Source organism: Danio rerio, chromosome 1, assembly GCF_052040795.2.
Source record: "Danio rerio strain M-AB ecotype USA chromosome 1, GRCz13ab, whole genome shotgun sequence".
Classification (NCBI taxonomy): Eukaryota; Metazoa; Chordata; class Actinopteri; order Cypriniformes; family Danionidae; genus Danio; species Danio rerio.
This window is the reverse complement of record NC_141021.1, coordinates 59,218,701-59,362,879: the sequence shown is the minus strand read 5'-3', so window position 1 is coordinate 59,362,879 and position 144,179 is coordinate 59,218,701. Positions and strand designations below refer to the sequence as shown.

The window sequence follows — 144,179 nt, the reverse complement described above, 5'->3', positions numbered from 1 at the left end:
TGAGAACATTTCTGTCATAAACGATAGTAAAACAGCTTGTCAAAAGCTGCGAACAGATTCCGTACAGGAATAGAGAAAAGAGCAAATTATCAGCTGCTAGTCAGCGCCCGCTCTATTTTTCCTGGTCATTGCGCCTTTGCCATGTGCTGTTTACTGTAAATACAGACGATAAGATACGAGTCGCTTTTAAAAGATGATGTAAGCAGGTCATCAAAAAAATCGGATACAGTCACAAAATCGTAATTGACCATCAAGTTCTGCCAGGCACGTGCACACATAGGGCTCAACCTGTGCAGTGCACATGCCCTTTTTAGTCTTGGATAGAATGTGCCCTTACAAAATGATCAAAAGTGCCCCCGAGACACACCCTCCCTCCCGCCCTTCAGTAGGCGTGCGACAACATCGCTCTTAAGTACGTGTGCTCAACCCCCCCACCGCCCCCACAACAACACCACTCTTCAGTACACAACGACGACAACAACAACAACAACAACAACAACCCCCCACCCCCCCATGCCCTTATCATAGCACATGCCCTTTGGACAGTCTCTGCACGGGCCTGAGTTCTGCAGTGTAAATGCAGCCTCATTGCCCTCTTAATTAGCCAAAATGATCACATCTGGTTTTATGACGCTAGATAAAACATGTTTTTTTTTGTTGATTTAAATGATTCTGCAATAAAGTAAATACTACAAAAATAAAACAAATTTGTTTTTTACATTACAAGCTTTCAGAAATGATCAGATGTGCTCCAACATTAGACGCACTCAAATCAAGACTGAACACACATCTGTTGAGCTGAGTCTTTACTGAATGAGCACTGTGCTACGTCCCACAGATCGCACTATTATGTCCTCTCTTTTTAATTCTTTTATAACCTTTTTGAACACATTGTAATCTGTTTTGTCAATCATTTTCATTATTTGTTTTATTTTCTTATACTTGTTTTATTCCTGTTTATAAAACGCACTTTGAATTTCCACTGTGTGTGAAATGTGCTACAGAAATAAACTTACATTGTTTAGTTCAGTGTAATATAAACAATTAAATAAAGAAATTAAATAATCTGTTATTAGAGATGACTGTCAAAGCAATAACATCAGTATGGCGTAATTGCAATATAAGGAAAAAATGTAAGGTTAAAATACGGATTCAGTGTTAAGGTAATCACATAATTAATTTACCAAAGAAAAACTAAAATGAATGCTAAACAAAATCTACATTTTCTTATATGTTCGACTCATGAAGACAAAAAACCCCTGAACCCACAATATCAAAGATGAATCAGTAAAGCAGGTGTGTAAATATTGATTATTATAAAGTTAATGGAATTATTAAATTAATATTAATTAATGAAAATGACACTTACCTAGAGACATGTTAAGACATGTCCCACCAGGAGGAGGCTTCGAGGTAGATCCAGGATATGCTGCAGGGACAATGGCTGCGTCCAAAACCGCATACTTCCATACTGTATAGTATGCTAATACCAGAATGCGAGCCGAGTAGTATGTCTGAATTCATAGAATTTGAAAATCAGTATGCGAGAAGTACTCGGATGACTTACTACTTCGAGATTCTGAAGTGCGCATTCCATACATGCTGCGCTATCCCATGATGCCTCGCGAGCGAATTCATGAATGGGAGTGAACTGCCGCAGGTAGGTCACGTGACCATAACAAAATGGCGGATGTAGTACGTCCAAATTCCATTCATACTTTTCACATTCATACTGTATAGAACGTACTTTACTCACGGCCAAGTAGTACGTTGAAATTGAAATGCAGTACCTAATGAATAGCAGGCGGTTTTGGACGCAGCCTATGTCTCTGGCTGGCCTGGGAATGCCTCTGGATCTGCCCGGAGGAGCTGGAGGAAGTGTCTGGGGAGAGGGACAACAACAAAAGAATTGCAGAAGCATTTCTAGTCAATGTTTTAGCAGGAAGCTCAAATGAGAGTGAAAGTGAAAAGTGTATCCTGCATTCCTAATGTTTACAGGCTCAAGTGTCTCCACAATCATGTTGAACATCTTTATCATTCCAGCGGCACAGAAGAATTTAGGGGGGAAACTTCTCTGCCCTGATTTCCTGATATCTGAGACGCTTTTTACTTTGAACTACTGGTTGTGACGAACGGAGCGACCCTGCAGCACTAAGCTATTGGTATCTTATTATTGTATTGTCTTATATTGCTATTTTTAGCATATGCATTGCATCAAACTATTGATTTGTGGCAAAAATCATACATAAGCCTCTTTCTGAATGTTCCTTTCATGATCCCATTTTTTTACATGTTATTCACCTTATTTTTCGACGACGAGCGGGCGCAGCCATTTGAATCTTTTTGGCTGAGACTTCCGTTCTCATTCACTTCCATTTATTTTTAGACATTTTAGACATTTGTTTCGCAGTTTGATGTTGCAAACTGATATTTTCTTATTATTTTAGTTTATTATTCCTTGTCATTTCTCCCATAGGCGACTGAATCGGAAGTTCTAAAACAATCGCGAAAACAGGCGCACTTCCGCATTTAAGAATAAGGTCAATAGCACATAATTCGATTAACGTCATGGGGTCACCACGCTATCCACATCTCCTCTGGAGTTTCATGTAATTTTTGGTGTTTCATTTTTAATTTATCGATTTTAACTGCAGTTTGGCACTTTTACTTTCATTCAGGACAATTTCATGCATGCCCCCATGACAAACGAGATAATCGTGTGCGAATATGAACTGCTGGAAGAGTGTTGTTTTAATGGAGTTTAATACCGCAATGTGAACCTCCACATTTCACGATGCAGGTGTCTGTGGTCCTTCACTGACTCGGTAACAGCCAAACTATTCTGACGCAAAAGTCCTACATGTTGGTAATAGTTTGATTGAGTGTTTACATGTCTGTACTGCACTTTAATGATGCCACTAAAACATGTCTTAAATCAGCTTCTGTTTATGACCTTGATTGGATTAAGGTCATTAAAAATCTTATTTTGGCTGGCTCACACTGTGCGATTATTTTTTCATTTTTTTTTAAAATTAATACATTTTTTATTATTATTTTTTCAATAATCTTGAACGATTGTAGCATGTCAGATTGCACGAACATGTCACGCTGTAAGATCTCAGCGGTCATAAGGTCAGACAGAACAACCATGAAGATGCTCTAAACACAAAAGAAAATGGCACTGGAGTTTGACGACATTTACCCGTGATACTTGCACTATCCCACAAAATGATTCCTCACAGCAAATGTAAACAATCTTTGATGGTAATTTTGCACAGGGTGTGTCTCAATATTAAAACCAGAAAGAAAAAAAAACTTTTGACATTTCCCCGCGGTAATTTTAACTGTCGCATGGATTGCGGCATCAAATTCAGAGCTCCTATTGTGTTGTGTTGAAGCTCATTGCAGTTGTTGTCAGAGTGAAGGAAAGTGTCTGAAATCTTCTGAGACTGCCAGAACTTCATAAGAGGGAAAATCTGATCACAACGGGCACTCAGCAGCTGTCTGTGAACATGTCAAACCAACAAAATCTCACGGCAATTAGTAACTTTTTGATTTAGTGGCTAATTCGTATGAATTTGTACGATCTAATTTGTACAATTTAGTATGATTTGCTCATCCCCCAATGATGGTTGGGTTTAGGGGTGGGGTTAGGTGCCACGCCTCCTTTATAAAATCGTACAATTTCGTACGACTAAACTCGAATTCATAATAAACGAAATAAACGAATTCATATGAATTAGCCACTAAACTGGCAAAACGTAAAATACTTACGTTTTCTCGTGAGATCAAGCTGGTCAAACCAACTAAGATCACAGATTTTAGCCAAGGATTTCAGGAATCTTTTAGGATTTAGCTAATTTGTCTCACAGTGTGAGCAGGGCTTTATTCAGAGTATTTTCTTAATCATGTTAAAATAGGATTATGGAATGGAATTAGATGGAAATGCTGCTTTATTCACAAATTTTTTATGCCACATTCATGTTTTGAGCATGAATCTAATTCATATGTCTGGATGGATGTTAATCAAATGGGATTTAAAGCAGTAAGAATATGTTTGATTCATGGCAAAAGTCTCAGGAAATATTTTTTAAGTCTTGAAGACAAACAGGTCAGTCAAAAAAATGTTTCCGGGGGGAAATTCCTCACAAAAAATAGGAGGAAACAGAGAGACTTTTGGTTTGTTTCTCTTTCTTCTGACTGACTACTCAGATTTCAAATGTATTTATTTGTACAGCGCTTTTCACAATAATTATTGCATCAAAGCAGCTTTGCAAAAGGTGCACATTATTGCATTACAATCAGATTAAGTACCAATCAAATATAAGTTAATATATACAGACATAGCTAAACTGTATATATATAGTATATACAGTAGGTGATGTCCATGTGTACATGTTCAGTGAAGTGCACCAATGAAGTTCATGTCAAACATGAGTGCCTGGCTGTTTTTGTTGTAATATAATCCTCTGACCTTATGCACATGACACTGCTTGTTTAATGTTCACAGTCATGATTTGACCTGAATGCGCTAAATAAATGTGGAGTTCAGGGCAAACTGATTGATAATATGTGAAGACAGTAAATGCTGTTTCTGCATGGGTTATTTAAACCACATTTTGTAAAATATGGACTAACCCAAACACTCGGTTAACTTGAGTACCATAAATTTCATTTTTAAAAATGAACCAAGTGTTGGTTTAGTCTGTATTACACCAAAAATTGGGTTGAAATTCCAAAGCATTTTTAGACTCTATGGTATTTTCTACTTTATTTTTCACATTTGACTGCTGCATTTGGGTTGTGTTTTGCTGTCGTTGCGTTGTTTTATTAAAAAGAGTTAAGCTGCGGTCACACTGCACTTTTCTCCTCATAGACTTTCATTCATACACATGCGAATGCATCAGACCGGAAACGCAAGCTTGTGCAAAGTTTCGCAATTTGCTGCATTGGAAAGTTTGGTGACGTGTGACTTGTAAAATTGCATCACGTGACTGCGTGAGACAATAGTAGATCATAACATGACGTCTGGGTGCAAAAAATTTTATATGGAGCAGTCACTTGCTTTTTTAAATGTCTAATCACTCTAGTTTAATCTCGTCCCTTTTTGCTGCAATGTTCAAAAGAATTTCCAACACAATCTCACGGCAATTCGTAACTTTTTCATTTAGTGGCTAATTCGTATGTATTCGTACGATCTAATTCGTACAATTTAGTACGATTTGCTCATCCCCCAATGAGGGTTGGGGTTAGGTGCCACGCCTCCTTTTTAAAATCTTACCATTTCGTACGACTGAACTCGTACAAATTCATATGAATTAGCCACTAAATTGGCAAAACGTAAAATACTTACGTTTTCTCGTGACATCAGGCTGGAATTTCACATGCTCAAATTCTAGTGTGACTGCGGCTTTATTAGCATGTGGTGTCCTCTATAGATTTGAAATTGTAAAAAATCTAACACTCAAAAAAAAGTTGTGTTATCATAATTGGATAAAATATGGACAAACCCAAAGTTCTATTAAATTAAATTTAAATGACACTTTATAACCAAATGGTTGGGTTTGTCTATATTTGACCCAACCTTGGGTTACAATAGCCAAATTTTTTTAAATATAATGATATTCATAGCATGTGGTGTAGATTTCAAATGTAAAAAAAAAAAAAAAAAAAAGTACATAAAAAAATGTCTCTGACCAAACATTGGGATTTATATGGACAAACCCAAAGTCCGGTAATTTTTTCAATTAAATTTAAATGACACTTTATGACCCAATGGTTGCATTTGTCCATATTTAACCATTTTTTATGTAAGATTGACAGTTTTTTAATCTAAAACACATTAAATCCTATTTATTAACATCCATAAATCTGCTCGTCATGCTCATTTGGAATGCAGCATTTTTCTTCAGAGAGTGTGTTGTGGGTGTTTCCCCATATTAAAGGCAGGATGCAGTGAAGACTATATAAGTTCCTCTTTTTCAGTTCATATTCAGATGAACCGTGGATCTGAGTGACTGCAGGAGGCAAAATGTCATCAAGTGGAGAAGGTCAGTCTAAACTAATCTAACATCCACTAATCTAACAAACACTCACAGACTAGACAGCTAGGACAGGAATTCTGCACTATTGATTACGTTCAAATACTGTAAATATACTACATTATTAACCCTTCTGTCAAATGTATGGTTATTATGGTTATGGTTTTGTAGATGTTTTTCATATGCCTTTTATTAACCTTTTTCACAGTATATTCATAAACATGCACTCATCTCAGGTAGAGAGTTTGTTGATGTGACATAAAGCAAATGTTTTCAAATGTTTGGCATTTATTGTGACTCTGTGCTTCTCATTTTGGTCATTATTAAAGATGAAGACTATAAAGACAATTATGAAGATGATGATGGTGATGTAGATGATGAGGTGGAGGAAGATGAAGATGAGGATGAAGAAGATGATGATGAGGAAGATGAAGATGAGGAAGATGATGAGGACATAGAAGATGAGGAAGAGGAGGAGGAAGATGATGATGAGGAGGAGGAGGAGGAAGAAAATGAAGATGAGGAAGATGATGATGATGTTGAGGAGGAAGAAGAAGATGACGACGACGACGACGACGATGATGATGATGATGATGAAGATGAAGAAGATGAAGATGGTGACAAGATCTCCGGTATGTAGATATGTACATATTACAGTGATTTAACAGCTGAATGTGCCTCTATATCTAGTATATTCAGTATGTTCTGACTGCAGTTTAAGATATTAAACAGCATACATTTATTTAAAAAATGTCATTAAATTATAAATAAATTATATTTGGCCCCGCCCATGGCTGTACCATAATTAGCATACCTGCCATATTTAAGTCACATTAAACAGGCCCCGCCCACGACTCTTGTCAGATATTCTGAACTTGCTCCGCCCATGACTGCGCCATAAATAGCATATACATGCCCTAAGTAAGTCACATTAAACAGGCCCCGCCCACGACTCTTGATGGACACTGCTATAGTAGCATAGACCTGCCTTGAGTCAGACATTCTGAACTGGCTTTGCCGATGACTGTGCAATAATTAGCATAGACCCACCCTGTGTAAGTTATATTAAACAGGCCCTGCCCATGACTGTCCCATATTAGCATAAAGCCGCCCTGAGTGAGTCACACTAACAAGTCCTGCTCATGATAGATTATTGTACTGCAGTATAAGTTTAGATTCGCCCTAAATGAGTCACTTTACAGAGGCCACGCCCATTATCGTATTCGCCTTGTTAGCATAAACCCGCCCAGTCACACTGAACTTGCCCCGCCCATGACTGTTTATGATGTTGACAGTACTTTTGGTTTACTTTAACTCTTTTGTGTATACAGATATCATCGCAATGGGCTTAAGCGATCTCGCTGTCTCCAAAATGCCAGGTGAGCAATTTCTGAATTGAAAGAAATGCTTGTAAAGCCATACATGAGCATTAATGTTTCACTTTAGGTTTCTAAATACTCTTATCAGTAGTATTCATTTCTAAATAAATGAGGCTCACTGGATATTGTGTCTCATACATGCATTCTACCAAGATAACGCCTTCAATATCATTGAACATCAATTTAACATAAACTTTTCCCACCCATGTGTAAAGATGAGCTGGTGTATAAGAAAATGCAAAAGGAAATCCGGAAAATGAAGGAGTCAGGGGTCGAAAAAGCTGTTATTATTGATGGTACAAAGGCTATGATGCGTAAGATTAAGAAGAAAACACAAAGAAAAAACGCAGCTGCAGCTGGTACAAAGGCTACGATGCCGAAAACCCAGAAGAAACAAACGAAGATAAAAGCCACTGCAGCTGGAACAAATGCTGCGATGCCGAAAACCCAGAAGAAACAAACAAAGAAAAAAACTGCTGCAACTGGTACAGATACTACGATGCCGAAAGTCCAGAAGAAAAAAACAAAGAAAAAAGCAGCTGCAGGTGATACAAAGGCTACGACGCCTAAAACCCACAAGAAAAAAACTAAGAAAAAAGCCACTGCAGCATCTCATTAAATGTTTAGCTCAACAGTTTTTATTTTTATCATTTATGTTATTGTTATCATTATTATTAGTAATTGAACCTGAAAATACATTGGTCACTTCTTCAGCACTTTCAGTACTTGTGTTTTACCCAACCTGATCACATGAGGAAATGTAACTATTTTACCTTTGTGAGTTTAGTGGCTAATTCGTACAAGTTCAGTCATACGAAATGGCTCCTAAACCCAATCGTCATTAGGGATAAGCAAATCGTACTAAATTGTGCGAATTAGATCATACAAATTAGCCACTGATTCAAGTTAGGAAATGCCTTGAGAATATGTTGGATGTACCAATCACTCTGCGTAAGCAAAACTGTAGATCATTTAACACCATATATACATAAATCCACATGTAGTTAAAGTCAAAATGATTCGCTTAACTCTGAATTGTTTTTTTCTCTCTCAAATGTTATAAACCAGTGTTAGACATAGACTTGCATAATAACTCTAACTTGCCTAATTAACCTAGTTAAGCTATTAAATGTCACTTTAAGCTGAATACTAGTATCTTGAAAAATACTGTGCAAAAAAATACAATGCTGAAGTCAAATATTTTGCTTTGAAAATGTGTGTTACGTGCTGGAACACTGTCTTTGTTTTGGTTGTTTTAACCCATCTAAAGCCAGTTTAGCTAATTGTATTTCAGCCTTCATCGAAAACAGAATATTAGATTCCTTCAGTCAGGAAGGTTCTCAAAATGTATGCGTCTGCAACTGAAAATGTGACCTCTTGTGGACAGTAGCAGACTCTGAAACGAGACGCAGATTCAGAGTTCCACGTGGGGTGGTTATTAATTAGCAAATAATATAAATATTAGGAATGTAAACATTAGGTGAACAGATTACATTGCAACCTTGTGTGCTAACAACACGCTATGTGACGAGATTTGCAGTGATCAGCAATTTGGATGTTTGCACTAGACAAAACAGAACAGATATGTAAATACAGCCATTCAGAAGCACAGAATAGTGCACTCACTGCACTCCAACAACATGGTAGGGTTTGTAATATAATGAACTCATCATTATCATCATATGTACCTGCTGAATAATTGATATTTGTTGGCACTGAGTCTCAGTTCTAAAGTTCAGTTTCAAACTGTTTATTTTACTTTATTTATCTGCTGCTGCTGCTTTCAGTAGTATGGCAATACATGTCATGTAAAATGCCATTCAAACATGCATTGTTAGCACTCTCGTCAATCTGCCTACCTGCACTTGCATGGACTCAGAGGAGGATCCGAGTGAAAATGTGGGTTGATCCAGGAATGCACTACTTAATTTAACCACTGGGTGTCAAACTTACATACTGCACCTTAAAACGGGGAAAAAGAGGGGGGCTAATAATTCAGGAGGGTGAATAATTCTGACTTTAACTGTGCATATATGCAATTGCATAAAGCTAAACACAAACTCAGCTTTTTAAGACATTTTACGCAAGACATCCTCATGTAGTGCTGAGTGTCAATGTTTTTAAATCAGTGTTGACAGTTTGCAGTTTTTTTTTTGCAAATTAGTAAAGATTTCAGTCTTTTTGAATCTTTAAAAAAATGAATCCAACAATAGCTAAATAATAATGAAATAAATACATGAATAATTAAAAAATACTGTAAAAGGGCAAATGTTTTAAGCACACTGATTATAAAGCATAATGCATTTATTTGTTCTGCTGCAATAAATGGTTTATGGGTTTATGAGTGTTGTCTTCAGTCAAATAACAGCTTGTTATATTTTCTACAAAGTGGTGAATTAAATAAATTTAAGTTTTTATAATCAATACTTGTTCGTTTTTAGTTGTTTAATTAGTATTTTGATTTGTATTTGCTCTGATTCTTACGTCTTCTGCATTTTTTGTGTGTTTCTAAATAAAAACTTTCCTGAAAATCAGACTTTTTGTTTTCAGTTGATTCCCTATAGAGTATATAGACCCACACAGAATTATATATATATGCAGTATGTTTCCTCTAATTTATTATTACTCTAATGTTGGAAGTATGAGTAAAGTAATTTAATCGCCTAGCAACTGTGCAAACAGTGTGACAGTAAAGTAATAAAGGGTTATATTTAACACCTTGTTGTGTGCACACTAAGTACTGCACACAAGATCTCCAGTGATCTAGCCTGTGCCAAATTATTGAACTACAACTCCCATAATGGGAAGTGCACGCACACACCTATTCTTGATCCCCCCTGATTATACACACACAGCTGGAAGCTCATCAAGGACTAATCAGATGGACCATAAAAACAGTGCGCACGCACACACATACACACACCTCATTGCTAAGTCTTGTTTATTTCCTGTAGCATTACAAACCATTTTTCATTTGTTTGACCCCGACTACTCTTTTGGATTGCCCTTAAACTTGCTGCTCCCTCCTATTTGGATTGTTTGTCTGTGCTCAAATGAATAAAGACACCACATAGTGGATCCTCAACCCTGTTGTCAGAATTGTTTGTTACATAAAGTATATTTTACAACAATGTAATTAAATGCATCAGAGTTTAATTCTATATGCAATGCTCTGTAAGTGGTGATACAGTGGTGCAGTAGGTTGTGCTGTCACCTCACAGCAAGAAGGTCGCTGGTTCGAGCCTCAGCTGGGTCAGTTGGCGTTTCTGTGTGGAGTTTGCATGTTCTCCCAGCGATCGCGTGGGTTTCCTCCAGGTGCTCCGGTTTCCCCCACAGTCCAAAGACATGGGGTACAGGTGAATTGGGTAAGCTAAATTGTCCGTAGTCTATGAGTGTGAATGAGTGTGTATGGATGTTTCCCAGAGATGGGTTGCAGCTGAAAGGGCTTCCGCTGTGTAAAAACATGTGCTGGATAAGTTGGCGGTTCCGCTGTGGTGACCTGGATAAATAAAGCAACTAAGCCGAAAGGAAAATGAATGAATGAATGAATAAACGCTCTGTTAAGATTGTCTAATTTCGAGACAGATGAAGATTCAATTAATTCACTGACTTTTACAATGATTGGATAAATTTAGCTATTAAATTTCAAAACCATGTGTGTAATCACGAAGCGTACAAATAGATATAAACACAAGTGCAGGCAGCAATCTCATGAGGTTACTGTCGAACACATAATAGCTGCAGGACACCTGAGAGCTGTTTTTGACATCAAGGCATCTTCAGCTTTAAGGAAATCATTTTCAAAAAGAAAGTATTAATCCCCCAATCCTCCCCCACATTCAGGTAAGATCTTGATAAACCAGATTAACACCTAAAGCTCTCTTCTGCTGTTTTGAGCTTCCTTACCTGCAGAAGTCTAATGATAGACTAGTGATTTAAACCAAACTGCAGGTATTCCTTTAAAATTAAAGTATTTACCTGTCTGTTTATATCTCTGTTAATGAATATTGTGGCCTATAGTTGTAGAAAAGTACAATATTGTATCGTTTGTTTATATTACTATAGTTACTGTTGCCTTAGCAACTATAGAATCACCACAGCAGGGGTGCGTTTCCCAAATTACGATGTAACTTGCGGCTGAATTATCATAGTATGATGCATGGGTTGGGAAAAAAACGATGTAGTGGGGAGTGTTTCTCAAAACCTGTAGTCACAGATCCATTGTTTAAACTTTAAAATTATGTTTCTAACCACAGCTCCAGAGGTGTAGTTACAAGTGCACAAGTTTGCAACGCAGTTTGCGAATGTTTGTTGGCAAACTATGTATGAACGAACGTTACAGCCTTAGTTATCTAACAATGGTTTTGGGAAATGCACCCCAGGTCAGTTACTATAATAGTTGTGTTACCATAGCAACTGTAGAATCACTACAAGAGATCAGTTAGGATAGTTGTTGTGTTACCATAGCAACTGTAGAATCACCACAACAGATCAGTTACTATAGTATTTGTGTTACCATAGCAACTGTAGAATCACCACAACAGATCAGTTACTATAGTAGTTGTGTTACCATAGCAACTGTAGAATCACCACAACAGATCAGTTACTATAGTAGTTGTATTACCATAGCAAAATTAATATAAATGTATTATTATAATAACTCGCACAATGAGGAAGAGGATGTTTCATACCATCTGTTTTATCTACGTAGTTTTGGTCAGAGACATTTTTATGCAAATTTGAGCTGTTTGGGTGCAGTCTATTTACTCTGTGTTTTTACTTGTTGTTGCTTTGGTCATGCTCATGCTCATAATGAATTATAGCAATGTTTATAGTTATTTATTATCATCATAGCAATTCTGTAAATCTATCTATTAAGTCACAACAAACTTTATACTGTGTTAAACAGACAGTTCTAACAGAATGTCCATTGTAAACCTTAAAGAAAGTTTTTTTGTTTTGTTTTTAATTTCATGGTTTAAGTTTTAGGTATAATTATCCTAAAATCATTCGGATTAAATTCTCTCTTTTTTACATAATTATATGCAGAAATAGCAAAAAAAAAAAGGAAAAAAAAGTTCACAGATTCGGTGTGGCCCTTTTAACTGCCTTCTGTTTGATTATAAACAATAAAGCCTGAAGTCACACGTTTGCTTTGCCACTGACATAAACTAACTTCACAAGATTTAGACCATTTGATCGTTGCACCTAAAGATAATGCACACACAAGGGCGCTGTTTATACCAAACCCTTTTGCCTTCCTTACGCAAAGATTGAGGCTTGCTAAGTATGCTTTCCCTACTTCCCTACTTACTCTTTAACCCCTTTGTATTATAAAGCCTTTGATGTATAATCTTCATCACGATTCTGTCTTGAATAATGCACTGTTGAAATGCCTTATTGTTTAACATAATCCTTGCCATAAATGTTAAATCAAGATATAATAAAATCGAGAGATAAACATAACCACTCCAAATATTAAAATCTAAAAATATGAACTTTCATTAATGTAGCCATCGTTAAAATGATTAAACTGATGTCAGTACTTTACAGAGCAAAAAAAAAATAAAAATCTATTAAATTCGATTAATCTTTATTTGTTTGAAGACTATAGTGAATTGAAACAGTGTCAGATCAGTTTTCAGAGTTGAAGTTCAGTTCAGTTTGCCTTAATATTCATTGCAGAGTCCAAACACTGTAGAGCAAATCCAAATGTATGTAATTATGCAGGAAAAAGACTTTAATTCTTTCTTTTCTTTTTTTCTTTCTTTTCATTTCTATATTTTTTTCTCGTCGGCTTAGTCCCTTTATTAATCCGGGGTCGCCACAGCGGAATGAACCACCAACTTATCCAGCAAGCTTTTACACAGCGGATGCCCTTCCAGCCGCAACCCATCTCTGGGAAAGAGATGAGTTTTTTTCTTTATTTATGGGTTCCTTTCTTTCTTTCTTTCTTTCTTTCTTTCTTTCTTTCTTTCTTTCTTTCTTTCTTTCTTTCTTTCTTTCTTTATTGGAACTAAACAGATTGTGTGTATTTTAAATAGTTAAACTTTTGACAATAGTTATCTTTAGCTATATGCTGCTCTCACTTTAAAACAATCCAGTCAGACCAGTTAAACAACACATTATAGTTTCAATTAAGGAAGCTTCATTTTACCAGTAAAGAAGAGTACTGAACACAAGTGTGAGCTAAACGGTGAGTGTTATGTTTTATTTTATTTTGGTACAAGTGAAAGACCTCTGTGTCGCAAACCACAAAACATTATGTTTAACTATATATGTCTACAATAATTAAAAGATAATTGTGTGTTTTTTTAAACAGGAAAATTAAGCAGGAATTAGCTGATTGGTTTGGTTTGGTCAGAAGTAAAACAGAGGACATACATTATTAGACAATAAAAAGTGGGAAAAGTTTTTTTATTAATAAACTGCATAAAAAAGCAATAGCCTATATCTGTTCTCTAATCAAACACATATATTTCCAAAGATCATTTTAAACTGAAGACAAGATGCGGAGGAGGAACAACAATGTCCCAGCAGGTGAGTTTTAACTCGTTCATGCTATTGTTTATTATTGGGGTACATTTATATTTATATTCACACTTTCAGACTTTCCTCCTTAATATTAGATTTTCAGAAGAGTAATCTTTGCAAATTCTAAATAAGGAAATCATATTAGCAGCCAATGACTATCAAAGTAGGGCGTCACAGTGGCGCAGTGGGTAGAACGATCGCCTCACAGCAAGAAGGTCACTGATTCGTCCTTCGGCTGGGTCAGTTGGCATTTCTGCATGGAGTTTGCACCCAGTTTCCTCCGGGTGCTTTAGTTTCTCCCACCATCCAAAGACATGCGCTATAGGTGAATTGGGTAAGCTAAACTGTCCATAGTGTATGTGTGTGAATAAGAGTGTATGGATGTTTTCCCAGTGATGAGTTGCAGCTGGAAGGGCATCCGCTGCGTAAAACATATGCTGGATAAGTTGGCGGATTATTCCGCTGTGGCGACCCCTGAATAATAAAGGGACTAAGCCGAAAAGAAAATGAATGATTGAATGACTATCAAAATACAACATTGTTCTGTTGAGTGCTGATATTGTTTACTTTCATGTGATTTCATACTGAAATAATCAAAGTACCGTGATAAATAATATAGGGCACATGTCAGAAGTGGTCACTGTTAAACAATTAACGAATGTGTGAATATAAAACCAACTTTACCTCAAAGTTGTGTGTGTGTGTGCGTGTGTGTGTGTGTGTGTGTGTGTGTGTGTGTGTGTGTGTGTGTGTGTGTGTGTGAATGAGGACATTGCTGATGTCCTCCTTTTTTTCAAAAGCTTATAAATCACACAGAATTAGTTTATTTCAGAAAGTAAAACTGTCCACAGTTCTCTGTGAAGGTTGAGTTTAGGGGTAGGATGGGGTTAGGACAATACAAAATACAGCGTGTACCGTATAAAGACAGTGAAAACCTATGTAATGTCCCCACAATTCACAAAAACAAACTTCTTCTTGAGAAGTATTTTGTGTCTCCAGAATATGTAAGATTTCAGCACTAATAAGCCATCAGATTATTTGTCAAATCTTTCTCAACATGTAGATTTTCAACCCTGAACACTGTAGCTGTCTTTGTTGCCTGTGCCTTTAATGCAAATGAGCTTATTCTCCCTGCCCACCATTTACCCCCCCCCCCCCCCCCCCCCCCCCCGTTTTGTTATTTCTCCTGGAAAACTGCAATTATTTTCCTGTACTTTTTGGTACAGTCTATAAAACCCCCGGATCACTAACCTTGGTATAGTATCCAATCACACTGGCTGCCTGAAACCTGGTGCATAGTACAGTTATTCTGACAGCCACCCTTTCTTTTGGATTTTCAGAGACAAATGTTGGCATACATGTTTACATTCCCTGCACCGCCTCATGTCAAATAAACAGCACTGTGACAGATAAGAATGAGAAATACCACAGTAAGAACTTGTGGTTATTTAATGAATTTGTTGTGGAGTTGATTAAAGCCTTTCTGCAACGATGAGTCACACATAATGTCGTTACAAAGTTTGCACAAACATGCACACACACGTTTAACTTGGGACTGCAAATATGACAGGACAAACGTAAATATTCCCTGATGTTATGTTAATGTACAAAATTAACCTGATTTAACATTCGCAAACTGGCATTGAAGCATCTTCTTTTATAATTGTACTGACATGAGGCTGTGGTGATGAATTACAGCGATTTTACCTTTGTAACTTACTTTATTACAAACATGATCTGTTTTAAAAACGTGTTAAACTTGTAAAACTCATTCTTGAGCTGCAGATGATCACAGAGAGGTGCACAGATCTTTTAATCCCAGTTGCTTTGCGCAAGTCCTGTTTTTTAAATATGTATATGCCTTAGATGTTAATAGGCTGCTGTCACTCAATTTCGTGGGCAAGGAAATCGCACTCCTACTTCACGTTGCGGTCAGCCTCATAATTGCAGGGATTTGGATCCTACTTTAACATCAGGAAATATAAAAAAAGACTTGCAACATAGGCTCATTCTAAAATCGTAGCCCTATTTACGCTTCTGGAGATAGTGAATTATGTAGCTAGAGGTACGTATGGCTGCATTTTGTTTTTAAAATGAACGCTAGGGGGCGGTATATGATGTTTTTCCTCTTCGCGCTTACCTTCTGACTGCTTACCTCCATATGGATGGCTCTCCTGCTGTTACCGGTTTGTCCAGTTAGCTCAACATATCCGTCGGTGGGCATGAGATGAAGAGAGGAGTTGACCACGATAGTAGGGTACAAGTCTGCACTGTAAAAAGAATCACCTGGGGTGCTAGAAAAAAGAAAAAAAAACGTAAAATAACGAGCATTTAATTACAAAAATGTCCTTAATGTTAAATTTCTGTATTTCAACCTGTTATTTTACAGTAAATATCTGTAATTTAACGGCCATTATTTTATGTTTTTTTCAGGCACCCCAGCTGCCGCAAATAAACAGTAAAATTACAGATTTTTTTACAGTGTGGTGAAGAACCGTTCCAGGAAGCCAATAAGATAAAAAAAACAAAAGCAAAAAAATAAATAAAATAAACAAGTAAATAACAGAGTGAGAATGTGGTGATATCTGAAAATGTGGTAAAAATTAGACGAGGGCTTTTCTTTTCCTGGAATGCTTTTTGAAACCGTCGGTTTGGATTAGGGAAGTGGGTGGGTGCTTGTCAATTGGTACCTTTGAAAGCATTATTGGTTGGGTTTAGGTAAGAAGGAGGGTGGGTCAGTCAATTGGTCAGTCATTCAGTCAGTCAAACAGTCAGTTGACAGCGTTGGATTTACGTGAGAACAGCAGGCAAGAATGGCACTCGTAAGAAAAATTTGAGATCTAAAAAAAAGCATACACAGCGGCCTCTGGTGGATTCACGGAAACAAAAACTGCAATAAAAATTTAGCTCCTGGGACGCATTTGGCGTTCTCCAGAAATGTATACAGGGGTACGTTTTAGAATGAGCCTGGGTTGATTTGTTGTGTTGCTACACACAGTTATGTCCAAACATCTTACAAAAGTGTATTTCATCATATGTGCCCTTTAAAAGTTAAATAACATCCTCTCTTTTTTATCAGACCTCAGGATTGTTCTTCTGGGTAAAACCGGATCAGGAAAAAGTTCAGCCGGAAACACCATCCTGGGACAAAATAAGTTTGTGAGTAAGGCTTCACTGGTATCAGTCACTGAAACCTGTGAGAGAGGAGACGCAGAGATTAATGGAAAGAAGATCTCCGTCATCGACACGCCAGGACTGTTTGATACAAGACTGACAGAAGATCAAATAAAGAAGGAAATTATAAAGTGTGTAGAGCTGTCTGTTCCTGGTCCTCATGTGTTTCTGCTGGTCATCAGACTGGATGGGAGATTCACAGCTGAAGAGGATAATGCTGTGAAATGGATTCAGAAGAACTTCGGAGAAGAAGCTGCTCGCTACACCATCATTCTGTTCACTCATGATGATCATCTGGGGGATTTATCACTGTATGGGTATATTAGTGAAAGTGCGGATCTCTGCGCTCTTTTAACTGCATGTAATCGGAGATATCACTCGTTCAACAATGAAGAGATGGGAAACCGCTCACAGGTCGCTGAACTGATGGAGATGATTGAGAAGATGGTGGAGGAGAATGGAGGACAGCACTGCACTAATGAGATGTATGAAAAAGTCCAGCGAAAGATTGAATGGGAGGCTTTTACGGAGAAAGCTATAGACTATGGGAAAACAGCATTAACAGTAATAGGAGCGGGAGCAGTAGTAACAGGAGGAACAGCGGGATTATTAGCAGTAGCAGCAGCAGCAGCAGTAGTAAAAATGAAGATAGGGATATAGGTCAATAATGATACACTATTAACAATTCCATGTAGAATCTACAGCAGGGGTCACCAAACTTGTTCCTAAAGGGCCGGTGTCCTGGAGATTTTAGCTCCAACCCTAATCAAACACACCTGAACAAGCTAATCAAGGTCTTACCAGGTATACTTGAAACATCCAGGCAGGTGTGTTGAGGCAAGTTGGAGCTAAACCCTGCAGGGACACCGGCCCTCCAGGACCGAGATTGGTGACCCCTGCTCTACAGTAACTTACTGACAGCAGTTCTCCCTGTAAATCATTCACAGCAAAACATAATGTATTTACATTTATAGCGGCATTTGTCTTGCTATGCTCTGGTACCATCTCATGTTTGCGTCTTATAATAATGACGACGAGTTGGACGAGTGTCTTCTATATTTACAAGTTCAGTCTGCCTGATACTGTCTTATTCTAGCACTCTCTCATCTCACATAACCCTTTCCAAACCTCTGGTGCCATCTAGTGGTTACACACGCCATAACATACAATCACAACATACAACAAGAGGAAAACTAATGCTGTGAAGTCAAAAGCTCAAGTAAAACAAACCCAGATCACTATAATGGTGAGCAAAATTAAAACTATTTATGGAAATAAAACATCTGCTTAGAAATGATTTGAAATAAAAATGTTGAATGAATTATTGCATGTGTTCTGATGCTGCCATTCATCAGGACTAGTATAGAATTGAATTATATAGTTTTAATCTGTAGCGTTTAACTGTCATATTAAATGAATTGATGCTGACCTGATGCCATTGTGTCTCCTGCAGTCACTCAGAGGCTCTCAGCGTTTGTATGAGTTTGTGAAGTGAATAAGACAAACTAAAGCATTTGCATGTGCATCACACCTTAAATATGATCAAATGGGGGGGGGGGGGGGGGGGGGTGTATCAGTCACGCAGTGCAACACATCTCCCTCGCTTAGTCAATCAGGTTGTGAATTGTGAATATTGGCAGAACCTAAAACACACTGTCGTATACGCAAATCAAGAGCATCCCAAACATGCTGAATGGCTGCCATTATCTGGTCAATAAGCTGGCTAAGAAAGGACTGGGATGTTTTCAATTTTCAGATGTGACCGTGCATGATCATGCTGCGACATGTTTGTGGATGAATTCCTCAATAATGAACCTCACGGGATCTCTAAGCATTTAAAATAGCATCAATAACATGCTGATGTGTTTATTGTTCATATCATACATCCACTCATACCATAATCCCACCCCCTATTGTGACTATTCGATTCACAATGCTGACATTACCTCTCCAAAGTGCCAGACATCATCAAATCTGAGCATTTGCCCACTCAAATTGGTTACAGTTGGTTATTTGAGGAGGACAAGTGTCAGATGAGCTGCCTTCAGACACTCCTGACAGATCTGCAGAATCTCTCTGGTTCTGTATTGGATTTTTGCAGCAGCGCTATATCAATGCTTTTCTTACTGAGAGAGTTTTTGTATTGTGTTTTAGTCCAAATATTTTACAATCTTAAATCAAGAATTGAAAGAAAAAAAACTCCGAAGCTGAAGAGGGAAGGATGAACACCCGCAGTCCTGTTCTCTTGGTTTTTATCCAAACGCACATCACAGGTAACACTCCACACCTGGTCCAAACGGCAAACACGGCAAAACACCGCACCTGTTCAAAACTCCAGAAGAATACCAGATCATGGAACACCTCCATCTAGTGGACACTCACAATGTCAACTAACACTATAGCCTGGTTTATACTTCTGCGTCAAGTGACCGGCATAACCCACGGCGCATGCAACGCGCGCAGCTGTGCATTTATACTTCTGCGCGCTGTCTCTGTCGGTCTGCATTAACACTTCCGAAACGCTAGTGGGCAGTGAGGTGTAAATGTTCCTCTGTGTCGAGTTTCCTCGATGCTGTTTTGCTTTTCCTGAACACTTCCTGGATGTACAAGTGGCTCAAACTCGCTCATTTTGAGGCAGGAACCGGCGGACATGCAACAACTTTAACTATGAGGTAAACACAAAACATAACTTTCCATCTGGAGCTCCTTCACGGGACTCCACACTTGCAAACAATCGCTCCATTGGGCTCGCTCCATTCGCGCGGCTCTCGGTCCCGCCCAGACTCGTCAGTGCTACCAAGCCGACCAATCACAGAGCTTGCGCTACGCGTTGTTATGACGTGTAGTTACATTTTTTGAGAGGTGCACGTCAGTGATGCCGACGGCCACGTCGAAGGGCTATGCGTCAGAGCTGTAGCATACGTCAGCGTTTGACGCAGAAGTATAAATCAGCCTTAACTCTAACCCTAACCCCAACCTGACAGTCTACTTATAATCTAATGAGAATTTGTTGGCATGTAGATGCAATGTACAGTACTTAATTCAACAAACGAACCATCAAAATAAAGTGTGACCCAAAATTCTGTGCAGAAATAGCAAAAAATGTCTGCAGATTTGCTTTGGCCCTAGTAATATGGCAAGTCCTTGTATAACAGTTTGTCCTGTAGACAATCCAAAACAAATATTGCTTAAGGGAGCTAATAATGTTGACAATTAAAAACTGCTTTTATTCATTCATTCATTCATTTTCTTGTCGTCTTAGTCCCTTTGTTAATCTGGGGTCTCCACAGCAGAATGAACCCCCCTTCCAGCCGCGACCAATCTCTGGGAAACATCCACACACACACACACACACTCAAACACTAAAGAGAATTTAGCCTACCCAGTTCACCTGTACCACATGTCTTTAGACTGTGGGGGAAACCAGAGCACCCAGAGGAAACCCACGCGAACGCATGGAGAACATGCAAACTCCACACAGAAACGTAAACTGAGCTTAGGCTCGAACCAGCGACTACCTACTTCCTACTGCGCAATTGCTTCGCCCTCACTGCTTTTATTCCAGCCAGAATAAAACAAATAAGACAAATAAAACAAATAAGACAAAGAAGACTAAATATTATAGGAAATACTGTGAAAAATTCCTGAAAGACAATGAAAGACAATAAATGTCAAACCCGTCAAGCACATCAGCAGTTGAGAAAAGTACATCTCTTATCTTTACCTAGAAATTCCAGTCATTGTACAGAACGAGACTTTTTGCAGGGCATACACGTTTGGGTGCTTTTTCACCTCAACTATCAGACCGTTTTGAAACTGTAGGCCACAGACAAATCTGTCTCTTATTGTGACATTTAGTGTTGTACCAAACTCACAGTGCTCTGACAATTGCTTCGATACAGCAACAAATTGTTCAATTGATTCTCCCTCTAACTGATTACATTTATAAAAAGTAAAATCTTTCAGAGATAAGGAGGAGTTCTGGTGCATAATGTTCTTGCAGCGATGCTACCATATCCTTAAATGAGCAATCACCAGGCTTATCTGGCTGGACCAGACTGCGTAATAAATTATACGTCTTACTGCCTATAACACTGAGGAACGTTGGTACCAAATCCCTCATCTTTTATTCTATTAGCTTGGACGAATTAATCAAATTGCTCCTTAAATGAGCTCCATTGCTCTACAGCAGGGGTCACCAATCTCGGTCCTGGAGGGCCGGTGTCCCTGCAGGATTTAGCTCCTACTTGCCTCAACACACTTGCCTGGATGTTTCAACTATGCCTAGAAATACCTTGGCTGTTTCTCAATTCCAAGAACGCAGAGAACGGACTTGCGTTCTTGTGGAAACCGGTCTTGACAGATGTTCTCGGAAGAACTAACTCAGGAGACCATGAGAACAGAGAACGCGTCCTGTGAGAAATGAGATGCTGTGTTCTTCCTGATGGTCATGTGACCTTCACGAGTTTTAAATGGTAATATATTTAAACATTACAGCATCCATACAACAATTGATTGTTTTTCTCCTTTTCAAAATATATACTGTGCATAAAAAATTATAAATATACACTGCACAATATAAAGAAAACTGATTTTAATACAAATTTCAGCAGACAAACACCCTTAATGTGTTTATTCCTTTATTAAGATAATGTTTACTCTCGCCGTTTCATTTAGGGAAACTCCTGAGCTAAATAAGTTAAATCTCTGAACTTTAATAATAATCTAAATAAAATGCTGCGCTTCCCACCTCCAGTCGACTTCTGGGACTACCAGAGCGAGTTCGGTGCTCAAGTCTGCATCAGTGCGTCCTCGATATCAAGAACACATCTGGGAAGTTTCACGCGTCCTCCGTTCTTGCGGTCTTGAGTATTGGAAATGAACTTTGGCAGCTGATGATGACGTTACACGAGGACACAAGACTGCTGAAGAACGCATATTGAGAAACAGCCCTTGATTAGCTTGTTCAGGTGTGTTTGATTAGGGTTGGAGTTAAAATCTCCAGGACAACGGTCACCACTGCTCTACAATTGGTCCACAATTGGTCACCACTGCTCTACAGTTTCATCATATGAGCCGATTTGCCCAACAAGACCAGCTATTTCTTTTCGTCTTCTTTTGTTTCTTTTACTCACTCTCCTTTTTGTAGTTGTTGCTTTCCTTTCCTTCCGCTCCGATTTAGCAGGCGCAGGATCTCTGATGCTGCGTTCACACCAAACACGGAACGCGCATCAATCGCGAGTGATTTACATGTTAAGTCAATGCAAATGCGCGAATAGACATCCTGCGGCGCGATACGCAGGAATGGCGCGGAGAGAATGACGCAAATGGCGCGGTGCGAATAGCCTGAGGCGAATTGAGCGTTTGATGCGCTTAACGAGCGTTTTGCGCGAATCTCTCGAGTTCGAAAATCTGAACTTAAGCTGACATTCGCGTCACGTTAACCAATCAGAAGCTTGCTCTTGTGGGGGCGTGATTGTGACGTAGAACCTGTTGATGGTGTCCCGGGGCAAATCCTCCAGGCGACACCGACAACAAGTCATCAAACTGGGCTTGGCTCAGTCAGAGGCACAGCTGAAAGTCTCCGTCATCCAGGTTCAGTTTCTGGAGGAGTTTATGAGCTCACAGAGCTGGATGCACCTCTAAAAGGATGCAGTGGACTCATACAGGACCCTAAACGTATCGATGCTGTTTTTCAGTCTCCATAAAGCACAGTCACAGGGCAGACAGAAGCCCTGCCCATCACGCGAATCTGCGTCTGTTTTGGAAGGGAATTTGACACACGATTGAATCGGATTTGACGGGCGAATGAAGCAAGTAAACTCAAATGTTCATGCGGCAATTTAAGCGCGAATAGCGCGATTTATCTGCGCGTTCCGCGTCTGGTGTGAACACAGCATGAGAGCACCCAATACGGGAAATCATAAGGGCCAAAAAGCGTTACGCTTAAAACCACAGTACAAAACATAGAACAGTGTGAAAATTAATACCAGCACTGAATTGTGCCATAAAAAAGCCTTAATCACTAGATATTTAAATGTCGTCTTAAAATTAATTATTCAATATTGTATAAACCAATTTTAACGCCTTCAAAGGTGAAATGTAAAAGAAAATAAGTAATTCAGGGGCATTTTCACATCCATATCTTAATAATGAAAGCAGGATAACACAAGCTGCTGTTTTTCATTTTTAACCCTTGTGTGGTGTTCGTATTTTTGTTACTCAGCCAATGTTCATGGGTCTGGTGGACTTTCCAAACTAACACTATCAAACACTTTTAAGTTAAATTACTCAACAAAAGTTTACTTAATCCCAATTACAAGCCATATGAACAGCAAACATGGTAAATTTGTCCCCTTTACCTTTGTTAGACCATACTGATGAATTAATGTGCTTCTCGTTTTTTTTTTTTTTTTTTACATTTATGTTTTTATTAATGTCATGAAAAAAATAAAACCCACAGAAACAGCAGCACCAGGAAGGAGGAGGACAGAGTGTAGGTACACTGGACCTACACTTTCAGCTGGTAATGGAGCTGGCTGCTGATGGGGTACTCGTCTTCGTTTTGTTACTAAATGGTGCTCAACCTCATCCTCTTCTTTAAAGCCGCTGTCAGACTCTGAATTTTCAGAAATGTGGTCCTCATGTTCTGAAACCTCTTCCTTGACATCATCATCAGAAGCTCCTCTCTCTTCCAAAATCAATTGCAAGGCCCTCGCAGCAGATAATCTTGATCAGTTGTGATAAGGAACCACACTGGCAAAGTCTTATGCAAAGTATTATGCCCCTAACTCGCAGATGGGACAGGGTATGAGGAAATAAAGCTTGGTTCCCGCAAGAGAGAGGGTAAAACCTGCGGGAATGTAAGAGCAGACAGTGTTGATAGTTGAATTTGCAACAATGTTGCAACTTTGTGCGGGAGAAGGAGGGGGAGGAGAAGAAAACAGCAGCACCAGAAAGGAGGAAGACAGAGAGTGGGAACATTGGACCTACACTTTCAAGACTTTTATTAGACCTGGGTCTAGAGCAGTGGTTCTCAAAATGGGGGTAAGGACCCCCCGAGGGGTCACGGGGCAATGTAGGGGGGTCGCCTGGTGATTTCCAAAAATCAATTTATTTTTATTAAACCATAAGAATTAACATATTTTATCCATAACTATACTGAAAATAAAAATAGTCTAGTATATAGTATATACTATATAGTTACTATAGTAGCTTATAGTTACTAGGTCTATTGGCCGGCAGCTAGCTCTCTGCAACTCTCACATGGTCGCCCACTGAAGCTAAGCAGGGCTGCGCCCGGTCAGTACCTGGATGGGAGACCACTTGGGAAAGCTAGGTTGCTGCCGGAAGTGGTGTTAGTGAGGCCAGCAGGGGGCGCCCAACCTGCGGCCTGTGTGGGTCCTAATGCCCCAGTATAGTGACGGGGACGCTATACTGCTCAGTGAGCGCCGTCTTTCGGATGAGACGTTAAACCGAGGTCCCGACTCTCTGTGGTCGTTAAAAATCCCAGGATGTCCTTCGAAAAGAGTAGGGGTTTAACCCCGGCATCCTGGCCAAATCTGCCAACTGGCCTTTGTCTATCATGGTCTCCTAACCATCCCCATATTCCAATTGGCTTCATTGCTGTCTCCTCTCCACCAATCAGCTGGTGTGTGGTGTGCGGTCTGGCGCAAAATGGCTGCCGTCGCGTCATCCAGGTGGATGCTGCACACTGGTGGTGGATGAGGAGATCCCCCCCATTGTGTGTAAAGCGCTTTGAGTGCCCAGAAAAGCGCTATATAAATGTAAGGAATTATTATTATTATTATTATTATTGGATTGCGCCCCAAGGGTAATTACATTATATTAAAGGCAGCAATAGCGTCAGATGCATTTTGATTTTATAACATCAGGTTATACTGTCTGGCACATTTAAAGCACTGACACAAATTTAATTGGTGTGTCTGCGTCAATGCATGCAAGGTTTCTGTATTTATAACCACCTCAGAGGATATTGGGGGTCGCGAGTCACTGGCATGGTTATTTTGGGGGTCGCGGGCTGAAAAGTTTGGGAACCCCTGGTCTAGTGGACTGAACACCTTGTATGTAATGTAAATGTGTGGGGGGAGGTACATTATGCGATCATTGAAAACTTGTTTGGATGTATGTTCTTCACAGAAATTAAGCCAAAGCCAGTGAATTTCAGGTTGAAAAAATAATCCATTGTTTAATTTTTCTTTTGAAAAAAACTGAAAACGGGTCTCACAGACCCGAACACCACGCAAGGGTTAGGCACAAACACAACAATCACAAAACATGTTGAGCGTCCTCATTTCTTAAGTGAAGTCTTTCACACAACCTGTTTGTACTCATCAGTTTTCTGATGAAAATCAGCCAGCGGCAATGCAAAGGTACACAGTAGCTGTGCATTTTTGCAGCTATTTCATACTTTTAGTCATGAACTGAACCTTCTCTGTGATGGCTATAGGGCAGATTGCCTAAGTTCACTTCCTCCATGAATTCTTGCTAAAAGAATTTTTGTTTTCAACAGAGAATTCACTTTTATGAAAAACAGGTATGCTAAAATGCAAATAATGTTGAGACACCCCCATCGCCCACCACACGTACACACACAGACATGAACCAAACCAACAGTACATGCACGCACACAGACACACAGATGTACAGTACATCAACGGTCACACTACCACACAGGGCCGGAGTGGGACTCTTTTTCAGCCCTGGAGTTTCAAGCCTTAGACCGGCCCACATCAGTTCTCGACTGACAATATTAAAATAAGGTCAAATTCAGTTTCTAATAACACTATAATGTCTTTTTCAAGTAAACAGCTGCTTTAGAACTTCAAATATTCAACAACCCTAACAGTATAACATGTCTTAACAATAAAAATAAAAAAATAAATAATTACTCAGGTGAGGTTATAACACCGGTTGGCAGCATCATAACGCAACGTGCTGACCACTGGACCACAGCTGTTATGCTGGTGCGGCCGGAATATAATCTTTTTCTCTCCTATCTGGATTACTGATCAAGTTATGTCAGATTTATTAATGTAGTAATTCATCTGATTTTGGCGACGCAGTGGCCGCTGGATGAAAGACCTAGAAAGACCTTGGATCCAAGGTCGCTGGATCGAGCCTCGGCTCAGTTGGCGTTTGTGTGGAGTTTGCATGTTCTCCCTGGGTTCGCGTGGGTTTCCTTTTGGTCTAGGCTAAGCGGACAAGAAAAATGAATCATCTGATTTTCATTGAGCAGGTGTAATATTCATTAATATTAATTATTCGAATTCTTACTTTCACTAAGGTGCCGCTGTTTGTGGTTGAATGATAGTTACGTCTTCATTACCCTGCAGGCAGCATTTTGCTCTCGGGGCAGTGAGAAAATAAATAAGAAGAGCGGAGCTGCGGCAAAATAATGAATAAAAAGAGTGAGGCCTTGGTCAAATAAATAAATAAATGAAAAAAAAAAGTGTGACTGCTGAGAGTGCAAGCAGCTAGGGACACCAGCACTTAATTGCGGCCAAAAAACGGACCGGCCCACCGGGAATTCTCCCGGTCCTCCTGATTAGCCAATCCAGGCCTGCCCTCACAGAAGTGACAGAAGGATAATTGTAAGTCCCATTAAGTGTGAGACCCCTCCAGCCACAGAAGAGGATCCACAATCCATCCCGCCAGGCTGTCCTCCAGGTCTCCAGTTCATCCCTCAGTCTCAATGCATCCCACGATTTCTGGTGGCTGGGAATGGCACAGGACGTGAGAAGGTTTGTGCAGAGGTGCAAAGAATGCACTATGGCCAAAACTCCTTGTCGTCTGCCAAAAGGGAAGCTGTTATCCCTGCAAGTCTCAAATCATCCCTAGATTCAACATCTAGATTATTTGACTGACCTCGCAGCTTCCCAGGGTAATACCTGTATTTTGGAATCGTAGGTCGATTTTTCAAGTTTTGTAAATTTATTCCTTACTAGGCCTATCATCTGCAATGGTAACTGTAGAGCTCATGTTTAACCATGTTTTCCTCAATTATGGACCTTCACAAGATATTGTTTCAGATCAAGGTCCCTAGTTTATTTCCAGAGTCTGAAGAGTATTTTTCAGACTACAAGATGTGACCATCAGTCTGTGCTCAAACTATCATCCCCAGACAAATGGACAGACTGAGTGTCACCAGAACTCCTGGAGCCAGTTCCTGGGCAGGGGCGAGTATGTGCAAAACTTCTTGTGCCATCCTGACTCTAGACATTCTGGTTCTGAGAGATAAAGATGGTCTGGGACTCAGCTCATCACCATCTCCAGAGGGCTGTACGGAGATGGAAAAATTACACAGATCAACGTCGTTCCAACACTCTCAACTTTGAGATTGGCCAGAGAGTCTGGTTGTCTACTCGGCATATGAGTCTCTGATAGCCCTGTAAAAAGCTGAGTCCCAGGTTCGTTGGTCTTTTCCTCATCATCGAGAAGATCAACATCCTTTCACATGTCCCTACTAAAAACCCTTCTACCTTCCTCTCTCCACACATGCTGGTCCTGCAGAAGAACCCCCTCCGCCTATCTTGTTGGAAGAGGGTTCAATTTATTCTGTAAAGGAGATCATCAGTTCTAGATGGAGTTGAGGTAGATGGGAATATCTAGATATTTACGTAAGTTAGGATAATTAGGCAAGTCATTGTATAACAGTGGTTTGTTCTGTAGACAATCCAAAAACAAATATTGCTTTAGGGGGCTAATAATATTGACCTTAACATGGCTTCAAAACAATAAAAACTGATTTTTTCCAGCCGAAATAAAACAAATAAGACGTTCTCTAGAAGAAAAAAATAGTATATGAAATACTGTGACAATTTCCTGAACCTGTTAAAACATCATTTAGGAAATATTTAATAAAGAAAAAAAAAATCAAAGGAGGGTGAATAGTAATAACAACACGGTGGCTCAGGGGTTAGCACCGTCACCTCACAGCAAGAAGGTCACTGGTTCGAGTGCAGGCTGGGCCAGATGACAATTCATGCATTGCACGAATTCTGTTTATTCTTCACGTATGAGTGGACACAGCCATTTGAATCTTTTTGGCGTGAGGCTTCCGGTCGCAATCATTTTCATTAATTTTTAGACATTAACAACAGCTCATTTTGCTGCTTGTTGTTGCAAACTGATATTTTCTTATTATATTATTGTATTCTGTCTGTATAATCAAATGTTTGTAGAGCAAGAAGTTTTCTGCAGTTTATCACTCCTAGTCATTTCTCCCGTAGGCAGCTGACTCGGAAGTTCTAAAATAATCTTAAAAACAGTACACTTCCGCATTGAAGAAGAAGGTCAATAGGTGAATTGGATTAACTAAACTGGCTGTAGTGTGTGTGCTAAAGGGAAATAAATGCATGAGGGTGAATAATTGTGTACATGTAACTGTACACATAAACACCGCACTTCAAAGACAATAAATGTCAAACTTGCCAACAACAACAGCAGTCGAGGAAACTACATCTCTTACATTTACCTTGGAATTCCAACAATTGTACAAGACATTCTGCAGGGCATTCATGTTTGTGTTTTTTCACCTCAACTATGAGACAGTTCTGAGACCTGTAAACGAGTGTTGTCCATGTGTTTTTGAGCAAGTTATTTCTCTGCTAAACCTGTCGAGATCTTCAGCAGAAATGTCTCTTCTCTACATCTAATCAACTGATATTTTTTATGAGGGGGGTAAAATCAGATTTGTTTGCATTTTGCAACTTTTGTAAGGATGCGGTTTTCATTCGCTTATTTTTTATTCTCTAACTATAGATCATACACCTTAATTATGCAGATATGATGACAACGGTTGACCTAAAAGAGTAATAATATTCATTTTTCACACAAACAAGAGGTTTCTTTTTTCTTCTTCTCAAAATTCTGCTACACAAGTCCGCTACACATTGATTTTCATAGATGGTTATTATTGGCCTTTTTAGTCACAAAATACCAGACACTATTTAGGGATTTCACTGGGCAAAAAAAAGGTTCTTACCCGTTTTAAAAACTGAATCGTTTTCAAACCCAAAGCAACTTTTAACAATAAAAGGTTCCCAAAAGAACCGAAAAATCACATGGAATCATTTTTGTCATTTACCAATCAAAATATGTGCAGCAGAGAGTTAAGTAGAACATATGATTACATTTGTTTGTTTAAATTCAGCTTATAAAAAATTGTTTGCAACCAAAATGAGCAAATCCAAAGAGTCATTTTTTTGTCAGTGCAGTGTGAACTATCAAAGACAAATGCAGACTTGTTGCCGATGTCTAGGAACTATTTGGCATGCTATATATCCTGACCTGTTAGACCAGTTGAAACAGGTTAAAACTATGCTGTCAAATGAGTTCTTACTGTAAAAACAGATTAGGATCAGCGGGGAGTTCAGGAATGAGTTACAAAAGGCACAAATAATCATTTATTTAATTGACGGTGACATTTTTTCATTCAAATCTTTGGTTGAGGTATTTTTTGCTGGTTAGTGTGCACATTTATACGGTGGCCGGGAAAGGTGAGAAACGTTTTAGAAATCTCAAGACAAATTTACATTTTGGAAAACAGTTTTACCTATCACTTGACACAATTACATAGAAAAAATGATTTTACCAGGGACGAAACAAATGTACATTTTAGAAAAAAATTAACAAGACGCAGAACAACACCAATCCCGAAACACATTTACAATGGCAGATTCTTTACGGAAAGGGAATGTACAACACACTGGAAAATATCAGCTCATGTTTGACTTCGTACACAGTCCAAAGGCACAGGTAGACATGAGTATATGACAATAAAAAAGTAATGTAATGTAATGTGTGTATTTATATAGCGCATTTATTGTGTATGGCCATACACCCAAAGCGCTTCACAATCATGAGAAGGGTTTCTCCACACCACCACCAGTGTGCAGCATCCACTTGGATGATGCGACGGCTGCCACAGGACAACGGCGCCAGTGCGCTCACCACACACCAGCTATTGGTGGAGTGGAGAGACAGTGATAGAGTCAATTCGGTGGAAGGGGATGATTGGGAGGCCATGATCATATGGGCCGATAGAGGGACTTTGGCCAGAACACCAGGGTTACACTCCTGCTCTTTCACGAGAAGTGCCATGGGATTTTTAATGACCACAGAGAGTCAGGACCTCGGTTTAACGTCTCATCCGAAAGACGGCTCCCACTGACAGTTTAGTGTCCCCTTCACTTTTACTGGGGCATTAGGACTCACACAGACCACAGGTTGAGCGCCCCCTGCTGGCCTCACTAACACCACTTCCAACAGCAACCTAGTGTTCCCTAGTGGTCTCCCATCCAGGTACTAACCAGGCTCAGCCCTGCTTAGCTTCAGTGAGTAACCGGTCTTGGGCTGCAGGGTGATATGGCTGTGACAAAAATCCTGATTTGACCAACTGCAACAAAACAATGTTTTGTCAATTAGAGCTATTCTGAGAAAATATCAGCGTTAGAGTATGTAGAAACATATAAATGCCAGTACATGGAAACAAGTTAACACAACCAAAGCACAACATATCGTCACCTTAGAATTATAAGGTTCTATCTGACATTTTTGTCAAAATTGAGTTGTCGACATATTATTAATTGACAACTTATTTACATTATGGGATGTTTTTTTATAAGTTGTTTACATTTTAAGACTTTTATTTTTTTAAAGCAAATGTTACACACATACTGTTTGAATATTGAACCTCAATATCTCAAGATGATTCAGAACGCAGAAACAACCTTATAATTCCAAGGTGACGAAATGTTGACTGATAAAGATAACACAAAAGGCTTTAATGTCTAGTCCTGAATAGTTCAGTCAGATGAGTCGATTGATACTTGTGCTGAACCTTTTGATTTGGGTTCGAATCCCATTGATGACATTCATTCATTCATTTATTCATTTTCTTGTCGGCTTAGTCCCTTTATTAATCCGGGGTCGCCACAGCAGAATTAACTGCCAACTTATGCAGAGGATGCCCTTCCAGCCGCAACCATCTCTGGGAAACTTTCACACACACACTCATACACTATGGACGATTTAGCCTACCCAATTCACCTGTACCACATGTCTTTGGACTGAAGCACTTAGAGGAAACCCACGTGAACACAGGGAGAACATGCAAACTCCACACAGAAATGCCAACTGAGCCGAGGCTCGAACCAGTGACCTTCTTGCTGTGTGGCGACAGCACTACCTACTCCGCCACTGCTTCACCCCCCATTTATGACATGTCAATTTTAATACAATGACACTGACACCAAGTGATAAGAATATTTATTTGATACGGGCATGTTTTGTTAAGAAGTGATGAATCTGCCAATCTTCCAGTTCCCCAAAAGGGTCCCCAGTTCACACGGACACCAGTTAAACCATAACAATGGCTTCATTTAGTTTACTGTTAATAGTCCTCTAGCAGATGTTTACAGAGTGTAGACTTAACATCATGTCTATGATTACAGCGTACGAGTGGCCCTCGTTGGTGACTTGTGCGGGCCCTTGATAATGTCTCTGGCGGCCCCCTAAATATATGAGCCCTTAGAATCATCCTAACACCAAGTTTAGTTAATTTTTTCAATTATATTTTAATGATAGTTATATATATATATATATATATATATATATATATATATATATATATATATTATAACCCAATGGTTGAGTTTGTCTATATTAGGCCCAATTTTGGGTTACAATGTTGTTGTTGTTTTTTTTTTTTTTTTTTTTGTAGTGTTAAAAAAAAATATTCTTTAAAAAAATAATGGGTTATTGTTCGAAATTAATACTTGCAGTTTTTCCCTATTGTCAACGCACAATTACTTGCACCTCAGACGCAATGCCTACAATATGTAACTGATGCACCAACCCCCTGAACCAATTCTGCTAAACTACAAGCACAATTCCTGCTTTACATTTAAATTGCAGGTTTAAAACACACTTTTTACAAAACACTAGACACAATTCTCTGCATTTGGCACAAGGAGAAAATCTCCTGTTTTTACATGGTACACACTAACATTCAAAATTACCCTACTTTGCATATTAGCTCATCACATGACTAAACATGTCACAAGTGGAATTTGAAAATCAGAACTCCTCTGGTTCAAAACTAACCTGGTTCCTCAAACCTATTGAGGAATTTTTTTCTGCCTGGGGATGGAAAGTGTATGACTGAAATCCACACACACATATACCCCTTCTCTAAACTATAGCAGTTGATGCTTTTCATGGCTGAATTCGCCATGCAAGATAACATTTTCCCTACTGCTTGGCCAGACCAAAACAGAGAAGAGGATGCAGTATAGCTGTTATATATATATATATATATATATATATATATATATATATATATATATATATATATATATATATATATATATATATATATATATATATATATACTGTAACTGTATTCTGTAAATACTTCTGTTGATGGCATATGTAGATCATATTATGTAAAACTTTGTGTTGGCTAAGATGAACACTGTGTTTTTGTGGGGAAAATATAGTCACATATATTTGGTATTTGTGTGTTTTGTATAAAAACATTATTTTGAAATATTTTGCAATGCACTTCTGTAGGCCTATATGTCTGTAGTACAGTTTTACTGGATTGCTTACACACTAAAATTAAAAGTAGTACACTATTAGCAAAACCTTACACACAAGAAGCAAAACATCAGCCCATATTTGCGCAACTATCAGCACATTGACAACCTCACACTTGTTGCAAAACTCTACACGCAGTGATTTGCAAAACACTAAACAAACTTAACTTACAATACACACTAAAATCTATCATGAAATCACTTCTTAGCAATACCAAAGCACTGACTGTCAAATTACCGCGCCGTCCAACCAATTGGTTCAGCATTGGGTCATCAGGTGTGCAAACACTTGTTTGCTTAATTGTAGACACACCAATCAGGTGTTTAAGCACTATAAAAAGCAGCAGGTGAGTTCATCGGTCTTCAAGCACAATGGAAAGTGTCAGGGAAAGAGTAAGAAAATCAGCAAATCGATCATATGCAATACATTGTTGTCTTGGACACTGTGTCTTACCATCGCTCTGCTCTGGTTCAGAACTGGTGTCAGCAACATCCACAATTCATCGTCCTATATCTTCCACCATACTCTCCATTCCTCAACCCTATAGAAGAGATTTTTCTCAGCGTGGTGGTGGAAGGTGTATAATCTCCATCTCCAAGCTGAGGTATCCCTCATCCAAGCCATGACAGGAGGAGACCTGTGACCAGATGGAGGTAGCAGCGATGCAAGAACACTGCAAAAAAAGGCTTTTCTTTCTTAGATTTTTTTGTCTTGTTTCTAGTCCAAATATCTACAATTTTTTTATTTTAAATCAAGATGCATTTTCTAGACAAGCAACACATATTGTCTTGTTTTACAGTTTTTTCCTATTGTTTATGTAACAGAGGCCAGCTAGTGAGTTCTGTGCAGGTAAACCTCACTCCTCTGACCTCTAAAGGTGCTCTAGCGACAAATATTTTCTGTATTTTCAGAACTCTACACACAAAACACACACACACATTGGGCAAAACTCTTCAATGCTTCTGCAAGTTCAAAACAGTGTGCTTTCTTCTCAAATGTATTTATACTCTAATGTAAAACACAATGATCACTTCTTCTCTATTCATTATTATGACTTTCTGTAAGCCTTTTTTTTTTGGCCTACAGAAGTGCATTGTAAAATATTTCAGAGTGTTGTTTTTATACAAATTCAAGAGTTCACACTTAGATACTGTTTGACACTTGTTAGCAAGTTAGCAGGTTTGGCATGCTGTCCCGGGAGAGAACCCTGAGCTCGGAAATAGTTGAGCCCAGGGCTCCCGCCAGGTCCATAGGGCATGTGAGGGGAGTACGAGGTCAGGTGTTCTCGAGAGCTCCCCTCGGCAAAAGAGGAAAGGAGGAGAAGGGGTGGATGGGGGGTTTCTTCGGGAAACGAAGATAAGGGAGTAGATCTTAGCTAGGTTACTTATAGTGAGTTTGGATCAATCTGATTGGCTAGCCAATGAGTGTAGATGAGTGGCCAGCTGCAGTCTATCATGTCACGTGCTCCTCTCGAAATTAGTTTGTGAAAACAATACCAAATATATTTTACTGTATTTTCCCACAAAAACAGAGTACACAGTGTTCATTCCAACCAACACAAAGCTGCAGATACCGTGGTCTACATGTACCATCAACAAGTATTTACAGAATACAGTTACAATTAAAAAAATAAAAAATAAAATAAATAAATAAAATACAGTACTGCATCCTCTTTTCTGTTTTGGTCTGGCCAAGCAGTGAGGGAAATGTCACTTCGCCTGACGAATCCAGCCACGAAAAGCATCAACTGCTATAGCTTGCAAAATAGGTATATGTGTGTGTGGATGTCGGTCATACACTTTACATCTTCAGGCAGAAAAAAAGAAAATTCTCAATAGGTTCGAGGAATGGAGAATATGGAGGGGGAGATAAACTAGTTGTGACCCAGATGAGCTCTGATTTCCAAATTCTGTGTGACAGGTGTTTACTCATGTGATGAGTTGGTATGCAAAGTAGGACGACTGAATTTACAATTGTGACAGTGTGTTCCTTGTGAAAACAAGATTTTCTGCATGAAAATTGTGCAAAATGCAGAGAATTGTGTGTAGTGTTTTGAAAAAAAAAGTGTGTTTTAAACCTGCAATTAAAGTCTAGAGCAGGAATTGTGCTTGTAGTTTAGCAGAATTGGTTCAGGGGGTTGGTGCATTATTTACATGTTGTAGTCATTGTGTCTGAAGTACAAGTAATTGTGTAAACTGCAAAAAATGCTTTTCTTACTTAGATTTTTTGTCTTGTTTCTTGTCCAAATATTTAAACACTCTTAAATCAAGCAGAAATTTATAGACAAGCAAAACAAACTGTCTTGTTTTAAGATATAATATGCCAAAATTAAGTGAGTTTTTCCTTAAAACAAGTTAAATAATCTGCTAACGGGGTGAGCAAAATAATCTTAGGTCAAAAGGAAAAAACAAGATTATTTTGCTTACCCCATTGGCAGATTATTTAGCTTGTTTTAAGGGAAAACCCATTAAATATTGGCATGTTATTTCTGAAAACAAGACAATATGTTTCGCTTGTCTGAAAAATGCTTCTTAATATAAGAATTTTTAAATATTTGGACTAGAATCAAGACAAAAAAATCTAAATAAGAAAAGCATTTTTGCAGTGTAAACAATTAGAAAAAAATGGAAGAAATAATATGCCAAAATGAAGTGAGTTTTTCCTTAAATCAAGCTAAATAATCTGCCAATGGGGTAAGCAAAATAATCTTATTACAAATCGAAAAACAAGATTATTTTGCTAACCCCATTGGCAGATTATTTTGCTTGATTTGAGGAAAAACTCACTTCATTTTGGCATATTATTTCTGAAAACAAGACAATATGTTTTGCTTGTCTAGGAAATGCTTCTTGATTTAAGAACTTTTAGATATTTGGACAAGAAATAAGACAAAACAAATCTAGGTAAGAAAAGCATTTTTTTGCATTGAATGGATTCGTCATTCAAGACATTTCTTTCCAAGGTGTCTTAGTAATGACATTACCTGCGTTGTTGATGAAATTCTCTGGCCAGATCCAGCTAGATGAAGAGAGTATTCTTTTTTTTCTTTTTTTTTTTGTAACAGTAAACTTTCAGTACAATAGGTAAAATTACATGTTGTTACAGTACTATGAATCTCCATGTCAACATGTTGGGCATATTGAGAAATAAATGAGTTTCTTCAGTGTGCTGCATTGGTTTTGTGTAGTTTTTGGTGGATTCAGTTTATATTTGTACTTTGTTGACGGTAGCCTACTCTAATCATAGGGAAGTAGAAGTGCTAAAAGTGTTTATCACAGCGGAGTGTAACTCGTGCAAACTGAGTATAGTAAATGTGAAACACACGTTTCTTATGGTAAAAAAAAAAGTGTGTTTAAAAAAAAAAAACAGTAGTGTCGAGTTTTTACAAGAGTGTTTAATTATGCAAATGATCTGTAGTGTTTTGCTAAGTGGGTGTGTGGTTGTGCTACTTGTGTGTACTGTTTTGAAAACTCGGCCCCTGTTTTGAAAATCGTGCTTAAGCAATTCCTAAAAAACTAAGTTTAACACTGAACGAAAAAAGGCTTACAACAAGTCATTATGATGAATGGAGAAGAAGTGGTCATAGTGTTTTACATTAGGCACATCAGTGCTTAATTGTACATAAAATTGTCTATTCATGTGATGGCTTGTGTGTCATTTGAAAACAAAACACCATTTTAAGGAAGGAATCACACTGTTTTGATTTCATTTTGCAGAAGAATTGAAGGGTTTTGACTAATGTGTGTGTGGTTTGAGACCTGCTTTCAGAAAATGTGTGCAAACCACTCGGAAAAACTGTAATAACCCAAAGGTTGGGTTTGTCCACATATCACCCAACATTGGGTTTCAATAACCCATATTTTCTTTGAGTGTAATAATATTCTTAAAACACGTTAAATCCTATTTGTTAACACTAATAACCTGCTGGGCATGCCGGTTTGAAATGCAGCATTTTTCTTCAAAGAGTGTGTTGTGGGTGTTTCCCCATATTAAAGGCGGTATGCAGTGAAGACTATATAAGTTCCTCTTTTTCAGTTCTTATTCAGATGAACCAAGGCTCTGAGTGACTGCAGGAGGCAAAATGTCATCAAGAGAAGGTCAGTCTAAACTAATCTAACATCCACTAATCTAACAAACACTCACAGACTAGACAGCTAGGACAGGAATTCTGCACTATTGATTACGTTCAAATACTGTAAATATACTACATTATTAACCCTTCTGTCAAATGTATGGTTATTATGGTTATGGTTTTGTAGATGTTTTTCATATGCCTTTTATGAACCTTTTTCACAGTATATTCATAAACATGCACTCATCTCAGTTAGAGAGTTTGTTGATGTGACATAAAGCAAATGTTTTCAAATGTTTGACATTTATTGTGACTCTGTGTTTCTCATTTTGGTCATTATTAAAGATGAAGATTATGAAGACAATTACGAAGATGATGGTGATGTAAATGATGAGGTGGAGGAAGATGAAGCTGAGGAAGAAGTTGAAGAGGATGAGGAAGAAGAAGAAGATGAGGAGGAGGTAGAAGTAGATGAGGAAGAGGAGGAGGAGGAGGAGGAGGAAGATAATGAGGAGGAGGAAAATGAAGATGAGGAAGAAGATGATGATGATGATGATGATGATGATGATGATGATGAGGAAGAAGATGACGAAGAAGATGAAGATGGTGACAAGATCTCCGGTATGTAAATATGTACATATTACAGTGATTCAACAGCTGAATGTGCCTCTATATCTAGTATATTCAGTATGTTCTGACTGCAGTTTAAGATATTAAACATCAAACATTTATTTGAAAAATGTCATTAAATTATAAATAAATTATATTTGGCCCCGCCCATGGCTGTTCCATATTAGCATAGATTTCCCTGAGTGAGTCACATTAAACAAGCCCCGGCGGCCTCAACTCTGTATTGCACTGCAGTATTAGCGTAGATCTGCCCTGAGTGAGTCACTTTACAGAGGCCACGCCCATTATCATATTAGCCTTGTTAGCATAAACCCGCCCAGTCACACTGAACTTGCCCCGCCCATGACTGTTGATGATGTTTACTGTACTTTTGGTTTAGTTTAACTCTTGTGTGAATACAGATATCACGCCCTGGATTGTTAACAAACCCTACCTTATTAGTGTAGCCCCGAATGAAGCTGCAGTCACACTGGGCTTTTCCTCCCATAGACTCCATTCATACGCACGCGAATGCGTCAGACCGGAAACACAGGGTCATGTGTCAAGTTTTGCAGGTTGCTGCGGTGCAAAGTTCAAGCTTGGTGAACTCTGACCTGCGGAATCGCATCACTTGACTGCTCGCTTTTTTAAATATCTAATAAGCTTGTTTAATCCCGCCCGTTTTCGCATCCCCGCACGACAAAATATATCGCATGCTCAAACTCTAATGTGATCGCAGCTTAAGTCGCATTGAACAGGCCCCGCCCATGACTGTGTCATAATTAGCATAAACCTGCAGTAATAAAGTCACATTAAACAGCCCCCGCCCACAACTCTTGATGGACACTGCTATAGTAGCATAGACCTGCCTTGAGTAAGATATTTTGAACTGGCTCCACCTATGACTGCACCATAATTAGCATAGGCCTGCCCTAAGTAAGTCACATTGAACAGGCCCGCCCACAACTGTTAATGGACATTGCTTTAGTAGCATAGACCTGCCTTAAGTTATACACTCTGAACTGACTCTGCCCATAATTGTGTATAATTAGAATAGACCCGCCCTGAGTGAGTCACATTGAACTCACAGGCCCTGCCCACAAATATGTATTACTCTACAGTATGAAGCTGTGGTCACGCTAGAGTTTATGCATGCGAAATTCTGTCGGGCGGAGCAGCAAAAAAGGGTGGGATTAAACAAAATGATTAGACATTTTAATAAGCGAGCTATTGGTCCATATTTAAATTTCTGTCCGGAGAGGTCATGTTTTGACCCTCGATTGGTCCCACGCAGTCATGTGATGCGATTTCGCAGGTCGGAGTTCACCAAGCTTGAACTTTGCACCGCAGCAACCTGCGAAACTCGACGCATTCGCGTGCGTATGAATGGAAGCCTATAGGAGGAAAAGCCCAGTGTGACCGCAGCTGTAGCGTAGATCTCACTTTACAGAGGCCATGTACAGGATTGTTGACAATCCCTTCATTATTAGCATAGACCTGCCTTGAGTCACATTGAACAGGCCCCGCCCATGATTGTGCTATAATTAGAATAGACCCGCCCTGAGTGAGTCACATTGAACAGGGCCACATGGCCCTGCCCACAAATGTGTATTACTCTGCTGTATTAGCATAAATCTGATCTGAGTGAGTCACTTTCAAGAGGCCACATCCAGGATTATTGACAAACCCTACATTATTAGCATAGACCCACCCCGAGTGAGTCATATTGAACAAGACCTGCCCATGACTCTTTATTGTACTGCAGTGTTAGCGTAGATCTGCCCTGAGTGAGTCACTTTACAGAGGCCACATCTGGTATTGTTTACCTTATTAGCATAGACTCGCCCAGTCACACTGAACTTGCCCCGCCCATGACTGTTGATGATGTTTACAGTACTTTTGGTTTACTTTAACTCTTGTGTGAATACAGATATCATCGCAATGGGCTTAAGCGATCTCGCTGTCTCCAGTATGCCAGGTGAGCAATTTCTGAATTGAGAGAAATGCTTCTAAAGCCATAGATGATCATTAATGTTTCACTTAAGGTTACTAAATCAGTAGAATTATTTTTTATATAAATGAGGTTCACTGGATATTGTGTCTCATACATGCACTTTCTATCAAGATAACTACATTAACATCAAACTAACATAAACTTTTCCCACCCATGTGTAAAGATGAGCTGGTGCATAAGAAAATGCAAAAGAAGATTCGCAAAATGAAAGAGGCGGGGGTCGAAAAAGCTGTTATTATCGCTGATACAAAGGCTATGATGCATAAAATCGAGAAGAAAACACAAAGAAAAAACGCAGCTGCAGCTGGTACAAAGGCTACGATGCCGAAAACCCAGAAGAAACAAACGAAGATAAAAGCCACTGCAACTGGAACAAATGCTGCGATGCCGAAAACCCAGAAGAAACCAACAAAGATAAAAGCCACCTTAACTGGTACAAATGCCACGACACCTAAAGTCCAGAAGAAACAAACGAAGAAAAAAGCTGCTGCAGCATCTCATTAAATATTTAGCTCAACAGTTTTATTTTTATTATTTATGTTATTGTTATCATTATTATTAGTAATCGAACCTGAAAATACATTGGTCACTTCTACAGCACTTTCAGTACTTGCGTTTTACTCAGCCTGATCTCACGAGGAAAGTAACTATTTTAAATTTTGTTTAGTAGTCAAGTCATACGAGTTTAGTCATACAAAATGGCTCCTAAACCAAATCGTCATTGGGGATAAGCAAATCGTGCTAAACTGTGTGAATACAAATTCATACAAATTAGCCACTAAATCAATTTAGGAAATGCCATGAGAATATGTTGGATGTACCAATCACTCTGCGTAGATCATTTAACAACATATATACATATATTCACATGTAGTTAAAGTCAAAATGATTCGCTTAACTCTGAATTGTTTTTTTCTCTCTCAAATGTTATAAACCAGTGTTAGACATAGACTTGCATAATAACTCTAACTTGCCTAATTAACCTAGTTAAGCTATTAAATGTCACTTTAAGCTGAATACTAGTATCTTGAAAAATTCTGTGCAAAAAATACAATGCTGAAGTCAGATATTCTGCTTTGAAAATGTGCTCTACGTGCTGGAATGCTGTCTTTGTTTTGGTTCTTTTAACCCACCCAATGCCAGTTTAGCTAATTATGTTTCAGCACACCGGGGTGCCTTCATGGAAAACAGCATATTAGGGTGCTTTCACAGCTAGACTTTTGTTTCAGAACTTGTCTCGTTTGCCCAGTTAGCGCGGTTCATTTGGCAAATGTGAATTCAGCAATTGCGCTTGGATCCGCGCCAAAACAATCGCTCCGAAATCGCCTGAATGAGGTGGTCTCGGCTCAATTGAAACGAACTCTGGAGCTGATCAATTATAGTGAGAAAGCGATACGATCCGAGCCTGGTTATATCACAGTGTTTTATGGATATGTAATAGGCATACGGCTATATGAAGAGAGAACTATGAGTAGGGCAGGAGGTCATTTCAGACATCCCAAGTCTCCCGGATGTCACCGGGAGTCTCCCTCAAATGCACTGACACCCGGATGGCCGCAAATGTGTGATAATTTCCCGGTAATCGCGCGTCTCCCTCCCGGTCTTCAAATACATTGCGCACCCTTCTCACCCCTCCCCACCAGATCCCTCCTCGCACTTCAGACACTTTGCGTGCACCCTGTCAAACACCACCAAACCACCACTGCCCCTGACAGCTGAGCGGGACTCTGCAAATAAATCGTGAATCTCTGACCAATGTGAGGAGAGTTTAGTCACACATGACTTGTTTTAGCTATTTTGGTCCATTTAGAAACATTGCCGTGTGAAAGCGAAACGCAACAAAGAGCAACAATGTAACAATTTTAATCCCTGTTTTGGAACAAATGAATTGATTCACAGGTGTGAAAGCACCCTTAGATTCCCTCAGTTAGGAAGGCTCTCAAAGCATGCGTACACGACGGATAATGCAACCTCTTGTGGACAGTAGCAGACTCTGTAACGAGTTCCACGTGGGGTGGTTATTATTAGCAAGTAATATAAATATTAGGAATGTAAACATTAGGTGAACAGATTACATTGCAACCTTGTGTGCTAACAACACGCTATGTGAAGAGATTTGCAGTGATCAGCAATTTGGATGTTTGCATCAGACAAAACACAACAGATATGTAAATACAGCCATTCAGAAGCACAGAATAGTGCACTTACTGCACTCCAACAACATGGTAAGGTCTGTAATCTAATATACACAACATTAAACCTCTTTAACATTATCATCATATGTACCTGATGAATAATTGGTATTTGTTGGCACTGAGTCTCAGTTCTAAAGTTCAGTTTCAAACTGTTTATTTTACTTTATTTATCTGCTGCTGCTTTCAGTAGTATGGCAATAAATGTCATGTAAAATGGCATTCAAACTCTCACATTGATAGCACTCGTGTTAATCTGGCAACCTGCACTTGCGTGGACTCAGAGAAGGAGCCGAGTGAAAATGTGTGTTGATCCAGGAATGCAATACCTAGTTCAACCACTAGGTGTCAAACTTACATACTTCGCCTTTAAACGGGGGGGGGGGGTGGAAGAGGGGGGCTAATAATTCAGGAGGGCGAATGATTCAGACTTTAACTGTGCATATATGCAATTGAATAAAGCTGAACACAAACTCAGCTTTTTAAGACATTATACGCAAGACATCCTCATGTAGTGCTGAGTGTCGATGTTGTTTGGGTCAGAGTTTGTTGGATGAAACTTTTGTCAGTGTTTAAAACTGTGAGTTAAATTTCCATATTCATTACACGTTTTGGGAGTTTTGATTTGCAAATTGTTAAAAAGATATCAGTCTTTTTGAATCTTTCAAAAAAATTAATCCAACAATAGCTAAATAATAATGAAATAAATACATGAATAATAAAAAAATACTGGAAATGGGCAAATGTTTTAAGCACACTGATTATAAAGCATGATGCATTTATTTGTTCTGCTGCAATAAATGGTTTATGGGTTTATGAGTGTGAATTCATTTTTTAATATTCAATACTTGTTAGATTTTAGTTCCTCTTTGTTCTTTTATTAGTATTTTGGTTTGTATTTGCTCTGATCCTTTCATCTTTGGCATTGCTTGTGTGTTTCTAAATAAAAACTTTACTGAAAATCAGACTTTTTGTTTTTAGTTGATTTCCTATAAAGTATATAGACCCATACAAAATTATATATATTCAATTCAATTCAATTCAGCTTTATTTGTATAGCGCTTTTACAATGTAGATTGTGTCAAAGCAGCTTCACATAAATGGTCATAGTAACTGGAACAGTGTGGTTCAGTAACTGGAACAGTGTGGTTCAGGTTTTAGTGTTTAAGTTCAGTTCAGTTTAGCTCAGTTCAGTGTGATTTAATCATTACTGAGAGTTCAAACACTGAAGAGCAAATTCATTGATGCGTAGCTCTACCAATCCTGAACCATGCGAGGCAGTGGCGAGCGGAGAGGGAAAAAAAAACTTCACCTATATATATATGAGTAAAGTAAGTACTTTAATCACCCAGGAGCTGTGCAGAGAGTATGACAGTGAAGTAATAAAGAGTTATATTTAACACTCTGTTGTGTGCACACTAAGAAGTGCTTATTTTATGCATTTAAGTTTCAAGATCACAAATTATTGAACTACAACTCCCATAATGCGAGGTCTACACACACCAGTTCCTAATCCCCCTGATTACAAACACACATCTGGAAGCTCATGATGGACTAATCAGATGGACTATAAAAACAGCACACAAAGACACACACACAGACACATACATCATTGCTGAGTCTTCTTTATTCCCTGTAACATTACAAAGCATTTTCCATTGTCTTGCCTTGATGTGTTTTCTGACCTACGCCTTGTTTGATGTTGTTTAACCCTATCTACTCTTTTGGGTTGCCCTTAAACTTGCTGCTCTCTCCTACTTGGATTGTTTATCTGTGCCCAAATGAATAAAGACACTACATAGTGGATCCTTAACTCTGTTGCCAGAACAGTTTATGTTACATAAAGTACATTTTACAACAATGCAATTGAATGCATGGGAGTTTAATTCTACATGCAATGCTCTGTTAAGATTGTCTAATTTCGAGACAACTGAAGAGTTAATTAATTCAATGACTTTTGCAATGATTGGATAAAATTTAGTTATTGAATTTCAAAATCATGTGTGTAATCACAAAGCGTACAAATATATAAACTCACAAGTGCAGCCAGCAATCTCAAGAGGTTACTGTCGAACACATAATAGCTGCAGGACACCTGAGAGCTGTTTTTGACATCAAGGCATCTTCAGCTTTAAGGGAATCATTTTCAAAATGAAAACATTACAGTTTTTCTCAAATGCTAAAACACATTTAACAAATGTTTCCGCCATGTTCCCCTAAAAACAACACCCTTTTCTAAAGCTACACAACCACACCTTCTCACTTCAAAACTCAAACTTTCACACCAAAAGAGCAGCTTAAAGCATTCATAAATGTAAACACTGTACACATCATCACACACTACAGCAAAACAATTGAAAACACAATGCTCAATTTGTGAGTATATTCTTTGTTTCATAACTGCCGCGTGGACGGATTATGAGAATAAAGGCCTTTGAATATTTTTCCAGACACATTTAGCTGCTAGAAATCAGTCAGATAACGTTTTTATGTTCATCTGAATGCCAACTGTGTAAATAATTATTGCTGTTAATTTTCCGGAAAGGTTTGTATGTGTTAAAGGGGCTAATGACTAAAACATGTAACTGATGCACCAACCCCCTGAACCAATTCTGCTAAACTACAAGCACAATTCCTGCTTCACACTCTAATTGCAGGTTTAAAACACACTTTTTTTAAAAAAAAACACTACACACAGTTCTCTGCATCTGGCGCAATTTCTATGCAGAAAATCTCTTGCGTTTACAAGGAACGCACTGTCTGTCAAAATGGCTCAGTCAGCAGCCCTACTTTGCATACTAGCTCATCACATGACTAAACATGTCTCAAGTGGAATTTGGAAATCAGAGCTTCTGTGGTTCACAACTGGTTCACTGCCCACCCATGTTTTTTAGTTGTTTATCTCCCTCCATATTCTCCATTCCTCAAACCTATTGAGGATATTTTTTCTGCCTGGGGATGGAAAGTGTATGACTGAAATCCACACACACATATACCCCTTCTCCAAACTAAAGCAGTTGATGCTTTTCATGGCTGGATTTGCCATGTGAGATAACATTTCCCCCACTGCTTGGCCAGACCAAAACAGAAAAAAAGATGTGGTATAGTTGGTTATATATATATATATATATATATATATATATATATATATATATATATATATATACTGTAACTGTATTCTGTAAATACTTCTGTTGATGGCATATGTAGACCACACTATGTGCAACTTTGTGTTGGCTGAGATGAACAGTGTACACTGTTTTTGTGGGGAAAATACAGTAAAATATATTTGGTATTTAAGTGTTTTCTATAAAAACATTATTCTGAAATATTTTACAATGCACTTCTGTAGGACTTTATGTCTGTAGTAGGTGAACACTGAACAAAAAAAAAGGCTTACAGTAAGTCATTACGATGAATGGAGAAGAAGTGCTCATAGTGTTTTACATTAGGCACATCAGTGCTCAACTGTTCTTATAATTGTCTATTCATGTGATGGCTTGTGTGTCATTTGATAACAAAACACCATTTTGAGAATAAATTACATTGATTGGAACATAGAGTTTTATTTTGCTGAAGAATTGAAGGGTTTTGACCAATGTGTGTGTGATTTGTGTGTAGAGTTCTGACAACATGATACCTGCTTTCAGAAAACGTGTGCAAACAACTGGGAAAAAACTGTAATAACCCAAAGGTTGGGTTTGTCCACATATGACCCAACATTTGACCCATATTTTTTTTGAGTGTAATAATATTCTTAAAACATGTTAAATCCTATTTGTTAAAACTAATAATCTACTCGTCTGCTCACTTGGAATGCAGCATTTTTCTTCAGAGAGTGTGTTGTGGGTGTTTCCTCATGTTAAAGGCGGGATGCAGTGAAGACTTTAGACGTTCCTCTTTTTCAGTTCATATTCAGATGAACCGTGGATCTGAGTGACTGCAGGAGGCAAAAATGGCAACAAGAGGTCAGTCTAAACTAATTTAATATTTAATTTAAAAGTAATTTAACACTAATCTAACAAACACTCACAGACTAGACAGCTAGGACAGGAATTCTGCACTATTGATTACGTTCAAATACTGTAAATACGCTACATTATTAACCCTTCTGTCAAATGTTTGGTTATTATGGTTATGGTTTTGTAGATGTTTTCCATATGCCTTTTATGAACCTTTTTCACAGTATATTCATAAACATGCACTCATCTCAGTTAGAGAGTTTGTTGATGTGACATAAAGCAAATGTTTTCAAATGTTTGACATTTATTGTGACTCTGTGTTTCTCATTTTGGTCATTATTAAAGATGAAGATTATGAAGACAATTACGAAGATGATGGTGATGTAGATGATGAGGTGGAGGAAGATAAGGATGGGGAAGATGATGATGGTGATGTAAATGATGAGGTGGAGGAAGATAAGGATGAGGAAGATGATGGTGGTGATGTGATTAATGAGGTGGAGGAAGATAAGGATGAGGAAGATGATGGTGGTGATGTGATTAATGAGGTGGAGGAAGATAAGGATGAGGAAGATGATGGTGGTGATGTAATTAATGAGATGGAGGAAGATGAAGATGAGGAAGATGGTGGTGGTGATGTAATTAATGAGGTGGAGGAAGATGAAGATGAGGAAGATGGTGGTGGTGATGTAATTAATGAGGTGGAGGAAGATGAAGATGAGGAAGATGGTGGTGGTGATGTAATTAATGAGGTGGAGGAAGATGATGGTGGGGATGTAATTAATGAGGTGGAGGAAGATGATGATGAGGAAGATGGTGGTGGTGATGTAATTAATGAGGTGGAGGAAGATAAGGATGAGGAAGATGATGGTGGTGATGTAATTAATGAGGTAGAGGAAGATAAGGATGAGGAAGATGATGGTGGTGATGTAATTAATGAGATGGAGGAAGATGAAGATGAGGAAGATGGTGGTGGTGATGTAATTAATGAGGTGGAGGAAGATGAAGATGAGGAAGATGGTGGTGGTGATGTAATTAATGAGGTGGAGGAAGATGATGGTGGGGATGTAATTAATGAGGTGGAGGAAGATGATGATGAGGAAGATGGTGGTGGTGATGTAATTAATGAGGTGGAGGAAGATAAGGATGAGGAAGATGATGGTGGTGATGTAATTAATGAGGTAGAGGAAGATAAGGATGAAGATGATGGTGGTGATGTAATTAATGAGGTAGAGGAAGATAAGGATGAAGATGATGGTGGTGATGTAATTAATGAGGTAGAGGAAGATAAGGATGAAGATGATGGTGGTGATGTAATTAATGAGGTGGAGGGAGATAAGGATGAGGAAGATGATGGTGGTGATGTACTTAATGAGGTGGAGGAAGATAAAGATGAGGATGTGGAAGAAGATGATGAGGAAGGTAAAGATAATGAGAAGGTAGAAGAAGATGAGGAAGATAATGAGGAGGAGGAAGAGGAAGAAGATAAAGTGGAGGTAGAAGAAGATGTGGAAGAAGAAGATGATGGAGAGGTAGAAGAAGATGAGGAAGATGAGGAGGAGGAGGAGGAGGATGAAGAAGATGAAGATGATGACGACGACGATGATGATGATGATGATGATGATGAAGATGATGATGATGAAGAAGATGAAGATGGTGACAAGATCTCCGGTAAGTAGATATTTACATAATACAGTGATTTAACAGCTGAATGTACCTCTATATCTAGTAAATTCAGTATGTTCTGACTGCAGTTTAAGATATTAAACAGCATACATTTATTTAAAAAATGTCATTAAATTATAAATAAATTATATTTGGCCCCGCCCATGGCTGTACCATATTAGCATAGATTTCCCTGAGTGAGTCACATTAAACAAGCCCCGGCCTCAACTGTGTATTGTACTGCAGTGTTAGCGTAGATCTGCCCTGAGTGAGTCACTTTACAGAGGCCACGCCCAGGATTGTTGACAAACCCTACCTTATTAGTGTAGCCCTTGAATGAGTCGCATTGAACTGTGTCATAATTAGCATAGACCTGCAGTAATTAAGTCAAATTAAACAGGCCCCGCCCACAACTTTTGATGGACACTGCTATAGTAGCATAGACCTGCCTTGAGTAAGATATTTTGAACTGGCTCTGCCCATGACTGCGCCATAATTACCATAGGCCTGCCCTAATTAGGTCACATTGAACAGGCCCGCCCACGACTGTTGATGGACAATGCATTAGTAGCATAGACCTGCCTTAAGTTAGACACTCTGAACTGACTCTGCCCATGATTGTGTATAACTAGAATAGACCTGCCCTGAGTGAGTCACATTGAACAGGCCCACAGGGCCCCGCCCACAAATGTTTATTACGCTGCCGTATTAGCATAGACCCACCTTGAGAGAGTCATATTGAACAAGCCCTGCCCATGAATGCTTATTGCACTGCAGTATTAGCATAGATCTGCCCTGAGTGAGTCACTTTACTGAGGCCACGGCCAGTAAAAAAGTTTACCTTATTAGCATAGACCTGCCCTGAATGAGTCACAATTGGCCCTGCTCATAACTGTGCCATATTAGCATAAACCCACCCTGAGTGAGTCACATTGAACAAGCCCCGCTCATGAGGGTTTATTGTACTACAGAGGCCACGCCCATTATCATATTATAAACCCGCCCAGTCACACTGAACTTGCTTGTTGATGATGTTTACAGTACTTTTGGTTTACTTTAACTCTTGTGTGAATACAGATATCATCGCAATGGGCTTAATGGATCTCGCTGTCTCCAAACTGCCAGGTGAGCAATTTCTGAATTGAAAGAAATGCTTGTAAAGCCATAGATGATCATTAATGTTTCACTTTAGGTTTCTAAATACTCGTATCAGTAGTATTATTTTTTATATAAATGAGGTTCACTGGATATTGTGTCTCATACATGCACTTTCTATCAAGATAACTACATTAACATCAAACTAACATAAACTTTTCCCACCCATGTGTAAAGATGAGCTGGTTAATAAGAAAATGCGCAAGAAGATCCGGAAAAAGATGAAGTCGGGAGTCGAAAAAGCTGTTCTTATCGCTGATACAGTGGCTATGATGTATAAAATCCAGAAGAAAACCAAAAAAAAAATCAAGAAGACAAAAAAAAAAATCCAGAAGAAGCTAACAAAGTTAAAAGACACTACAGCTGGAACAAAGGCCACGACTCCTACAACCGAGACGAAACAAACGATGATGAAAGACACTACAGCTGGAACAAAGGCCACGACTCCTACAACCGAGACGAAACAAACGATGATGAAAGACACTACAGCTGGAACAAAGGCCACGACTCCTACAACCGAGACGAAACAAACGATGATGAAAGACACTACAGCTGGAACAAAGGCCACGACTCCTACAACCGAGACGAAACAAACGATGATGAAAGACACTACAGCTGGTACAAATGTCAAGACGCCTATAACCGAGAAGAAACAAGTCATGGAAAAAGCCGCTGGAGCTGGTACAAATGTCAAGACGCCTATAACCGAGAAGAAACAAGCGATGGAAAAAGCTGCTGGAGCTGGTACAAATGTCAAGACGCCTATAACCGACAAGAAACAAGCGATGGAAAAAGCTGCTGGAGCTGGTAAAACTGCCAAGACGCCAATAACCGAGAAGAAACAAGCGATGGAAAAAGCCGCTGGAGGTGGTACAAATGTCAAGACGCCTATAACCGAGAAGAAACAAGCTATGGAAAAAGCTGCTGGAGCTGGTAAAACTGGCAAGACGCCAATAACCGAGAAGAAACAAGCGATGGAAAAAGCCGCTGGAGCTGGTACAAATGTCAAGACGCCTATAACCGAGAAGAAACAAGCGATAATAAAAGACACTAAAGCTGGTACAAATGTCAAGACGCCTATAACCGGGAAGAATCAAACGAAGATAAAAGACACTAAAGCTGGTACAAATGTCAAGACGCCAATAACCGAGGAGAAACAAACGATGATAAAAGACACTAAAGCTGGTACAAATGTCAAGACGCCTATAACCGAAAAGAAACAAACGATGGTAAAAGCCGCTGCAGCTGGTACAAATGTCAAGACGCCTAAAACCGAGACGAAACAAACTAAAATAAAAACCACTACAGCTGATACAAACGCCAAGACGCCTATAACCAAGAAGAATTAAACGAAGATAAAAGCCACTGCTGCATCTCATTAAATATTTAGCTCAACAGTTTTTATTTTTATCATTTATGTTATTGTTATCATTATTATTAGTAATCGAATCTGAAAATACATTGGTCACTTCTTCAGCACTTTCGGTACTTGTGTTTTACCCAGCCTAATCACACAAGAAAATGTAAATGTGTTAAGTGTAAACGTTTAGTGAGTTTAGTGGCTAAGTCGTATGAGTTCATTCATACGAAATGGCACCGAAACCCAACTGTCATTGGGCGAATGAGATCGTCCAAATGCATACGAATTAGCCACTGAATCAAGTTAGGAAATGCCGTGAGAAAATGTTGGATGTACCAATCACTCTGCGTAAGCAAAACTGTAGATCATTTAATACCATATATATATATATATATATATATATATATATATATATATATATATATATATATATATATATATATATATATATATATAAATATATATATAATAAATATATATATATATATTCACATGAAGTTAAGGTCAAAATGATTTGCTTTCCTGTGAATTGTTTTTCCTTTCTCAAATGTTATAAACTAATGTTAGACATTGACTTGCCTAATTAACCTAGTTAAGCTATTAAATGTCACTTTAAGCTGAATACTAGTATCTTGGAAAATTCTGTGCAAAAAATACAATGCTGTCCAAGTCAAGTATTATGCTTTGAAAATGTGTGTTACGTGCTGTGCTTTGTTTTGGTTCTTTTAACCCACCCAATGCCAGTTTAGCCAATTATATTTCAGCACACCGGGGTGCCTTCATGGAAAACAGCATATTAGGGTGCTTTCACAGCTAGACTTTTGTTTCAGGACCTGTCTCGTTTGCCCAGTTAGCGCGGTTCGTTTGGCATATGTGAAACCAGCAATCGCAATCGGATCCGCGCCAAAACAATTGCTCCGAGATCGACTGAATGAGATGGTCTCAGCTTGATTAAAACGAACTCTTGTATAATAATTGATATTTGTTGGCACTGAGTCTCAGTTCTAAAGTTCAGTTTCAAACTGTTTATTTTACTTTATTTATCTGCTGCTGCTGCTTTCAGTAGTATGGCAATAAATGTCATGTAAAATGCCATTCAAACTCTCACATTGATAGCACGCACGTTAATCTGGCAACCTGCAATTGCGTGGACTTCGAGAAGGAGCCGAGTGAAAATGTGTATTGATCCAGGAATGCAATACCTAGTTCAACCACTGGGTGTCAAACTTACATACTTCGTCTTTAAACAGGGGGGGGAAAGAGGGGGGCTAATAATTCAGGAGGGCGAATAATTCTGACTTTATATATGCAATTGCATATATGCAATTGCATAAAACTAAACACAAACTCAGCTTTTTAAGACATTATACGCAAGACATCCTCATGTAGTGCTGAGTGTCGATGTTGTTTGGGTCAGTGTTTGTTGGATGAAACTTTTGTCAGTGTTTAAAACTGTGAGTAAAATTTCCATATTCATTACACGTTTTGGGAGTTTTGATTTGCAAATTGATAAAGATAGTCTAAATAATAGCTAAATAATAATTAAATAAATACATGAATAACAAAAAAATACTGTAAAAGGCCAAATGTTTTAAGCACACTGATTATAAAGCATAATGCATTTATTTGTTCTGCTGCAATAAATGGTTTATGGGTTTATGAGTGTTGTCTTCAGTCAAATAACAGCTTGTTATAATGTCTACAAAGTGGTGAATTAAATAATTTCATTTTTTTTATATTCAATACTTGTTAGATTTTAGTTCCTCTTTCTTCTTTAATTAGTATTTTGGTTTGTATTTGCTCTGATCCTTCCATTTTCAGCATTGCTTGTGAGTTTCTAAATAAAAACTTTCCTGAAAATCAGCATTTTCGTTTTTAGTTGATTCCTTATACAGTATATAGACCCACACAGAATTATATATATATATATATAGGAACTGTGCAAACAGTATGACAGTGAACTAATAAAGGGTTATATTCAACTCCCTGTTGTGTGCACACTAAGCAGTGTTCATTTTATGCAATTAACTCTTTAGATCACCAGCGATCTAGCCTGTGCAGAATATTGAACTACAACTCCCATAATGTGAGGTGCACACACACCAGTTCCTGATCCCTTCTGATTACAAACACACTGCTGAAAGTTTATGATGGACTAATCAGATAGACCATAAAAACAGCACACACACATACACACATACATACACACAGATATACACATACATACACTTAAATTTCTTCTTTATTCCCTGTAACATTACAAAGCCTTTTCCATGGTCTTGCCTTGATGTGTTTTCTGACCTACGCCTTGTTTGATGTTGTTTGACCCCTATCTACTCTTTTTGATTGCCTTTAAACTTGCTGCTCTCTCCTACTTGGATTGTTTATCTGTGCCCAAATGAATAAAGACACTGCATAGTGGATCCTTAGCTCTGTTGCCAGAACCGTTTATGTTACAGAAAGTACATTTTACATTAACAATGCAATTCAATGCATGGAAGTTTAATTCTATATGCAATGCTCTGTTAAGATTTCCAGACAGATGAAGAGTCAATTCACTAACTTATATAATGAATTTGTAAGTTTTCTTGTTGAATTTCAAAACCATGTGTGTAATCACAAAGCGTACAAATATATAAACTCACAAGTGCAGCCAGCAATCTCAAGAGGTTACTGTCAAACACATAATAGCTGCAGGACACCTGAAAGCTGTTTTTGACATCAAGGCATCTTCAGCCCCAGGGGAATCTTTTTTCAAAACGAAAACATTAATCACCCCCTTCCCCACATTCAGGTAAGATTGATCATCTTGCAAACCAGATTGACACTAAAAGCTCTCTTCTGCTGTTTCGAGCTTCCTTACCTGCAGAAGAGTAGTGAGAGACTAGTGATTTAAACCAAACTGCAGTTACACTTTTAATATTATAGTATTTACATCTCTGTTCATATCACTGTAAATGAATATTGTTGCATATAATTGTAGAAAAGTACAGTATTGTACCGTTTGTTTATATTACTATAGTTACTGTTGCCTTAGCAACTATAGAATCACCAAAGAATCCCAAACAACAATGTAACTCGCGGCTTAATTTATCATAGTACGATGCATCGTTGGGAAAAGAACGATGTGGTGACGAGTGTTTCCCAAAACCCGTTGTCTGTCGCAGATCTATCGCTTGAATCAAATTATTTATTACGTAAAACACCCATAATGATGCTCTAAACAGGGTGGAGTAACAACTTCTTTAGAGAAAAACCCATAATCTCTTTGTGCAAATTATATTGTTTTACAAGCACACTCATTTAAAATAAAATCCATTATTAGTTTTGGTAAAAACATTCACTTGTTTTCCATATTAATTGAAATATATGTAAATGGAACACATAGGCCTGTGTTTGCTTTACTAATATTATTGAGAAGTTGAACAATACATATTCTATTCTAAAACATATCACTTACAAAAGCTAACATTTATTCTCATATCATAGATAAAACATATAAATAAATAAATAAATAAATAATGAGGAAATTTATTGAGAAATTAATAATTATTATTTATTAGAAATAAAAAAAGCATACTTTAATAATATTACTAGTAATATTAATGATGAGGATGATAATGATGATGATGATAATTATTATTATTAAGTAGGATATTGTTTTTTTATTGTTTTATTTTTTTTTTTTTTGAAAAGTCTACTTTTACAATTTGACACATGTAAACCACTGCAGAAATGTTCTAACCAGCAGGCCCATGTCATATACAGTACAGATATTTAATAAATAACTTAATATAAATTAAAAGAATTACCATATGCTATGTTTTTTGTTTTCACAAGCTTTAGAGACATAAAATTAATTCCGCTTTAAAATAATAGGTCACCTATAGCTTTCGCCATGAGGCTGTGTTCAAAATGACATCAATGTCTTCAAAGTGCACTGCGAAGGAAGCACAATTGTACACATGAAGATCGCTAAAACTGAACTGCAAAAATAGTTTGGAAGCAAATTACACCTAAGAGAGATGACCTTAGTGCTTTTTTATTTTTCATAATTTCAACTTTGAATGTTAGAATGTTCTAAATGAATTGGGCATAGGGGGGATAAGTGGGAACAGAACACAGCCAGGAATTATGTTTCTAACTACAGTTCCAGAGGTGTGGTTGAAAGTGCTCAACTTTGCGGTGCAGTTTGCGAATGTTCATTAGAGCGATTGATTTGGGAAACGACAAATCAACAAACTATGTTTGTAATGACGGAACTTGCGACCTTAGTTGTCTAATGATGGTTTTGGGAAACACACCCCAGGTGAGTTTTGTAAAGTTGGTATTATATTTGCACATCCAGACTTTCTCCTTTATAACATTATTTTGGAAAAGTATATTTAGCAAATTCTAAACAGGGAAATCATATTAGCAGCCAATGACTCTCAAAGTAGGGCGTCAGGGTGGCAGAGTGGGTAGCATGATCGCCTCACTGCAAGAAGTTGGCATTTCTGTATGGAGTTTGCACCCAGTTTCCTCCGGGTGCTCCTTAATGTATGTGTTTTATGAGTGTGTATGGATGTTTCCCATTGTTAGGTTGCAGCTGGAAGGGCATCCTCTGCTTAAAACATATGGATAAGTTGGCGATTCATTCCACTGTGGCAACCCCAGATTAATAAAGGGACTTAGCCGAAAGGAAAATGAATGAATGAATGAGTGAATGAATACCCAAGTGACGTAAGGTATTATCATATATATTTAAACACCCAAGTGACATGTGACTTTAAAGTTATGCTACTCTCTTTAACATGATCCAGTTAGACAAGTTAGACAACAGATAGTTTAGATTATAAGCAGGAAGTTTTGGGTGTTTCTGTAGGTACCAGTGAGCTAAACGGTAAGTGTGTTAACGTGTAGCCTATTTTTATTTTATTTAGTTAACTATATGTTGGGACTTCTGTCTTCTAAACCACAAGTCCAACGTTATATTAATTATCTCATGTCTACCATAATTAATAGACAAATGTTGTGTGTTTCTTTTCAATGAAACAGGAAGACTCTGGCTGGTTTGCCTAGATCAGGAGTGAAACAGAAAAAAAGTAGCGTAGATTAACAGAGATCTGCATTATAATATCATATATTAAAACTGCATAAAGAAAAGCTGCTATTTCTGTCCTTTGATTTGATCCTGTAGAAATCAAGACAATATGCAGGAGAACAACATTGACCAACCACCACGTAAGTAATAAGTCGTTCATGCTGTCATTTATTCATCTATCTCAGGGGTCACCAATCTTGTTCCTGGAGCGCCGGTGTCCTGCAGGTTTTAGCTTTAACCCTAATTAAACACACCAACAAACAAATCAACAAACAAATCAAACAAACACACCTATTTGAAACACCCGGGCAGGTGTGTTGAGTCAAGTTGGAGCTAAACCCCTTCATGGACACCGGGCCTCCAGGATCGAGATTGGTGACCCCTGATCTATCTATTTATTCGTTTGCATGTCTTAAGGCTGGTTTATACTTCTGCGTCAAGCACACTTGTATGCTCCGGCACAGCCTACGGAAAAGCTCTGTGATTGGTCAGTTTGGTAGAGCTAATGAGTGTGGGCGCGGGTGAGAGCAGTGCGTGTAGTGTGGAGTCCCGTGAAGGAGTTCTAGACGGAGACTATTGTTTTATGGTTATCTCATCATTGAAGTTGTTGCACGTCCGCCGATTCCAGCCTCAAAATGAGCGAGTTTGAGCTTCTTGTACATTAAGGTAGCGAAACACCAGCGAAAAATCTTGACACAGAGGAACATTCCATAACCTACTGCACGCTGTCGTTTCTGAAGTGTTATTGCAGAGCAACACAAACAACTTGTAGAATTATATATGCATGGCTACGTGCAAGGCAGACGCAGTGGGTCACGCTAATCACTCGACGTAGAAGTATAAACCAGGCTTTATTCACAATATCAGATATTTCTGAACGCAATCCTGTTTACATTCGGAACATAGCTTAAACCCTAGGTCCTACAAGAACAATTATAAGAGGTGGACCATCGTGTCAAAATAACAATTTCAGTGTCACACACACACAGCCGAGTTTTATAGTAAATATGTGCAACTTATTAAAAAAGTATGTTTTGTTTAATGGAAGTGTGGATGTATTTGAGTTATGTTTTTTTTTCCTATATCTCACAAAAGACAAATTATGAAATTTTATTTAAACACTTTTGAGATAGTCTTATAATCCCTATATTATTTCTTTGAAGGTGCAAAAAAGTCATAAAAATGGCTTTCAGTAAATAACCTTAGATAATTTTCTCTCTGGCTTTTCTTTCTTGTTTTTAAACTATTTAAAGGCTTAACTAACTAGGCAGGTTAAGGTAATTAGGCAAGTCATTGTATCACAGTGGTTTGTTCTGGAGACAATCCAAAACTAATGTATTTTAAGGGGGCTAAAAATATTGACCTAAAAATGGGTTTTAAAAAAATTATAACTGCTTTTATTCTTGCCGAAATAAAACAAATAAGACTTTCTCCAGAAGAAAAAATATTATAGGAAATACTGTGAAAAATTCCTGAATCTGTTCAACATCATTTGGAAAATATTTGACAAAGATGTTCACAGCATTGTGATCAATTTTCAGCTGTACAGACTTTGAGTGTTCTCAATTGGTTTTTTTTTTTTTTACGTTTGAATTATTCATATTTTTGACATTAACTTAAAATAATCCTCTCATCAGATCTGAGCATTGTTCTGCTGGGTAAAACCGGATCAGGAAAAAGTTCAGCCGGAAACACCATCCTGGGCCAGAAGAAGTTCAAGAGTAAGGCTTCAGTGGTGTCAGTCACTAAAACCTGTGAGAGAGGAGAAGCAGAGATTAATGGAAAGAAGATCTCCGTCATCGACACCCCCGGACTGTTGGATTCAACACTGACAGAACCAGAAATGAAGGAGGAAATAACGAAGTGTGTAGAGATGTCTGCTCCTGGTCCTCACGTGTTTCTGCTGGTCATCAGACTGGATGTGAAATTCACAGAAGAAGAGAAAAACACAGTGAAATGGATTCAGGAGAACTTTGGAGAAGAAGCTGCTCGATACACCGTCATTCTGTTCACTCATGCTGATGCACTGGAGGATCAGCTACTATATGGGTATATCAGTCAAAGTGGTGATCTCTGGGATCTTCTTTATGAGTGTGGAGCCAGATATCACTCATTCAACAATAAAGACATGAATGATCGCTCACAGGTCGCTGAACTGATGGAGAAGATTGAGAAGATGCTGGTGGAGAATGGAGGACAGCACTACACTAATGAGATGTATGAAGAAGCCCAGGAGAAAATTGAATTGGATGCTGCTAGTCAGAAAACTAGACACTATGCGAGAATAGCAACAACAGTATTGGGAGTGGGATCAATAGCAATAGTTGGAGTAACAATTGCAGCAAATGCAGGAATACTAGCAGGATTAACAGCAGCATTGGGATTGATAACATTAGCATTAGCAGGAAGAGAAGGAGATGAAAGAGGAAGAGCTGAAGCATTAGCAACCCTAGAAGTACTCTCAACAGTAGTTGAAGGAAGAGGAAGAGCATTAGCTGGAGGGCAGGGAAATTAATCGAATGTGATATTCGTGCGCACTTGCCAGTAGAGATGGCTCTAGTAAATCTAAACTCTGCAAAAAAAAAAAAAAAAGCTTTTCTTTAGATCTTCTGTCTTGTTTATAGTGCAAATATCTAAAAACTCTTAAAGATTCAAGACACCCTGGAGTACTTGTTTTGATATATTAACAGATGTGTGTGTGTTGAGCATCAGTTAAGACAATGTTAGCACCTGTCAGCTTTAATTGTGGGGAAAACTGGATAATTTTGAGCTTTTGTCTGCTGATTTCAGCTTTCGGGTTTAAAATGATTTTTGGGGCGGGATCAAAATCGGCGACGTAGCGCAGTACTGCAAGTGCAATGATGACGCGTCGGTTTTTTATTATTATTCATAGCGGAGTTTTCTTATCCTATGAGAAGAGCCGGCTGCTTAATTATTCATGAGAGCAAGCTGCTTCCGAAGGCAAGGCAGACCTGCCAGTTTCAACCAAGCTGAGAGACACGGACCCACGGCACGCAGTAGCTGTTCATGAAGGCTCGTATGAGTTTGTTTCCATGATCCACAGGGTTTGTTGTATGTTTTTTCCCCACGATCTTGTCAGGGCTGATCATACACCAAAGCTGTGTGTGTGCTGCAAGCATTTTTGTCGGGAGAGCAGTGCGAGAATTGAAGAATGGCGGACGGTGACTTTTATCAGGAGTTCGTTCACATTCAGAAACATCGCCGTGCTGCTGTGTTTGCCAAAATCCTCCAGATTACCAACAGGGTTTGTGTATATGAAATTACGAATAACAAATGTAGCAGGGCATTAAATTACTGTTTATTTTTTTGCATTTTAACTTTGTGAACTATAAACTCATGCTGACTGACCGATCGACTGACTGACTGACTGACTGACAGATCGACTTACCCTCCTCCTTCCCTAAACCCAAATAAAAGCAATCCGGAAATTGAAAAGCCCTCACCTGATTTTTACCACATTTTCAGATTTGATCAGATTCTAACACTGTTGTTTACCTGTTTATTTTATTTTTTGGATTCTATATATATATATATATTTTTTTTTTTTTGCTGCTTTTGGAACCATTCTTCACTGGACACCATCATTGTGGTTAACTCCTCTCTGCATTTCAAGTCCTGATGGCAAGCAGCAGTGACCTAGCTGTCACTCAAGTGGCCACACCCACAATTATGCAGAATTTTAAGCCTTAATATACATGAAAAAGATGAGTTATAAAAATTTAACTCCCCTCACAGTCGTCATGAAGTGTAATATTAGCACACCAAAATCTTTTTATTTTTTTATTTATGTTTTTCTACCAGGCTGTGAACACCTTTTTCCATGAATTTTGCCTTTCCATGAATAGGGTATATGCCGAAATATGCTAAAAGGACTTTTAATTTGCCAGTAATGTGGGTTAATGGCTTCGTGTGAACTGTACCCCACATAGCAAAAGGACTTGGTCCAAATGTGGCTTCATTATGGTACTGGTGGTGTGTTGTCGACACTGGCACGCATAATGTCAGCCAAATATGGGCCATGCATGGCAATGATGGCACTGCATGCATGTGATGGGCCAGTTGTGGATGGGAGGTGTGTGGCCCAAATCAGTGCAGCGATTTTTTACATTGTTTAGGGAACATTATGCCGGGTTATGGCTCAGTTTTTGGGGTTTCTGGTTAAAGTATAAACTTATAGCTGAGAATCTGTACCAATAATAAACCTCTTTTGGCCCAGTTCAGGGCCAGTTAAAGGTGATACATTGGCTGAGATTCAGGCCAGTTATTTTCCATGTGTGGCTCTTGTCTTTTATCCAGTTCACTTCAAGATCGTCATTCTTTGCGATACTTGGGCCATGGAAAAAGTTATTGTGTGGCCTGAAGCTGGGCCAGAAAACATTTGCTTTGTGGGATGCCATTGCAAAATTGTCATGTTTTATATCTGTTTTGTTTCACTGGCTGAGTGATATCTGATGTAAAGTGGGTCTCAAATTGTACAAGACGCACTGCATTAAATTACATTTTCTCCGCTGTTATGACACATTCCCGTACTCTATTGGGTCATTTGTTTATTTTTACAGTTTTACTATAGTTGTTGTGTTACCCCTGACAACTGTAGAAACACCACAACAGATTAATTCAAGTATAGTAATATTGTTACTATATTATTTTTTCCAATTGGGATTATAAACAGTGAACCTGAGGTCACACTGTTGCTCTGGCTGGCACAGATGTGATGCACACACGAGGGTGCTGTTTAATACAAAATCAAATACCTTCCGTTCAGAAAGATTCTGTTTTTTCATTTTCACCTACTTGGCAAGATGTTCTTGTTCCACACTTACAAAAGCACCATTTGACCCCTGCGTAATATAACATGTAATGTATAGTACTATGACTTTAAATGAAATTATGTTTTGAACTGAAGTCAAAGCATGCATGTAAATACCCAACCTAATGGCATTATTTTTATTATTTTTATAGCTCTGCTGCTGTCTTCAAAATAATCTTGTAAGATCAATTGGACGATTATAGGGCCTGTTAACACATGGTCATTTCATTAACTTTCTCTGAGGGGATAACTGACTGATTTGTGACAATTCCATTTGCATTTGGTCACATACATGCATGTATCCACTGAAAGGATCTGATTTCGAATTTCAATTCCTGTGCTATGTGCAAATTTATCTAGGTTACTAAAGCAGCAGATACACTGAAAAAAGGAAGTCTGCAAAATTGTTGCAAGCAATTTATGTTGAATTTAAACAACAGTTTAAATTTAGTAATGTTCAACCTAATTTATTTGTTTAAATTCAGCCCAAATAAATAGTTTACAACCACTTAACTTAAAAAAAGAATTTAGTAAACCCAAGGAATCCTCACTGAATATTTTTTCAGTGTACAATACGTTTCATGAAATAATTAATTTTGCTACAGAAATGTAAGATACATATTTTTTTCAAACCTGTAAAGGGTTAATGTAATTTTGTGGTTATCCAACCATCCCAAAAAAAACATTCCACCTTTGTAAATAATTGAAGTCCTATGTAGCCTATTATTCTGTAATTGTTCCACTTTCACACAGACACACAGGTGTATGATGCGTCTCTAATGCTTCCATTTGGTATTAATCTAACATTTTAATTTTATTATTTAGTAATTCATGACTGGTCAAAAATAGAACGAAACAAAAAATAAAACTAAACAAAGATCCTTGCTGCATTTTGCATTAACGCTCCCGCATATAGCCTAGTGGTTTTTGTTTCACTTTGTTGGGTTTTATTTATTTATTATTTTTTTTACATTTTGGGAGGAGTAAATTTCACTTACGTGGTTTCAACAACCAGGTGCATTTAGACAAGTATAGATTTGTCTGGAATGCGTCTTAGAGAAATTTAAGTTATCAAATTTATATCCCTCTCGAATGAGTTTCGGAGATTTATGCCTGTCCTTTTCACAACCGGATTGCCACATATATTCAGAAAAATTGCCTAAAGTGACCAGGTGCAAACAGCCCCAGAGATTACAAGCAGGAAGTTTTGTCTTGACCGACAAGAACATTGTTTAACATTAAGCTAAACGGTAAGTGTTACAAAATATTTTTAATAAATTAAATTATTTATGTCTACAAGAATGAAAAGATAAAAAGTAAGAACAAAGAAGCTGGCTGGCTCGCGGAGAGTGAAACAGAAACAGACAATATAATCAGAAAAATATTTGGTCACACTTTATTTTGATTGTCCATTTGTTGAATTCAAGTTCTTTGCATCTGTATGCCAACTAATTCTCTTTAGATTACAAGTAGACTGTTAGGTTGGGATTAGTGTAAATTGAAATGTACTTGCAAAGTCTCTTATAGTCAGTTAAATGTCTGTTAAAGGAGAAATATCAACAGATATTAAGCAGACAGTCTACTAATACTCAAATGGACCATCAAAATAAAGTGTTACCAAATATTTTGAATTCAACTGCATAAAAAGCAGTATTTATGTTCCTTGATCCCCTACATGTGTTATTGTAGATCAAATTAAACTCAAGACAAGATGCGGAGGAACAGCATTGACCAACCACCAGGTGAGTATTAAATCGTATTGACTCTAAAGTTTATTTATCTATACATTCATTCATTTGCATGTCTTGTTTGTTAATTTACATAATGAATTGTAAATTAACATTTACATAAATTTGTAAAAGGGTGAAAATAGTTGTTCAGATTTGCATTGCTTTTATATTTATTTTTGCATTAAGATTACGTGAGGTTTATTTTTAAACTAATGTTGAGAGGATCACGCGCTTATGATTGATCACAGCTGGTGCTGCATTAACCAATTTATGATTCACCAATCGGATGATTTCTAAGCCACTATAATTACCCTAAGTTCCATACCATATTCATCTTCATTTTGAAGAATCCTCCCATCCACCCCTACTCTTCCTTATTTCCTAGTTGCGCAGCACAGCAGCCCAGTGGTTAGCACTGTTGCCTCACAGCAAGACCTTCACTGGTTCTAGTCTTTACCAAGCCAGCTAACGTTTCTGTGTGGAGTTTACACGTTCACCCCGTGCCCACGTGGGTTTCCTCGGGTGTCCTCCGACCATTCAAAACTTAACTTAATTGACTAATCCAAATCAGCACCATAGACACACTCCTAGCAATCCGTATTTGGTTATTAGCTTCAAACAGTAGGAAATATCTCGAGACCTACCTGCTCTCTCTCGGGACAGCATGCCAAACACGCTTTATCATCAAGCGTCAGCTAATGCTGAGTTCAGACTGCATGATTTTCAAAGTAGTCATGTCACAGATGTTTTCACACTGCATGACTTTAAAATAGGAAGAGTCACAGACAACTTTGTCCAAACTACGTCTCACAACCAAACAAACGTGAGAACAACACAAGGTCACTTAATATATATGTATATATATATATATATATATATATATATATATATATATATATATATATAATTATATATATATATATATATATATATATATATATATATATATATATATATATATATATATATATTAGTGCTGTCAATCGATTAAAAAATTATGAATTAATTGCACCTTTTTAAAAAAATTTATCGTGATTAATCGCGATTATTTGCATTTAAAATACTGAAACATGTAATTTTGCCTTTTTAAATGTAAAATTAATGTAAACGCCAGACAAAAAATATTTAAATTCAAAATATTATTGTTTATTAGAATTTTTGTTTAACTTGTAACACAGATTTCTTCATGTAAACAACATACCCACAATAAACCATCAAGATCCTGCTTGACAGCCATATTTATTACAGAAATTAAAACACAGGCATGTTAATGACATTTAAATTTCAAAACAATCAATGCCAATAAAGAAAACATTGATTTCCATGTTGGATTCTTAGTGGACTGCAAAAAAAATGCCAAAATACAGGAATTGCAGATATGGAAAATAAAAAATTATAATAATCAACTATAGAATACAAACTGTTGCACTCATTGTAAAGTTTTATTGCTGTGAGTTGAGAACATTTATTATAGAATATAAACAATTTTGCTTAATCCTCCTTTACATTCATCCAGTTGCTAAGACTAGGAGTATCCTGCAAGTGCACAGAGACTCCCAAATGCTCGCAAATGAATGATAATTTCTTGCAAACTGGTCGTTAAATACAATGCACACCCCTCTCGCCCCTACTCAGATACGTCGCTCACTCCACCCCTGACACCCCTCAACGGGCCTGACACACACACAGACAGACACACACAACGCGCTGCAGATGTTTTGGCCCCAACGGCCTTCCATACTGGAGCGACTCCCCTCAGATTCAACACGCATGATCACGTTCATCAAATTTGCTAAGCGTCCTAAACTAAGCGTCCTAAAGTATTATTGTATTTCACAAGGATTCTGACACAACAACGCGAAGCATACGCTTTCGTTGTGTTTAATGAGGAAACACGCTAAACTTGGAGGGCTCATGCTGAAAGGCAGAGTAATGCCCTGTCTTTGACAGCTCGTGACTTCACCAAACGTTCTGAGTACAAGTACATAAGACACCAATACTCCGATTTTAATATGATATGAGTCCAAATAAACTAAAAATAAGCGCTTTTAACTTCTCCCCCAGCCTCCCGCTGGCCTGCAGGTGCCTGTACTAGTGAATGCTGCTCTCTCATTGGCTGTAGGTGATCGCTGATGTTATTTTTAGTCAGAACACATTTCACACAACATGATTAGGATCATCGACAGCTCCAGATATTTAGCATGTCAAATATCTTATGGGTGTCGGGGAATCATCGGCGATTCTCCCATATTGTGTCCTTGATAGTTCACACTGTGGGATTGCCACTCACATGAACGAGCACCTATTTGCCTGTGCTTTCAGGCATTTGTTCAAGAGGTGCTCGCTGCAGAGCCATTTTGGCAGAGCTGAGCTCCAGCGAGGGGGAGCTTGAGCTCTTGCTCCTCCTTTCTTGCACTTCTTCTACGAGTGATGTCACTGGGGGTAGGGTTAGGGGTGGGGTGGGTGTACGCATTAAAACAGCTTATAGGAGGAGGAGCGAGAGCTCATGCTCCCCCTCGCTGGAGCTCAGCTCTGCTCAAATGGCTCTGCAGCGAGCAGTGTCTCCATTTGTTGGCGATTTCTCAAAACCTGTTGGCGAAAATCAGGGCTAAAATCATGCAGTCTCAACTCGACTTATGCCGAGTTCAGACTGCATGATTTTCAAACTAGTCATGTCACAGATGTTTTCACACTGCATGACTATCTGGGCTTGCGTTTCGTCGCTGCTTTGTTTACACTGCAAGATGGTTCGGCGACAGGGATATTCACATTGCATGACTTTACTATAGGAAGAATCGCCGACAACTTCGTCCAAACTATGTCTCACAGCCAAAAACACGTAGTATATCTTTTGTTATTAACTACATAATGAGAAAGAAGCCTTTAATGGGGTAGAACATGTACATGTTTGCTCACCTGGGTTTAAACGGAATTAGCCATTTCTCCTCAACGTTGATAATAAACTAATTTCTTTCTGTATGAAACGTCAAACAGACAGTTGAGTCCTGTCAAACCTCCACTAGTTTTTCCTCCATTTCGTGGGTTCAAATAAACCGAAAAAAGAGCGCTTTTAACTTCTCCCCCAGCCTCCCGCTGGCCTGCAGCAGGTAAACGTGCACACCCACACAAGTGAAAGCTGCTCTCTCATTGGCTGTAGGCGATCGCTGATGTTATTTTCAGTCAAAACTCAATTCACACGGCATGATTTCAATCGCCGACAGCTCCAGATATTCAGCACGCCAAATTTCTCACAGGCATCGGCGACTCATCGGCGATTCTCTCAGATCGCGTCTTTGATCGTACATACTGTGTGATTGTCACTCACGTGCACGAGCAGCGATTTGCCTGTGATTTCAGACATTTGTCGGCGATTTCTCAAAACCTGTCGGCGAGCCAAAATCGGGGCTAAAATCACGCAGTCTGAACTAGGCATTAAGTGTGAAGTTAAGTCTTGAAATAATATAATCCTCTTGTCTTTGCAGACCTCAGGATTGTTCTGTTGGGTAAAACTGGATCAGGAAAAAGTTCAGCTGGAAACACCATCCTGGGCCAGCAGTTGTTTACAAATGATGCTTCACTAGAGTCAGTTACTAATACTTGTGAAAGAGGAGAAGCCATGATTGATGGAAAGAAGATCTCCGTCATCGACACGCCAGGACGGTTTGATACAAGACTGACAGATAAAGAAATGAAGAAGGAAATTCTAAAGTGTGTAGAGATGTCTGTTCCTGGTCCTCATGTGTTTCTGCTGGTCATCAGACTGGACGTGAAATTCACAGATGAAGAGAAAAATGCAGTCAAATGGATTCAGGAGGATTTTGGAGAAGAAGCTGCTCGATACACCGTCATTCTGTTCACTCATGCTGATGCACTGGAAAGACAGACACTACATCAATACATATGTGAAAGTGCAGATCTCTGGGCTCTTCTTTCTCAGTGTGGTCGGAGATATCACTCATTCAACAATAAAGATGAGGAGAACCGCTCGCAGGTCACTGAACTGATGGAGATGATTGAGAAGATGGTGGAGAGAAATGGAGGAAAGCACTACACTAATGAGATGTACAGAAAGGTCCAGAAAAAAAATGAATGGCTGGCTTTAAAACGGAAAGCTAAAGACTATGGAAAAGCAGCATTAACTGTGATAGGGGTAGGAGCATTAGCAATAGGAGCAGTTGCAGTAGTAGTAAAAGCAGGAGGAGGAGGAGCAGCAGGAAAAGCCGTAGCTGCAGCAGGAGGATCAGCATCAGTTGGAGGAGCAGCAGCATTAGTCGAAGCAGCAGCAAACGTGAAGTTACTGTAGGAATATAGGCAAGTGACTCTAGATAAATACAAGAATGAAAGTAAAACCATGGGCCATATGTATAGAACTTCTAAAAAAAAAATGCTCTTAAGAGTAAACTTCTTAAACTTTGACTTAAGTGTCAAAAAAACTCTTAATAGGAAGTAGGACCTTTTTAAGAGTATAAGACTTTTTTAAAGAATCTAAAAGCTACTTTCAGTAAAGTTTGAGACTGATTCTTAAGTTCTGACTTAAGTGTTTTAAATTAAGGACTACAATGGTTGAAACAGTTTAAAGCAGGGGTGTCAAACTCAGTTCCTGGAGATCCGCAGCTCTATACAGATTAGTTCCAACTCTAATTAAAACTGATGAAACTAATGAGTCAAAAATGATAAACTAATTGATAATGAGAAACTAATTGAGTCAATTAAGCTTGTTTGAGGGGCAATGCAGTGGCGCAGTGGGTAGTGCTGTCGCCTCACAGCAAGAAGGTCGCTGGTTCGAGCCTCGGCTGGGCCTGTTGGCATTTCTGTGTGGAGTTTGCATGCTCTCCCTACGTTTGCGTGGATTTCCTCCACGTGTTCTGGTTTCCCCCACAGTCCAAAGACATGTGGTACAGGTGAATTGGGTAAGCTAAATTGTCCATAGTGTGTGTGGATGTTTCCCACTGATGGGTTGCAGCTGGAAGGGCGTAAAAAGGTGCTGGATGAGTTAGCGGTTCATTCCACTGTGGCGACCCCATGTTAATAAAGGGACTAAGTCAAAAATTAATGAATGAATGAGGCTTGTTTGAAACAGGTAAAGCTGCAGTCACACTTGAGTTTGAGCATGCGAAATTCTGTCATACAGCACTGACAAGATGATTAGACATTAAAAAGCAAGCGATTGGTCCACATTTAAAATTCTTGTCCAGACAGGTCATGTTTTGATCTTCGATTGGTCTCACGCAAAAATCAGATGCGATTTCGCAGGTCAGAGTTCACCAAGCGGGAACTTTTCAACGCAGTGAACTGCGAAACTTGTCGCCTGAGCTTGCAATTTTGGTCTGCCGCATTCATCTGCGTATGAATGGAAGTCTATGGAGAGAATAGTGCAATGTGACCCGGGGCTTTCGTGTGTTGGAGCAGGGTTGGAACTAAACTGTGTACACAGCAAATATGGGGACCCAAAACAACTCTAAGATAGTTATTTTAACACTTTGAAAGTCATGGTGTCATGGTGTCCTCTTCCAACAAAGTTAGATCAACACTTTTCTAGAGGGCTGCGGCTGAGTTTGACACTCCTGTTCTAAAGCATGGTAAACATTTGATCTTTAAATGCATAATTCTGTGCTGTGTCCTGTATTCCTCAGCAGTCATCTGTAATGCAAGGAATCTTGTGATTGGTCATCCAACAGACCAACGGGGACCACGAAAAACTTCAAAACTGAGATAATACCAATGCAACAAGTCCTTTTGTGTTCTCAAAACATGATCTTATGCATGCTTTTTGCATATTTGAGTTGTATTTTTCTTGAAAGCCTGTAGTCACGAAACTTTCTTTAGAACTGTCATAAAAGTGAAAAAAAAAGATTTTTAATTCAGTGAAAGTGTCACAGTACAAGAGCAAATAAGACCAGTCTTGATCAGCTAAAGCACTTTCATGTGCCTGTGTGGACATGCTTGTTCATTCCAGTATTTAATTATATATCAATGGGAAAGAATCCAGATCTTGTAGACTGACACTGCATGAGGTCTCCTTATAGGTTTCTACACCTAACCCAACCTCTCACAGTGACGTCACTTGCTGTTTTCTGCCTGTCCTGACCTTTGCCTGTTTATTGGATAGCTCTATTGGATGAGTCCTTATGCTGTTGATTGCGCCTGATTTTGACCCCAGCCTGTTTTAGCCGGCAGCTAGCTCTCTTAAGCTGCGGTCACACTAGAGTTTGAGCTTGCAAAATTCTGTTGTGCGGCTCTGCAAAATGGGGTGGGATTAAACGAGAAGATTAGACATTAAAAAAAAGCAAGCGATTGCTCCATGTTTAAAATGTCTGTCCAGAGAGGTCATGTTTTAATCCTCGATTGGTCTCACGCAGTCAAGTGATGCGATGGTCAGAGCTCACCAAGCTTGAACTTTGGACCGCAGCAACCTGCAAAATTCGACGCATGACCCTGCATTTCCGGTCTAGCTTTTTCGCATGCATATGAAAGGAAGTCTATGGGAGGAAAAGCCCAGTATGAATTTACTCGGCAGCTAGCTCTCTCAGATTTTGTACTTGTATGTCTAAACCATTATTAAAAATACTTAAAACAAATACTTTAAAGCAAAAAAAAAAAAAGTCAAACAGGTGATATTTGAGGTCTTACATTTTTTTTTTAACTATTTTCAAACCTCAAATTTTTAATAGCTTAAACTATTTTTTATCGCAAAATATAGGGTGGTTGTAAGGATAACATCACTAAATGAAATTTAATTATATTATTTACTTCAACTTGACAAAAATAAAACCAATAAGTGATTGTTTTTTAACAAAGACCATGAAGTAATCATTTTGAATGTATGTTTAGTTCTGTTACGTTTAGTCCTGACCTCATCATAACCTGAGATGACGCTCTGCGCCACTAGAGGGAGCAGGTTTGTGTTTTATTTTAGTTGAGTTAAAAAAAAAAGATGCAAAGTAAAAACTAAAGAGAGAGTGGGGGAACTTAAGAAGAGACGCCATTTCTAGTCTTTAAAACTTGGAAATATGACACACATTTTGTGGTAAGACATTTTTTATCAACTTATTTATGCAAATTTATCATTTTATTCAAAGCGATCAAAGTGTCAGAAGTCTTGTAGAGGATCCCACATGGAAAGAAACTATATGAGGATGTATGTGCATATATGAAATCTATATGCAGTATATATCCACATATATGATAATTTATATATTATTTATATATATATATATATATATATATATATATATATATATATATATATATATATATATATATATACATTTACGTTTATATATGCCACATAAAGGCAATATTGAGGTGCATATACTGTATGTGCATATACAGGCCAAATAGGTCTCCTGTATTGCTTCTTCATATCCACATATAAGCCCTTTATGTTCATGATATGTCTCCGATATAGCTCATATCTCACTTTGGCAATTTTCATACATGATGACTTGACTAGGTCATATTTTTTAGTATCAAGGCAACAACTAAGAACTAACTTAAAAAAGTGCAAAAACGTATGTACTGTATGTGCCACGTAAATTTGGTATCACTTACAATTGGCATGTTATGGATTTTAACTATGGCAAATAAGTGAGAGAAGATGGTAAGCTATGATGTCTACACATTTTCCTGAAACATTTACAAGGTCAATTCTTTCTAATATGAAGATAGTGGGAAAGAAAGATATATAACACAATTGTCTTTTTTTCTTCTTTCCTTTATTGTTGTTTATTCTCTTTTTTTTTCTTGTACTATATTTATTTATTGTACTATTTGATTAAGTAAATAAAAATAAACAATTCTTTTAAATAATGTGGTCTAGCAGCTGCATTTTTAAAATTTTGCTAACATATAGGTGAATATATATGTACCCATATATGTGCATATACTGTATGTACAAATAATATAAGAAAACGGCCAATTTTTACAGTTTACAGTCTTTCACATAATTTGATTAAATTAATTAAAGTGTAATTGACCGGCGCAACATGGGAAAACTGTTTAATTTAGGCTTCTCTGTAACTGAACCTTTCACTTTAATTTAATTTAGCCTAGATTATTATTTTATCTGACAGTTCAGTTTGTGCTTCGGCATTGTTAAAGCATATTGCGGGTTTTGAAGCACTTCACTTCAAATGTTATTGGTTCTGTTTTATCTAGAAGACAACTGACCAAGTGAAATATTTGAACAAAGAGACAAACAATATATGAAATTATTTTTAAAAAGACATTTTTTCTAAGAAAAATATAGGCTACAAATTTTATTTTTGTTTGAGCCCGTCCACTACTTAACTGTGCGGGTGGAGGATTTTCGTTTAGTGGAAAGTAAGAATTTAATCAATGCTTCGCTAATTGTATTTTATCACAATTTTCTGTCATATATATGCAAATTTTTAAATATGTCATAATTTTAAAGATTACGTCTTGAGCGTCTGATTTTTCCTTGGTGTTTATGTGCTTATTACATTTAGATTTCAGCAAAATATTAAAATTAAAAAGGAAACAAGTTATGTCATAACGAATGCCCTTGAATAATGCAGCCTTTGACAGCAAGCATCAGTGTTTCCTGACATGACTGGCGGAAGGGGGCGGGGCGGTGCTGGATTTGTGCGTACCTTGGAATAAAATCCTGCAGGTGCCCCTGTATGTTTATGTATGTTCTTTCTATGTGGAATGTTCAGGAATAGTTATCTGGAGTTGTCTTTTTTATGGTTTAATGAATCAGTTTTGATTTACAAGTTGAGATATATCTAGTTGAGACTAGTTGCGCAAATTAAGTCTGTTTCTAAATCTCAGAAAGACTTAGTTAAAGCAATACTTGTATCACTTCTAGATTACTAGATTAGATTATCTGCATTTTTTACAGTGTAGTGTATAAATATATACTTTTGTTGAAGTCGTAGACCTAAATTCAGAGCTGAATAGTGACACAAATATTACTAAAAGTAACAAAAATGTTTTAAAGCGAAATTATACCCCAAATACCCCAAAATATCTTGTTTTTGGTTTGAAATAAGATTATTTTGCTTTCCTCACTGGCAAAAAGTTTAGCTTGTTTTGAGAAAAAAACTCACTAAAATCTTCTTATATCTGAAAACAAAACAGCATCTTTAGATTTACGAAGTTTTGGACATAAAACAAGACTATAATGAAATAATAATGAATTATTTTATTATTATTTATTTATTCATTTATTTACATGAAATACTCAGTTTGATTCATTCATTTATCTTCAGCGTAGTACCTTATTTAGCTGGGGTGGCCACAGTGAAATGAACCACAAACTGTTCCAGCATATGTTTTAAGCAGCGGATGCCCTTCCAGCCGCATCCCAGTACTGGGAAACCACAGATTGATCAACATGTATAGTGCAATCATGTGATCCAAACTATTAATAAGACAGAAGGGGAACAAAGAGAAACACATGACTAAAATAGGGAAACACAAGAGTCATGACCCTGAATCTGTTTCAATTTGATGGCTTACAATTTATCGATGAACACTATATTGCAGTGTAATCCATTTTAAATCTGTATTTACATCAGGAGGGACACTTCTTTATTTATTTTATATTGTTTCTTTGTACTACAGCATTTAACTCACCGCACTCGTGTACTGAATGAAAGAAGAACTCTAAAATGAGTCGCCATAATGAGAGAGAAGACGAGGTTTCTGCATCTGAAATGAGTTCTTTGTTTTCCGGTAATGACCTAACAGTGACCTCTGGTTTCAGGTAAGACACTGGCAATTTTACTACTGATGGGTGTTTTTATCTGAATTACATATGTGTGGATTACAAAGTTAATTACACTGCATTTTTAGGAGATTTTCAGGAAATTTTATAGCATCACAAAAACTCATTGGCTCACTCATTGGCTCACAGGCTCATTCTGAAAACGTAGCTCTATATACATTTCTGAAGATGGCGAATTATGTTGCCATAAGTACGTACAGCTGCATTTCGTCTTGAAAAACAAATGCTATGGGGTGGTATTATGCTGTTCCTTATCAAAATAAACAAGTAAATAACAGCTAGACTGTCACGATTACCAGCGATCATTTCCCATAAGATCGCTGGTTTGCACCTACAATAACCATGGACTACAAATCTGCCTTCTTCTGGACTACATATGCATACATGCACTTCTCCCAGACACTCACGCCTGCTCACTCATCTAGCTTGATTACATTCGCACACCTGAGGACTTTCAGAGACTGATTAACACACACTATTTAAGCCACACATTCACCCCTTCAGTGTGCTGAGGCTTGTTTACTGTAAAGTAGCATTACAACGCATTTTCCTTTTCTTGTTTTCCTGTGTTTTGAACCTAGCCTTGTTTATTTAGTTATCCTTAAGCCCTAAGCCACCTGCCTTCCAACCTCTTGCTTGTTATATTGACTATGATTCTGGATTGTCTTCACACACCTGTTTGCACCCGTATTGACCACTGCTTGCCTGACTGAATAAACCTGCATATTGGATTTTACCTCAGTTGCTGGTGTTACTCCCCGACGTTACATAGAGAATGTAGTAAAATCTAAAAATGTGGTCAAATCAGGCGATGGCTTTTTTTTTTCTGGATTGCTTTTGAAAACACTATCGGTTGGGTTTAGAGAAGGAGGTGGGTGGGTCGGTCAGTCGACAGTGGCTTCTAGTGGATTTACGTGAAAGTAGCAGGCGCGAATGGTTCTCAGAAGAAAAATGTGAGATCTGAAAAAGCGTTTACAGTGGGCTCTGCAAAAAAAAAAAAAAAAAAAACATAGCTCCTGGTACGTATTTGGCACTCCCTAGAAATGTATATAGGGGTATATTTTCAGAATGAGCCTGAGTTGATTTAATTTATGCCTGCATGTGTGGATTACAAAGTGAATTGCAGTGCATTTCAGGAGACTTCAGGGAATTTTATAGCACCACAGAAGTAATTAATTTATGTTTTGACCTGTCACATGACTAGTGGATGATCTATCCAGGCTTTAAAAACAAGAAGTGAAATCAAGAAGTGTTTTCTCTGAGAGCCTTTCTGCATTTGTCAGGATGATTTAAGCACTTGCAATTCAATCTAACAACACCTATTAACAATTGTAGCTTGCAAATATACTGATTGTTGTAAGTCGATATGCACTGATACATCATCCAATGTGCTGTATTTGTCACAATAAGGAATTATTCATGCTATTATCCACAGTTTTAAACAAGCAATTTCTAGGACCCAGGTCCCCCAGCTGTCTATTTTCTGTTTTTATACTCCATTTCTGCCATTATAAAAAATAATCGTGTATTTAAATTTTTAAGGTCTTAATCTTAAGGTCTTGAGTGCTTTATTAAAAGTTTCTACCTGTAATTAATCCCTACTTTTATATTACTTGTACTCTAAAGTCAAAGTTTAAGGGCTCATTCACACTTAGCACGATAACTATTAAGATAGTGGTAAAGACGTTGTAAATACTGTTCTGAGTATATAACAACAGCAGTTGTTCAGACCACAGCGATAACCATAAAGATGTAGAGTAATGACATTGTTAGGTTAGCTTTAAGGAGGATTTTTCCAGCTAATAAATGATAAAACACTGAAAGCCAGTCAGAATCACTGAAATATAAAGGGCTAATACTATTTAAAGCTGCAGACAAACTCTGCTTGATGTTAAGCTGTATTTTAAAACATTATTTAAAGATAATCTTGAAAACAATTCATTAAACTATGGGAAACAATTATAAAAACACATGGAAGTTATGCTAGATAAGCTGGCAGATTGAAGTATTAAAATAAAAGCACTTCAGGTTTACAGTATAGTTTCAGCATATGCATGTTTCCTCATTTGTTTCCTCCTTTTTTTGCCATTAAACTGACTGTGATTGCTGAATTCACTGTTTGAATATAGAGTACATAAGCTGGATTCACCGGTCAGATGCGCTAGAAATACAGCACAGCGTGGACATCTGCTGGTCACAAGAGGCTAATGCAAAAAAAAGCATATAACAAAAAAATAAATAGATCCTTGGTGTGAACAGGAGTTAAGACTGTTTTGAAAAACAAGTTTTATACCCACGGGCCACATAAATATTCTCATCCCCTTCATATCCATGCATTTTTATAGATCAGGAAGGTCTGTTTTCAGCTTTCTTGTATATGCTTGTACGGGAGTCAAGTCTTTGTCACAGTTCTAGCTGTCCTCCTGTGAGGTTTTGTAAGCTTGACCTTGTCCTCTCTATCCTGTGTATTTGTGTTAGCTTTTCTATAAAATTACTAATTGCTTTTTTTGTTCAAATACAAATTGATAAAAAGAATCTGCTATGTTAATGCATTTAGCTGCTTGAAAATTATGCTTTCAAGATACTGTAAACACTTTTGCTACAGCTCAGTTTTTGTTTGTTTGTTTGCTTGTTGTTTGCTTTAGGGGGAGGAAGAGACATAAATCAGACACTTCTGAACTCAGCGTTGTGTCTCTGAAGAGCGACGTATCCATGAGTCAACCTCCTGTACTGAGTGACACTACAGTGACCTCTGACCCTCTGTGAGTATAACATTCATATGTCAATGCACTGTACTACATCTCAAATCAACAATGTTAGGCATGTTACTTAAGTAATTATAGATACTGGTTGCTTTCACAAAAAGTAATCAAATTATATTATAAAAGTACCTAATTATTACTACCTGAATTACTCACATACATCAGTCTACACTGTTCCATACTATATTATTGATGCTGTGGGACAATATGACAGACATTCATTCATTTATTTTTCAGCTTAGTCCCTTTATTAATCAGGGGTCGCCACAGTGTGATGAACCACCAAATGAATGTACTAAGACGCAAAACAGTGGTACTTTCGAGATATACACTGTAGCTACTGTTGAGTTTTTGTTTGTTTTTTTGTTTGTTTGTCAACATTTGGTCAACATTAGGAGGAGGAAGAGACAGAAATCTGGTACTTCTGAACTCAGTGGTGTGTCTCTGAAGAGCGACGTATCCATGAGGCAACCCCCTGTACTGAGTGACACTACAATGACCTCTGACCCTCCGTAAATAAAACATTTATATGTCAATGCACTGTATTACATCTCATTTCAACAATGTTGGGCATGTTACTAAAAGTTAGCAACTGGAATACATTAATATAAAACTACCTAATTACCAGAAAAAGTAACTTATGCTTTACTTTTTTAAATAGAAAATATGTCAAGAATTTATATGTTGAATCATTATTATTATTATTATTATTATTATTATTATTATTATTATTATTATTATTATTATTATAAAACATTCTACACTACTCTATACTATAGTGATGTTGTTGTGGGACAATATGAGAAACACTTATCAAATTATATATATATATATATATATATATATATATATATATATATATATATATATATATATATATATATATATATACAATACGACAATATGTGAAACATTTATATATATATATATATATATATATATATATATATATATATATATATATATATATATATATGCAAAACAATGGTGCTTTCGAAATATAAACTGTATCTTCTGCTGAATTTTTTTTTTTGTTTCGTTTGTTTGTTTGTTTGTTTGTCAACATTTGGTCATTATTCAACATTACCAGGAGGAAGAGACATAAATCAGACACTTCCGATCCCAGCATTGTGTCTCTAAAGAGTGACGTATCCATGAGGCAACCTCCTATACTGAGTGAGACTCCAGTAACCTCTGACCCTCCGTAAGCATAAACATTTATATGCCAATGCACTGTATTACATCTTGAAAGTCTTTATGATGGATGATTGTATATTTCTTACTATCAATTTATGCAGAAATCATTTATAATCTTGAATAATTGATTTGAATAAGATCAGTGTAGTAATTGTCATATTTTTATGACAGAAATTTTCTGACCTGCACTAAATACGATCAGACAGTTGATCTGCAGAAAGCAGAGAACGATGTCCTCCAAAGAGTCAAAGATCTGCACAAAATCAGCATGAAGAACAAATATGAGGGATTATTTGAGGGAGTCAAACTCCAAAAGACTCAAACCCTCCTGAACAGTGTCTACACACAGCTGTACATCATAGAAGGAGAGAGTGAAGGAGTGAATGAAGAACATGAGGTTTTACAGATGGAGAAAACAGCCAGAACAAAACACTCCCAACACACTCCAATCTACTGCAATGACATCTTTAAAGAGGAGAAAGAGCAAATCAAGACTGTTCTTACTAAAGGCATCGCTGGAATCGGAAAAACCGTCTCTGTGCAGAAGTTCATTCTGGACTGGGCCGAGGGAAAAGCCAATCAGGATGTAGATTTCATGTTTGTGCTTCCATTTCGAGAGCTGAACTTGATCAGAGATCATCAATACAGTCTTCACAGACTTCTGCTGGACTTCCATCCTGAACTTGAAGATCTGGAGCCCAAGATTTATGAGGAGTGTAAAGTTGTGTTCATCTTTGATGGTCTGGATGAAAGCAGAATCACACTGATGTTTTCAGACGCTCAGAAAGTTTGTGATGTGACTGAGACTTCATCAGTGGCTGTGTTGATGTCAAAGCTGATGAAAGGAGAGCTGCTTCCCTCTGCTCTCATCTGGATCACCTCCAGACCAGCAGCAGCCAATCAGATCCCCTCCAAATACATCAAGCGTCTGACAGAAATTCAGGGATTCACTGAGCCTCAGAAGGAGGAATATTTCAGGAAGAGAATCAGTGAGCAGCATCAAGCCAGCAGAATCATCTCACACATCAGAAGAGCAAAAAGCCTCCACATCATGTGCCACATACCCGTCTTCTGCTGGATCTCATCCACTGTGCTTCAGAAGCTCCTGGAAGAAGATCTGAGTGCAGAAATCCCTCAAACTCTGACTGAGATGTACATCCACTTCCTGCTGATTCAGATCAACATGAGGAATCAGAAGTATGAAGAGAGAGATCCAGAGAAACTCCTGCAGTCTAGCAGAGAAGTGATTGTCAAACTTGCTGAAGTGGCTTTCAGACAGCTGATGAAGGGCAATGTGATGTTCTATGAGGAGGACCTGATTGAGAGCGGCGTAGACGTCTCTGACGCCTCAGTGTACTCTGGGATTTGCACTGAGATCTTTAAGGAGGAATCTGTGATTCAGCAGAGGAAAGTCTACAGCTTCATCCATCTGAGCGTTCAGGAGTTTCTTGCTGCTTTCTATTTGTTTTATCATTACGTGATAAAAAATGTGGACACACTGCAGTTCTGTGATGTGATACAAAATCTACATAGAGATATAATCAATAAAGCTCTTGAGAGTGAAAATGGCCATCTGGATCTGTTCCTGCGGTTTCTTCTGGGCGTCTCTCTGGAGTCCAATCAGAGACTCTTCCAGGATCTACTGACACACACAGAGAAGAGCTCAGAAAGCATCAGGAGAAGCACACAGTACATTAAAGAGAAGATCAGAGATGGACATGGACTCTCCACTGAAAGATCCATCAATCTGTTCCTCTGTCTGCTGGAAGTGAAAGATCAGACTCTGTCCAGAGAGATTCAGGAGTTTGTGAAATCAGACAAACAGTCAGAGAGGAAACTCTCTCCTGCTCACTGCTCAACAATCGCCTACATGCTGCAGCTGTCAGAGGAGGCGCTGGATGAGCTGGAGTTCTGGAAATACAACACATCCGATGACGGCAGAAGAAGACTGATACCAGCCGTCAGCAACTGCAGAAGAGCTCTGTGAGTGTAACAATAAAATGTTTCTTCAGAACATTATCCTGTCTGAAAGAATTCATAATTGTTCATAAGATTTAAAATGATTCGACATATTGCCAAAAGTTTTGGTACACCTGCCTCTACATGCACATGAAATGACAGCCCACTAATGCTGGTTTAGGTGTTTGTGGGAATTATTATCCATTCTTCCTGAAGCCCAATTGTGAAGTCAAGCACTAATGTTGGATGGGAAGGCCTACTTCTAATTCTTCCTAAAAGCGTCTATTCAGGTTGAGGTTAGGGCAGTGTGCAGGCCAGTCACAGCCACAGCCATATCACCCTGCAGCCCAAGACCGGTTACTCACTGAAGCTAAGCAGGGCTGAGCCTGGTCAGTACCTGGATGGGAGACCACTAGGGAACACTAGGTTGCTGTTGGAAGTGGTGTTAGTGAGGCCAGCAGGGGGCGCTCAACCTGTGGTCTGTGTGAGTCCTAATGCCCCAGTAAAAGTGAAGGGGACACTACATTGTCAGTGGGCGCCATCTTTCGGATGAGACGTTAAAACCGAGGTCCTGACTCTCTGTGGTCATTAAAAATCCCATGGCACTTCTCGTGAAAGAGCAGGGGTGTAACCCCGGGAAGCCCTTTCGATCATGGCCTCCCAATCATCCCCTTCCACCAAATTGTCTCTATCACTGTCTCTCCACTCCACCAATAGATGGTGTGTGGTGAGCACACTGGCGCTGTTGTCTTGTGACTGCTGTCGCATCATCCAAGTGGATGCTGCACACTGGTGGTGGTGTGGAGAGACCCCCCTCATGATTGTGTAGCGCTTTGGGTGTATGGCCATCACAATAAATGCGCTATATAAATACACACATTACATTACATTACAAGTTCCTCCACAGCAAACTTCTCATTTGCATCTTTGTGGATCTTGCTTTGTGCTCTGGTGCTGGGTCATGGTGAACAGAATTCCCTATTCCCAAACTCTTTTTCCCAATGTTAAGAGTAAAAAATTGTCCAAAATGTCTTGGTTTACTGAAGCATTAAAAGGTCTGAACTTAAGGGCCATGGCATCACGGAGGCACAGTGGGTAGCACAATCACCTCGCAGCAAGAAGATCGCTGGTTCGAGCCTCAGCTGGGTCAGTAGGCATTTGCATGTTCTCCCCGTGTTTGCGTGGGTTTCTTCCGGGTGCTTCGGTTTCCTCCACAGTCCAGAAATGCTGTACAGGTGAATTGGGTAAGCTAAATTGTCCGTAGTGTATGTGTGTGAATGAGTGTGTATGGATGTTTCCCAGTGATGGGTTGCAGCTGGAAGGGCATCCGCTGTGTAAAACAAATGCTGGATAAGTTGGCTGCTCATTCCGCTGTGGCGACCCCTGGTTAACAAAGAGAGTAAGCCAACAAGAAAATGAATGAATGAATGAACTAAGGGGCCAATTCTAAAACAAATTCTAAAAAACAACACCACACCATTCTTAGTTCATTCGTATTATTCATTTAACAAAATCTACACTGCCACAATGCAGTCAGGCAAGAATATTCTCAAGGCAATCACCAAACCCAGACTTGCCTATCAAATAAGCAGATAGAGGAGTGTAATTGGTTACTATTAAAAACTCGTCTCCACTGCTCTCGAGTCGGTGGCGACCTGCTTTATACCACTGCATCCCATGTTCCGCATGGCACTTGTAAGGTTTGGATGCAGCTGCTGTTCCTAAGTTGCTGTTGTTCCCAGTGGATTTAACTTATCGCAACAATTGACAGTGGAATATTTTATATTGAAGAAAATACAATAATGGGCTTATTGCACACATGCCTCCTATCACTGCTCCATCCTTGAGTTCACGAAAGCTCATCTGGAGGGATGTGCCAAAACGTTTTGCAATACAGTGTATGTCTTCTTGATGTTATCTTGATATGTTGAAAAAAAGGGTTGCAGGATCATGCTAATTATAACTGATTTACCTTTTCAGTCTTGGTGGATGCAATCTCTCTACTCAGGATTGTGAAATTGTGTCGTCAGTTCTTCAATCCTCAAACTGCGTCCTGAGGGAGCTGGACCTGAGTAACAATGACCTGCAGGATTCAGGAGTGAAGCTGCTCTCTGATGGATTGAAGAGTTCCAATTGCCAGCTGGAGATACTGAGGTCTGAGTTTAAGAGGTTTTAATGTGTTATGTCTAATATAATCTGTTGCTTCCTGCTTTGCTACTGTTCGGACGTCTTTGCCTACTGCTCCGCTCCTTGCACTCCTGCTTTTTTATTTTATAATCTAATTTTAACTTGAGCCTATCAGCACAGTGCTCAAACGAAACAGCTTGAAGATCAACATCGAATCTACAAACTTTCTGGAGTACAACTTTACTTTTATTTAGAGGAATTATCGTCTAAACAATCCTCCCGCTACCAGCTGCTTTCATTCCTGAGATAGGAAAACACGGCTGTGAAAATGGCTCTGGATCATATTGATTTGGAATCTCACTGCTGCATCAACTGCCATAAACTTTTACAAAAGATTGCAGTTCTTGAAACAAAGTTACTTGCGATCCAACCAGAACTGCCGAATTACACAGGACCGGTTCATCGTGGAGCCTCACAGCATTCAGCCGGTAAGCCCTATAAATCTACTCCAGCTACTGTTTTGAGAACAGAAAAACAGATTGAAACTGTTGAAAATCAGCGTGAACTATGGCATAAACAAGGTGCGAAACCAAAGGGTACTCGTGGGGTCAGATCACGAAGGTCATACGCTGCTGCATTAGCGTTCTCTACCCCAAATACAGCTCGGACTCAAATACAGCTTCAGAACAGATATGAAGTTTTGAGTAATATGGGTGAAGATTCCCCAAATGCAGTTAGACAGAGATCGCATGACTCAGCAAATAACTTTGCTCTGAACAGAGGCTCAAGGCCGACTAGACAGCGGCATTCTGCTCCGATCGTAACAGAGATAAGAACATTGATTGTTGGAGACTCAATAATCAAAAATTTTAGGAGCAGAGATACCATGACATACTGCTTTCCTCATGCTACAGTTTCTGATATAAATAAAGAACTTGAGAACATATTAAGGAAACATGAGACTGCAAAACGGATTATCATCCATGTGGGGAAGAATGATATTCGGAAGGAGCAGTCAGAACTGCTCAAGAGAGATTTCTGTAAGCTTTTGGAAACAGTTGAAAGATTGAAAATTCAGCCGTTCATCAGTGGACCACTCCCTGCAAGAGGGACAAATATGTTTTCAAGGCTCCTTGGTCTAAATGCATGGCTGCAGAAAACATGTAACATGAAAAGACTGAATTTCATCGACAACTTCAATCTCTTCTGGAACCAAAGACAGCTGTTTACATCAGACGGCCTTCATCCAAACAAGCTTGGTGCAAAAGTGCTGAAAGACAACATCCTCTTCTCCCTCCATCATCCATCAGCTGTGTATGCCACTGAACTGAATGACACACACACACCTAGCAAATGTCCGGATGACCACAGGACTTCAAATCAGCTCCTGAGTGGACTTGTGGCTGACGCATCCTACAAGGACAGAGATAACACCACGCAGCCACAACAACCGCCGATAACGGACAAACTGCCGTCTGCGCCCTGCACACTGAGCTCAACACAGGCAGACTGTGATGCATCAGAACAGCATCAAGTCTCAGCACTCATTGATGATCCCCAGGAAAACAGCCAGGTAAACATATCTCAGCAGCCAGAAACCCCAGACCCACAGCCTCTGTCACCGGACACGTTCTCATTGTCATCTTGCTCGCCTCTCTTGGATTTTTCAAAAAAGATGGAGGAACTGGTGTGTGCTGGAACTAAACTCTCACACTCCATTGCTGCTAGCCCCCAGTTAGCAACCAAAAGTCAGCAAGCCACACGCCCATCTCTAAGCCCACCTCGCCCTACACCTAGGAAAGGCCTCAGGTCTTTGCGACAGCGCCAGGTCCCAAAAAACACCTCATCTTTAGCTGGTGAACTTAAAAACTGCCATTGATGTGTCTCGGGGGCCTGCTTAGGTAACAGTGTCTTTATCAGATGTTTACAGAACAAGCAGGAACCCAGTGTGTCTGTAGCTTTCTCTACGCAGATATGTGTCTTATTACGTGACAGAAAACCAAAGACTCTTTCAGACCGTATAGCAAATCATTCAAATCTGGTGTCTATTAAATGTATATCTGAGACTTCTGTAGTGAAAACGACTAAAACTGTTAAGTTAGCACTTCTAAACATCAGATCACTCAATAATAAATCACTTTTAGTCAATGATTTTATCAACACAAATTGCCTTGATTTTATGCTTTTAAATGAAACTTGGCTAGATGACAGTTGTAGTGCAGCAGTTCTGAATGAAGCAGCTCCTTTAAACTTTGACTTTTTGAGTGTTTGCAGAGCTAATAGGAGAGGTGGAGGCATCGCTGCCCTGTTTAAAGATGTCTATGAATGTAAACAAGTGTCATTTGGTGACTATTTGTCTTTTGAATATCTGAGTATAGCACTAAAAGGGTCTCCACGCATCTTACTAATCATTATCTACAGACCTCCAAAATATTCTCCAGCTTTTATTGATGATTTTACAGAGCTGTTATCAATAGTAACATCTGAATATGATTATTTTAGTATTGCTGGGGATTTTAATATTCACATTGATAATCCAGAAATCAATGCTGTAAAAGAACTGATGACTGTTTTTAACACTTTTGATCTGACTCAGCATGTTCAAGGACCCACACACAATCGTGGACACACTCTTGATCTACTTATAACTAAGGGTTTACACATTTCATCGACTGTTGTTAAGGATGTGGCACTATCTGATCATTTCTGTATTTTCTTTGATATATTGATCACTCCAGCTATTAAAGACAGATCTGTCTCTGTCAGAAAGAGATGCATAAATGAGAACACTAGTGAGCAGTTTATGAAGGCCATATCGCTGGCACCAAGTATATCTGCAGACTCTGTTGATTCTCTCCTTGATTTGTTTAATTCTAAAATTGAAAATGTAATAAATGACATCGCTCCTGTTAAAGTTAGGAAGAGAACTGGCAAAGAGAGAGTCCCTTGGAGAAACTCAAGAGCAGTCCAAATGAAGAAAAGACAATGCAGGAAAGCTGAGCGTATGTGGAGAAAGACGAAACTAGTAGTCCATTATAATATCTATAAAGACAGTCTTCAGGCTTTTAATGTGGAACTAAAAACTGCTAGACAGACTTTCTTTTCAAACCTTATAAACAACAATGTAAATAATGCTCGCACACTCTTTGCAACAGTAGAGAGGCTCACAAACCCCCCCAGTCGGATTCCCAGTGAGCTACTCTCTGTAAGCAAATGTAATGAATTTGCTAATTTCTTTACTGATAAGATCAATAATATCAGAAAGGCAATCAGCTCATCCAATCAGCCAAGTTGTGTCAATATCAAACAAACTCAACCACAACTTGAGAAGTCAGACATTATGTCTGATTTCATGGCAATTAACGGTAAAATCTTAGAAGAGATGGTGCAAATTATAAAAACATCAACCTGCAGTCTTGACACGCTCCCCACATCATTCTTCAAAACGGTGTTTACCTGTTTAGAAATGGATCTTCTAAAAGTGGTAAATGATTCACTTCTCTCAGGGATTTTTCCAAACTCACTTAAAACTGCAGTTGTTAAACCCCTCTTGAAGAAGAGCAACCTGGATAACACCCTATTGAGCAATTACAGGCCAATCTCAAATCTCCCTTTCATTGGCAAAATCATTGAAAAAGTTGTTTTCAACCAGGTTAACAAGTTCTTAAACTTCAAGGGGTGTTTAGATAATTTCCAATCTGGTTTCAGAGCACATCACAGTACAGAGAGCGCTCTTATAAAGATAATCAATGATATACGTCTAAACACAGATTCAGGTAAAATAACAGTGCTGGTATTGCTCGATCTCAGTGCTGCATTTGACACTGTCGATCACAGCATACTTCTGGATAGGCTGGAAAACTGGGTTGGGCTGTCTGGGACAGTCCTCAAATGGTTCAGATCTTACCTTGAAGGGAGAGGTTACTATGTCAGTATAGGTGATCATAGGTCGAGGTGGACACCCATGACATGTGGAGTCCCACAAGGCTCGATTCTGGCACCTCTCCTGTTCAACCTTTACATGCTCCCTCTGAGCCAAATAATGAGAAAGAATCAAATCTCCTACCACAGCTATGCTGATGACACTCAGATCTACCTAGCCTTACTGCCTAATGACTACAGCCCCATTGACACCCTCTGCCAATGTATTGATGAAATTAAAAATTGGATGTGCCAAAACTTTCTTCAGTTAAACAAAGAGAAAACTGAAGTCATTGCATTTGGGAACAGAGATGACGTTCTCAAGGTGAATGCGTACCTAGGCTCTAAAGGTCAAACGACAAAAAATAAGGTCAAGAATCTTGGTGTGACTCTTGAGTCAGATCTGAGTTTCAACAGTCATGTCAAAGCAGTCAGTAAATCAGCATACTATCATCTCAAAAACATAGCAAGAATCAGATGCTTTGTTTCTAGTGAAGATTTAGAGAAACTTGTTCATGCTTTTATCAGTAGCAGGGTGGATTACTGTAATGGACTCCTCACTGGCCTTCCCAAAAAGACAGTCAGACACTTGCAGCTCATCCAGAATGCTGCAGCCAGAATTCTGACCAGAAGCAGGAAATCAGAGCACATCACACCTGTCCTCAGGTCTCTACACTGGCTGCCAGTTACATTCAGAATAGATTTTAAAGTATTATTACTGGTCTATAAATCACTAAATGGCCAAGGACCTCAATACATTACAGATATGCTCACTGAATACAAACCTAACAGATCACTCAGATCTTTAGGATCATATAAACTAGAAGTTCCAAGAGTTCAGTCAAAGCAGGGTGAATCCGCCTTCAGCCACTACGCCCCTTGCTGCTGGAATCAGCTTCCAGAAATGATCAGATGTGCTCCAACATTAGGCACATTCAAATCAAGACTGAAAACACATCTGTTTAGCTGTGCCTTTACTGAATGAGCACTGTGCTGCGTCCGACAGATCGCACTATTATGTTTTTCGTTTTCTTTTTCATTCTTTTATAACCTATTTTAACTCATTTTAATTTGTTTTTATCTGTTTTTAATAATTTTTATTGTCTGCATTTTATTTTCCTAAACTTGTCTTTTTTATTCCTGTTTATGTAAAGCACTTTGAATTGCCACTGTGTATGAAATGTGCTATATAAATAAACTTGCCTTGCCTTGCCTTGCCTTGCCTAATATGTAGTAATATCCAGGTTCTAAACTATCGGTGTCATGCAGATTTTAGCTTTAACCCTAATTAAACACACTAGAACAAGCTAATCAAGCTCTTGGTATACTTGAATCTGCCATACAGGTGCCTTGAGGCAAGTCAGAGCTAAACTCTGTAAAACCCTCCAGGACCAAGTTTGGTGAGCCCTGCTTTAAAATGACTCCTTGTTTGTGTGTGTGTGTGTGTGTGTGCGTGTGTTTGTGTGCAGGTTGTCTGGCTGTATGGTGACAGAGGAAGGCTGTGGTTTTCTCTCTTCAGCTCTGAGTTCAAACCCCTCACACCTGAGAGAGCTGGATCTGAGCTACAATCACCCTGGAGATTCAGGAGTCAAGCTGCTCCAACACAAGCTGAAGGATCCACACTATGCACTGCAGAAACTCAAGTATGTGGAAGAATTTAAACACTTCTCTCTGTTTGCGACTTACAGGATTGCTTTACTTAGACTGTACTAGTACTAATTCTGTTGAACAATTAATTCAAAATAAAAGTTTGTATTTATGTATTGTGTGTGTAATCACTGTGTATAAATATTCTGTATATGTAAATAAAAAAAATGGATCAGATAAAAGAACCCTCCAAAAACATTTTATATAATATTCATTTATTCATTTCATTTTCGGCTTAGTCCCTTTATTAATCCGGGGTTGCCACAGCGGAATGAACCGCCAACTTATCCAGCAAGTTTTTTACACAACGGATGCCCTTCCAGCTGCAACCCATCTCTGGGAAACATCCACACACACATTCTCACACACACACACACATACACTACAGACAGTTTAGCCTACCCAATTCACCTGTACCGCATGTCTTTGGACTGTGGGGGAAACCGGAGCACCCGCGAAAGCAGGGACAACATGCAAACTCCATACATACATATATTACACCAACTTATCCAGCATATGTTTTACGCAGCGAATGCCCTCACAGCTGCAACCCATCACTGGGAAGCACCCACACTCTCATACACACTCATTCACACACACGCTGTGGTCAATTTAGCCTTCCCAATTCACCTATAGCGCAGGTCGTTGGACTTGGAGGAAACCCACCAACACAGGGAGAACATGCAAACTCCACACAGAAACGCCAACTGACCCAGCTGAGGCTCAAACCAGAGACCTTTTTGCTGTGAGGCGACAGCACTACCTACTGCGCCACTGCCTCGCCCCTTTATATAATATATAATATATATATAGTGGGCTGCACGGTTGCGCAGTGGGTAGCACATTCGCCTCACAGCAAAAAGGTCTCTGGTTTGAGCCTCAGCTGGCGTTTCTGTGTGGAGTTTGCATGTTCTCCCTGTGTTGGTGGGTTTCCTCCAAGTCCAACGACCTGCGCTATAGGTGAATTGGGAAGGCTAAATTAACCACAGCGTGTGTGTGAATGAGTGTGTATGAGAGTGTGGATGCTTCCCAGTGATGGGTTGCAGCTGTGAGGGCATTTGCTGCGTAAAACATATGCTGGATAAGTTGGTGTAATATATGTATGTATCAATGATTATTTATAAATGATTAAAGTCATTAATTTCCTCTAATGTTTTGTTGTTTTTGTCTGTCCAGTGTAGATCATGGAGGGCATTTCAGGATCACACATGGAATGCGAAAATGTATGTCTACAAACACACACAAATATACATATCTTTGCATATTTAATTATTTTAATGAGTTATTTGGCAGTTTTTAAACCTGTCCTGGAAGCACTTCCAGCGCTATTTATATCTCCCTCATCTAAAGCCCAGCGAATAGTCCTGTACAGTTATAGCTGTATTCTCTCTCCTTGTGTGCAGATGCCTGTAGTCTCTCACTGGATCCAAACACAGCACACACTCGCGTGATTGTGTCTGAGGACAACAGAAGGGGAACGCATGTGAGAGATCATCAGCCGTATCCTGATCATCCAGACAGATTTGAGAACTATGAGCAGATTCTGAGTGCAGAGACTCTGACTGGACGCTGTTACTGGGAGGCTAAGTTGACAGGCTGGGGTCACGCAGCGGTGGCATATAAAGGGATCCAGAGGAAAGGAGGAATTGACTGTCGCTTCGGTCTTAATAATAAGTCCTGGAATCTGTACTTTTGCGATACGATTTTCTCTGCGTGGCATGATGGGAAGGCTAACAGCACACCTATTCCTCCCTCTTCCTCTTTATCCAATAGAGTAGGGGTCTATCTAGATGTGTCGTCAGGTCGTCTGTCCTTTTACAGCATCTCTGACGCACACACACTCACACACATATACACGTTCAACACTACATTCACTGAACCCCTCTATGCAGGATTTGGGTTTTACAACGATTCTGAAGTCTCTCTGTGTCAGATTTAAAAGCCTCATCACATGTACACAGTTTACAAACCACCGGACTAACATTTCACAATTCTTAAAAATGTCATCTTTCTTTCTTGAAGTTCTTGCATGCATCTAAATATTGACTTTTTGTTGTTTATATGTATTTTTTTTATTTTCATTAGATAACAGAGGTGCTTATTTAAGAGAAAATTTGCTGTTTTAAATAAAACATGCAGGACGAAGACGTTTACATATTATTCAGTGTATTTGTCTGTTTAAACATGCACCCGAATCCCAAAGTGTCCTGCCCTTTTGCTCCTCTGTAAATGGCGTGTACAGAAGCTGATCTAGGATAATATTGTACGAAGCTCATCTGTCAGTCAGCGCTTATACATGCATTCACTGGATCAGAGGTTGCATATGAAAGGTGACGATTGATGCACAGCTTTAATGTGAAGAAAGTGATTTTAATTTTGATGTCAGCGTGCTTTCAAGACTAAAAATATATCAGAAATATGGGAAGATACTTAATGATAGGATGATAGTGGGATAGAATGGTAAAGTACAGGAGAATTTCGGCAAAAACATGCTATAGGGGAATCTCTAGCACCACCGCATTTGCTCTTTAACAATTTAGTACACAGAATATCTCAGTAAACAGAACTTTTGATCATTGACAACAAAGATGTATTTTAGATAAAGGTCCTACTATCATGAACACGTCTTACCTATCATTGTTGATAACACAAACTGAGGAAAATATGGTGCACTATGATATGCCAAGAGGCTCAAACAACACAAAAGAACATCAGAAAACAGTGTCATAGCGACATCTTGTGGACAAAACAAACCCTGCCCTACATTTATATGAATGAAGTGAACAGGAAGTGTTTGTGGAGAAACATTTTTGCGAGGGAACACAAAAAAACTTTAAAATATGTTTTCCTATCACTCTTTTTTTTCCATCCAGTTTTTGTTTCTTCCACCATTTTTTTCCCCACCATCACGTCCCTTCCGGGTCTCCGTAGTGAAGGGACGTGATGGTGGAGAAAAAAATGGGTGGAAAAAAAAAAACGAGTGATAGGTAAGCATTTTTTTTTGCCGGCATTCTCCCGTATTTTACCATTGTTCTATTATTAGGTATTTTCCATATTTTCTCATATTTTTATTCCTGGAGAATCCCGGCAAAAACAGGAGGGTTGTTATGTATGTAGTGAAGTGTTTGTCGAATAGTTTTACGAGGGAACGCAAACACTTTCAAAAATCACTCAATTTTGTTTTTTTTTTCCCACACATTTTTTTTCCACTCATTTCATTAAAAAAGAAATATTAATGAAAATAAAAAATGCCCAAATGAGGATTTAACTTAAATATTATTGTGCTTTCAAATCACTGTAGGCATTCTGCATATTAAACTGCCTTAAACATCAAACGGAGACGAATTTACAAAACTCCAGCACATGTCATCTAGCGTAGCGCCATCTAGTGTTCACACTGAAAATACACCCATTTAAATCAATAAAAGCTGTAAAAATCCCCTCCTGCAGGAAGGACGCAGATATCAAAAATCAAGGTATTCATCTTTTTTTCTTTCATTTATTTATTTATTTTGAAATGTTTAATCAGGTGTGGCTCAGTGGTCAGCACTGTGGCCTCATCACCGTAAGAAGGTCGCTGGTTCGAGTCCCGGCTGGGTCAGTTGGCATTTCTGTGTGGAGTTTGCATGTCCTCTCCGTGTTGGTGTGGGTTTGCTCAGGGTGCTCCGGTTTCCCCCACAGTCCAAACACATGCGCTATAGGGGAACTGGATTAATTAAATTGTCCGTAGTGTATGAGTGTGTGTGTGAATGAGCGTGTATCAGTGTTTCCCATACTGGGTTGCAGCTGGAAGGGCATGCGCTGTGTAAAACATATGCTGGAATAGTTGGTGGTTCAATCCACTGTGGTGATCTCTGATGAATAAAGGGACTAAGCTAGGCATGTCCAAACTCGGTCCTGGAGGGCCGGTGTCCTGCAAAGTTTAGTTCCAACCCCAATCCCGCCTGGGCTAGCTAATCAAGCTTTTATTAGGCTTTCTAGAAACATCCTTGCAGGTGTGTTGAGGCAAGTTGGAGCTAAAATCTGCAGAACACCAGGACCTCCAGGACCGACTAAGCTGAACGAAAATAAATGAAAGAATAAATTGATAAGAATCAAATCATCGTAAAAACATGTTTTAAAAAATGCATATAAAAGGGCGTGGCTTAGATAGGAGGTCCCGCCCTAAAAGGGGGCGGGATTAGACAGGAAGTCATCACTCATCTTGAAAGTAGCACCATCATAAATTCTCTCTCCAGTTGTTCAATCTTCTCCAGCAGCTCAGTGACCTGATTCGGATTGTTTCTATCCTGATTGTTCACCGTGTGAAATTTTCCACCACAGCTGTCAATCAGTAACTTTAGATCCAGACTTTGTCTAATATAATCATCCATAGATTCATCCGTCAGCAAATCAACATGAGTGAACAGAACCATGGTATAACGAACAGCTTCTTCTCCAAAGTTCTCCTGAATCCACTTGACAGTGTTTGCGTCTTCATCTGTGTGTCTGCCATTGGGCCTCATGACCAGCAGAAACACGTTCGGACCCGGAGCACACTTCTCCAGGTATTTCTCTATATCCTGCTTGAGTTTGTTCTGTAAATGCTTGTACCACCTGACGTTTAACAGTCCAGGGGTGTCGATTACTGAGATGTTTCTTCCTGAAATCACCGCATTTCTTCTCTCACATGTTTGAGTGGATGAGAGAAAACTGACTCTGAAGGCATCTCTTCCCAAAATAGTGTTTCCTGTTGAGCTCTTTCCTGATCCGGTTTTACCAAGAAGAACAATCCTCAAATTCTCTAGAGGAGAAAACATATAGGTGGTTAGTTATAAATTTACACTTCAAATTAATCATTTCAAATGAAATGTTCAGACTTAGTAAGCAATGTTTGTTTCTTTTTCTTTATTTTGATAGCAATCTGATTTTTGGCTTTTGCCAAAACAAGGATTTCTCTGAACTGTCAAAACACCTCTCAAAACATTTTATAATAGATGCAAAAACGAAGAAAATCTAACCGAAGCGGTTAACTTATTTATTTATTTATTTATTTATTGACAGACGAATGTTTCGGATGTTAAGTAAATGTGATTCACACAAAATGAGGTGTCATTTATTTTTTAATGTGGAAAAAAAATCTAACAAAGTTTGCAATAAGCTTCTGTGTACATAGAAATAAATGTTATGTTTTTTCTTTGTTTTGTTTTGTTTTTGTATTGCTTTTCTTTTGTTTTTGGTTTCTTTTTGCTTTAGTTTTGTTTTCCTTTGCATTGTTTTCATCTAATTTGTTTTGCTTTGTTTTTTTTTTTTTTTTTTTTTTTTGCTTTGATTTACTTTCCTCTGTTTTGTTTTGATTTGTTTTGCATAGATTTTTTTTTCTTTTTTGTTTTGTTTTGTTATTTTTATTTCTCTTTGTTTTGCTTTGCTTTCCTCTGTTTTGTTTTGATTTGTTTTGGTTTGCTTTGCTTTGCTTTGTTTTAATTAGCTTGGATTTATTTTCCTGTTATGTTTTAATTTGTTTTGCTTTGTTTTGTTTTTATTTCTCTTTATTTTGCTTTGATTTGTTTTCCTCTCTTTTGTTTTGATTTGTTTTGCTTTGTTTTGATTTTATTCTCTTTGTTTTGCTTTGATTTGTTTTCTTTTGCTTTGCTTTGTTTTCCTCTGTTTTGATTGGCTTTGATTTGATTTGTTTTGCTTTGTTTTATTTTGATTTGTTTTGCTTTGTTTTTCTCTGCTTTGCTTTGTTTTCCAGTGTTTGTTTTGATTTGTTTTGCTTTGCTTTGTTTTCCTCTGTTTTGATTTGATTTGCTTTGTTTTGTTGTGCTTTGTTTTGCTTTGTTTTGTTGTGCTTTGTTTTGTTTTTATTTGTTTTGCTTTGTTTTCCTCTGCCTCGCTTTCCAGTGTTTTGTTTTGATTTTATTTCTCTTTGTTTTGCTTTGTTTTGCTTTGCTTTGTTTTATTTTTCTTAATTTTCGTTTGCATTGTCTCCCTTTAAATGGCTTTTCCTTGTTTTGCTGTTGGTTTTGTTTTCTTTTGCATTGCTTTTCTTTTGCTGTGCTGTTTTGTTTTGCATTGATTTGCTTTGCTTTTGTTTTGTTTTTGTTTTCCTTTGCATTGCTTTCCTTTTTTCTTTGTTTTGCTTTGCTTTGCTTAATTTTGTATTTTGTTTTTCTATGCATTGCTTTCCTTTGTTTTTTTTTGTTGTTTTTTTTCCACCCATTCCAGTATATATGTTTGAAATTATTTGTGCATCATTATTTCACATGAGAAACATTACCTGATAACGGTGCAGTGCGATCTGAATCCAGTGGCACGGCTGTTGAGGCCGTCTGCGAGATGGATTTGCCTTCACCCACTGATCCAATCACATTTGATCGAAAACCTTTAGAATTTACTATTGATGAAAACGGTTGTAATATTTATAAAAACGATTATAATAAATTCTACAAATGTAAACAAGATTAGTACGTACATCCAGGGTTAGGGCTTTTCTCTGCTTCTGTTTTCTGTCCCACAGAAGCATCTGCCTTCACTTTCTGCAAATATCTGCTAACTGCATCTGTCATGATTGTTTTGTATTAATAATCTAAAACTCATCAGCATGCAAGCAAACAGTGTCTAATTTAAATGCATTTATTTGATATGCTTATATTTGATATTACTTATATAAATAGATTTGTCATATGAACCACATGTATAACAATTATTAGGGTTATATAAAGCTGATGTTACATGGAGCAGCGTTTTGAGCAATGATGCTGAGCAATAATGTTTAAATGGTGTCATATATGGGCAACCAGCTGAAACACAGAGTAGGGAAATTGGTGATAGGTGCATTCTTAATAGGAAAGTAGCCAAGCAACATAGCACTGCAAAATTGCCCGGCAGCATTGCTCAAAAAGTTGCTCTGTGTACTTTCCTTTCACAGCTCACCTTTATGGGAGGAGATTAATGGTATTTATGCTATTATTTAACGCTTGCAAAAGCATATCTGAATTTTTTTTCAGCTAGCTTATGCTTGACTAACCATTGGCAATTTATTCTTACAAAAATATTTACATTTAAAATATGTATACTGCACATAAAAAAGCTTACCTGGATCTTCACTCTGCTTGCAACCAGTCATTCTCTCCACTTTGGTTTTAGTTTTAATGTCCTTGTCAATATTTATTTGAGCTTCCAGCCTTTTTGGCTCTCCTTGTGTTACTCTCTCGTTCTTCTCTTGTCTTTGGCTAATCGGTTTGATCTCACTGCTGTAGTGTTGTCCTCTGTTCATCTTCACCATTTCATCAATGCTCTTAAAAAGTTTTGCGACGTGTTTTAAATCACATTCAGCTTTGCTGTTCATCTCATGAAATCTCCCTTTAAAGTTGCTCAGTATTTTCTGCGCTTTTTCACTTGTAATAATTCGAGTCCATTCTCTTCTGGAGAACTTTTCCTTTCCAATGAACAGCACCATTGTGAACTTCAATGCTTTTTCTCCAAAGCTCTCCAGGATTTCCTGCACAATGTTCCTGTGGTCGTCTGTGAAGTTCTCCAGGTTGATGATGAGCAGGAACACATGAGGTCCAGGAGAACAGAGATCCAGGCTCTTCATCATCTCCTTCTGCAGCTCTTCATCAGTCAGGTGAGTGTTGAAGAATCCTGGAGTGTCGATGATGGAGATGTTTCTGCCTTCTACTCTTCCTCTCTGCACCTCACTCTCTCTCGTTCTGCCCTCTTTAAACACATCTTCATCCAGTATTGCGTTTCCCATTGAACTCTTTCCAGCTCCACAGACTCCCAGCAGCACAATCCTCACATCAGGTTTATTACCTGTCAGACAGGTATGTCATTATCTAGAGATGTTAAGCATGTCTGAACGCTTCTGTGAGCTGTTGTTTCTAAGTTTGAAGTATGCTTCTTTTTAGTATACAGCTTAGTGAATTTTAAAGGCTTAATTAGGCAAGTTAGGGTAAATAGGCACGTCATTGTTTTACAGTGGATCATTCTGTCGACTATCCAAAACAAATATTGCTTAAGGGGGCTAAAAATATTGACCTTAAAATAGGCTTAAAAAATTAAAAGCTGCTTTTATTCCTGCCGAAATAAAACAAATAAGAATTTCTTCAGAAGAAAAAATATTATAGGAAATATTGTAAAAAATTCCTGAATCTGTTAAACATAATTTGGGAAATATTTAAGAGGAAGAAAATAATTCACAGTAGGGTGAAAAATTTTGCCATTAACTGTATATATATATATATATATATATATATATATATATTTATATATATATATATATATATAATGTATGTATGTATGTATATATATATATATATATATATATATATATATATATATATATATATATACATACATACATACATACATACATACATACATTATTTATATATATATATATATATATATATATATATATATATATATATATATATATATATATATACATACATTATAAATTATATAATGTATGTATGTATGTATATATATATATATATATATATATATATATATATATATATATATATATATATATATATATATATATATATACATTATAAATTATATAATATATATATATATATATATATATATATATATATATATATATATATATATATATATATATATAAATACACATTCGAGCTGTCAAGCAATAAATCATAATATTTAAATGTGTTATTGTTTCTTTAATGCTAAATTAATCATTTGTTAAGGTTTGACCTCCATTTTTTTGTGAACCCCAGTGCTTTCAATTTAATCTCTGCTTTTGTAATCTCACACAAATGTACTGCCGCACCCTAACCAACTGAAAAGCACAACCTAACGCTCACAAACAACAGAATTCTGACTAAAATAGGGAACATAGACAGCAGTACATTTGTGTCGTTACATCCTGCTACTTACTCATTTAAAACGTCAAAACAACTTGCAGTATAAATCCAAATCAAATCCAACAGATAAAGATACAGATTACACCTCATGTCAGATTGTGATGTTAAAAAGTGTCGCTCTGCACAGATAAAGTGTGTGTATCATATAACGTATTGATGTCAGACTGACCTTCATATGCTGATGCCATTATGATTGTATTTCTGTCCCTTATTTCAGTCGGTGAAAAAAAAAAATGATTAAAGTCCCTTTATAATTATTACAACCTCATTTTCAGCCCTTTTGGGGAAAAGTTTACCAGACTCCAAACTGCCTGAGACTATGGCAGTTTTCAAGACACGGTAAAGACACACCTATTTGGCAAACACGTACCCAAAAATTTCCTGCCAAGTATGGTGTTCTGGATCTCAACTTACAGCTCTACCAACCTGCATCATAGAAATACCATATTACACCAGCCATGTTTGGAGTTGAATCAAACTCTGGTATATTAATAAAAGTTGCTCATCAAATCTTCTGCTCTTATTATTAAAATATATGTTTATTTATTAAAAAAAGCAGACTTTTCAGATGTTTAACTTGATGTCAAGTGATTAATTGATCTAAGATTGACCTCAATAAAACAAACATGTCAAATGTGATTTAGTTTGTTTGACTTGCTATCCTGTTAAGTAGTATCTGGATGCAGCCTTTATGATGCAAGATGAGATTGCAATGCTCGGAGATACAAACTGAGACACAATGCACCTAATGTAGCTAGTGATTTCACTGTGAGGAGTTGAGTTAGGTGAGCGCATTAAAAAGCATTGGAGTTTGCAGCCAGACCCATCTCATCCTGTTAGTAATCAGGCTCTTAAATGCACAAAAATAGCATTACGCCCTCCAGTGCTTACAAAAAGAATTGCAACCAAAAATAAATAATTCTAATAATAATAACAATATTTTAAAAAAAAAGACTTATAATAATATTCCTTCATTCAATTTTTTTGTCGGCTTAGTCCTTTTATTAATCCGGGGTTGCCACGGTGGAATGAACCGCCAACTTATCCAGTAAGTTTTTATGCAGCTGATGCCCTTCCAGCCCCAACCCATTTCTGGGAAACATCCACACACACACCTTCAAACACACTCATACACTACGGACAATTTAGCCTACCCAATTCACCTGTACCACATGTGTTTGGACTGTGGGGGAAAACCGGAGCACCCAAAGGAAACCCAAGCAAATGCAGGGAGAACATGCAAACTCCACACAGAAACGCCAACTGAGCCAAGGATCGAACCAGCGACCTTCTTGCTGTGAGGCGGCAGCACTACCTACTGCGCCACTGCATTCCCCTTATTATTATAATAATAATAATAATAATAATAATAATAATAATAATAATAATAATAATAATAATAATAATAATAATAATAATAATGATGATAAGCTTTATTTTTATATAGTGCCTTTCAAATTAGCATCTCAAGGCACTTTACAGACAAACAAAATGTGCAGCAGTAAAAGATACATAGAAGGGTAAATGCAAAAAAAATGCAATCATAAATATATTAAACGCGTAATTAATAACTAATAGCAATAGTTCTAAAAATTAAATATAAGCTACGCTATAAAGTACGTTTTAAGAGATGATTTAAAAACACTTTGGGATTCTGCATTGTGAAAATCAGAAGGTAAAGAGATCCACAATTTAGGTGCCAATGAAGACAATGCCCATAGATCTCCCATAGATTTTAGCTGCATTGACTGAACAGTTAAAAGAGCAGCATCAGATCAGCGTAAAGCACTTTCATTGCCTTGTATGTATCAACGATCATTTTAAAATCATTGAAATTAAATCTGTGCATAAACACTGAATGGGAACAATATCTGTTGTAAACTGGATATAAAGCAGGCCACGGTCTGTCTAAAGCAGAGATGCCACAGCCATATCACCCTTCAGCCCTAGACCGGTTACTCACTGAAGCTATGCAGGGCTGAGCCTGGTCAGAACCCGGATGGGAGACCAAATGGGAAAACTAGGTTGCTGTTGGAAGTGGAGTTAAAGAGGCCAGCAGGGGGCGCTCAGGGAATATGCGTTTGTTTCATTTAGTGTGTCATATTTACCAGGGTTTGTGTTTTTCTGCCATTTCAAAATGACACTACAGGGTGGGCCATTTATATGGATACACCTTATTAAAATGGGAATGGTGATATTAACGCTCTGTTTGTCACCATATGGTTGTGGTGACCATAGTGGCCATTTTGAAGTCTGCCATCTTGGATCTAACTTTTTTTTTAATAGGAAGAGGGTCATGTGACACATCAAACCTATTGGGAATTTCACAGGACATACAATGGTGCGCTTGGTTTTAACCTAACTTTAGATAGATAGATAGATAGATAGATAGATAGATAGATAGATAGATAGATAGATAGATAGATAGATAGATAGATAGATAGATAGATAGATAGATAGATAGATATATAGATAGATAGATAGATAGATAGATAGATAGATAGATAGATAGATAGATGGATGGATGGATGGATGGATGGATGGATGGATGGATGGATGGATGGATGACTTGGCTTTTTTATGTTATTCATACAAGAAGAACACTATTATTTATTATCAGTTAAATGAGTTATAATGTATTAATTCCATAATAACATATTATATTAACTGTAATGATGTAGATGTATATGATAAATGCCACAATAGTCAAATTTATGTGCTTTGACTTTTAGTTATCTGCCTAAATTGACCATTAACTACTGATAACAAAGCTGTGACTGTTTTGATTGTAATTGTCCACTGGGAGGCGCTGCGACACCTCTATATTATAAAGAGCGCTTTGCTATTTAGCAGCTTTTTTATTGCTATGACAATGTGTGAGTGTTTAGCTTTTTAGGGTTAACCTACTTAAGTGAACAATGTCAACAACTGGATATTGTGTTGAAGATAGTTTAATAAGTATATATGCACTTTGGGATCTTAATCTCTCTGCAAGCAAAAAAAACAAAAAAAGGAGCAGATCTAACAAGAATTGAATGGTAATAACTGTTTGCTGGATGAAGCACACGTTTAGTTTTTTCAACCTCTGTGTTTATTTTGCATGCGTGAATAAGGCTTAATTCATTTCTGGCATCAACAGATTTAGATAATTGTTATTTATTACATTTGTAATACACAAATGCAAATTCTTAGTTTATAAACCTGTGCTTGCGGTCATTTTTTTTAAAAGCATGGAGATGTAATATAAAGGACATTATATTATATTATATTATATTATATTATATTATATTATATTATATTATACATTGTTATATTATATGTTATGTTTCATATAAAATATAAATATATATTATAAGATATTTAAATTACTTTATATTATATTATTATATTATATTATATTATATTATAATATATATTATTATGTTATATTATAATATTTTTTATTATTTTATGTTATTTTATATTATATTATATTATATTATATTTTATTATATTATATTATATTATATATAATTTTGTTTTATGTTATTATATTATATTATTTTTTATTATATTATATTATATTATATTATATTATATTATATTATATTATATTATATTATATTATATAGCATTTTATGTTATATATTATATTATATGATTTTATATTATATTAAATTATTCTGCCAATAAGAAATGTACAATAATTGTCAGATTGATTTCTAAGGAATCTTTTTTAATTATTATATTGTACATTGTTATATTATATGTTATGTTTCATATAAAATATAAATATATAATATATTATAATATAAGATATTTAAATTACTAATTAAATTTAAATTACTAATTAAGATAATTAAATTATTTATATTATATTATATTATATTATAATATATATTATTTTATATTATATTATTTTATATTATATTATATTATGTTAAATTATATTATTTTGTATTATATTATATTATGTTATTTTTTATTATTTTATATTATATTATAATATAATATATTATATTATATATTATTTTGTTTTATGTTATATTATATTATATTATTTTTTATTATATTATATTATATTATATTATATTATATTATATTATATTATATTATATTATATTATATTATATTATATTATGGTATATTATATAGCATTTTATGTTATATATTATATTATATGATTTTATATTATATTAAATTATTCTGCCAATAAGAAATATACAATAATTGTCAGATTGATTTCTAAGGAATCTAACGTAGACAACCCTTGTAAATGTTAAAATCCTTTACTCCACATTTACTTGTTATATCATTAGTTTATTCTATTTTCTCCTTGCTCTTTTTTTGTATTCTTTTTTTCAATGCCACAACACAATATTGCTGATATTATTGTACCACTTATGGACTTTTTTTTTCTACTTCTATAACAAGACAGTTTTCAGTAAAGTGCCATTTAAAGGCTTAACTAGTTTAATAAGTCATTGTATAACAGTGGTTTGTTCTGTAGAAACAAGAATTGAAAATCTTAAGGGGGCTAAAAATATTGACCTTCAAATTGTATTTATGAAATAGTAAAAACTGCTTTCATTCCCGCCAAACAAAAACTAATAAAACTTTCTCCATAATAAAAAATATTATCAGACATACTGTGAAATTTTAAAATGGTTGATAAAAAATTAAAAATGGCTTTCAATCTAGCCGATATAAAACAAATAAGACTTTCTCCAGAAGAAAAAATGTTATCAGACATACTGTGAAAATTTCCTTGCTCTGTTAAACATCGCTTGGGAAATTTTTGACAAAGGAAAAACACTTCAGGAGCTGTGTGTTGATAAGAAGTGCATTGTACCAAAAGATTAAATAAAATGACAGTAATTAAGGCCACTTGATATAAAGAGGGATTAATAAATAACACAATGTCACAACTTTTCGCCTTAGGGAATGAAATACGTGTTTGACGGGTTTGCAAGATACACCTTTGGTCCTGCGGCTGCATGTTGTTCACACTCTTATAAGAAGGAAACAAAAGCAATCATGTTTAATTTACAGACGCCAGTGGGCATATTGCACACACACACACACACACACACACACACACACACCTGCAGGTTCAGGACAAGCTGGAATATATTTCTGCAGTAAACTCAGGCTTCAGATGCAAATCAGGATTACTATGATTGATTATTAATTGAAATTGATTACTACTCGAATAGCAAATCAGAATAGAATGAAGAATGAGACTGGCGTATGGTTCATTTAGAGCAGAGGTGCACAAAGTAGGGCCCGTGGTAACCTTAAAATAAATCAGTTATTAGAGATGAGTTATTAAACTATTATGATTGGAAATGTGTTGAAACGATCTCCTCTCCGCTAAACAGGAATTGGAAGAGAAAAATAAGCGGGGCGCTAATAATTCAGACTTCAACTCTAAATAATCTGTTTGTATATTAATTTAAGTAATGTTGTTAAATAGGAAACAAACATTTCTATGATTTATTAGCAGCAACATTTGTAAAGGCATGGTAGAAATATCATACGAAAGACTTGCTTTATTTACAAATGTAATTGGATCTAATTTGGTTTGCATCGTAAACCTTAAGTAAAAGTGAAACGTTTTTATTTTTATTTCATGTTTTTACTTACCATATATACTCTCAATATCACTCCACACTCTGTAAAAAAAATAAAATCATCATTTGTTTAGCACACTGTACTTTTTCTGTCGTACGTACTAAGAGTTATGAAAATTGATCTACATAAAAATATATGTGATGTCAACAATATTGGCTGAAATGTTATGTCTACATGCTTAACTGAGTTGTCTGGACAAACATTTTTGTGTAGAACAGGAATGTTGACATTTAAATAATTTGCATGCTTGACGCGACGTTCTTACTGCATCAAGTTTCCTTGTTTTTTTTTTAAAATGTTTTCTCAGCCATTTATTTTAATGTTCATAGATTCTGTCTGAACAAAACTATGTTTAATCAAACAAGATTTTCTAGTCGTCACAACTTAACCAACCAAACTAAGTTATTTAACAAGTTTAAGGTAAACTTTGTATAATTACACATTAAGTTAAACTTTGTATAACTTAAAAAAATGTAAAAGAAACCTGATTCACCTTTTTTTTTTTACAATGTGGACGTTATTGTAAAGGGTCGAAAACAAAAATGCAGATACTCTCAAAAAACATTAGGCATCAAATGTAAACAAGGATGACTGCCATCATCAGACAGTGTTAGCTGTTGCAAAATAGGTATTTACCATAGGGGACCAGGACATTTTCTGATTCGCTGATCGTAAATCAACGTTGGATGAGGAACAAACGCTTGATTGTATCTGATCAGATCAAACAGGCTGATCTATAAGGGTGGCTATAGGCATTTCAACACCTTATCAGATCAGCTTATCACTTTTGATCCTGCACAAAAGCACACTGTAAAGAAAGATCTGTTAACTAATGAACGTTTACGTATTCTGTGTGACTGTTTTCAGTTAATTTTCAGTATGTTGATCTCTGCTCTGATGACTTTTGATGTTGAAAATTCAACTCTACAGTTTAACAAAGAGACTTTTATAGACATTTTAGTAGTTTGAAATGATGTAATGCTGGCCCGTAGCCAGGCGGGATTCAGAACGTGTCTCATTTTGACTGTTATGTCATCATAAATGGTGAAAATAGCCATCGAAGAAGGCTTCAAGACCAAGCATAATGCTCTTTTGGCTGCTTTAACATGACTGAGGAAAGTTGAATGTGCTGGCTGCTTTGTGTTTGCGTAATAAAAGACCATAGGCTAGTTTTTAATTTAAAACTCAAACAGCATCTCTTTTCTTCTAATGATATATGATGTAATAATTTTGTATTTTTTCTCATGTCTTCTAAATCTTAAGGAAGTTTTCGTTCAAGTATGTTATTGGGACGTTATTCTAAAGTTGCAACTATTCCTTTTTTACTAACAGTTAATAAATGAAGAATAGTTGCAACTTTAGAATAACATCCTAATAACACATAAACTATTGACTGATACAAGTCTTTAAGTAATTTAATAACAGCTTGTTCATGATCTATTGCTAATTTATTAGGTATAATAGTAAATTATTAAAATACAGTTTACAAGTCATTTATAACTTGTTAACTTACAGCTTGCAAGTATCTATAAGGCAGATTTATAAATAATTATTAAACTATTAACTATTATTTAACAAGTCATTTTAACTAATTAACTACTAGTTTATTAATGATCTATTAACTAGTTATAACAGAGAGTTATTCTAAAGTGTTACCAAACTAAGTTGAACATTACAACATTTAATTAGTTTATTTAAATTCAGCACATTTAAATAGTTTGCATCCACTTACCCTAAAAACATGTTGTAAATTCAATAATATTTTTTTCAGTGGTAATTTGAACACAAAATCAATTAAATTTACTACATGTTTTTAAGGTAAGTGGATGCAAACTATTTAAGGTTGAATTTAAATAAACTAATTAAATGTTGTAAAGTTCAACTTAATTTATTTGTTTAAATTCAGCCCATATAAATTGTTTGCCACTTACTGTACACTGAAAAAAAATATTCAAAGATGATTCCTTGGATTTACTAAAAAAAAAAATTTACGTTAAGTGGTTGTAAACAATTTATTTCTGTTGAATTTAAACAAACGAATTAAGTTGAACATTATTAAATGTAGTTTGTTTGTTTAAATTCAACACAAATAAATTGTTTGCAACCGTTCTGCATGCAACACTTTTTTCAGTGTACTTTAAAATAAAATTGAGTAAATCCAATGAATCATTTCTTTTCATTGAGCAACTGCTGTGTTGCGAAATCCTGTTTTTACAGCATCTGTTTATTAGAAAACTAAACTGAAACTGCAGGACATTTGTTAAAATGAGTGCATTCGTTTTTACAGTGATACAGTATTTCACACCTCCTAAATACTTTTCTTACTTAGTTTCTTGTCCAAATATTTTAAATCAAGAAGCATTTTCTAGACAAACTATGTGGTGTTTTAAAAAACAATGAGTCAAAATTAAGTGAGTTTGTCCTTAAAACGAGCTTAATAATAGTTTTTCGTTTTAACATGAGATTATTTCTGATTATTTTACTTGTTTTATGGACAACTCGAAGTAAGAAAATCTTCCAAATCAGTGTTGATCTTATTTTCTTTTGTTTTTGTTTTTTTGTTTGTTTGTTTTTTTCCAGCTGATTGATTTACAGCCAAACACTAACGAGAAGTGAAACAAAGAATAAAAATGCAGGACCCACATGAGATAAAAGCTTCTCACGCAAGACTGGATTCCTGGATGTTAAAAACTTGCAACAAAACAGCTCAACAATCGCAACTAAAAACTCACTCTCATGGCATTTAAAATTTGTTTGATATTTTAGGTTTATATTATTATTATTATTTTAAATTATTATTATTTTATTATTTTTAATAATAATAATAATAATAATAATAATAATAATATACAGGTTAGAATATACAGTTGAAGACAGAATTATTAGCCCTCCGGTATTAATAACTCATCTCTAATAACTGATTTATTTTATCTTTGTCATGATGACAGTAAATGATGTTTGACATGATCTTCTTCAAGACACTTCTATACAGCTTAAAGTGACATTTAAAGGCTTAACTAGGATAATTAGGGTGAAGTTAGGGTAATTAGGCAAGTCATTGTATAACAGTGGTTTGTTCTGGAGTCAATTCAAAGCAAATATTGCTTAAGGGGGCTAATAATATTGACCTTAAAATGGGTTTAAAACAATAAAAATATGCTTTTATTCTAGCCGAACTAAAACAAATAAGACTTTGTTCAGAAGAAAAAAATATTTTAGGAAATACTTTGAAAAATTCCTGAATCTTTTTAACATCATTTGGGAAATATTTTAGAAAGAAATAAAAAATAAATCACATGAGGGGGGATATTATATATATATATATATATATATATATATATATATATATATATATATATATATATATATATATATATATATATATATATATATATATATATATATATATATATATATATATATATATCAGTATCATTTGTCATTCCTTTCCAATTAGTATCTGGGTCTTGCCTTACAACCAGTGGAATTGTAAGAATATTTAATTTCGTACCATGTTCAGACTCAAAGAGTAACATTGTTCATTTAACATCACTCATTTATTTCACTCATTGATATTTTATGCGAGAATTATTATTAATCATATCCAGATTAGATGCTTTCTGGAAGCAGTTTGAAGTGTAATGTAATATATATATATATATAATATATAATAAATATATATATAAATATATATAAAATATTTATTTAGTTACTTTTTTAAGGGAAGTAGGTAATTTCTTGTTAGTTTTTCAATCTGGACTAAGCATGTGTGTGTGTTTGTGTGTGCCCGTGTGCGCTGTGTATACATACAGTTGAAGTCTGAATTTTTAGCCACCCTGTTTATTTTTTCCCTAATTTGTGTTTAATGCAGAGAAGATGTTTTCAGCACATTTCTAAGCATAATAGTTGAATAACTCATCTCTAATAACTGATTTATTTTATCTTTGTCATGATGACAGTAAATAATATTAGACTAGATATTCTTCAAGACACTTCTATGCAGCTTAAAGTGACATTTAAAGGTTTAACTAGGTTAATTAGGGTAACTAGGCAGGTTAGGGTAATTAGGCAAGTTATTGTATAACGATGGTTTGTTCTAGACTCTAGAAAACATATAGCTTAAAGGGGGCTAATAATATTGTCCTTAAAATTGTGTTAAAAATTGAAAACTGCTTTCATTCTAACTGAAATACAACAAGACTTTCTCCAGAAGAAAAATATTATCAGACATACTGTGAACATTTACTAGCTCTGTTAAACATCATTTGGGAAATATTTAAAGAAAAGAGAAAAAAAAAATCAAAGGGAGCTAATAATTCTGACTTTAACTGTGTATTTGTATATATATATATATATATATATATATATATATATATATATATATATATATATATATATATATATATATATGTATATGTGTGTGTATGTATGTATGTGTGTGTGTGTCATCTAAAATATCGAGTGATTTATTTAATTTTTTTATTTTATTTTACGTCAATGTAAGGCCTTTTACACCAAAAGTAAATTTGAAGCACATGAGGAAATGTAGGGAAGGAAATATAAATTCAGGTCTTTGCAGTTCAACTCGAGCTCGAACAAACTCTCCTGAACTGCATAAGGTATTTGATGCATACAAAACTGAAACACTCTTCATCAGTAAATATTAGCAGTTTTTATTTATTTTAAGGCATCGTCTTATTTTAGAGCAAGTGAGAAGAGCACATATTTGTACACATTTAAATAAAAACTACAGTAAGTCTCATGTTTACACCATACCTGCCATTATTTGTCTAACGCCATCGTTCATATAGAACTAAAACAGCATATAGAATATCAACAGCACAGCTGAGTTGTAACATGTGTTGCCAGATTGAGGTAAAAATGCTTTGATATTGGAATATTTCTTCAATTGCTTGAGGTGATGAGCTTCTGGCAAAAATCTGGCAAAGATGAAAAATAAGTGATTTTTTTTTTCGTAACTAGATAAGGCCTTACAAATTGAAGAGAGTTTCTTGAAAGAAATAAAGAAATGGGAGAGTGGGGGGAGAAGAGCGTGAAATACAGGAGAGTGGCTGGAAAAAAAGTGCAGGAATAGTTTACACATCAACACAGAGACAAGAGAATAAATGCAGTTAATAAATGTGAAGCAAAGTAACGGGTGACAGATTTTGTTATTTTAGAAATTTATTATTATTCATTATTTTGTTTGTTTTTAAGAACATCTTGACACATCTATAAAAATTAAGAGTTTGTAGACATTTGGATTAGAAGCAAGACACCATTTAAGTAGAATTTATATATATATATATATATATATATATATATATATATTAGGGATGTAACGGTATCAGAATTTCACGGTACGGTAATACCTCGGTATGAATGTCACGGTACGGTATTTATTGAATCATTTACAGAAAAAAACAAAACTTATGAAAATACTCCAAAAAAGTGCCAAAAGTGTCAATGACATACAAATTAGCCATCTATATGTAAGCTTTGAAACAGGAACTTCAATTTTATTAACAAAAAATTATTAAACCATGTAAAAAAATAAAGTTTCAATTTAGTATTGTTGAAAACTCATCACATTCAACATTTAATCACTCACTCACTCACTTATGGGTTTTAAGGAAAATTATCATATAAATATAACCTGGTAAAAGCTGGTATCTCTGGGCATTTACAATGCCCCCTGCAACAGAAAAAAAACCCTCTCATTTGGGACTGAGGTTTCTGGGACAGCAGTGGGTAACGTTGTGCATTGTCTTTCCCCCACTTGACTGGACAAGCCATGAGTGAGAGAGGTCTCATGTCTGTATCAATCTGAACAGTGTGCTGTGTCACACCCTCCGTCCCGCCCTTCAGTAGGCGCGCGACAACACCGCTCTTGAGTATGCGCGCTCAACCCCCCCCCCCCTCCCCGCTTTACAGTACGCGCGCAACAACACCGCTTTTCAGTACGCGCACGACAACACAGCTGATCAGTACGCGCGCGGCAACACAGCTGATCAGTACGCGCGCGGCAACACAGCTGATCAGTACGCGCGCGGCAACACAGCTGATCAGTACACGTGCGGCGACAACACCCGCTTCAGGTTCGATCATTTCCAGCTCTTTTTGATGCCCGCTTCTAGCAGCACACTCCATTTCCGCATTACTGGATCTGTAGCGACAACAGACCGCAAGGGATGATGGCCACCCCTGGGCTGATGGGAATTGTATTTTTCGCTACCTCCCATTCGCTTCATTCGCCTGAGCAAATTTTCTCAGAAGACCTATAGTTTTACCGAGTCATGCGACTACGGTAATATCGAAAAAAATTAATATTGCGGTATGACGGTATTTACAATACCGTTACATCCCTAATATTGATATATATATATATATATATATATGTGTGTATGTATGTGTATATATAATTATTTTTTACCTTATTTGTAATCATTACCCCAACACTCTCCTCATAACCTTTCTTTACCGTTTTCTTCATTTCTCCTTTTCATGCATGTTCTCAGTGCACTTTATCTGATAAAATATTACCTCAACACTATACTACAGTACTCATTCATTCATCCATTCATTCATTTTTCTTCTTTACTCCCCTTCCTACAGTACTAAAAGCCCATTTATTTACAATGTTCTTCATTCCTCCTCTTCATGCATGCTCTCAGTGGACATTATTTGTAGTGCATCACCCCAACACAGTCCTCACAACCTTTGTATACCGCTGCCTTTATTTCTCCTCTTCATGTATGCTTGCAGTACATCTATAAGAGCCAGAGCAGCTCCGTCGACCATGATGGCGACTCCTGCAGCGATAAAAGCCACAGGGACGGCTGCTAAAGCCACAGCGGCGTTAGCCACGGCTCCAGCAACAGCTCCTGCTCCTCCAATGGCTCCTCCGAGCAGACCTGCTCCCACAAACACTGCTTTCTGAGTCCTGGTCATCGACGAGAAACGGATGCTCTTCTGAGTGTCCATCAGCAGCTCATTACTGGAACACTCTTCTTCATTCTCCAGCAGTACACTGACCTGAGATCTGTTTTCTTCATCTGTGTTGTTGAGGACATGAGAGCCACCTTGTTCAGCTTGTGCTAGAGCAGGCATCTCAATGCATATCTCCATTTCTTTCTTCGGTTCTTCTTCATTTATTGGCGTATCACACACTTCTGGAGTGTCGATGATGGAGATCATTCGATCGCTCACCTCTTGCTGGTGTTTCTGGCATTTCTCGTTCACAGATTCATCAGTGGATTTTTCGTCAAACACTTTTTCTCCTGGGATGGTGTTTTCTGATGAGCTCTTCCCAGCTCCGCTTTCAACCACCATTACAATCTTGAGGTCTGACATGTCTTGAGGAGATAAAACACAGACGGAGACTCAGTTAAATGTGTAGATGGTAGAATAAGAAACCAAATAGATGACAACTTTATAACAGGTGACTTGATCTTTGACCTGGCACTTTTAAATCAGAATTAGGAGTCGTTTACGATGTTTTCAGCCCAAAAACGGGAAACTTTTTAACACGTTTTGCTTGTTTGGAAGTTTTTGTTTTCTTTGAAGGGATCGCTGGGTATCACAGTGTCTTAGGGAACCCTGGGTATCACAGTTGAAGTCAGAAGTATTAGCGCCCTTTTGATTTTTTTCTTTTTTTCTTTTTTTAATATTTCCCAAATGATGTCTAACAGGGAAAGGAAATTTTCACAGTATGTCTGATAATAATTTTTCTTCTGGAGAAAGTCTTATTTGTTTTATTTCGGCTAGAATAAAAGCAGTTATTAATTTAAAAAAAAAACAATTTTGGGACAAAATTATTAGCCCTTTTAAGCTATATATTTTTTGATAATCTACAGAACAAACCATCATTCAGGTGCGGATTGGCTAATCAGGGAGGACCAGGAGAATTCCCGATGGGCCGGTCTGATTTTTAGCTGCGAGGGCTGGTGTCCGTAGCTGCTTGCACTCTCAGCAGTCACACTTTTTTCATCTATTTGTTTATTTGACCATATCTTTACTCTTTTTATTCATTACTTTGCCACAGCGCCGCTCTTTTTATTTATTTTCTTGCAGCCTCATGTGCAAAATGCAGCCTGCAGGTTAACTAACGTTAATGATGATGATGTAATGTAACTATCGACCCCAAACAGCGGCACCTTAGTGAATATAAGAATTCGAATAATTAATAGTAATGAATAATACACCTGCTCAATGAAAATCAAATGATTCACTACATTAATAAATCTGACATAACTTGATCAGAAATCTTAAAAGGAGAAAAAGATTGAGCCATCAAAAGAAAGTAGTGTTGTGTCTTACGGGTCACAAGTCATTACTTATTTTTTATCATCACATTCATGGCGCCATTGTGGTCCAGTGGTACACACATTGCATTTCGACACCGCGTACCCGTGTTCGAACCTCACCTGTAAAATTGTTATTATTTTTTTTTTTTTTATTGTAAAGACATATAATACTGTTAGGGTTGTTGAACACTTACATTTCTAAAGCAGCTCTTTTCTTGAAAAAGACATGATAGTGAAATTAGAAACTGAATTGGAATCAGTTGTGAACTAATCAGCGATCACTATATGGCGAATAAATCCCGCCTTCTAGTACAGAAGCCAATCAGAGATTGCTTTATGGCGAATAAATCCCGCCTTCTAGTACAGAAGCCAATCGGCAATCGCTGTATGGTGAATAAATCCTGCCTTCTAGTACAGAAGCCAATCAGCGATTGCTATATGGCGAATAAATCCCGCCTTCTAGTACAGAAGCCAATCAGCGGTCGCTATATGGTGAATAAAGCCCAATGAGTCCCACTCCGGCCCTGCCATCATTATACAATAACTTGCCTAATTACACTAACCTGCCTAGTTCACTTAATTAACCTACTTAAGCCTTTAAATGTCACTTTAAGCTGTATAGAAGTGTCTTGAAAAATATCAACTAAAATATTGTTTACTGTCATCATGACAAAGATAAAATAAATCAGTTATTAGAAATAGGTTTCTAAAACTATTATGCTTAGAAATGTGCTGAAACAATCTTCCCTTCATTAAACAGAATATGGGGAAAAAAATAAACAGGGGCGCTAATTGTTACCACGACTGGGGTGGAGTGACAGGAGACAACAGGAGGTAAGATCCAATATGCAGTTTTATTCAAAGTCAGGCAAGCAGTGGTCATCAGGTGCAAACGGGTATATGAAGGCAGTCCAGAATCGTAAACGTTAAACAGGCAATAGGTCTAAAGGCAGGCGGCTAAACAGGATAACAAGGAAAGCAAAGCTAGGGTCTAAACACAGATAACCAAGACAGGGAGAAACGCTTCGTAATGTCACACTGGGAAAACAAGACTCGGCAACCTGGAAGCGTGAATGAGTGGCTTATGAAAGGGATGAAATCAGTCTGTGAACAAGGTCCAGCTGGTGCTTGCAATCAGGATATATGAATGAGCAGACGTGCGTGTTTGGGAGCAGTGCATGTATGAATGTGTAGTCCTGGGGAATGCGGAAATGTAGTCCTGAGAGTTCATGTGAGAAAACCAGCGATCTCTGGAAAGCGATCGCTGGTTGTGTGACAGCTAATAAGTCAGGGGGGCTAATAATTCTGACTTCAATTGTATATATTGGGTATTATATGCCTTGACTTAATGCTTCTATGAAATATGTAAAACCATGCTGCCATTGTTTTCTATGATGTCTGGCGCTCTATTTGTTTTGTTGGAATATCAAGCTAATTCCATGCGTGTTCAAAAAGAAAAGGTCTGGAGAGGGTTTTCTTCAATGCCAAAAATATTAGTCATTTATTAGATGCTAATGAATAATTCGATGACAGAGCTATGGGTTACGTTACCCCAATGCAATACAAGAATTACATTCAAGAGGTTCGCAACTAACATACATTTCCTGACTCCAGCATATATTTACACAACTGATATTAACAGGTGGAGTTTGGTTTAACGCAGGAATGGGCAAACTTGATCCTCGAGGGCCGGTGTCTCTGCAGAGTTTTGTTCCAACAATAGTCAAACACACCTGAACAAACTAATCAGTGTCTTCAAGATCACTTGAACTCTATAGGGAGGTCTGTTTGAATAGGGTTGGAGCTAAACTGTGCAGGACACCGGCCCTCCAGGACCGAGATTGCCCACCCCTGGGTTAACGCCACTTATCAGTCATTCTGCAGTCCTTTGGCTCTTGTACCCCAGACATACTTCCTCTTTCTGCAAACCTTCTCTGCATACCAGAACTGAACAGTTACCTGCATCTTTAATACATTTCACATCTTCTACAAGCATCATGACAACTTAAAAAAGTTTCTTAAACATGTGAAAGTGTTCCTCTTTTTCATCGAAGTTGTTTGCAATACCTATTCATGCACAGAATTTATAATGTAGTGAAGTGTGTAAACATTTAGCTGCGATTTTGCGACTCTGCCTTTGGACGTCTCTGAGGCAAAACAGCTGCATGAACGCTAAAGCTTTAAATAAAAGCGAAACCAAGAAAATCCTGACAACAACTATGTTCACAAATACAGGCACAGCCGTTTAGAGGCCGTTACTAGTTCATTTGCCAGTATTTTGGAATGCATGTGTGAATGGTGTTTTTACTGCAAAAAGTCTAGAACATTCTTGCTTGTGTGAAGCGCTTTGTTGAATTTACCCATAGTCGCTCTGGAAAATGTTTTGAATATTTACTGGTCTCACTGTGTGAAAGGGGCTATGGTCACAAGTGGGCGGGGCTTTCTTCCTCTGATGACATGTGCAAAGGGAGAATGACAATCAAAGTGTTTCTGCAGACTGATTTGATCAAGTCTGATGTAAACAATAGAATCAATACATGTTTATTATTAGAAGCTGGTTACACTGCTGACACACAACTGTGTTTAAAAGCGATTTATGCCTAATAGCACTCTTTTAATGCTCCTGCTGAACCACAATTCAATCAGATTTTTAGATGAACATTTTCTTTTAGCTATTTCAGAGAACACTATCAGATTTGCTGACGTCTGTATTTCCTAAAAGACTTTATGTAAGTACATATTGTGAATATTCCACCTTCCTCTGTATAATGGAGAAACCGAAGGTAAGATTATACCAATCTAAATTATTTTGGTTTGCTTTGTTTACTCCACCACATGATCATTTGAGTCAGTTTAATTTCCTGTTCAGCAAGCGTATCGATAAATTCGGTATTTTGAGCAGGTGATCTGTCTAAAGTGTGCATTTTGTGCTTGAATAGGTGCATTGTTTTATTATATGATTGATGAAAATAAAAGAAATGCATGCCAAAAAAAATGAAAGCAGTTCTTGAACAGGAGCATTTAACATTCCTAACATTACTCTCTTTTTTCTTTTACCTAACATTAATCATTATGGCTTTTTTTTTTTTTTTTTTTTTAATCAAGTCGTGATGTGTAATTACAGTAGCTCTGGCTTTCTTTGTAATTATAGTTCATTTTGTTTATGAACTGAAATGGTGAATAATGTGCTGTGATCCTGAACTCTTTGTTCTGTAAATATAATGATGCATACCATTCCAATGCTGCAAAGGTGTTGAACAAGTTTACAGTTTTACATTTTTATAATAGTCGCACGCCCAGAGATAAAGTGTAATTATTCACTGTTTTGGAGATAATCAAAATAATTCAAACTGAACACACAAAACTCGCCTTTTTTTTCTTTTTGTTCCGTCCTCAACATAGTTTATTTCAATTATAACTTTATCCACTTTGTATTATAAATTAAAACATGCACATTTTAGGAGACTCCATTACTCAATTAAATTGAGGCAACAAACTCACTTAATTAATTTAGTTCAGTCATATTATTAGGGTTTTCAGTGAACCCAGCTTTTTTTAAAGTATCATATTTTCGTGCACAAATTCTTCCCTAAAAAATACTTTGGTTATAATTGGTAAGTTATTAATTAATTACTGATTAATTGCTTATTACAATTATTGAAATTGTATTTAAATTACTTTAATAATTACTTTCTTTTTTATTTTTTTATTTTAATTAAAATTATTATTTTTTTAAATTTAAATACTTTTTCTATCTGATTAAAAAGTTATTAAATTATTTGACTACATTAAATACATATAAATCTCCCATATGCGTTCTTTAAATCTGTATTGCTCTCCTTTTAGCTTCGTTTATAAATGTCAAGTAAAGTTAAACATTTCCGAATGACCTGAAGGATTTCTGTTGACATATTAACATGCTCAAATTCGTCCCTAAACATACTTCAGTTATAATCAGTAAGTTACTTACAAAAAAGTTATTAAAATTGTATTTAACTTACTTTTCTGATGCCTTTTTTCTGATCAATTTGAATTAAATATTTCTTTATTTTTCAATTGATTAGAATCCATTTTTAAATCTGATTAATAAACAATTTAATTACTTGACTGCATAAAAGACATGTAAATCCCCCATGTGCATTCTTTTAATGTGGATTGCTTGCCTTTTAGCTTTGTTTAAAAATGTCATATTTAAAAAAAGTTAAACATGTTGGAATGACCAGAAGGAATCGTGTTGAACCCAGCATTTTTGACACATCATATTTACATGCTCAAACTCTTTCCTAAAAATGTTGGTTATAATCGTTATTACTTAATTACTGATTACAATGATTGAATTTGAATTTAAATTACTTTACTAATACTTTAAATTTTGATTAATTTTAAATAAAATATTTCTTTATTTTTTTTTAATAATAATTACAATACTTTTTTCTGTGTGATTAGTAAGTCGTTTATTTAATTGATTACATAAAATACATATAAACATCAACATTTGCATTATTTAAATGGGAATTGCTTCCCTTTATCTTAGTTATAAAATGTCTTCAGAAGTCGCATTCCTTAATTTTTTTTTTGTTCCTTTAGACTTTTATTTTGTTGTTGTTTTATCAAATTAAATTTTCTAGTCAGCTAAACTCAAACAGAAATTAAATAAAGAAACACATTTGTTATCATAACTTTGTCATTTCAGGGTGTTTTTCTTACAGTACAGCACAAAAAACAGATCCAAATATATTATATATTTTTAATAAGTGATATTTTAGTGTTTGTAAAAAAATAATAATAATAAAAATAAAAAACCGTTTTTTTTTTCTTTTTTTTTAAACTTACCTTTATATTCTGCTGCCTTTCTGCTGGATATTTCCATCCTTCAGTGTCTACCTGAATCATTAACAAGAGAAACTGTATAAGACTCTTTCATGCTATTGAAAAATTCCACACCCACCCATTGGCTGAGATGTTTGACACCTGACTCTCAACCTATGTGCTGTGGTTTGAACTAGCTGCAATTATTTGCATTTTTTGTTTATACCTCAGAAGGGAAATAGTTTCTCTTTAAGCATCTTATGTTAAAAAAATATTTACATTTACACTCGCTTCTTTCATACACGCAAGTTTAGTCATCATTGATAGTCAAAGCATTTGAGGATGTCAGTTTTTGTTTAATTTTCAGTTCTTTTCTTTTTTGTTATGTTGTTTTTGTTTGATTTTTCATTAATAATGTAACTTAATATAATGTTTATGTTGAGGATTTAAAAAAAGGGAACTATTTGAAATACATTTTTGGAACCCAATTTCATCCAACGTTAAGACTTTTACAAAACTATTGCATGTTAATTTTATTAATTTATTTTATTTCATCATTCATTCATTCATTCATTTATTTTCTTTTCGGCTTCGTCACTTCATTAATCTGTGGTCGCCACAGTGAAATGAACTGCCAATTTATCCAGCATATGTTTTACACAGCGAATGTCCCTCTCAATCACACTCAGTCACACTCATACACTACAATTTACTGGGGAAAACCCACACCTACATGGGAAGAACATGCAAACTCCACACAGAAAAGCCAACTGACCCAGGCTTCATTTATTTCCTTATTTATTTAATAATTATTTTATAATGCCCTTGTTTTGTCTCGTTTGCCATGTACATCTTGCTTTATTTTTTAATTTTTGTGCCAGCTAGTTCCATAACATGCTTGTAAATGTTATTCAACTCAAGGTCAATTCAAGTTGAACTTGTATAATGTGCCCTTCATCTTTTATGAGCCTTCTACAAACACTCTGATCAATGTTAGATGGGTGGGGTGGGAGGCAGGGCTTTGAGTTCCTTTTATTCACTGTGATAGAGTACTTCCAAGAGAACTTTGATAAATGGTCCATCTCTTTCTTCAGAGGACTTAAGTGGTACAGTATGTATGAATATTTTTTTTGATAAAAATAAAAACAGAGGGTAAAAAAAAAAATGAAAGCTTCTTCTTTTTAAAAATATGTGCATTTGAGTAATGGGTCACTCTTTATTTTGATGATCTGTTTGTTGAATTAAGTTACATTGCATCTACATGCCAACTAATTGTCTTAGATTATGAGTAGACTGTTAGGTTGGGGTTAGTGTAAGTTGACATGTACTTGCAAAGGGTCTTATAGTCAGTAAATGTCTGTTGATGGAGCAGAATCTGCAGATATTAAGCAGACAGTCTACTAATACTCAAATGGACCATCAAAATAAAGAGTAACAGAATAATAATATGAAGACACATATTGAGGACACAATTGTACAATAATGACGCAATTATTGTGAAACTTCAAAGTATTTTTAAGAGTTTAACAGAGCAAGAATGATTTTACAGTCTTTTTTTTTCTTCTGGAGAATGCTTATTTCTTTTAGATTGGCTGGAGTTTATTTTAAGATTTATTTTTGGCCTTTTTTCCTTTATTATGTAGATAGGACAGAAATGAGGCAGGAAGCAAAGTAGGAGAGTGAGAGGAGGTGGGGATGAAAAGGTCCTCGAGCCGGGATTCGAACTCAGGATGCCCTAAAGTGCTACTGCACCATATGTCAGTGCGCTAACCACTAGGCTCTTGCACCGATTTTATATATATATATATATATATATATATATATATATATATATATATATATATATATATATATATATATATATATATATATATATATATATATATATATATATATATATATATATAATTATTTATTTATTTATTTTTTTTTTTTAAATTTATTTATTTATTTTTTTTTTTGGATTGGCTACCACTGTTGAGTAATAATTATTTAACCAAACTATGTAATTTCTTAAATTGCACTTTAAACTGAATGCTAGCATCTAAAAGGAGTAGTAAAGCATTATGTTCTGTCATCAAAGGGACAAAATAATTTAATGATTAAAAAGTAATTATAACAAAAAGAATTCTCTAAATTAAACAGCACTTGGAAAAAAAAAAAAAAAAAAATATATATATATATATATATATATATATATATATATATATATATATATATATATATATATATATATATATATATTTTTTTTTTTTTTTTTTTTTTTTTTTTTTTTGCGAAATGCGAAAAAAATGTATGTGTGTATCAATTGATGCATCAAAACATTAATTTATATTTCGAGGACTTTGTTTTTTACTTCCTTTGTTCCAGAAGATTTTGCAAATTTATTGCATTTATTAATTCATTATTAGTTTATTTTTCTGCCAAAAAGTTTACATCTAGCAGTGCTTTTTAAAACTGCTCCTGCATCAGCGTTAAACAAATTAGTTCATTCATTCATTCACTTTTAAACTTATCATATTAATTATTCCCTTATGTATCAGGGGTCACCACAGCGGAATGAATTGCCAACTATTCCAGCATATGTTTTACACAACAGATGCCCTTCCAGCCAAAGTACTGTGAAACACCCATACACACTCAATCACGCACACATACACAACGGCCAATTTAGTTCATCAACTCCCCTATAGCGCTGTGTTTGGGAAACCGGAGCGCCTGGAGGAAACCAACACCAACACAGGGAGAACATGCAAACTCCACACCAATGCTAACTAACCCAGCCGGGACTCGAACCAGTGACTTTCTTGCAGCGAGTTGACTGCCGTGTGAGCCACCATGACACCTTAATTTTATTTAGCTAATTATTTTATTTATCAGATGTTTGTGCTTGAAATTCTTCAAAATTTCCACAATCGGGTCTCTCAGAACACTTCGACTTAGGTTTCGGTTTCTGTTTTAGCTGATCTCTGCCTTGATTAGTAAGTTTTCTAGAAGCCACAGTTAGCTCGTCCGGCAGGTTTGCATGATTTATTGCAACGGCTGGCCTCAGTCATTTGCACATCATAACACACTGCTGTCTTTCATCTTATGTGGAGTTATCGAGTTCATCTTCGGCACTGAGCATGTGCAGAAAATCCATACAGTAAAGTACATCAAACACAGTGCGTCTGCCAAAACTGAACACCTAGCAATTAAACACACCTGAACCAGCTAATCGAGCTTTTTCAATGTATACTAGAAACTTCCAGGGGGTGTGTTAAAGGAAGTTGGATCTAAACTATGCAGGACTCCGGCCCTCCAGGACCGAGTTTGGACACCCGTGGGCTACTACAACCAGTCTGAGGGCTGCCACCATGGCAAGTTATACGAATGCATTTCATTGCTGGAAATTTTAAAATAATTTCATCCTGAAATTATCCGATATACAGAATAACAGTTGTTAAAATGCTTTCAACACCAAAGGTTTCAATGTCAAACCTGAAGCATCTGCAAATATGTAACTTAGCCTTTCTTTATTTCATAAAAGCAAATGGTTTTTTGTGGTTATCATTGGTGTACAGAAAGAAAAACAGACCCTTTCATTTCTAATTATATATTACGACTCACAAAGTTATCGATTTGTGTAATTCAGGACACCGACAGACTCCTCTGACCAAAGCAATTTTATCACATTAACAGTGTTGGGCTGTCGTGTCGCTACAAGTAGTCACGCTACTAGCTTAACTACATTTCTCAGTAGAGTGATGGTCGCGTCACTACTTCATAAATCAAATAGCTTTTCAGAAGCAAATCTATTTTATTAGTCAAGTACCAACCAATCATTGTGTTGACACAAGAAACTTGCTTGTTAAAAGGTCACTCTGAGAGAGAAGGTACTATATATATATATATATATATATATATATATATATATATATATATATATATATATATATATATATAGTTTACTGTAGTAAAGGCTGATGTATACTATTGTAAGGATTATTAGTTCATGATAGTTAATAATAATACTACATTATGTAGTGTAATTCATTAATGAAGAGTTGTAAATGTACATACAGTTGAAGTAAGAATTATTAGCCCCCATTTGTATTATTATTATTATTATTTGAAATATTTCCCAAATGATGTTTAACAGAGCAAGGAAATTTTCACAGTATGTCTGATAATATTTTTTTCTTCTGGAGAAAGTCTAATTTGTTTTGATTTGGCTAGAATAAAAGCAGCTTTTAATTTTTAAAGCAACATTTTATTATTGGCCCCTTTAAGCTATATATTATTTTCGATAGTCTGCAGAAGAAACCATCGTAGAATAATTTGCCTAATTACCCTAACCTGCCTAGTTAACCTAATTATCCTAGTTAAGCCTTTAAATGTCACTTTAAGCTTTATAGAAGTGTCTTGAACAATATCTAGTCTAATATTATTTACTGTCATCATGACAAAGAGAAAATAAATCAGTTATTAGAGATGAGTTACTAAACTATTATGTTTAGAAATTATTTGAAAAAATCTTCTCTCCGTTGAACAGAAATTTGGGGAAAAAAAATAAACGGGGGCTAATATTCAGACTTCAACTGTATGTATATATATATATATATATATATATATATATATATATATATATATATATATATATATATATATATACAGTTGTAGTCAGAATTATTAGTCCCCTTCAAATTTTTTTCTTTTTTTTTTTTATATTTTCCAAATTATGTGTAACAGAGCAAGGAAACTTTCACTATGTGTCTGATAATATTTTTTCTTCTGGAAAAAGTTTTATTTGTTTTCTTTCGGCCAGAATAAAAGCCGCTATTAATTTTTTAAACATCATTTTAGGGACAAAATTATTAGCCCCTTTAAGCTATATTTTTTTTCTCGATAATCTACAGAACAAACCATCATTATACAATAACTTGTCCAATTACCCTAACTTGCCTAGTTACCCTAATAAATCTAGTTAAGCCTTTAAATGTCACTTTAAGATGTATAGAAGTGTCTTGAAAAATATCTAGTCTAATATTATTTACTGTCATCATGACAAAGATAAAATAAATCAGTTATTAAAAATTAGATATTAAAATTATTATGTTTAGAAATGTGTTGAACAAATCTTCTCTTCGTTAAACAGAAATTGGGCAAAAAATTAACAAGCGGTCTAAAAATTCAGGGGGGCTAATAATTCTGACTTCAGCTGTATATATATATATATATATATGTGTTTGTGTGTGTGTGTGTGTGTGTGTGTGCGTGTGTGTGTCTGTGTGTGTGTGTGTGTGTGTGTGTGTGTGTGTGTGTGTGTGTGTGTGTGTGTGTGTGTGTGTGTGTGTGTGTGTGTAATGAAATGATCATTCCTAAATATTTCCCTTTACTATACCTTAGAATTTTAAATGTGTGGTTTTATTGGATTTCTTGTTTTTGCTGTTATATAAATTCTGCCTCATGAGTTTCACTGACAGTTTTGTTCACTAAATTATGATAGACTAGATATAAGTTGCTTCGATTTAAAAATAAAAATTGCAAAAACAGCTCAGATGTATTATTTATTGCAAATGCCACAAGTCACCCTGCACAACTAACATTCAGATTTTGTAACAGTAAACTACTCCTTTGTCATGAGGTCTGGTTTTGTGGTGGCTGTACTTTAAAATTAAATTGATATTAATTCTAGTGATGAGAGGTTTTGAGACTCTAACAGTAAACAGAGCTACTGTAAGCTCACACCTGCTAAATTTCCATTAGAAACTTAAAAGTAATCAAAAAGTAATCCGATGTAATCAGTTACTTTACTTTTATAAAGTAATCGAAAAGGTTTGCTTCTTATTTCATTTTAAATAGGTGTTAGGTCCCATGTGGGACCTGTTTGTATGTGTGTTTTTTGTGATTTGCAGAGCCTGCATGGTGATTGCAGATTGGTGGGTGGGTCATCCCACCTGAGACTCATCGTGTGTGGTTTATAAGGAGTCCGGCATTCTGTCTGGAGAAGCTCGATTAGCCGGACGTCTCTGCTTAGAGCATTTGATTCATTTTAGCTTGTGTTTGGATCATGAGCTCAATACACTTCCATACACATTCTTTTCACTACTGACTTTAATCTATACTAACTTTGATTGCTTTAAACGCTTTTGTTAATTATGCGTTTTGTTAATAAATCATTTCTCTTTTCAATTTATCTGGTCCGTATTGTCTTTCTAATGTTGCAACTTTGAGCCGGTTGTAACAATAGGGTAATCTAAAATTTGGATGATCTCAAATTTCTCTCACGAGTGCCATTCATGCCTGCTGTTCTCACATAAATCTATCAAAGGATGCTGTCGACTGACTGACTGACTGATCCCCTACCCTGCCCCTTCCCTAAACCCAGCCGACAGTGTTTTCAAAAGCACCGATTGAGCTGATCACCCACTTCCCTAATCCATATGACAGTTTTTTCAAAAGCAATCCAGAAAAACTTGATCCTTCTCAGGTTTTACCGCATTCTCACCCTGTTTATTTATTTATTTTTTTTGCCTTTAATTTTTTTTACCTGTTTTTTGGAACTGTTCTTCATCAGACTCGAACCCTGTCATCTCTGTCAACTTTTCTATCTGTCTCAAGTCTGCCAACGTACACGGCAAGCTACCAGGCAAACTGGTAACAGCAGGAAAGCCATCCATACGGAGGAAATAGGTCAGCTATTAAGCGTGAAAAGGAACTGCGTCAAAGCGCCTGGTAGCGTTCGTTTTAAAGACGAACGGCAGCCATACGTACTTCTGGCTACATAATTCGTGATCTCCAGAAATGCATACATGGCCACGTTTTCAGAATGAGCCTTTGTTGATTTTATAAAAGCAACGAGCCCAATGTGTCTTATAGTGAGTTTATAAAGGTGGTCTAGCTTTTATAAGCTCACTGAATACCGTGGCTTTGCAGGGCTTATTGCTTTATTTTACATGGAGGTAATTTCAGGATCACATCATCATTCCTTTCCCACTAGTATCTGGGTTTCACCTGTCATTTGTTCAATACAAGCACAAAAAAGGTGAGTAAATAAGAAAAAGCCTCTGTCACTTTTCTCTTACACCTGGATTTAGGCTGCCAGGTTAAAATCATAATCAATCATCAGAACAGCTGTATTGTCTTCCTGCTGCTGTGGGTGTGAGGGAGTCTTTGAGTTCATGCAGAAGTGAAAGCGCAGAACAGAAATCTATCTGATTTGCATGTAAACCATAATTATGCTGTTTTCTGCGCTATCCATAGTCAAGAATGTTTTCAAATAAAGTAAACTCTGCGCATTTGAGTTGTTTTATTCATATTTAACCTGGGGAATTATCACATTATTTCATTTTATGACATGTTCAGAATCAAAGAGTAACAGTAGCACGGTTAATAGAGTTCATTTCTCTTCACTGATATTTAATAGCTGAATTATTGTTAATAATATCCTGTTTAGATGCTTTCTGGAAGCAGCACAGGAATGCAATCTGATACAAGCCTGATTTCACGAGAAAACGTAAGTATTTTACATTTTGCCAGTTTAGTGGCTAATTCATATGAATTCGTACGAGTTCAGTCGTACAAAATTGAATGATTTAAAAAAGGAGGCGTGGCACCTAACCCCACCCCTAATCCCAGCCGTCATTTGGGGATGAGCAAATCGTACTAAAATGTATGAATTAGATTGTACGATTCCATACGAATTAGCCACTAAATCAAAAAGTTACGAATTGCCGTTAGATTGTGTTGCTTATACTCTAAACTGTAGTCATTTTTTTGCAATTCAATCTTACGTTTTTCCAACATAGCCTCATTCTGAAAATGTAGACCTATATACATTTCTGGAGATCGTGAATTTTTATCAGTCGTTTGGTCAGTCAGTCGACTGCGGCCTCTGGTGTATTTACGTGAGAACAGCAGGCATGAATGGTACTCGCTAGAGAAATTTGTGACCTAAAAAAGCATACACAGCTTCCCCTGGTGGATTCGCGAAAACAAAAACTGCAAAAAACGTAGCTCCTGGGACGTATTTGGCGCTCTCCAGAAATGTATACAGGGGTACGTATCAATGACGAGTCCGAGTTGGCTATTTCTTTAAAAACATTATGTAGATTTGTTGTTTAGTTACTTTTTAACGAAAGTAATGTGTTGCGTTACTTTTGCATTGCTTTATTTTGTCTGGACTAAGCTTGTTTGTAATGAGAAGTACAGGTGAAGTCAGAATTATTAGCACCCCTTTGAATTTTATTTATTATTATTTTTTATTTCCCAAATGATGTTTAAAAATGGAAAAAAGGAAAAAAAAGGAAATTTTCACAGTATCTGATAATATTTTTTCTTCTGAAGAAAGTCTTGTTGGCTTTATTTTGGCTAAAGTAAAAGTGGTTTTAAATTTTTTTTTAAAGGAATTTTAAGGTAATTTCAACTTCAACTAAATTTATATTTTCTATAGGAAATTTTTACAATGTTAGAGTTGTGTACTGTATATAGGTTAGTTTAGTCAGTGCTGAAGCAAAATAATAGCCAAAATTTGTATTTATTCATTCATTCATTTTCTTTTCGGCTTAGTCCCTTTATTAGTCAGGGGTCACCACAGTAGAATTAACCGGCAACTTAACCAGCATATGTTTTACGCAGCAGATGCCATTCCAGCTGCAACAGATCACTGGGTACCAAAATTTGTACATTAGGGGAAATTTGAAAAAGAGAAGAAAAAATCAAGAGAAACACATAATATAAAACAAAAAAAACATATTATTTTTCTATTTCTAAAGATGTTTGGCATTTAAAAATTATGAGATAGTTGGACTAAAAACCATAACAAAAAAAAATCATTAATTTCCTTATTGTAAATTACAAGCTGAATAAAAAAATAAAATAAGCAGAAACTGCAAACTGATTTACAGATAAAAGTCTCAGATAAAATCTGAAGCAATTAATCTGTCAAGATCCCGGAAGAGGAGGATGAAAACACAGCATTTTCAGCATATTACAAAACAAGACAGACTAGCTCTAACTGAGTTGTTTACTAACAGTAAATGTTGTTGTTTTTACTGTCACCATTCTGGAGTGTTTGTTTCAGATGCAATCTTGACTCCAACAATTGCAGGAATTCAGGAAAATTTAAAGTGGAGTGGTAGCATTATACAAAGAGTTTAATAAAGATTTCTCTCAGCTCAGTCCCTTTATTCATCAGGGTTCGCCACAGTGGAATGAACCGCCAACTTATCCAGCATATGTTTTACACAGTGGATGCCCTTCCAGCTGCAACCCTGCACTCATTCACACACACATACACACTTAGCCAATTTGGTGCATCAATTCCCCTATAGCGCCATGTGTTTGGACTTGTGGGGGAAACCAGAGCACTCGGAGGAATCCCACGCCAACACATGAAGAACATGCAAACTCCACACAGAAATGCCAACTGACCGAGCTGAGACTCTAACCAGCGACGTTCACAGTGCTAACCACTGCCTCATATTTAATTCATTCATTCATTAATTTTCTTTTTGGCTTTGTCCCTTTATTAATCTGGGGTCCACAGCAGAATGAACTGCCAACTTATCTAGCACGTTTTTTACGCAGAGGATGCCCTTCCAGCCGCAATTATTTTAAAAACTGTACAAAACTCACGCACACACACACACCCTGCTGATTCGAGCCAGCTCAGTTGGCGTTTCGGTGTGGAGTTTGCATGTTCTCCCTGCCTTGCGTGGGTTTCCTCCGGGAGCTCCGGTTTCCCCCACAGCCCAAAGACATGTGGTACAGGTGAATTGGGTAGGCTAAATTGTCTGTAATGTATGAGTGTGTGTGTGTGTAAATGTGTTGCGGCTGGAAGTGCATCCGCTGCGTAAAAACATGCTGGATAAGTTGGCGGTTCATTCAGCTGTGGTGATCCCATATTAATAAAAGGACTGAGCCGACAAGAAAATAAATAAATGAATGAATGAATAAAATAAATAAACAAAGAGTGATAAAAAATGTTAAAGGCAAACAAATAAGGAAGAGTTTACGTCTCCCTGGGGGAAATACTTCAAGGTAAAGGCGTGGGAGTCTGCTCCTGTATACTCTGAATATTTCAAAGCTCATAAATCTCTTCACAATCCACAGACAGGCACCAGTAATTTATGAGCAAATCCTAATTAAAGGATTGTTCACACAATACTGTAAATTGTCATCCTTTTCGTTTCAAACATTTGAGTGTCTTTCCTCCGCTGAGCGCAAAAGAAGATATTTTGAAAAATGTTGCAAACCTGTAACCACTGACTTCCTTTGTTTTGTTTTGCTTTGTTTTTTTCTGCTATGAAAAACCTCTAACTACTCTTAAAAACAAATAGTTTGTAGATAAAGCAATACTTCAGTTGTCATAAAAAAATCAGTCACAAAGTATGAAAGCACAATTATTAAGCACATTATAAATGTGAAATGAAGAATACAGCATTTGTAGCTGCAGTTATAAACCGCTTGCTAACAATTGTTAATGTAGAGTTAATGCTTAACAGATAATAAATTCACTAGATGCTAATGTTTAGTAAATGATTCATACACTCACAAAAATTATATATATATATATATATATATATATATATATATATATATATATATATATATATATATATATATATATATATATATATATATTTTTTTTTTTTTTTTTTTTTTTTTTTTTTTTTTTTTTTTTGCTCTTCAATCTACTCTATTTAAAATGAGATGAAACAACATGATTCATGATTTCATTAGGACTACTTAATTTTTCGTGTTCAATCCACATAAATTTGCTAAAGGGGTCAAGTTAACTTAACTGATTTGTGTTGGGACAACATGAATGAATCGTGTGGAACCCTGCATTTTTGTAGTTATTACACTCTCAAAAAAAAAAGTGAGCTGTCACTGGGGTGGTACCTTTTCAAAAGGTACACATTTGTACTTGATGTGTCCATATTTGTACCTCAAAAATATATCAATAGTTCCTACAAATTTTAAGAGGAACACTTTTGTACTTTTTAGGTACTAATATGTAATACCTCTTGAGGTATTAATATGGACCATTTAGGTACAAATATGTACCTTTTTTAAAGTGAGTATTTCTGAGAGTGTATAAAGTGTTAACTACAGTTTTTATCTTCAAATTTTCACACAGTACCTTTGTAATCACTTAAGAGTTAATTTACTTAATTTTGAAATAGAAATAGAGTTATTCAAAAGTATTGTAACGAGATATGCACATTGTTTGATTAGTTTTACAACAGTAAAATGTCTGCATGGACACTGCATATGCAGGACTGTTGCCAGCTCACGTGCATTGTGGAAAGCAAACAACAAAAGGTGCAGATATCAATAATGAAACTGTATTTATCAGAAAATGCTGACCAAATGATTATTAAAAATGCCTTAATGTTTAGTTTACAATACATATAGTTCTGTTTTACCAGTTGTGCTATATTATAGAACTTAATAAATAATGTTTATTAGTTTCTTTATGCTTTTAAATGATAATTCCTGTTTTAATGTGGGAATTATTCATAAAATTTAGGTGTAATCATCGACTCCACACTCTCTTTTCAGTCTTACATTAAGGGCCCTATCATACACCCGGCGCAGTGTGGCGCAAGGCGTGGCGCAATAGTCTTTTGCTAGTTTCAGCTTGGCGTAAGAGTCGTTTTGATGCGTTGTGCTACGCTGTTTAAATAGCAAATGCATTAGCGCTCATATGTGCGCCCATAGGCGTCCTGTTCTAAAAAGGAAGGCGTTCTGAGGCGGACCGCTGGCGCGTTGCTATTTTGAGAGACTATAATAGATTTTTCAATAGACCAAAACAAACCCGGTCTAAACTCCAGCGCAGAGTTGCGCCTCACTTACACACTGCTTAATACACACAAGAGAGCAATAGGCAAATATCCTTACATATGAAAAAAAATTAAATATTAAGGATATATATAGGATATAATAAGAATAGATATAAGATATAAATATAAAGGATTAAAATATTACAAAACATATTATTTTCTAGCCTATATAAATATGAAAAATCACTGCTTTTATGTCTTCTTCATCTCGGGAGGCCTTTTCAGTTCATTCATAACAATTTGCTTTTGTATAATGTTATTATTATTAGCAGTATTATTTAATATATCCATATTACATTGTTTTATTAAAAACAAGCTTAGATTTGCCCACCTGTCAGGTTTTAGACCATATGGGGCATGGCAGGTGTATTTGGAAATAACTCAGTATTTTGACGACACTTGGTTATAATTGTTCATTTACTCATTTGCTGGAAATTAGAACTGAATTTAGAAATAGTTTTGAAACAAATCTTTGCGCTTAACAAACAAAATGAATTATTTATAAGCTAACTGATGTCTGTGCGTAAAGGTTTCCCTATCCAAGAGCGAAAGTGAAAGTGATCCATTATCTCTCATTCTCACGCAGTAGATGCTCTGTTTAACAGTTTTCTGTTAAAAAACTGTTAACTGTTTGCTTGTGAAATGCTCATTTTTTCCACTTAGACTTACTATGCGGCCTGTAAATAGCGAATGCGCTCTTGGCGCGACGCAGCTGGCTCTTAAAGGGAATGGGAGATGAGATTCTGATTGGTTTATTCTCAAAACACACCTATAACTCATTAAGAAAATAAACTCAACCCTTTTAGATTATGCGCTGAAGCGCAAGGCAGATTTCCCGTCCTTAAATTAGCAAAAACGCATCCTGACACGCCCTGAAAGCGTTTGCGCCCTGCGTTTTGCGCTTTGCGCATGGACCGTCAAAATAGAGCCTCTTAATCTTTAATGTTGATAAAACTTACTTACTTGCTAATCAGAAGCAGAATCAAAAAGAGCAAACAGCTGATAAACAGAAACTACAGCTGATTTACAGTCACCGTCTTAGATAAAATCTGATGCAGATATTCTGTCTGGAGGATGATGATAACGCAGCATTTCCAGCATATTACAAAACAAGACCGACTAGCTCTGAGTTTAATTACAGTTGTTAACATTGCTGTTGGTCGTCCATTGTGAAGATCAGTGTTTGTTTCAGTCAGAATGTTGACTTTACAAGGAAACTGCAGATATCAGGCAGGCAGACAGACAGACGCCCCTCACATGATGAAAATGTGTGTCTTTTGTGCAGTGAATTTGATGCTCGAATGAAGCGACTGAACTCAAAATGTCCAAGCGTTCAATTTAGTTCAGATAACCAAATGTCACTTTAGGGCAAGTCATTTCACTCGGCGGCCATCTTTGAAATGCCTCTCGGGCAATATGCTCAGGCATTCTGTTTGAGTGGGGCAACATCAAATTCTCCAAAACTGCTTGCCAAGCTTACGATTACATTATATGTACAGAGCGATCTCTGATTGGCTTCTGTACTAGAAGGCGGGCTTTATTCGCCATATAGCGATCGCTGATTGGCTTCTGTACTAGAAGGCGGGCTTTATTCGCCATATAGCGATCTCTGATTGGCTTCTGTACTAGAAGGCGGGCTTTATTCGCCATATAGCGATCGCTGATTGGCTTCTGTACTAGAAGGCGGGCTTTATTCGCCATATAGCGATCTCTGATTGGCTTCTGTACTAGAAGGCGGGCTTTATTCGCCATATAGCGATCTCTGATTGGCTTCTGTACTAGAAGGCGGGCTTTATTCGCCATATAGCGATCGCTGTTTGGCTTTTGTACTAGAAGGTGGGCTTTATTCGCCATATAGCGATCGCTGATTGGCTTCTGTACTAGAAGGCGGGCTTTATTCGCCATATAGCGATCTCTGATTGGCTTCTGTACTAGAAGGCGGGCTTTATTCGCCATATAGCGATCGCTGATTGGCTTCTGTACTAGAAGGCGGGCTTTATTCGCCATATAGCGATCTCTGATTGGCTTCTGTACTAGAAGGCGGGCTTTATTCGCCATATAGCAATCTCTGATTGGCTTCTGTACTAGAAGGCGGGCTTTATTCGCCATATAGCAATCTCTGATTGGCTTCTGTACTAGAAGACGAGGCTTCATTCGCCATATAGCGATCGCTGTTTGGCTTTTGTACTAGAAGGTGGGCTTTATTCGCCATATAGCGATCGCTGATTGGCTTCTGTACTAGAAGGCGGGCTTTATTCGCCATATAGCGATCGCTGATTGGCTTCTGTACTAGAAGGCGGGCTTTATTCGCCATATAGCGATCGCTGATTGGCTTCTGTACTAGAAGGCGAGGCTTCATTCGCCATATAGCGATCGCTGATTGGCTTCTGTACTAGAAGGCGGGCTTTATTCGCCATATAGCGATCGCTGATTGGCTTCTGTACTAGAAGGCGAGGCTTCATTCGCCATATAGCGATCGCTGTTTGGCTTTTGTACTAGAAGGCGGGCTTTATTCGCCATATAGCGATCTTTGATTGGCTTCTGTACTAGAAGGCGAGGCTTCATTCGCCATATAGCGATCGCTGTTTGGCTTTTGTACTAGAAGGCGGGCTTTATTCGCCATATAGCGATCGCTGATTGGCTTTTGTACTAGGAGGTGGGCTTTATTTGCCACATAGCGATTGCTGATTCAGCGCTACCAGCGCTACCAAGGCAACCAATCAATAGCTTGCGCTACGCATCGTTGCAATGTGCAGTTACATTTTTTGAGAGGTGCACGTCAGCGACGGCCATGGCGTAGGGCTATGCATCAACGTCGTAGCAGACCCGTGCGCATGACGCAGAAGTATAAATCAGCCTTAAGCATACTGCCAAATTAGTTCAAATGTGCTTTAAGGACGACAGAGGGAATGTTTTGGAGTGGCCATCACAAAGCCCTGATCTCAATCCTATATAAAATTTGTGGGCAGAGTTGAAGAAACTTGTGTAAGCAAGACCTTCAAATCTGACTCAGTCACACCAATTCTGTCAGGAGGAATGGGCCAAAATTCCAACAAACTATTGTGAGGAGCTTGTGGAAGGACCAAAACATTTGACTAAAGTTATGCAGTTTGAAAGCAAAGCTAAAAAAAAATAAAAATAAAATAAGGAAATTTGTGTAAACTTTTCACTGTCTAGAAGTTAATTAAAAATTCTCTCATTAATCTGGCATTTAGCAAATGTTAATTATTTTGGTAATCCTAACACATCTAAAATAAAAACATTTAGCATGATTTACCATCAGACATTTTTTATTTTATTTTAATTGTAATGTTCCTTTTTTTTATGGAGTGTAAGTAAACTTCTGGTTTCAACTGTATAACACCAACCCAGACAATATAGCACTGCAAACTATTAGAAATGTTCATTTAAGTCACTTTTGACAACTTCTCAAGGTAAAAGGTTTTTGAGGAATGATCAAGCTCCCATAATGCAATTTAAAAGCATAAATAAAAAGGAAAAATAAAAACATTAATCACAAAATAGAAAAAAAACTGCTAATTTACTGATATATTTTACAGTGCAGTTTATTAGCTCTACAGCTAATACACTATTGAAATCTGAAACTATTTTAATAGGTGGACTTTTTAAATTAAACGATGGATGAAACTTAAATAAGGTCACGCATAAACTGCAGAAACATTAAAGCAACTAGTTTGATGATCAGCTTCAGGTAAATATCAAATATGTGTTGTGTTTGTTTGATAGTAAAGATATTCGTGTGAATCGCTGCGTTTAACATTCTCAACATGTTGTATTCATTGAGAAAGCAATCATCTTGTGACAGGTTGCTGTTGTGTATTGAAGTCGGAAAATGTAATAACAGTTGTTTCGACAGTGGTCGTCATCTATTTGCCACCCAAACTGAAATGCTGAATAACGTGCTTGGCGTTCTCATAAATCACTAAACTGAAATACCGTTCCAAAGAGCTTTCAGTTTAATTTAATAGTCACACACCCAAATATAAATCCTTTAAGCACAATTACTTTGATATATCTTATACTGTGAAAAATGATATGATTATGATATGACATTTAAAGGCTAGGTTAATTAGGTTAACAGGTTAGGGTAATTAGGCAAGGTATTGATTTTTATATAATAAAAAAAAAATGCTTTCAAACAAGATTATTTTGTTTACCCTACTGTCAAATTATTTCACTTATTTTTTTATCTCAAAATTGTATGTATATAAAACAAAATTGTCTACTGTCTTTAATCATTTTTATACAAATGAAAACCAAGAAAAATGAAATAAATGTATTAAATAAATATGTAAAATAAATAAATTACGATTATTTTTGCTTTATTATATTTATTTCCCCTTGTTTTAAGAAAAAACTCACATAATAATGTTTTTATTATTTATTTATTAAGAAAAAAGGAAACGTTTCATGTAGAAATAAGGTAAAGTAACAAAAAAATGAAATAAATGTTATAAACGTAAACAATATATATATTAACAGTTTTAAAATATTGGTAAATTATAGTTATTTAGCTTTTTTATTATTTATTCTTCGTTTTGAGGAAAAACTCATTTAATGATTATCATTTAATTTCAATTTATCTAGCAAAACTAGTAATTAAAATGTTTGAAAAAATATTCAAAAATACAATTATTTTGGTTTATAATTATTTAAATTATTCAACTTAATCGTTTATTTAAGTATTTAGCAAAAAAAGTGGAAATATTTCATTTAAAGTAAGTTGAACTAACATAAAAACAATATTTCCAGCTTTTTTATCATATCTTTTTTTTTCATTCAAGTATATTATATTCAAAATAAGTGGTATTATACTAGCTGTATTCAGTGTTTTGTTTTTGTTGTTGATGTTAAGTGTTTGTTTGTGAGTGTTTTATTCTTACCTGTATATTCTGATCTGCTGTTGATTTCAGTGTCTCTCCATCTGAATCATTGAGAAACCATAAAACTACAGTCTAAACCACCCCGGACACCCATTGGCTGGTTGTGTGGGATATACTGTGGGTTTGCAGTGGCTCCATGTTACTTGCATTTTTTTATTCTTTATCTCAGATGGGAAACAGTTTGATCATCTTTATCTTGTCACACTGCTGAGTTATTTAAACCCAATTTGGTCCAATTCATTTATTTTAAAAAATAACCCAGCAGATAGTTGGTATGACACACAGAATTTGTAAGAGCGATAATATTATTTAATAAATTGTCAAGCTATAAAATAATATTACAACATTCAGCACTTTGCATCCATACAGCTTTGAGAATTATTAATAAAGTCAAACCGTTTGTAGATGTCAGCTTGTGTTTATTTTTATGATTTAATTTCTTCTGCTGTTGTTTTTCATTATAAATTATGTATCAAAACATTGTGTTTATATTAACTTAATTGCTTATTTATATATTTATTTATTTATTTATTTGTTTGTTTAGTTATTTATTTATTTATTTATTTAATTATTTGTTTATTTATTTATTTATTTATTTGGTCTGTTTGTTAGCTTATTTATTTATTTATTAGTATATATTTATTATGTTACTTTATTTTATTTATTTGTTAATTTTTTTATTTACTAGTTTGTTTGTTTGTTTGTTTATTTATATTTTAAATTATTTTATTCTATTTACTTGTTAGTTAATGTATTTATTTATTTATTTGTTAGTCTGTTTATTTGCTCATTATTTAATTAATTTATTTATTTATTTTATTATTAGTTAGTTTATTTATTTATTAATAACTTTATTTTTTATTAACTTTATTTATTTATTTGTTTCTGATTTTTTTTATTTATTTATTTATTTATTGTATTTGTTTGTTTGTTTGTTTGTTTGTTAAAAACATAAAAAACTGACCCTATAATTTTGACCAGTAGAGCGGATATTTATCTTTTATAAATATTTTAATTTCAATCAATTTTACTGCGTCACAATAAGCTGAATATTAGCAGCTTATAAATATTATAAATTTTATAAATTTCCAGTCAAATATTATGTGCTGTCTTCATGACATGTTATTACAAATCAGTTATTAAAACTATTATGTTTAAAATGTGCTGGAAAAAATTATCTCCATTAAACAGCACTTGGGAAATTTGTTATTTATTTATTTTTTATATTTTTGAATAAATGTATTAATAATAATAATACATTTACTTATTTATTTATTCAATCATTTATTTATTTATTTATTAAAAATTTGAATAAAATATGTATTTATTTATTATTTATTTATGTAAAATTATGTATTTATTATTATGTAAAAATACATTAATAAAATAATTCTTAAAGGGGCTAAAGATATTTATTTTAGATTGTGTGTGTGTGTGTGTGTGTGTGTGTGTGTGTGCGTGCGTGCGTGCGTGCGTGCGTGCGTGCGCGCGTGTGTGTGTGTGTGTGTGTTTAAATATTTTTATACATTTATTTATAATGATGCATATATGAATTTATTTATTAATAATATTAATAAAATATTTAAATAACATGTTAATATGAAATAATTCTTAAAGGGGCTAAAAATTCAAAAGAAATTAGGGGGAAAAGGGGGGGGGGGGGTAATAATTCTGACTTCAGCTGTTTCTGTATTTCTTTTTTATATATTAAATGCTTTTATTCCCGCAAAACTAAAAAAATAATGTGAGCATCATCCAGGACACATGTTAAATTTTTCAAGATCCCACTTTTAGAAAACACTCGGGTTTTTCTTTGGTTTCAGTTTCTGCTTTAACTGATTCCTGCTGTTTCTGATAAGTTTCATCAGTTCAGCTCGTCCAGCAGGTTTGCATCCTTTATTTTCCAACGGCAGAACTCAGTCATTTACATGAAATCATAAAACCCTGCTTTCTGTCATCTTATCTGAGGTTAATGATCAGCTTCAGGAGCGCACTGAGCATGTGCAGAAAATCCATACATTACACCATTCTTACACACTGTTGAAAGCTTTGTTTTGCTGTCAGTTGCAAATCTGCAATTTTAATGGGGGATTGTGATGTACACACTGACACGCCATCATTATTCTTCTCTGGTGTGAGAAACTATTTGAGGTTTCCTAAGAACACACGGTATATATTTGACTTCTAGTGTATATATATTATATAGTGTACAGTTGGTCAAAATTATTAGCCCCCTGTTTATTGTTCCCCCAATTTCTGCTTAATTTAAATTAATTAATTAATTAATTAATTAATTTATTTATTTATTTATTTATTTATTTATTTATTTATTTATTTATTTATTTATTTATATATTTATTTATTTATTTATTTTATTTTATTTTAATTTTTTTTTTATCTAATAATTAAATTTAATTTATTTAAAATTAATTTAATTCTAAATCAGTTCATCGCACTCAAAAAATTGCTGGGTTGTGAAAATCGAACTTTGGGTCAAATATGGATGAACCAAACCATTGGGTTTGATATAATATATTCACAGCATTACAAAAATGAAAAAAATAACGTGAAATACTGAAATTGATTTGATATACACTGTTAAACATTAAATTAAATTAAATTAAATTAAATTAAATTAAATTAAATTAAATTAAATTAAATTAAATTAAATTAAATTAATTAAATTAAATTAAATTAAATTAAATTAAATTAAATTAAATTAAATTATGTATTTATTATTATGTAAAAATACATAAATAAAATAATTCTTAAAGAAGCTAAAGATATTTATTTTAGATTGTGTGTTTGTGTGTGTGTGTTTGTGTGTGTGTGTGTGCGTGCGTGCGTGCGTGCGTGTGTGTGTGTGTTTAAATATTTTTATACATTTATTTATAATAATGCATATATGCATTTATTTATTAATAATTTTAATAAAATATTTAAATAACATGTTAATATGAAATAATTCTTAAAAGGGCTAAAAATTCAAAAGAAATTAGGGGGGAAAGGGGGGGGGGTAATAATTCTGACTTCAACTACTTCTGTATTTCTTTTTATATATATTAAATGCTTTTATTCCCGCAAAACTAAAAAAATAATGTGAGCATCATCCAGGACACATGTTAAATTTTTCAAGATCCCACTTTTAGAAAACACTCGGGTTTTTCTTTGGTTTCAGTTTCTGCTTTAACTGATTCCTGCTGTTTCTGATAAGTTTCATCAGTTCAGCTCGTCCAGCAGGTTTGCATCCTTTATTTTCCAACGGCTGAACTCAGTCATTTACATGAAATCATAAAACACTGCTTTCTGTCATCTTATCTGAGGTTAATGATCAGCTTCAGGAGCGCACTGAGCATGTGCAGAAAATCCATACATCAAAGCTTTCTTACAGTTTGTCGAAAGCTTTGTTTTGCTGTCAGTTGCAAATCTGCAATTTTAATGGGTGATTGTGATGTACACACTGACACGCCATCATTATTCTTCTCTGGTGTGAGAAACTACTTGAGGTTTCCTAAGAACACACGGTATATATTTGACTTCTAGTGTATATATATTATATAGTGTACAGTTGGTCAAAATTATTAGCCCCCTGTTTATTGTTCCCCCAATTTCTGTTAAATTAATTTAATTTAATTTTATTTTATTTTATTTTTTATTTTAATCTAATAATTAAATTTTCTTAAATTAAAATTAATTTAATTCTAAATCAGTTCATCGCACTCAAAAAATTGCTGGGTTGTGAAAATCAAACTTTGGGTCAAATATGGATGAACCAAACCATTGGGTTTGATATAATATATTCACAGCATTACACAAATGAAAAAAATAACGTGAAATACTGAAATTGATTTGATATAATACACTGTTAAACATTAAATTAAATTAAATTAAATTAAACTAAATTAAACTAAATTAAATCATGTAGCACAATCGCCTCACAGCAAGAAGATCGCTGTTTCGAGCCTCAGCTGGGTCAGTTGAAGTTTGAGTTTGCATGTTGTCCCCGTGTTGGCGGGGGTTTCCTCCAGGTGCTCAGGTTTCCCCCCCAGTCTAAACACATGCACTATAGGGGAATTGATAGGGGAACTAAATTGTCCATAGTGTATATGTGTGTGAATGCAGGAGTGTATGGGTCTTTCCCAGTGTTGGGTTGTGGCTGAAAGTGCATCCACTGTGTAAAACATATGCTGGATAAGTTGGCGGTTCATTCTGCTGTGGAGATCCCGATTAATAAAGCTGAAAAAAATGAATTCATTCATTCATTAAATTTAATTAAATGTCATTCAAAAGTAAAAATTTAATAAAATCGGTTCATTACACTCTAAAAAAAAAAAAACCTGAGTTGTCAAAATCCAACAGTGGGTCAAATTTGGACCATTGGGTTAAAAAAATTTTATTTAACTTTCATTAAAAAGATAACCCATTGCATTTGTCCATAATTGACATCATGGGTTGCCACAGTGGAATGAACCACTAACTATTCAAGCATATGTTTTACGCAACGGAATGCCTTCCAGCTGAAACCCAGTACTGGGAAACATCAATAGACACACACACACACACACACACACACACACACACACACACACACACACACACACACACACACACACACACACACACACACACACACACACACACACACACACACACTACGGCCAATTTAGTTCATCAATTCCCCTATAGCGCATGTGTGTGAACTGTGGGGGAAACAGGAGCACCCGGAGGAACTGGTCCAGCCGAGACTCAAACCAGCAACCTTCTTGCTGTGAGGCGACAGTGCTAACCACTGAGCCACTGTGCCTCAGCTTTAATAATACATTAAGAATTGCTGAACTATGGTTAATAAATGCTTTACAATATTATTTAAGTTAGGGTAAAGTACATCTGGTCGACTTGGTGGCCAAGTGATTAGTACTGTCACCTCACAGCAAGAAGGTTGCTGGTTCGAATCCCGGCTGGGACTGTTGGTGTTTCCAGTGAATTGAATGGGCTAAATTGTCCATGGTGTGTGTGTGTGTGTGTGTGTGAATAAGGAGCCATCCTGGATGTACTTTATCAGGCTTTCAACAGTAATAATTAAAATGAATCTTTAATTAAACTCAAAGACAACAGAAACGTAAACAGCCAGCATAATATTGCTGTATGCACAAGTGTTACCTTTTTATATTGACTTTAGTTATAAGAAGATGAAGCAGAAGATGTTATAGCAACTCAGAATTGTCCAAATGTGTGATAACAAATTTCTTTTCCACATTCCAGACTCATCAACCAGCGCTTTACATGTTTCTAAACATACTGTAGTTTCTTATCTTTCCTGGTGATGACATGTTTACACTTCCTTCTTCCCTCAGGCAGATTCTGCAGATTTCTGAGCGCCGGTAACTGTAGGTGATAAAAAAAAAAAAAAACAGCTTTTTCCTCATGCAATATTTAACTGCTCATTGGTTGCCTGCTTTTTATGTTCATAAACCACATGGTCTGTCCATGCTTTTTTTTTATTACTTTATTTTAAGCATTTATTTATATATATATATATATATATATATATATATATATATATATATATATATATATATATATATATATATACATACATACATATACACACACACACACAGAACACGAACAAACATTGGCTCGTACTTTAGACAAACAAAAGACAATATAAAAGAAAACAACAAAGATAAGAGACAAAATAAACACAAAGAAAAAAACACACACATCATAGTCACAAAACATACAATCAAAACTAGTGAGGGTGTGTAGCTTAAAGCTCAGAGGGGTCACTGGATTGCTCTTGAGATGTAGATTTGTCAAATACATCAAGATATTGACCCCAAGTTGCCAAAATTTTTCTTGTGGAGCTAGTCCGTAAAAATCTGAGTCTCTCCATCTGAATAACAGACATCATATCAGAAATCCAGTTCTGGAATGAGGGGGGTAACGGTGATTTCCAATTATTAAGCAATAGTCTTTTAGCGACCACCATGCCTTGCATTAAAGACGCTTGCACTGTTTGAGGGAGAGAAGATGTGTTTTGTGAAAGTCCAAAGATAGCGAGCTCGGCATCTGGCAGAAAAAGTGTACTATAAGCCTTGGACAGTCAAATATGTTGGTCCAGAATCTGTTCAGTAGAGGACAGAGCCAAAAGGCATGAGCAACCGTATCCTCTGCTATCTTGCATCTATCGCCTGTTTATGCTTTTTTGTAACTTATAAAAGCCACTTACGTATTATCTAACTAATTACACATTTTAGTATGTTTAAATTTATCTATAGGCTATATTTGTGTGGTTATTTATTTGCATCTGAAGCCATCAACAATGCACATAAAGCATTATTTGTATGGAACTTTCGACAGCGCGCAGACATGGAGCTCAATCAAAAGCTGTTAAGTCCTGCATTATACAGTATAGCTTTTGATATTGTCAAATCTATTTCAATACAATCAATAATACATTTTAATGTACAGCTTTTCTGTTTAAATGTTCATTGTGTATCTCATGATGTAGTTATTTATTTGTACTTGACATTTACTCTTTATTTGGTTTAACAATATTCTTGTTTTTTTGTTTTTACAGAAATGTTTTAACTTCTGTTTCTGTAGGGGAGCACGGGGCACAAAGTAACGCGGGGTAAAATGTAAAACAGAGTTTTAAGGTATTTACTCAGGGTTAACCATTGCATGCTTCCAAGGCAGGGGTCACCAACATGGTGCCCGCGAGGATAACATGTGTTGCCCGCAGGCCTGTTCTAAAAATAGCTCACCATAGCGCCACTTACCAGTAAGCTTCATCTAATATAGAAGTAATCATTTGAAAATGTTAATATTTGCAGAGATATATAAAAATAAAGTGTTGCACCTTGATGCATTAAATACAGGGTATTTCCTACCCTGTTAAATCATTGTTGATAACTTTTGTGAAAATCATTAACATGATCAGTGTCTTCACATGGATGAATATTATTAATTATTACCAAAAACATAAAGTGTAATTAAAAGTAAATTGAGCAAATTGTTATTTGAGAAGTGTTTATCAAACTGGTAGCCCTCCACATTATTCGGTACCCAAGAAGTAGCTCTCAGTTTCATAAGGGTTGTTGGTGACCCCTGTTCCAAGGTTTTCACCACTGATGTTGTCCTGCCAATAATAGAAAAGTTCAGCGAAATTTGGATGAGAAACACAGAAGAAACCATTTTTGCTGCATAAAAGTATTTTTTCATAAAAAATAAACTCTGTAAAGGTATGTCAGTGAAGTCTTATATCGATGTGATTACCCTCTTCGCTAAAAGATTAAACAATTTTTAAGCATGTAAAAACGGTGACTACAAGCCAATTTTGAGGAAAACACGACACAATTTCTCTTCATAACGAAGAGAAGATTTATTCAGCACATTCCCAATCTTTCTAATGTTTTGTTAACAACTGTTTATTGAGTTTTTCAGGAAACAATATAAAACGGAGAAAAGAAACAAGTGTGAAGTTAAAACCCACTCCCACCCATCCCAACCCTGGTAGACTTCAAAAGTATAAAATAATAATAATAATAATAACAATAAATAAACAAATCAAATAATTTTACAAAGGAATTTTACAAAGACTTTAAAAAGGATCACACAACATCAAAGGCTGAATGCCATTTACTGACAGTTTTCATATTAGCTCCATGTACACGGGAAGTTGAGAGTTCCAGCACAATTCTAGTCTTAATAGTTTTAATAACTCATTTCTAATAACTGATTTATTTTATCTTTGTCATGATGACAGCAAATAATATTAGACTAGATATTCTTCAAGGCACTAGTATTTAGCTTAAAGTGACATTTAAAGGCTTCACTAGGTTAATTAGGGTAACATTAGGGTAATTAGGCAAGTCATTGTATAACAGTGGTTTGTTCCGGAGACTATCCAAAACAAATATCATTTAAGGGGGCTAATAATATTGACCTAATACTGGCTTTTTAAAAAACTGCTTTTATTTTAGCCGAAAATAAAAGTAATAAGACTTTCTCCAGAAGAAAAAGTATTATGGGAAAAACTGTGAAAAATTCCTGATTCAGTTCAACATAATTTGGGAAATATTTGAGAAAGAAAACTAAAATTCACAGGAGGGCGAATAATTCTGGCTTCAACTTTTTGTATGATTGTATTGTTCATTTGATTTCCGTCTCTTTTATCTTAATGTCTTTCTGTCCTCTTGTGTCGGCATGTACCACAGCAAATTTCCCATAAGAAAAAACTGTGCATACTTGGCGAATGAACAAACGGGCATGTCGTTCTCATTGTATGTTCTACAGTATTTAATAAATTCTTAAAGGTGGTGTTTTGTGTCCACCTGGCGACCAAGAGCAGGAACTCCAGTGGCGTCTCTTCAATATTTGTTGCATTGCAGTTTAACTGTCGTTTAATCAGTCTTCATGCTCATAATCTTTCGGGTTATTTTATTTATTTATTTAAAAAAAACACTAAATAGTAACAATATAAATAGTATATGATGCTTTGACATAGTAATCAATAATACCCAATAGTAATAATAATAATAATCATAATAATAGTAATCAAGCCTTGTAAGAAAGCAAAAAAAAAAAAAAAAAAAAAAAAAAACTAGAAACTTCACTTTGTTTTTTTGTTTTTTGGTTAGTTTGTTTCCTTTAGAATGTTGGCTTTATATTTAATATACCAAAAAGAGCAAAGTTGGTAGTGTCTGTTCGCTTTGTTAAAAAATCAGCTCGAGTTTTAGAAGATGTAAGGATGACCCCCCTATACATATATATATATATATGTATGTGTGTGTGTGTGTGTATGTGTGTATATATATATATATATATATATATATATATATATATATATATATATATATATATATATATATATATATATATATATATGTATGTATGTATGTATGTATATATATATAATCATTCAATCATATATAATATTTTCATCAATATCACACAGCCTCAGTTTAAAGTACGGGTCTCAGTCAGTTGCATCTACCCGCTTGTGGTTTTGCCCCGCCACCTAGTCGACATCTATAGTACTGCATTCAGATTAGTTTTACTTTCATTTCCTCTCAGTGTACGGTTGAGAGTAACACACATGCGTTTTAATTCTGGTGCTGATTTAAACGTTGAAATATATGTCCGTATGTGCTCTATTTTTACTAAAGCTTATTTTTGTAAATATTCAAGGGTTGTTTGATTATTATCGGTTTTATATAATTTGTATTTTGTTGTACAAACACTTCTTTATGGCTTAAACGTTATGCTGGTGGTGTAACAAATAAGATAATTTACTAATATTCGATTAAAATAGTCTCATTTATTACATTTTCTTCATGCTTGTTAAGGTTTGCAAAAAATCGTTGTAAATTAAAATTGTACTGCTGGTTGAATTAAACTTGTTAGAGTAAATGTGAATATGTGCATACTTTCCCCCTCTTTGTTGTAGTTTTACAAAAAAAAAAAAAAAAGAAAGATATTGAGAAGAACAATTGCCTAAAAAGTCAGTAAAGTTACCCATTCTGCTTTCTGCTTTTCTTACACTATTGCACAATACAATTGGTTGGGACAGAATAATAATTATTAATCCTATTATTTGTAGTATGTTCATAGCAATTTAAACTCCCTCTTCTATGTAGTAACAGTTCTGTGTTGATAGAGATATTTATGTTAACCACTTTTTGAACCTAAAAAAGGCATTGGAAGTCGGGCAGTAGCATCATACGAAAAGTTAAATACACACATAATAACTCATTGACAATACATTCAACAAACTAATTAAAAAAACAACCTAGGCTCATTTTGAAAACATACCTCTATATACATTTCTGGAGAGCACCAAATATGTCCCAGGTGCTATGTTTTATGCAGTTTTTGTTTTCGCTAATCTACTTGAGGCCTGCTGTTTACGCTTTTACAGATGTCAAATTTGTCTCTCGAGTGCCATTCGCGCCTGGTGTTCTCACATAAATCCACTAGAGCACACTGTTGACTGACTGACTGACTGAGTTAGCTGTTGTTTTTTCATATTTAGTTGTTTCATTTCCCAGGGGGTAGCTTTAGTGTAGTTAAGCTACACTTTAAGTGGAGTAGCTAATAGCTTAGCTCACTACATTTGTCAAGTAGCTTGCCCAACACTGCTTTTGCATTACTTTTTTCATCTGGACTGACTTTTCATATATATAAATATATATAGTTGAAGTCAGAATTATTAGCCCCCCTTAATTATTAGCGCCCTTGTTTATTTTTTTCCCCCAATTTCTGTTTAAGGGAGGTAAGATAGTTTCAACACATTTCTAAACATGATAGTTTTAAATCCTCATTTCTAAAAACTGATTTATTTTATCTTTGCCATGATGACAGTAAATAATATTCGACTAGATATTTTGGGTTGTCGCAAGGGCACTTTCAGATCATAGACAGGATACCCCATTGCAGTTTGTGAGTCTCAGAGCTCTGCATCAGGACTTATATGCTGCAACATGGTCAGGTATTCATCTCTTTAACGTATCTTTGAATAATTGATGTTGCACAATCTTGATTGGCTTATTTTGTTTAATTACGTGAACTGGAATGGAATATCTTTTGCCTGACAAATGCATGTAAAATTCTTGTTTGACTCTAATATCTCCTGAAATCATTTAAATCTAGTAGATTGTTTAGGCAGATGTTTCCGCTGCCTACGACCAGGATTAGTTATACATTCAGGCTCAATGGATTGAGCATAGAGACCTGTTGATTTCTGACAATCACTGACTTAGTATGATATAATCTAGGGGCTTAATCAAACCTTCTTTAAGTATGTGCAAACCAGCCTGATCTCACGAGAAAACGTAAGTATTTTACGTTTTGGCAGTTTAGTGGCTAATTTGTACGAATTCGTACAAGTTTAGTCGTAAGAAAATGTACAATTTTAAAAAGGAGGCGTGGCACCTGACCCCACCCCTAAACCCAACCGTCATTGGGATACGCAAATCGTACTAAAATGTACGAATTAGATCGTGCGAATTTGTACGAATTAGCCACTAAATGAAAAAGTTACGAATTGCCGTGAGATTGTGTTGGTGCAAACATAGGGCGGCCTATTATAACTCAAAGGATATCAGCTTATCTGCTAAGAATCAGAACTGGTGAAGATGTGTCCGTGAGCAGATGTAACTGGCCAGAATACTGACTCCAAGCGACTTCAGGTAAATAACCCATTAACTGAAAATAAGGATTTATTAGGTTAATCAATCTAAATTAGACCTAATCACGACCTATAACGTAATCAGCTTGAATTAATGAATCTAAATCTAAACTAAATTGTGCTCAGATTAAAATTCGGAGTTGGAAACAAAATAAATTTTAACAAATAAAAATAGTTCTTTTCACATGTGCTAAAAGGCATACACGCATTTAACCTATGCTGTTAGTTCCATCATAGGACTAATAGATGGACCCTTACACCTGTAACCATTGACATAGTAGTATTTGTTTTTTCCTACTGTGACACTAGGTGGTTTATGGACATTAAAATGATTGTAGCCTGAGAGTGCAGAATAAACTAATAAAAGAGTCAACTATTTGGGTTAAAGGGAGTCAACTCGGTTGATTCCGCAGACGCACACCAATAATTTATGAGTTGATTGGTTGATTGATTTGTGAAATCTTGCTATATACATGGATTAACAATTTTCTAAAAGCATTAACCCCGATGTAGCTGTAATTTAAAGTAGATATATAACTGTTAATTTAAGGTTCATAGGGTTTATTGCTTTATTTTACATAGAGGTCATTTCAGGATCACATCAGCAGTCTCACATCATTACTTTCCCTTTATTATCTGGCTCTCGCCTGTTATTTGTTATTACAAGCAAACAAAAGGGTCAATAAAGGAGAAAATGGCTTCTGTTATGTTTCTGTTACACCTGGATTTAAGCTGTCAGGTTAAAATCATAATTAATAATCCTAACTGATGAATTATCTTCATGATAGTGTGGGTGTGGACAGTATGAAAGAGCCGTTGAGTTTAGTCAATAATGTTTTCAATTTAAATAGAAAACTGACTGGGAGGCGTATTTGTTATTAGTTGTTGTTTTTTTTTTCATATTTAACCAGAGGAATTATCAGAATATTTTATTCAAAACATGTTCATAATCAAAGAATAACATTGTTAATTTCACTTCACTTAATTATTGTTAATAATATCCTGTTTAGATGCTTTCTTGAAGCAGCAAAGGAACAGAATCAGATAATTTTAAAGAAATGCATTACAATCTTATATATATATATATATATATATATATATATATATATATATATATATATATATATATATATATATATAAAACTATATATAACTATATATATGTGTGTGTGTGTATATATATATATATATATATATATATATATATATATATATATATATGTATGTATATATATATGTATGTATATATATATATATATATATATATATATATATATATATATATATATATATATATATATATATATATATATATAGTTGAATTATTAGCGCCCCTGTTTATTTCTTTCCCCAATTTCTGTTTAACACGGGGAAGATTTATGTTCAGATTTCTGAACATAATAGTTTTAAAAACTCTTTTCTAAAAACTGATTTATTTTATCTTTGCCATGATGACAGAAAATAATATCTTGCTAGATATTTTCAAGACACTTCTATACAGCTTAAAGTAAAATTAAAAGGCTTAACTGGTGAGTTATAACGATGGTTTGTTCTGTAGACTATCGAAAAACAAATGAGCTTAAAAGGGGCTAATAATTTTCTCCCAAAATTGTTTATTTTTTAATGTAAAACTGCTTTTATTCTAGCCGAAATTAAACAAATAAGACTTTCTCTCGAAGAAGAAATATTATCAGACATACTGTGAAAATTTCCTTGCTCTGTTTACTATAATTTGGGAAATATTTAAAAAAGAATAAAAAAAATTAAAGGTGCGCGAATAATTCTGACTTCAAGTATATATATATATATATATATATATATATATATATATATATATATATATATATATATATATATATATATTCTCTAAATAGTCTCAGAAATGAAGGTAAGAGAGTTGTCACTGGGGTGGTACAAATTTGTTCCTAAAAGGTCCATATTAATACCCCACGGGTACATTTTACTACCTAAAGAGTACAAAAGTGTTCCTCTTAAAATGTGTAGGTACTAATGTATACTTCTGAGGAACCAATATGGACACTTCGAGTACAATTGTGTACCTTTTAAAAAGGTACCACCCCAGTGACACCTTTATTTCTGAGAGTGTAGGATGCTTTACACTATTTTATTTGTGTATGCACATACAATAAATTAATCAATAATGAGGCCAAATAGTGGCCAAAATTTGTATGTTAGGGAAAATTACATGAGATCAAGAGAAACACAAAATATATATTTAAAAACATTATATATATATATATGTGTGTGTGTGTGTGTATGTTTTTTTTTTTGCACTATGAGTTTAAATGTATTATTTATCTATTTCTAAATCTGTTTGGCATCTAAATTATTAGTTTAATAAATATATCTGTTTGATAAATCTGTTTTGTTCAAATGCACTAAAATATATGACATATTCACTGAGATATAGGTAAAATTATTCGTATTTAAACTGGGATGCACTCACTTATGCTGAGCACTGTATTTATAATTTTAAATTCTATGTATGATTTACTGTACACACGTCAACACAGACAAGAGAATGAATGCAATTAATAAATGAGAAGTAGCTGGCAACGGATTTTGTTCTTTTATAAATTTATTATTGTTCATTATTTTGTTTCTTTGTCTTGACATATCTAGAAAAATGCTTCTTACTTCAAGAATTATTAGATACATGGACTATAAACAAGGCAAAGTTTCTGTGTTTTGGTAACACTTTACAATAAGGTTCATTAGTTAATGCATTTACTAACATGAACTAATCATGAACAACACATGTACAGCATTTATTAATCATAACTGAACATTTACTAATGCATTATTAACATCCAAGTCCATGCTTGTTAACATTAGTTAATGCACCATGAGTTAACATGAACTAACAATGAACTACTGTATTTTCATTAAATAACGTTCACTAACATGAACAAATACAGTGGTAAATGTATTGTTCATTGTTCATGTTAGTAAATGCATTAATTAACATTAACTAATGTTTTTAATGTTTTTTTTTTTTGTTTGTTTTTGCAGTGCATCTTATTTATAATCATCACCCCAACCCGGTCCTTATAACCTTTCTTTATTTCTCCTCTTCTTCCATACTTTCACTTTATTTGTAATATATTACCCCAACAACACTATCCTGCAGTACTAATAACCCATTTATTTGCCGTTTTCTTTATTTCTCCTCTTCATGCATGCTCTCAGTGCACAATATTTGATAAAATATTACCCCAACACTGTCATGCAGTACTAATAACCCATTACTTTGCCATTTTCTTTATTTCGCCTTTTCATGCATGCTCTCAGTGCACAATATTTGATCAAATATTACCTGTACACTGTCCTGCAGTGCTAATAACCCCTTCATTTACTGCTTTCTTCATTTCTTCATGCATGCTCTCAGTACATTAATTTTAATGCATCACTCCAACACTGTCCTCATAACCTTTATTTACCATTGTCTCTATTTCTCCTTTTTATGCATGCTCTCAGTGCATCTATAAAAGTCAGAGCAGCTCCTTCAGCCATTATAGCGACTCCTGCAGCGATAAAAGCCGCAGGAATGGCTGCTAAAGCCATGGCAGTTTGAACCACAGCAACAGCTCCTGCTCCTTCAATGGCTCCTCCAAGCAGACCTGCTCCCACAAACACCGCTTTCTGAGCCCTGGTCAGATTTCTGCCTCTCTGAGCCTCCATGTACATCTCATTGGTGTAAAACTGTCCTCCGTTTTCCTCCAGCATTGAGTCGATCTTCTCCAGCAGCTCACTGACCTGAGATCTGTTTTGTTCATCTGTGTTGTTGAAGACATGGTATCCACCTTTACACTGTTCAGCTAGTGCTCTCATCT

At 36.2% G+C, this 144,179-nt stretch overlaps 10 protein-coding genes across 27 annotated transcripts in view; 7 read left to right on the top strand and 3 right to left on the bottom strand.

Annotated features, from left to right (window-relative positions):
* The first annotated feature begins 5,994 nt into the window (after window positions 1-5,994).
* LOC137496010 (uncharacterized) lies at window positions 5,995-9,946 on the top strand. Its single transcript, XM_087238281.1, has 5 exons — window positions 5,995-6,050; window positions 6,371-6,673; window positions 7,373-7,420; window positions 7,636-9,265; window positions 9,559-9,946. The coding sequence occupies exons 1-4, from the start codon at window positions 6,032-6,034 to the stop codon at window positions 8,037-8,039; spliced, it is 774 nt and encodes a 257-aa protein (XP_087094407.1). The 5' UTR covers window positions 5,995-6,031; the 3' UTR covers window positions 8,040-9,265; window positions 9,559-9,946.
* A 3,632-nt stretch (window positions 9,947-13,578) lies between these two features.
* On the top strand, window positions 13,579-18,561 carry LOC100148249 (GTPase IMAP family member 9-like). Of its 2 annotated transcripts, XM_087238277.1 has the most exons (5): window positions 13,579-13,616; window positions 13,743-13,822; window positions 13,908-13,960; window positions 17,034-17,831; window positions 18,036-18,561. In XM_087238277.1, exons 3-4 carry the CDS (start codon window positions 13,930-13,932, stop codon window positions 17,786-17,788), a joined length of 786 nt encoding a protein of 261 aa, XP_087094403.1. In that variant the 5' UTR covers window positions 13,579-13,616; window positions 13,743-13,822; window positions 13,908-13,929; the 3' UTR covers window positions 17,789-17,831; window positions 18,036-18,561. The 2 variants fall into 2 exon arrangements, with proteins under 2 accessions (XP_087094403.1, XP_087094404.1); XM_087238278.1 differs by lacking the exon at window positions 13,743-13,822.
* An 18,235-nt stretch (window positions 18,562-36,796) lies between these two features.
* On the top strand, window positions 36,797-42,019 carry wu:fa03e10. The gene is made up of 4 exons (XM_087238323.1): window positions 36,797-36,849; window positions 37,170-37,445; window positions 39,364-39,411; window positions 39,611-42,019. The coding sequence occupies exons 1-4, from the start codon at window positions 36,834-36,836 to the stop codon at window positions 39,949-39,951; spliced, it is 681 nt and encodes a 226-aa protein (XP_087094449.1). The 5' UTR covers window positions 36,797-36,833; the 3' UTR covers window positions 39,952-42,019.
* A 3,537-nt stretch (window positions 42,020-45,556) lies between these two features.
* Window positions 45,557-49,915, top strand: LOC100538177 (uncharacterized). Of its 2 annotated transcripts, XM_087237928.1 has the most exons (5): window positions 45,557-45,607; window positions 45,947-45,996; window positions 46,048-47,272; window positions 48,344-48,391; window positions 48,599-49,915. In XM_087237928.1, exons 1-5 carry the CDS (start codon window positions 45,595-45,597, stop codon window positions 49,768-49,770), a joined length of 2,508 nt encoding a protein of 835 aa, XP_087094054.1. In that variant the 5' UTR covers window positions 45,557-45,594; the 3' UTR covers window positions 49,771-49,915. The 2 variants fall into 2 exon arrangements, with proteins under 2 accessions (XP_087094054.1, XP_087094053.1); XM_087237927.1 differs by having other exon boundaries at window positions 45,947-47,272.
* A 4,720-nt stretch (window positions 49,916-54,635) lies between these two features.
* Window positions 54,636-58,320, top strand: LOC571092 (GTPase IMAP family member 9). Of its 4 annotated transcripts, none has more exons than XM_087238200.1 (4): window positions 54,636-54,663; window positions 54,823-54,865; window positions 54,961-55,004; window positions 56,502-58,320. In XM_087238200.1, exons 3-4 carry the CDS (start codon window positions 54,974-54,976, stop codon window positions 57,377-57,379), a joined length of 909 nt encoding a protein of 302 aa, XP_087094326.1. In that variant the 5' UTR covers window positions 54,636-54,663; window positions 54,823-54,865; window positions 54,961-54,973; the 3' UTR covers window positions 57,380-58,320. The 4 variants fall into 4 exon arrangements, with proteins under 4 accessions (XP_087094326.1, XP_087094325.1, XP_087094327.1 ...); XM_087238199.1 differs by having other exon boundaries at window positions 54,819-54,865; XM_087238201.1 differs by lacking the exon at window positions 54,823-54,865.
* A 2,398-nt stretch (window positions 58,321-60,718) lies between these two features.
* LOC101886664 (GTPase IMAP family member 9-like) lies at window positions 60,719-68,014 on the top strand. Its single transcript, XM_087238235.1, has 3 exons — window positions 60,719-60,945; window positions 61,385-61,437; window positions 64,908-68,014. Exons 2-3 carry the CDS (start codon window positions 61,407-61,409, stop codon window positions 65,726-65,728), a joined length of 852 nt encoding a protein of 283 aa, XP_087094361.1. The 5' UTR covers window positions 60,719-60,945; window positions 61,385-61,406; the 3' UTR covers window positions 65,729-68,014.
* A 321-nt stretch (window positions 68,015-68,335) lies between these two features.
* LOC100333957 (protein NLRC3-like) lies at window positions 68,336-86,949 on the top strand. 2 transcript variants are annotated; one of them, XM_087237837.1, is made up of 10 exons: window positions 68,356-68,452; window positions 71,014-71,155; window positions 73,822-73,938; window positions 74,334-74,450; window positions 75,029-75,142; window positions 75,307-77,118; window positions 79,075-79,248; window positions 84,612-84,785; window positions 85,966-86,012; window positions 86,193-86,949. In XM_087237837.1, exons 2-10 carry the CDS (start codon window positions 71,061-71,063, stop codon window positions 86,726-86,728), a joined length of 3,186 nt encoding a protein of 1,061 aa, XP_087093963.1. In that variant the 5' UTR covers window positions 68,356-68,452; window positions 71,014-71,060; the 3' UTR covers window positions 86,729-86,949. The 2 variants fall into 2 exon arrangements, with proteins under 2 accessions (XP_087093964.1, XP_087093963.1); XM_087237838.1 differs by lacking the exon at window positions 73,822-73,938 and having other exon boundaries at window positions 68,336-68,452; window positions 74,337-74,450.
* A 1,319-nt stretch (window positions 86,950-88,268) lies between these two features.
* On the bottom strand, window positions 88,269-94,017 carry LOC100334176 (GTPase IMAP family member 8). Of its 12 annotated transcripts, none has more exons than XR_015477129.1 (6): window positions 93,838-94,015; window positions 91,867-92,586; window positions 91,244-91,330; window positions 91,049-91,165; window positions 88,843-89,572; window positions 88,269-88,659 (listed from the first exon to the last, which is right to left on the bottom strand). XR_015477129.1 is itself a non-coding variant. In XM_087238092.1 (6 exons), exons 1-5 carry the CDS (start codon window positions 93,854-93,856, stop codon window positions 88,989-88,991), a joined length of 1,527 nt encoding a protein of 508 aa, XP_087094218.1. In that variant the 5' UTR covers window positions 93,857-94,015; the 3' UTR covers window positions 88,269-88,664; window positions 88,953-88,988. The 12 variants fall into 12 exon arrangements, 8 of the variants coding, with proteins under 8 accessions (XP_087094218.1, XP_087094220.1, XP_087094222.1 ...); XR_015477130.1 differs by having other exon boundaries at window positions 88,269-88,664; window positions 88,853-89,572; XR_015477132.1 differs by having other exon boundaries at window positions 91,049-91,126.
* An 11,767-nt stretch (window positions 94,018-105,784) lies between these two features.
* LOC141375161 (uncharacterized) lies at window positions 105,785-129,241 on the bottom strand. The gene is made up of 3 exons (XM_087238324.1): window positions 129,132-129,241; window positions 112,421-112,471; window positions 105,785-106,636 (listed from the first exon to the last, which is right to left on the bottom strand). The coding sequence occupies exons 2-3, from the start codon at window positions 112,455-112,457 to the stop codon at window positions 105,993-105,995; spliced, it is 681 nt and encodes a 226-aa protein (XP_087094450.1). The 5' UTR covers window positions 112,458-112,471; window positions 129,132-129,241; the 3' UTR covers window positions 105,785-105,992.
* Window positions 129,242-143,717: 14,476 nt separating this feature from the next.
* Window positions 143,718-144,179, bottom strand: part of zgc:171452 — a 5,031-nt gene continuing 4,569 nt past the window's right edge. Inside the window, 1 exon segment of the mRNA NM_001109838.1 lies at window positions 143,718-144,179. This exon segment is cut by the window's right edge and continues 438 nt beyond it. Within this exon segment, the coding sequence (NP_001103308.1) occupies window positions 143,779-144,179 (401 nt within the window). The 3' untranslated portion in view covers window positions 143,718-143,778.

Excerpts from the sequence above, each read along its gene's own strand:
- LOC137496010 (XM_087238281.1), top strand. Across the intron at positions 6,674-7,372 it reads AGATGGTGACAAGATCTCCG|ATATCATCGCAATGGGCTTA; the intron begins GTATGTAGATAT and ends TTGTGTATACAG. Across the intron at positions 7,421-7,635 it reads CGCTGTCTCCAAAATGCCAG|ATGAGCTGGTGTATAAGAAA; the intron begins GTGAGCAATTTC and ends CCATGTGTAAAG.
- LOC100148249 (XM_087238278.1), top strand. The coding sequence starts at position 13,930 with ATGCGGAGGAGGAACAACAATGTCCCAGCAG. Across the intron at positions 13,961-17,033 it reads GAACAACAATGTCCCAGCAG|ACCTCAGGATTGTTCTTCTG; the intron begins GTGAGTTTTAAC and ends CTTTTTTATCAG.
- wu:fa03e10 (XM_087238323.1), top strand. Across the intron at positions 37,446-39,363 it reads AGATGGTGACAAGATCTCCG|ATATCATCGCAATGGGCTTA; the intron begins GTATGTAAATAT and ends GTGTGAATACAG. Across the intron at positions 39,412-39,610 it reads CGCTGTCTCCAGTATGCCAG|ATGAGCTGGTGCATAAGAAA; the intron begins GTGAGCAATTTC and ends CCATGTGTAAAG.
- LOC100538177 (XM_087237927.1), top strand. Across the intron at positions 47,273-48,343 it reads AGATGGTGACAAGATCTCCG|ATATCATCGCAATGGGCTTA; the intron begins GTAAGTAGATAT and ends GTGTGAATACAG. Across the intron at positions 48,392-48,598 it reads CGCTGTCTCCAAACTGCCAG|ATGAGCTGGTTAATAAGAAA; the intron begins GTGAGCAATTTC and ends CCATGTGTAAAG.
- LOC571092 (XM_087238201.1), top strand. The coding sequence starts at position 54,974 with ATGCAGGAGAACAACATTGACCAACCACCAC. Across the intron at positions 55,005-56,501 it reads CAACATTGACCAACCACCAC|ATCTGAGCATTGTTCTGCTG; the intron begins GTAAGTAATAAG and ends TCCTCTCATCAG.
- LOC101886664 (XM_087238235.1), top strand. The coding sequence starts at position 61,407 with ATGCGGAGGAACAGCATTGACCAACCACCAG. Across the intron at positions 61,438-64,907 it reads CAGCATTGACCAACCACCAG|ACCTCAGGATTGTTCTGTTG; the intron begins GTGAGTATTAAA and ends TTGTCTTTGCAG.
- LOC100333957 (XM_087237837.1), top strand. The coding sequence starts at position 71,061 with ATGAGTCGCCATAATGAGAGAGAAGACGAGGTTTCTGCATCTGAAATG. Across the intron at positions 77,119-79,074 it reads AGCAACTGCAGAAGAGCTCT|TCTTGGTGGATGCAATCTCT; the intron begins GTGAGTGTAACA and ends TTACCTTTTCAG. Across the intron at positions 84,786-85,965 it reads TATGCACTGCAGAAACTCAA|TGTAGATCATGGAGGGCATT; the intron begins GTATGTGGAAGA and ends TTGTCTGTCCAG.
- LOC100334176 (XM_087238091.1), bottom strand. Across the intron at positions 91,331-91,866 it reads CAAGCAGAGTGAAGATCCAG|ATGCAGTTAGCAGATATTTG; the intron begins GTAAGCTTTTTT and ends CAATCATGACAG. Across the intron at positions 91,166-91,243 it reads GAAAAGCCCTAACCCTGGAT|TAAATTCTAAAGGTTTTCGA; the intron begins GTACGTACTAAT and ends TTTCATCAATAG.
- LOC141375161 (XM_087238324.1), bottom strand. The coding sequence starts at position 112,457 with ATGGAAATATCCAGCAGAAAGGCAGCAGAATATAAAG. Across the intron at positions 106,637-112,420 it reads AAAGGCAGCAGAATATAAAG|ACATGTCAGACCTCAAGATT; the intron begins GTAAGTTTAAAA and ends TATCTCCTCAAG.